At 34.0% G+C, this 110,275-nt stretch overlaps 12 protein-coding genes and 1 non-coding gene across 16 annotated transcripts; 8 read left to right on the top strand and 5 right to left on the bottom strand.

Moving 5' to 3' along the window:
• The first annotated feature begins 10,726 nt into the window (after positions 1-10,726).
• LOC133315929 (probable protein phosphatase 2C 49) lies at positions 10,727-13,435 on the top strand. Of its 2 annotated transcripts, none has more exons than XM_061517612.1 (4): positions 10,727-11,043; positions 11,877-12,065; positions 12,142-12,377; positions 12,597-13,435. In XM_061517612.1, the coding sequence occupies exons 1-4, from the start codon at positions 10,864-10,866 to the stop codon at positions 13,171-13,173; spliced, it is 1,182 nt and encodes a 393-aa protein (XP_061373596.1). In that variant the 5' UTR covers positions 10,727-10,863; the 3' UTR covers positions 13,174-13,435. The 2 variants fall into 2 exon arrangements, with proteins under 2 accessions (XP_061373596.1, XP_061373595.1); XM_061517611.1 differs by having other exon boundaries at positions 11,868-12,065.
• A 338-nt stretch (positions 13,436-13,773) lies between these two features.
• Positions 13,774-17,890, bottom strand: LOC133315964 (uncharacterized). Its single transcript, XM_061517652.1, has 7 exons — positions 17,590-17,890; positions 17,151-17,250; positions 16,567-16,657; positions 16,417-16,474; positions 14,911-14,959; positions 14,261-14,308; positions 13,774-13,990 (listed from the first exon to the last, which is right to left on the bottom strand). Exons 1-7 carry the CDS (start codon positions 17,817-17,819, stop codon positions 13,916-13,918), a joined length of 651 nt encoding a protein of 216 aa, XP_061373636.1. The 5' UTR covers positions 17,820-17,890; the 3' UTR covers positions 13,774-13,915.
• A 1,530-nt stretch (positions 17,891-19,420) lies between these two features.
• Positions 19,421-23,547, top strand: LOC133315946 (uncharacterized). 2 transcript variants are annotated; one of them, XM_061517634.1, is made up of 8 exons: positions 19,421-19,886; positions 21,475-21,508; positions 21,685-21,921; positions 22,254-22,343; positions 22,680-22,745; positions 22,841-22,915; positions 23,002-23,049; positions 23,140-23,547. In XM_061517634.1, the coding sequence occupies exons 1-8, from the start codon at positions 19,537-19,539 to the stop codon at positions 23,272-23,274; spliced, it is 1,035 nt and encodes a 344-aa protein (XP_061373618.1). In that variant the 5' UTR covers positions 19,421-19,536; the 3' UTR covers positions 23,275-23,547. The 2 variants fall into 2 exon arrangements, with proteins under 2 accessions (XP_061373618.1, XP_061373617.1); XM_061517633.1 differs by having other exon boundaries at positions 22,824-22,915.
• A 344-nt stretch (positions 23,548-23,891) lies between these two features.
• LOC133315971 (peroxidase 5-like) lies at positions 23,892-24,990 on the bottom strand. Its single transcript, XM_061517660.1, has 2 exons — positions 24,769-24,990; positions 23,892-24,665 (listed from the first exon to the last, which is right to left on the bottom strand). Exons 1-2 carry the CDS (start codon positions 24,988-24,990, stop codon positions 23,892-23,894), a joined length of 996 nt encoding a protein of 331 aa, XP_061373644.1.
• A 2,432-nt stretch (positions 24,991-27,422) lies between these two features.
• LOC133315935 (autophagy-related protein 8i-like) lies at positions 27,423-29,028 on the bottom strand. The gene is made up of 5 exons (XM_061517623.1): positions 28,920-29,028; positions 28,777-28,832; positions 28,499-28,551; positions 27,772-27,890; positions 27,423-27,670 (listed from the first exon to the last, which is right to left on the bottom strand). Exons 1-5 carry the CDS (start codon positions 28,957-28,959, stop codon positions 27,561-27,563), a joined length of 378 nt encoding a protein of 125 aa, XP_061373607.1. The 5' UTR covers positions 28,960-29,028; the 3' UTR covers positions 27,423-27,560.
• A 61-nt stretch (positions 29,029-29,089) lies between these two features.
• Positions 29,090-29,162, top strand: TRNAF-GAA (transfer RNA phenylalanine (anticodon GAA)). The gene has a single exon. It is a non-coding gene; the product is annotated as a tRNA-Phe (tRNA).
• Positions 29,163-34,383: 5,221 nt separating this feature from the next.
• LOC133315959 (uncharacterized) lies at positions 34,384-37,573 on the bottom strand. The gene is made up of 7 exons (XM_061517646.1): positions 37,565-37,573; positions 37,267-37,383; positions 36,725-36,853; positions 36,269-36,400; positions 35,499-35,549; positions 35,359-35,412; positions 34,384-34,907 (listed from the first exon to the last, which is right to left on the bottom strand). The coding sequence occupies exons 1-7, from the start codon at positions 37,571-37,573 to the stop codon at positions 34,770-34,772; spliced, it is 630 nt and encodes a 209-aa protein (XP_061373630.1). The 3' UTR covers positions 34,384-34,769.
• Positions 37,574-39,018: 1,445 nt separating this feature from the next.
• On the bottom strand, positions 39,019-48,134 carry LOC133315928 (squamosa promoter-binding-like protein 1). Of its 2 annotated transcripts, none has more exons than XM_061517610.1 (11): positions 47,923-48,134; positions 46,948-47,820; positions 45,878-46,059; positions 43,550-44,133; positions 42,472-42,546; positions 42,278-42,385; positions 42,059-42,176; positions 41,545-41,686; positions 41,225-41,369; positions 40,279-40,914; positions 39,019-39,727 (listed from the first exon to the last, which is right to left on the bottom strand). In XM_061517610.1, exons 2-11 carry the CDS (start codon positions 47,544-47,546, stop codon positions 39,284-39,286), a joined length of 3,033 nt encoding a protein of 1,010 aa, XP_061373594.1. In that variant the 5' UTR covers positions 47,547-47,820; positions 47,923-48,134; the 3' UTR covers positions 39,019-39,283. The 2 variants fall into 2 exon arrangements, with proteins under 2 accessions (XP_061373594.1, XP_061373593.1); XM_061517609.1 differs by having other exon boundaries at positions 47,937-48,134.
• Positions 48,135-61,820: 13,686 nt separating this feature from the next.
• Positions 61,821-65,919, top strand: LOC133315968 (pto-interacting protein 1-like). Its single transcript, XM_061517657.1, has 8 exons — positions 61,821-62,113; positions 62,853-62,949; positions 63,178-63,428; positions 63,519-63,645; positions 63,869-64,142; positions 64,437-64,569; positions 64,728-64,814; positions 65,337-65,919. The coding sequence occupies exons 1-8, from the start codon at positions 61,865-61,867 to the stop codon at positions 65,463-65,465; spliced, it is 1,347 nt and encodes a 448-aa protein (XP_061373641.1). The 5' UTR covers positions 61,821-61,864; the 3' UTR covers positions 65,466-65,919.
• A 1,905-nt stretch (positions 65,920-67,824) lies between these two features.
• Positions 67,825-70,082, top strand: LOC133315926 (pectinesterase-like). The gene is made up of 2 exons (XM_061517607.1): positions 67,825-68,836; positions 69,367-70,082. Exons 1-2 carry the CDS (start codon positions 67,825-67,827, stop codon positions 70,080-70,082), a joined length of 1,728 nt encoding a protein of 575 aa, XP_061373591.1.
• Positions 70,083-74,882: 4,800 nt separating this feature from the next.
• Positions 74,883-77,789, top strand: LOC133315958 (pectinesterase-like). Its single transcript, XM_061517645.1, has 2 exons — positions 74,883-75,894; positions 77,095-77,789. Exons 1-2 carry the CDS (start codon positions 74,883-74,885, stop codon positions 77,787-77,789), a joined length of 1,707 nt encoding a protein of 568 aa, XP_061373629.1.
• A 4,528-nt stretch (positions 77,790-82,317) lies between these two features.
• On the top strand, positions 82,318-84,840 carry LOC133315956 (pectinesterase-like). Its single transcript, XM_061517644.1, has 3 exons — positions 82,318-82,324; positions 82,527-83,516; positions 84,140-84,840. Exons 1-3 carry the CDS (start codon positions 82,318-82,320, stop codon positions 84,838-84,840), a joined length of 1,698 nt encoding a protein of 565 aa, XP_061373628.1.
• A 16,828-nt stretch (positions 84,841-101,668) lies between these two features.
• Positions 101,669-102,547, top strand: LOC133315955 (uncharacterized). The gene has a single exon (XM_061517643.1). The coding sequence runs from the start codon at positions 101,669-101,671 to the stop codon at positions 102,545-102,547; it is 879 nt and encodes a 292-aa protein (XP_061373627.1).
• Positions 102,548-110,275: the final 7,728 nt, after the last annotated feature.

The following is a 110,275-nucleotide window of genomic DNA, read 5'->3' as shown; positions in this document are numbered from 1 at the left end:
ATTTGGATTATTTTTGTTTTGTATTTTAATTTTTAATTTTCACAATAAAAAAATACAAAAAATATCTATTTTAATAACTAATTTACAAAATAATTCTAAGAAAAAAATCATAACACAATCTTATGGATTTCAAGCTATATTATTGCCAGTTATTATCTTACTTTACAGATCATTACATTATAATTTGCCTCGATAAATGTTCGGTTGGTTATGGAATTTCATTTTTTTTTTTTTAAATATGAGTTTTAGTGACTAGTGAGTAGTGACCAAGTACTATGTCCCATGTCTTTTCCAATTTAGGGGACAAGGCTGATTATCAAATCAATCATTAGGTGACACATGGCATTATCCCTACCCCGAGGATTTGGATAAGCATACTTGAACAGTGAATAGTGAATTTACTTATTTATCATCTCTTGAATGGAGGTGGCAAACTTATTTCTTACCCTGTATTGATCCTTAAATCTCCTGCGACTTTGCTAAATATATTGAAAACTTGGGCACTTGCCCTACCTGCTGACACGGATGTTTGCATTGGCATGTAATATATACTTGCTCACTTAAAATATTTGTTTTAATCAAACTGATTTAATTCAGTTTGAGAATTCTAGATTTCAATAGCAATGAATCTTTTAATATTATTTTTTCCATTCCCCGACCTTTAAATAAGGGAATAAGTATTGTTGATCGCTTAAGAATATTTTTAAGTACACTAAAGCTGTTAAATTACTTGACAGGTTTTCATTGTGAGGCAGAAGCCACGAACAATGTTGATTGTTGAATAATAGTACTGTCTGGACACTTAATTGTAGTTTGCTGTGTTGATGAGTGCTAGTTAGACGCTTTTATAGTTGTTGCTGCTGAGTTAAAGTAGTTTGTGGCTAGTTTAGGGATTTGTTACTGTTAATTGTTATTGTTATGTGTATTTCATAAACATAGATGTGTTAATCTCTTTTATTTGCTATTGGGCTCATTCAGTATTTGTTGCTTATGTTGCTGGCTAATTGAAAGGATAAGGCCCACTTTGCAACACAAGTAAAACGCTGTCGTTTTACCTTGTGATGGCAAGTGAGGCACTTAACCTCAGCTGAGCTCACAGTGACCATATGCGATTTTTCTGATTCGGCTACCATCCCAAAAAGGAACTCTCTCGAACATACTGTCCGCTAGGGTTTGTGAGCGCATTCATTCTGAGAATAATGAGTGATACACTGAGATTTGATCTATGGTGATTTGGAGAAACTTGTTCATCTCAACAAGACGGTTCTATTGATCGGTGTACTTTTTTGATCGACAGTCGAAAGGTGGAAGCTCAACCTTGTGAGGAAGATCTGGGAAGCTGATGTTGACCAGCTTGGAGATCGTGTGAAAGGAACTACGATTCCTTTGCTGGCTCAAAGATTGGGAAGTCCTCTTTAACCATTTGGTTCTGATTCATAATCTTGATGTGGTTTCCTTTTTCAAGATTGTATTTCTTGTTGATCTGCTTTCGTGTTTAGTTTCTTCACATGCTTTGAAATTGTATACTGTAAACATTGGTTCTGAACTTGATTTGAATATAGAGTAAATCTCATAGGGCGTTTAACCCTCCTTAGGCCCCAGGACGTAGGAAACTCACTAACACTGAGTTTCTGAACCTGTAAAATACTGGTGTCTCCTTTCTTTATGCTTTCTTTATTCTTTCTTGGTATGTTTCTTGCGTTACTGTTTGTGAAACGAATTTCCCAAATTACAATAGTATCAAGTTGTATATTTTATTTAGGGGTTTAATGTTTGTCATTTTAAATGACATAAGTTATATCATTTTAGGAGAGAGATAGACATAATAAATGAAAATCATGAGGGAAAAAAGTAAGTGTTTTTTTTTTAAATTTAAATTTTAAATAAAAAATAATATTTTATACATATCTCTTTCTTAAAATGACATAATTTTATATCTTTTAAAATGACAAATAAATTTTTTTTATTTCGTGGTTGAATTAGAGATGAGTTTGTGAGTTATCACTTCAATAGGTAATTTTAAGGTTTATACCCTATTAATCTCCCTTTGAATGGTTTTTCAGTTCCTTCAATGGCATCCTAGATTATGTAGTTTGCTGCTGCTGCTTTTTCCTAAGGTTTCCTTCCATTTTGGGAGCTTTATTAACACGTTTATCGTTTGTGGGCTTCTTCAAATATATGTACTAGTTTGTTGGGCCTTGTCATTGTCAAATGAACAATAAAAAATGGCCCAATTGTTTTTCTCTCATATTAGGCCATAAACGGTAAAATAACAGTGTTTGGACTTGTATTGGAATAAGGTTCTCTACTTCAGATTTTGCATTTTGAGAAAAGTTTAGTTTAGTATAATAAATGGTATATTTTAGAGAAAAATAATATCGAGTTTATAATCGTTCGATAGAAAATTAAGTGGATGAATTTTAATAATTTCATAGTTCATAATACATGTATATACATTTTATCACAATTTTAACCATTAATTTTTCAATCAATAATTGGAAATTCTCACTTTTCTCTGTACATACCCTCCTTGCAATTTGCATTAAAAGAGTGCGTAGTGCACTAACAAAAGAAACAAACCAGTGCCTTTTCCTTTAATTGGTTCGGTTGGTGATTTCACAAAAATTAAAGGGAAAAAAAGAAGTTTGGTTCCGTCCGAGTCCAAGTGTCCAACAATGTTAATCAAACAAAACAGTGCCTCTTTCTATGATTGGTTTCGTTTGTTAATTTCATTATTTCACCAAAATTGACTGAACCCAATAACTAATGTAAATCGGTAAGTGCAAGTGAAGAGTATAACAGAGATTAATATGATTCACTTAGTTTACTAGATGACTGAAATTTTAGAACGTCAAAATTTTGAATAAAATAAATCATAATTTTACACTTTTTTTGAAGTTATTTTAAACTTATTTGATATATTGAAATTGTGAAAATAAAAAAAGAAGAAGAGTACGTGTACTTATTTTCTTTATGATATAAGAAAGTTTAAGGGAATGGATATTACCGCATTTTAATGGATTAAAGAAAACACTAAAATCATAGGATTAATTTGATAAAATTAAAAATTAAATAAACAATGAATGTGTTTTTAAAGAATAAAATATGATTTTCCACACCAAAAAAATATGATTTTACTCAGTGTTTAATTATGATAATCAAAATGTATATTTGGATTTACATAATTTTTAAGGAATTTTTTTTTTAAAAATTTTGTAGGGTAAAATTTTAAATTTATGTTAATTATAAAATAAATTAATTTAAACGCATATTAACTCCACCTCTTCTCATTGAAATGATTTTATGGAATGTGGTTTATGATGGAGGAAGCTTTTCAGTTAAAAATCAGAATTACGATCCACTTTTATTAAAATGAGAGGAGTGAGGTATATTTTTATACAAGCAAAAAATCCAGTCTGTAAATTATTTGTGTGTGAAATCATTACAAATTAAAATTGATTTGATTTGAGTTAAAAATTAATTCATATTGTTAAAATATCCTAAAAAATAAGATTAACTTATTTTACAAATCAAATTTCATACTTAGAGCACGTTAAAGATGAATTGAACTGAATTCGCATTCATGATTTGCCTTGTTATTCTTCCTTTTTTTTGGTAAGAATTATTCTTCCTTGAAATATGTTAAATAAGTACGAAAATGTCAAATAAACAAAACAAATAAATCAAATATATCTAAATACAATTAATTTTGAATAAAAAATGGAATTGATCCTTTCATATTATATGACATTATATAAAATGATTTTTGCCGTACATAAATAAATAAAGCGTTTGTTTTTTCTAAAATTACTTTAGATAATTTTATCTAATGTTCATCAAAACGACGTCGTTTTGGGACGGAAATATGGTATTTTTGTAATTTTAATTTATTTCAGGGTTATAATAGTCTTTATCATTCTAATTTTTTTATTTTTTAATCCCAAAACGACGTCGTTTCAATGAATATTAGACAAAGTTATCTAAAGTAACATTGGATACTTTTTTCTCATAAATAAATGATCATTATATATTTTAATGTTTTCTCTCTCATGTCACTATTGATTTGTGTATGCATGGACGATTAAAATAATCATTCTTGATTTATCTGGTGAAATTATATTTAATTCAAACCATTTCTTGATTTTAACCATAGAAGTAAAGAAATATGATTTACAAAAGGTTTTATAAGAGTTATGTTGTAGGAAAAGTGATTGTGTGATGTTATAGAGATTCGTTTTGCGTGCCTTAATTTTTTATTTATTTTTTTGTTTTAAAAAGTGTGGGCCCCACAAAATATTGTGAGTGTAGGAAAGTTTGTTGTGTTATGTTAAAGGATAAAACGAAAACTCATTTACAAATCAAACTGATTTCTAAAAATAAAGATATGCATATGTCGTATAAGCATGGGGCACATCTTGTGTGGCAGTAACATTTTACATGGAACTTATCACATGTTTTATATTTTTTTTAGGAGAAATGGTTCGTTCACAAATTTTTTTTATAAATTATATTATGTACTTCCGGAAGAACATAATGTAATCCAGTGTTCTCCGAAAGAACATAGTGTAGTTTATAAATAAAAAATTTGTAAATATAACCCTTTTTTTTTATATCATTAGATCTTAGCAATACTTACGAAATTTATGTTCTTTTTACATGCCCGTTAATTGTGCTCTTAACATTTTTATAGCACTCATCACAAATTTTAAATTTAGAAAACAATTAAATTATCACTTGCCTTGCAACCTTTTTATGAAAATATTTAAAAAGGATAAGATAAACATGTTGACCAGTTACTGGCCACCACCTAATTAGATCGTCCTAAGATATTTGGGAAAGCAGGAATAGTGTACTTTTACCCACTTCACTTCTGTGTCATACATGCGTATTGTGTAGCTCCATCCAGGTAATATATCTTATATGAAAAAGGAACCAACAAGGAGGAGAGAGCATTGAATACATGGATTAGGGATTTTATGTTCGAAATCCTTTGAGATAAAACAAAGAAAGCAATTGTATTGTGTTTAAGTGGCAATAAATCTGATAAGTTTATATGATGTCGATCCTTCTATGGTTTATAAAAAACATAAACAGTATGAAGTTGATAACAAAATAAATTTTTTGAAAGCTGACTTTAAATAAGTGGTAGATTGACATAAGCCATGACATCTTTAAATCAACTTTTGATGGTTTTTGTGCATTTGATGCACATGCTATGTACTATTGATTTAGAAGCTCACACGTAGCAAGTTGGGGAAAGCATTGTTATTCATATTGGGCAGCACCTTATGCCTATAAATAGGATATATACTAATGGTTTTTATTATCGGAAAACTAATTAATAGTATTTGCTAAGTGTTATTTTTGAGTGAGGAGTATTTTTTTAATATAAGATAACCTGATATTATTATCTTCTTATATTCAGAGAGATATTATAATTTCTTTTATATAATAAAAATCTTTTTTGATTTTGTCTGTGATTTTTCTCAATTAGATTTTTTACATAAATCTTGTATATCATTTCAATTGATGTATTTGTACGTTTTGACTTATTAACTGATTGAATTAAGATAAAGTTAATTCATATTATTGGTGTCTAGAAAAGTGATTCAAATTTAATGGTTATTTAATTAATTATCGTTTCGAAGCACATAAAAACTCCCACTAGATTTATATTTATCTAGTCAATTCATATATATATTTTTGGTAAAATTCTCTCAACTCTATTTTAATTATATGATACTATGTTACCTAACGGCATTGTGTAGTACCATCCAAGTAATAATCTTAAATATTAATATTAATATTTCTCATATTATAAAAAATAAAATTATCTTCTATAAAACAAACCTCGATCCTTAATATATCTTATATGAAAAAGGAACCAACATCGAGGAGAGCGCATTCAATACTTTGGGCTTTTATATTGGAGATCCTTTGAGATTAAAAGAAAGTATTAACGACAAAGTGGTGAATCACCAAACTGCAAAACTATGATGGACCACCAAAAAATAAATAAATTGGTTTTGATAGATTTTTAGAACAAAATATCGATCATATAGCTCGACTATTACATTCCATTTTGTATACGTGTGTCGAGGGTTAATGTTCAATTCATATAAACTACAAAACAAAGTAAAATCACTACGAATGACACCGCAAGGAATAAAAAAAAAAAGTTTTAGTAAACTCAAGCCTTTTACACTGCTAGTTAATTGGTTTATATTTTTATAGACAGTAATGTCACGACTGTTTATTAAATGCAAATTGTAATTTTTATTTTTTGCTCATGTGTTGGTTAACTCTCGCGTTGATAAAACTTAGGTTGCAGTGAAAATAATCAATTCTATTTTTGTTTACAACCTCTTATAACTATATCTTAACTGTTAATTTTCGCCAATTAATGATTACTATTTTCACAAATCAAACTTATTAATTAATTATTAATTCACAATAAATGATAACCATTGATTGACGAAAATCAACAGTTACGATATGGTTATAAATGAAAATAGGATATAAATATAACGTTTCTCCTTCAACAAATATAAAGAGCTTCTGATCATTCTTGTGAATATGCGTTAATTGCTTCAAAATATTCACATTTTCAACTATCGATCATCCATTGACCACATTTTTGGCATGCTCTCCTTCTCTCTTGGGATATTGATCAAATGGTAAGAGAGATAGAGAGCTTATGACATGATCCGATGGTAAGTGTTATGAAATCCCGCTGGCTCAACTCGATCGGGTCGATTCAGAACTCGGTGAATTAGTTATTGGACTGGTTCAAGTCAAGTATTGAATCGGTCATGCATTAGATCTGGTCAAAATCAGTGACCCGATCAGGTCATGCATTTTTATAATAATACAAACAAAAAAACCAAAATTATTTTATCTTTTCAGAAAAAATGTAGAACTCATTTTAAAATTTTTTGTGATTTTATTTGCTAGTAGTATACTCTTCTACAATGACCTCACATTTTAGCTTCCAATATTGAAACAATTTGCGGAACAATAAATTAAGAGAATGTGACATATGTCATTTTAATGTAGATGAATTTGAAAAATATGAATTCATATCATCTGGCCTTTTGAATGTCATTGAGAAATATGTTTATGTGAATTCTGAGTTCCAATTTAAATTGATACAGTAATAACGTGCATTTTCAATTATTTGTACTTTATCAACTTGTAAAAATGTGATTGAATAATTTTTTTGCTTATTTAGTGAACCTTGTTTAACTTATTTTAAATATGGAGAATATAATTAAACTTATATGTTCATGTTTATATATATTTATATATATCCGGGTCAACCAGTCTCATCAGTGATCCAGTACCCCCGACCGGGTCGATGCTTGGGTCGGGTTTAATAACACTAGTTTGATCATTTGAATTTTAAAGGTTTTTTTTTTCATTTTAAACTATTTTTTAACAGAAAAATATTTCTGCATTTAATGCAGATAAGTTATCTGCATTTATTTCCAAAATGACATCGTTTTGTGATTGAAATATTAGAAAATTATAATTATAAAGACTATAATAACCCTGGAATAAATTAAAATTACAAAAATACCATGATTTCCGTCCGAAAACGACGTCGTATTGGGCTTACTGCAGATAACTTATATGCAGTAACTGCAGAAAAAGCTAACCATTTTTTTAATGTTATAAATACAAATAGGGTTTAGTGTTTGTCCTCTTAAAGGACATAGAGTTATGTTATTTTAAGTAAGAGAAAAACACAAGCAATGAAAATCATGGGAGAGAAAGTAGGTGATATTTTTTAAAATTTAAAATTTAAATAAAAAAAATACTAGGTTGTATCTTTCTCTCGCTTAAAATGATACAATTATATATCCTTTTAAAAGAATAAATATTTTCCCATACAAATATTATTTTTAAGGGTTTATTATTTCTCCATCAATATGAGATACCCAAAACTATATCGTTTTGAGAGTTGAAGTAATTAATTAAAGATAATTTAGAAATTTTATTTATTTCTTGTTATATGAATTTTATAAAAAATATCATTTATTAATTATTTTAACCCAAAATGACGTAGTTTTGAAATTGATTGAGTTAACTTTATCTCATGTTAACGGGAAAATGATAAACCCTATTTTTAGACACTAATCATACTTAGAAGGTGTATGGTGAGAAAATGTGATAATGGTTGATTTATTTGAACTAGCATTACAGAGCACTTTATTCGCTTGTAATAGCTAGTGATTGAACCATATGCTTGAAAATAATAGTGCGCGTTCTTTGACGGTTCTAGAAAAGGTAGTTATACGGTAAGAAGTAAGGACAAGGTCAAACAATTTATTGCTTAAACACTTGTGCCTTGGTGAACTTAAATTCAACTAACTTGGTAACAATCCTATTTCCTAAATGACTGGTGGTGTATACTACATATAAATTTTGGCTGTAAGAAAAAAAGAAGAAGATAATTTGAATATATATTTCTATTTTATATTTTTTCTTGTAAATATTTGGTTTATTTTAATTATTATTAATGTGCAGTATACGAGCACCAATACAAGATTTGGCTTTTGAGAAGTAATGAAACTATTTTTTTTTGGTGAAACCTAAATTCCTTTAAAATCAAATCATCCAGGCATTAATTGCATCCTGTATTAAAATTTAAAACAACTAACTTAATAAATTTAAAATAAAATCTTACCCGTTGAGAAAAGTATTTTTAAAATACCGTAAAATTTAGGGAAAGCTGTGGGCGTTAGGAGCAAAAACCTGTTTATGATAATCAACCAAATTACCAATTGAAAGCGTGAATGAGTCTCTAAGAACAACGATAAGTGGATTAGCTACTTGGACCACCAAACCTACTTTTCCAAACATTATTTATAATATTTTTGTCCTCCAAAAATTGTGTGTACCGTAGAGGGCGAGGTTGCTTCGTGAATCACAATTGATCCATTTGTTGTGATTACTTACCAGTTAACCATCTTTCTATAACGAAAGGGCAGCAGACAGGTGTCAAGTTCATGGCTTAAAGGGAACGAGTGTCCTTCTAATTTATATAATTATTGAGAACCTAATATTGATATGGCATGCTCTCATCATGTAAGATCAACTCAAGTTTAAGACTTTATTTTTCACCCTCCTTTTGGTATAGCAAGTTGAAGACTTTACGAGATATTCACATATGCCAAACGCCAAGTACTCAGCTATCCAACCACGTTTTCAGGACGAACGAAAATGACAACTCTCATTGTGGGATGAAAAGGTCGAAATAGCTGTTTCAATTCAACACGCTTTGTTTTCTCCACTATTCCTTTATTAACACAAATTTTTAATATATATATTTGAACCGCGATTGAATTTTGTTTTTTACAAAATAATGAAAGAAAGAGTTACATATAACATAGCCTATATATATATTATAAATCTAATTAATTATGATAAGTATGATTGAACCAATCATTTTGATATTACATCTTAAATACCATTTACTAACAGTCAAACTTGTTCATAGAAAATTAGAAAAGGAGAGAAGGAAGGTGGTGTTTAGTTTATCTATTGTTTTAATTTTTATTTGACATACTGTTATTAATAATTTATATCATCTTATTTATTTTTAAAAATTTATAAACAATGATAAAGCTAATGAAATGAATATATAATATGAGTTTGATATTTGTCATTTTAAATGACATAAATTATGTCATTTTAAGAGAGGAATAGACACAAAGAAAAAAAAATCATTGGAGAGAAAGTGGGTGTTTTTTTTTATATTAATTTAAATTTTAAATAAAAAAATTTATTTTGTGTCTATTTCTTTATTAAAATGACATAACTTTATGTCATTTAAAATGACAAATACTTTTTCCATATAATATTTTATAATCATACACCAAAACATATCGATTAAAATAATAATAAAAAATTAAACTAACTACTAGCATAATTCGAAAGAAAATGGTTTTTCAAATTAAAAAGTAACACTTTTTTTGTTGAGGAAAGATAAGAAAAAGTGAAGAAAAATAGCCAAATTAATGTTAAGAGTAGTAAATTAACCAGGTGAAGGCATGCTCTCAGCTCGTGAATAGGTCAGATCACAAGTTAATAATTATATTCATAACAGGTAATAAATTTGGTCATGTTAACACATTTAAACACAAATTTAATTTTTTAAAATCGACTTGATGCGTTAACATCCGTAGTTAATGTTAAAAATTAAAAGTGTGTTTAAAAAAGTTTAATTTAAACTTTCATAATTTAGTATTAACGTGACAATAAAATACTTTAAATTACGTTTCCAAATAAAAGAATTAAATATAGAATGTGCGCGTGACTAAAGCGATGTCATACATCACCAACGCGTCACCACGTATGAACACGAGAAGACAGTTAAAATACCGGGTCGGCGGTGAGCGAAATTCCCATGTTAACCCTGACCCAACTGTAACCAACCGTAAAGTCAAACCTGACAGCTTGTACATGTAAGGGCATTTTCCGTCTTTTCAAGGTAGCAACCCTCCAACACTTCAAAGGTCATGCGTCAACCTGAAAAACAGTCACGTGTCGGTGAAGCCAAGATACAACGCGTGCAGCGCAAACGCCTCCCCAGAATCCTATGGTGGGTAGAAGTGCACGTGTCCGTCATCTGGAAAAGTTTACCGGTAGCCGCCGGTAGCCTACCGGAGCCTCTTATATTGCGTTTCAACACAAACGTTTCAGAAGTTTTTTCGATCAGAAATCCCAACAGAAACTGCGAGAGAATTCCCAAGAAAGCCGTTAAAAATCAAATCTTTTTAGAATATAACACAGCATTCAGCTCTGTAAAACGTTGAATTTCGAGAAGAAGGAGAAGATTAGAAGAAGAAGCATAGAAACATGGTGGCTGAAGCAGAGGTTGTGTGTCAACAAAGCGTGGGTGTGTTGGATGTGAAGTATTTTCCAAACAAAGGGAGCAATATTCACGAGATCGGAGATGCAGATGCAATCTCGCCTCCGAGTTTTGAACGAGTTCGTGCTTCTGAATCAGTCTATGCTGAGTTACTCACTTCACAAGAAGTCAGTTTTTTCATACCCCCCCTTTTTATATTTTCTTGTGATTTTGTGGGTTTCTGTTGTTGGATGACATATATGGTAATAGAAATGATGGGTTTATTTCCATTCGCTTGTTTAATCATGTCGGATCGACGACCCAACAAAACAAAAGTAAAAAAAAAATGAAAACTTTTGGATCAGGAATCAGCTGAGATATTGAGCTTTGGTGAAGATACCTGAATTATGTGAATTTCGTTTAGATTACTTCCTTGTGCTACTTGTTTAATTTAGGAACATATATTTAGTTTAAGCTCTTATTTATGATGATCCCAATTGTTTATTAGCAACAAGTAAATCTCTCTCTGTCCATTTGAAATTGAATTTATTTGTTGAGAGAGACACTCAGACACGTGTAGGATGGATTTTATAGGAGTTCATGCCCAAAATGATAACATAGCTGCTCGCTAATGGGTTGAGGAACAAATCCTCCAGGAAAATGTTCGTAATTTTGCATTAGATTTTCAAAATTGTGAGAATCATATGATTATTAGCTTGTTGACTTCTTCGATGAGATCATGAGCAGTTAAAATATTTTTAATGATCCATGCTTACAAAATTAACTTCTCTGTAATGTGACCCAAGAACCTAAGGACACGCATCTACCTCCTTTTGACAGATATATATATATATATATATATATATATATATATATATATATATATATATATATATATATTCCATTTAACACTATTTGTGGTTTGGAGCGTGATTGTTTCTATGCTATGAACAAGTTACGCAAAATTCTAATTCTCAATTTACTGATTTGCATGTAATTATTCTCTGTGTAGGATGTTAAGCCTGCAGACAGAATCTCAGATGCTGCTCTTGAATCTGTGGTTCTGCAATTTGTCCCATGCATCCGTTCTGGTAGTTTTTCTGACATTGGGCCACGAAGATACATGGAAGATGAACATATAAGGATAGATGATTTGTCTTCTTATTTGGGATCACCATACAACTTTCCTAAGCCCAGTGCCTTTTATGGGGTAATTAACTTTTCACCTTGGTCCCTTGATTTTGTTTGGTCTTATTCTAAATCTAATTGAGCTTTTAATCTCTCAGGTGTTTGATGGTCATGGAGGACCTGAAGCTGCAGCTTATGTAAGAAAAAACGTGATAAAATTCTTCTTTGAGGATGTCAATTTCCCCCAGACATCTGAAGTTGATAATGTATTTTTACAAGAGTTAGAGAATTCCCTCAGAAAGGCATTTCTTTTGGCTGACTCAGCTTTGGCCGATGATTGCAGTGTCAATACTTCATCAGGAACTACGGCCCTTACTGCTTTGATATTTGGAAGGTATACATTCTTGGTTCTCCTTTATTTGCACAACTTTAATAATATCTTTAATAGCTTATGTTTATCTATTTTTATTTTTTACTTGATATATAACATATGCAGTTTTTCTTTTTAATCAAATCCAGTTTCTTATGCATGATTGGGGTGTTCTCTCTCATTGATTTAATATTTATGGTCCTTGTATGTTGGGTTTGCTGATTTCTAATATGCTTCTTTCAGGCTTCTAATGGTGGCCAATGCGGGTGACTGCCGAGCAGTTCTGTGTCGTAAAGGAGAGGCCATTGACATGTCTAAAGATCACAGGCCTATTTATCCATCAGAGCGTAGGAGAGTTGAAGAATTGGGGGCTTACATAGATGATGGTTATCTCAATGGGGTTTTATCCGTTACTCGAGCACTAGGGGACTGGGACATGAAGTTACCTAAGGGTGCTCCTTCACCTTTGATTGCGGAACCTGAGTTCCAGCAAGTGATTCTAACAGAGGATGATGAATTCCTCATCATAGGATGCGATGGAATCTGGGATGTAATGTCAAGTCAGCATGCTGTTAGCCTTGTACGCAGAGGCCTAAGACGGCACGATGACCCGGAGAAGTGTGCTAGGGACCTGGTTATGGAGGCATTACGCCTTAACACATTTGACAATCTCACAGTGATCATTGTATCCTTCTCTTCACTTGACCACATGGAGCCAGAGTCATCCCCACCTCGCCAACGGAAATTGAGATGCTGTAGCCTCTCTGCAGAGGCTCTTTGTAGCTTGAGGAGCTTGTTGGAAGGCAGTGCTAGCAACTGAATGTATATATACAGTTCATCAATTAAAAGTGTTGTTGTAGTACTGATCATTTAATGCTGTTTTTGGCTGCTTCAGTTTAGTTAAAACATTGGAAAAAGCAGTCATCATTTTTTACGTTCCGGTTGATGTACATAACCCGGGTTAGAGGATGGCGGTGTAGATATGTAATATTGTTTTATTATCATTTTGTACTATAGTCGATTTTTTTTTCCACGATGAACGCCATACTCATGTCACATTCTTGTGTGTCAATAAAATTTTGTTTGGAATATCTTAATTTCTGTTGCGTTATCTTACTGCAATTGTATGATAGGAGGGGATGAAGGCTATCTACATTTTTGCATGGACATGACGTGCAATTAGTCTGACTATAGGACTCATTTTTCTCGTTCTTGAAGTTGTTTGACAACTTTTACTTGGTGAAATCTAGATCTAAAAATGTGAGTGGTACAAAAATAATCCTAGGCCTTGAAGGGTTGCTGACCCTGATCGGGGTATCTAACATGTCTGATGCCTTTTATTTTGCATTATGACCGTCAGTGTTATGAGGAATTTAGACTTTAGAGTGGGACAACCATCCATGCAACCAAAACTGGCATGATAACCGTCCCCCATTTTTTGAGAGATTCAATCAATGTTTGACAAAATAAGATCGTCATAGAAAAAAAAAATCATGTATTCATAATTTTAGATGTGTAGTCCCGTTCTAAAAAATCAGGACAATTGTAATAAAATCAAAGATTTAGTAGCTTTTTGCGAAGGTAGCAAATCTTTCCAAACCACGTTGAAGTAAACTTTCAAGAAAGGGTTTCAGCGCCTGCAAATTATGTCATGGAGGGGGAAAAAACATCAGAAAGGGTTATAAAGTCGTATCAAAGGTGCGAATATTCGCATATAGAATCTTACTATAACTGGGTGAAAAGCCGAGAAAAAGTAACAAACTAGGAAAACGTCCTCCAGTTGTCTTACTTTTTTTTCCCATACCCTAATTCTCCTAGCAATAAATAAAAATTGGAAATTCTTTTACAGCTTTTGTCCACTTTAATTATTATAACTTTACCCAATTTTTTAAGGTCAGATTACTCACCGATGCCACTGGAACCAAAAGTTGAGGAACCTCATATGAGACTGTCATCTGTAACGGACCAAAATGCAGTAGTTAGTGCTTCTCTAACTTAGGTGGAAAAAATGGAGAAAAAAACTTCGTCTAGGATGACATTCAAGTTCTCGTAATAAAAGCGTGGAAAAAAATGCTGATGGGACAGATACGAAACTATTTTCAGGAAATTATTGCACAGTATGCACACATGTAGTGCACTGGACCGATAGATATTGGCAATTAGTTGGACCAATGGGGATATACAGCCAGTTTGACGAATACTGCATTATGAAACTTATAATTGATACTGGTGCACCCAAAGATTTTCATAAATTTGAAGTATGGGATATAAGTATAATGAGGCTCTGCAAATACCCATACAGGCAACATTGGTGGATAAAAGTTTCACATTGTTATAAACATAATATGGGAAAATATTTTCTCATGTAATAGGAGAATTGTTTTCTCCTATCAGCGACCCTTCGATTTGCGTGTAGCAATTTTGTTTTGTTTTGAATAGATGTGGACCCAAACAAAATGTGACTATAATTTGAGAAAATTTTCCTCTACTGCATGAGAAAATTGAAACCCATATAATATTAGGTAAAACATGCAAAAAATTGTATAAAAGGCCTTACTTCTACTACACATGATGAAGGACCTTTTGGATAGAATCGCACAGCACCTCTGCCACATGAGAAATCAAGCAATTAAAAAGTCTTAAAAGTTCTGAATAATCATCCACGCAACACTCTGTCTATAACAGTCATATCATTAATTTTGTTTTAATGACACAAATGGAAATTAGATAAAGGCTAGTGCTAAACATGGTTATGCAGCATGTGTTTTTTAACCACTATTTATTTGGCTTGAACAAGATACAACTAGGAATTCTTTAATCATGATTGAAGCATTGCATTTCACAGACATTGTAGAGTCAGCTAACAGACAGCCAGTCCAGGCACAGGCGACCATGACAATACTATCATAGATTTATCTAATGTCTTAATGCAGAAATATAACATGCATGACACAGATAAAGAAAAATAAAGGGCAAAGGCTCCTCAACTTATGAGGGTAGGGATGAGGGTTAATTGTACGTTGTCTTACCTTTATATTTTTGTAAAGAGGCTGTTTCCTAAACTCAAACCCATGATCTTTCGGTCACAAGGAGCAACCTTATTGCTGCTCCAAGGCTCGCGCTCATTACTAACCAAACTAGAGAAAGGAAAATGCTAACCTAATTAGAGAATTTTACTGCTATAAAGGTTGAGGGGCCTTTTATTCCCTTAAATTACATGAGACCATGCAATATTTATAACATAGAACCCACAAGTTTCAGGTCGGACTCTAGGACTTGAAAGTTGAAACCTTAGAGTATTCATTCTTTAGGCATAAAAGCTGGATATCGGCATTCCTTACCAGCAAAATATTATTATAGAACCTGCTAAGGAGTAAGGTGCTAATTTCCTAGGAAATATATCATAATAAACTAATTTTAAGTGATCTTTATAGCTGAATTTAATACACAAATACTAAATCTTCAGCTTTATAACTTAGGGGCACATGCGTGAGGTAGGATTTACCTTCCCTTCCTTTTTCGGTACTCATATATAAGAATAATAGCATAAATACTACATCATAAAGTAAATTCTGCAATATAAGCATTAGCAAGGGTTACTTAATAGTTAATACTATGTTTGGGAAACAAAACCAAACAAAGAAAAAGGTGAGGCATGACAATAATACTATGCATGTGCCATTCATTCATGTCTGAATCTGTTGTCAATTCCTCTCCTCTCTTTTTCTATCATCTTTTCATTTTCCAAACAAAGGTTAGTGGTACAAATAAGATTTTTTTTTATTCTTTTACTTTTCTATATCACTTCAGCACATCATCAAGTATTTCAAGTTCACGTCTTGTAGTTGGTCAAATATGATGGTTCACTATTGCGAAACTACAATAATGCTTGGACAGTTCAACATAATATAAAGGACAGCCAGTAAACAAATGTGCAACTGAACTTTTCTTTGCAATCTTACATTTCAAATGTCTCTCTACAATGAAGAACTACCGAAATTTCCACAAAAGAGGCAATCAATCACGTTATATTCATTTATCAGAAAATGTCCTTGTATGTTACCTGTTGGGAAGACCTTCCAGAGATCGCCAGTGGATTTTCTGATTTGGAGTGGGCTGCACGAGGGTCATATAACATGAATAAAAAATACCAACTGTAAAGAGCATATATTGAAAATAAGCTACAATATTAGGTTGGAGATCTTTTCCTGCATATTACGAGCAAGCCAAGAGAATTCAATATCACGACCAAATGCCTTATACTTCAAGGACCATCGTGACAGGTCAGGTTTGTCTGGCAATATCTGTGAAATGGATCCAAAATTTGCATTAAAAAAATACTTTATGATTTTATTTGAATGGAAATCACAGGGTTTCAATATTCCTACTGAAACATTTAGATCCAAAGCAAGATAATACCTTATGCTGATCCTAATGTTACCTCTCCTACTTGGCAACAAGGCAGAGAACAACAGATTTCAATCAAATACTATGTTTGATTTAGCAAAGAAAAAGAAGCAAAAGCTATATCTTCTCTGTTACATTTAGCAGACAATAATTTCTGATTCTGACAATGCCTTTCAATTTATTAGGTTCCAGAATATACTTAAATTTTTTATGCTGCTAAGGAAAATATGAGGACATGTTATAGGTCATGTACACCACTCAATATTGGCTAACTTGAGATATTTCCTCATCAATGTAGTTAATCTAAAGTAACAGCAAAACAAAACCCCGATTATGGTAACTAGGAAAATTGATACTTAGAATTGAAGGTGAGAAAGACATAAAATGCACCTTAACAGAGGAAATAAAGGGCATCCAATTCGGGATGGCTTCGCGATCAGAATAACAAGTATAAGCGACAGAGACCGGCACATCAATCTCCATCTTAACCCTGCAGTCATCGATGGTTAAGCTTTAAGAACCCAGACACAAGTGCTAACAACTAACACGAATTGAAAAAATGTACAACGTTAATAACATGACATTGTCCGCTAATTCAACAAAGAACAAAATGGCAAAACCACCCAACATAACACCTTGGCTTAAGAATCAAAGACATGTTCAATCAAGTCTTATAAGGGCTTGGGGGGGGTTAAACTAGAGAATTATGAAATTACTGTAAATGAATCATAGAGAATGTCAAATTCTCACTAAATTGGACTTTTTTAAGAAACTGATTTAATAGAAAGTAGTGAGTGAAAAGTGAAAAGTGAAAAAAGAAAGGAGTTACGTGCAATCCTGCCACTCCATGACGGGGGAATAGTAGCGCTTGAAGCCATGGAAGGTTGGGGTTCGCTTAGAAGAAGAAGTGTTGTATCTGCGACAGTGAGGGAGCTTGAAGAAGAAGTGATTGGAAGATAGCGGAAGATTGGCGGAAAATGTGGTTCTAGTTGAAGACGACAAGTGGGTCAAAGACGGTGTTGTTGAAACAAAACATATCACAGTTGCAGTTGCAGACATGTTCCAATCTCTCTGAATTGAGACTTCTCTGGCTCTGCTGCACCTCCCTCTCTCTCCTCTCTCTGAGTTGTGAGTTGTGACCGTGACAATGACAATCATGTAACAATAATAATAATAATAATCCCACGCTCATGTGCTAGTGTTGCCGTGGTGTACGATGGATCCACACCCACTGAATTTTCAAATTAAATCTTGGGCTTTATAACGTGCTAAATGCACACTATGGCCCAAACCAAGCTTGCTAAATATTATATTATACCCACTGAATTTACAAATTCAATCTTGGGCTTTGTAACGTTGCTAAATGCAGTTCATGGCCCGAACCAAACCTGCTAAATGTTATATTATATAATAAAGCCTTGACAACTGTATTAATAAAAAATGGATGATGTTGTACAGGTCTTGTAATTCAGTGGCACTAATTATGTTTAAATTCATCAGACTATTTTGCTTGCTTACATTTTTTCTTCCGACATTAATTTTTAAACCACCTCCGTAACAAAAAAGAAGAAGAAGAAAAGGAGTACAGTTAATGTTTTAGAAAAATGTTATGTCAATAAAAAAAGAGCAGTCTCAATTAATTCGAATAGTTACTCTAACTAATAATTTATATAATATATTTTCCTTATATAAGATCACTAATACAAGCTGTTAATAATTAATGATCATTATTCATATACGTTAGAAGAGTTGTTAATGCGTACATTTACTATGAGAGACATTAAGCAATATAAACTCACATCCCAGCGCTTTATTTCCTGGTTTTGGGGAGAATTACATTTTCTCCAATTTCTCTCATGTTAGTGACTCAAAACATAAGTGGGTCTCACCTTAAATTTTTTTTTTTCTTTCCACTATTTACTGGGACCCACTTATACAATGTGTCACTAACATGAAAAAAAATTTCTCCTTTAAAAAGAGAAAATGTTTTCCCTTCAAACAATGGAGAAAAAAGTGGCCCAAGACTACCAAAATTTAGTGGTACTGTTTGAAAATATGACACATAGATGAAAATATAAAATTAAATAAAGGAGTAAAGTAATTTTCTTTTGGAAAAAATGTGTGTTTTTAATTTTAAAGGATCTAAAGTTGTGTTATTTCAAGAGAAAAAAAGAGATAGATAAAGGAGGAGAGAGGATTGACAAAAAAAAATAATGGTGTGGATCTCATCTCTTTGTGAGAGTAAAATAATATAAGTTGTGTCATTTAAAAGGATAAACAATTTTTCCTTATTATTTTTTTTTTTTTGTGAAAATAGAAAAGAAGACCACTGAATTTTGGTGTTCCCGGTACACCACCGAAACATTTTACAAACAATGAAGCAACTCACTAACAATGCTGAAGCAAAGGTAAGACTTTCGTACCGTGGCGTCAAATTAGATGTGTCATCTAATAACTAGAATTGGAATTTACCAACAAAATATTGCTTCCCCATGGATGTCAGTCTCATCCTCTAGTAAGTTGTAACCAGTTTTCAAAGTTGAACCTGAAAGTTCCCAAACCAGACAGTCAAAGTCAAAAGTCAAAACTACCTTTCCCCTATGAAAATTATAAAACCCTTCACCCACTAGTAGTGTAACCTCTTAAACCAAAGCAAATTCCAGAGCTTCTTAGTCTACTGTGGTTCTCCCTTTTGCACTCTCTTAAGTTCACCAATTATATTATGCATAAAGAAGAGGCCACTGCCTAGCGGTTAAATTTGGATAAGCAACTGTCAATGGCATTGGAGGTAGAGTGGTACGATTTGGTGTGTTTTGGCATTGTTGGTGTGGCCTTAGTTGGTGCCTTATGGGTGCTGTGGATGAAAGAAAGAGCCTCCCAAAGCAATTTTGGCATATTGGATGAGAATCTTCTGGTGGCTGGACCAGACAATGGAATGGCAGTGAATGTGCTTATTCACAGAGCCATTGGTCATGTAAGCACCTCTCAACTTTGGACCAGCTGTTGGCGAGGAGTGCACCCTTTGTGGCTCTTGGCTACGCGTTTCCTTTCCTTTGTGATCATGGCAGTGTTATTAGCATTGGATGTTCTTGCTTACGATCCAAGCATCTTTCTTTACTACACGGAGTATGTTCTTTCCTTCCAATTTCTACATTCTAATTAACAAACTTTTGGAAATCCCTTCCTGTCATGTCCAATATGGATGATATACACAGATAATCTCAAACTAACTTTTTGTTATAGAACTAATAATTTCTTTTGAAAAGATTGTTCCAATTATGTTTAAACTTTTGAAATTCCCTTTGTGTCGTGTCCAATATAGATATCAATGTCACAGGATATAACATTTCTCATGTATTCATTTATAATTAAGTAATCGGAAGAGTTTATAATTATAATATTAAAGTTATATTTTTTTTTAATATTATAAATATATAATTCGCAGTCACAAATAGTATAGGGTTTGGTGTTTGTCATTTTAAATGATATAAATTATGTCATTTTAGGAGAGAGATAGACACAGAAAAATGAAAATAATAAGAGAGAGAAAATAGATGATTTTTTTAATTTAAAATTTAAATAAATTTTTTTTTCTATGTCTGTCTCTCTTAAAATGACATAACTTTATGTCATTTAAAATGACAAACATTTTTCCCAATATTATATCCTTCGACATTATAATTGTATTTTCCGACAAAAAAATAAAATAAAATAAAAATTTCAATGTCAATTGTTTTACTTGTAATTGTTTTAGGGAGAGGTTATCTTTACAACCTAAATCATTTACAAACTCTTACAATCATATTTTAATCGTTAATTTTCGCCGATCAACGGTTGTTATTTATTGTGAATTAATAATTAATTAATAAATTTGATTTATAAAAATCTTAACCGTTGATTGACGGAAATCAACGATTAAGATATAATTGCAAGAAGTTATAAACAAAAATAGGTTACGAATATAAACTACCCGTTTTAGGGGGAAAAAAAAATACACTTGCAACATAGGAGTCTACGAAACAGTTGTCTGGGGTCAACGGTTAATGTTATTGTTCTTTGTTTCAGAAGGCCCTCCCTTTGATCTCTAGCCCCTTGATATTTCTTCAAAGTTTGTCTAGTCTTCTACAGTTCAACCTCCACCAATCAACACCCTGTTCAAGTGTCTTAGTGAATCCCATGATCTATTTCGTTTTGTGATACTGGGGTATCTCAAAAAAGCCTCTGACTTTATTCACAAATGTCAGATGGTGAAGACAGTGAGGGCTATAGGTACTGGCTTCGATGGCAAGTGCCTGTCTGTGCTTTGATCCTCATTGTCTCGGTCATAATAGCTTTGATGCACATACTAAAGGCCAAAGCAGAGTCCTTGAGTTACAATCACCTGTGGATTCCTCGTTGGAGAAATCTCAATCCAGTGTGGCTTCTCTCATATAGAGCTTTCGCATTCCTTTGCTTGGCTCGCATCCATTTTGATATTATTGCCTTGGATGGAGTTTTTTCTTTCTATTTTTATACCCAGTAAGATGAATATATGATATATCTATTAACTATGTGATCTTGTTTCCTAGCGTGGAAAACTATGGAATATGGAACTTAATAGCATGCCAATTATCTTATGACTATGTAATTTGAACTTCAACTTATTCTTTGGCACTTGCATGATTCTTGTTCGTTGACCACTGAGACCATTTAATCGTATTGCATTTATTTGCAGGTGGACATTCACATTGGTTATGATATATTTTGCTGTAAGTCAAGCACGTCCATCTCATTTTTTTTTTGAATTAGGATCTAAGATACATTGAAAAATCATGTGTTCTAGGGAATTGGGAGTTATGACCAATGCAGTACAAGGTGTATAAAACAGTTCTTGTTTTTAGATAATTAGCACCTACTTTGCATTTATATTGTTTCTTATATGCAGTTGGGGACCATAGTATCTGCTTACGGATGTTGGCAGTTCTTAAACAAAACTCCGTTTGAAAATGGAGAAATGGCTGAGTTTCTGAGAAGGGATTTGGAAGAGAGTATGTCTCCAAACTCAATTGCATATAAAGGGAAAGAAACCAAAGGTTCCATCAAGTTGAAAAGCCGATATGTTGAAGAGGAGTTTAAACAAGGGGCAGGTTTCTGGGGTTACCTTATGCAAATTATCTATCAGGTTGGTCAAACCCACATTAGATTCAAACCCACTGATATTCATATTGAAATATACCAGATCAGTTTTACCCCATGTTTATGCATATTTTTTGGGCCTCAATATGTAAGCTACACTGCTTTCAATTAGTTGACTTATCTTTGGCTATGTATCACTGTTGATTGAAATTGTAAACACAGAACTAGTTATTACAAAGTAAGAATGTAAGATGATTCCTTTAGGTGTATGGTAAGCATTTTGGCATGTATTTCTTTTCCTTCTTCCTTTTTGTGTGTTTATTTTTTTTCTAATTTGTCATCAATATTCCAGTTGAACTAATATTCTGCATTTAACAGACGAGCGCAGGGGCTGTCGTCCTAACAGACATTGTGTTTTGGTGTGTTATTGTTCCCTTCTTATCTATTTCTCATTTCAAGCTAAACATGGTAAGTGTAACCCTTCTATAAACAGCCTTTTATTGTTGCCAGTGCACACTTTCCTTTTATATTCCCCTTGTTTCTCTGCAAACAAGTACTAGATTTGCCTCCTTAAGCTGATAGCTAAATCCTTTTGTAGTTTTTACTATTGATTGATTGACTCATGAGTCACATGCTGATTTATCTAGTCTTTGTATATTTCAGTTCCACCCATGTTGGTTCTTCTTATATCACTCAAACAAAGCCTTAGCAATTTGCCTATACTTATGAACAATCGATTATATGATAACTGATCTTTCGAAGTAATGATACCTTCATTGATTTTTGTTGGTCTGCACTTGGCAGTTGATGGGATGCATGCATACCTTGAACGCAGTTTTTCTTCTTTTGGATACAGCTTTGAATAATCTTGTAAGTAACACAGCACAGTAATTAAACTAAGCACACAGTTATGCAATTGTGGTTAGAATTTGCCGTATTCTTTTTCAGCCTTTTCCTTGGTTTAGACTCGCATATTTTGTGCTCTGGAGCTGTGGCTACATAATTTTCCAATGGGTCATTCACGCCTGTGGTTTTACATGGTGAGATATAAATGTATTTTTCATATTCTTTGCATTATCAGCTAAAAGCTTTCTTCATTTTAAGGATCTCTTCTTCCTCTTAACAGGTGGCCATATCCATTTCTCGAGCTAAATACCCCTTGGGCTCCTGTCTGGTAAAATACCACAACACTATAAATGTTATGTCTTCTTCAACTTGCTTTCTATACCAAAAGCTTATTTTCAACAATGCATCTGCTTTATAGGTATCTTTGCTTGGCGGTAATTCACATACCCTGCTATGGCATTTATTCATTAACAGTGAAAGCAAAAAATACGATTCTTCACAAACTGTTCCCTCGTGCACTCTTGAGGTCGTACTAGTTTGGTTGAAAACTTGAAATGGCAGAAAACTAGGAATGGCTTGTTCACATCTCTTGGAAAACAGAAATTTTGGTTCACACACGTTTTTCCCCTGAAAAAAGGTTATTGCAAATGCTTGAAGTTGGACTTAGTACTACAGGAAATTTTTTTGAATGAATTGTAATATCTTGTAAAATGAGAAAATAGTTTTGGAAGAGTTGCTATTGACAAATGGCTGTGCCAAGACACTCCCCAATTTGCCATGTGGTTACTTTCATCGATGTTTCATTTTTCATAATTTTAATATTTTGCACAAGCATTTCTTCCCTTTCTTTTTTGCCATGTCATTTTGAAGAGGTCAATTGAATAAGTAATCAATCAGAAACCAAATCTGTTAGCACTAACCTTTTAAAGGATCCAAAGTAATCAAACTACTTATTTTCTTACTTTTCTTTGCACTTGATTACACAATTACACTTGAACTGGCCAAGGGTATAAACGGCCATACCCAAAGCTAAAAGAATGATTCAAAACAAAAAGGTCAAAGAATGAACCAATCACATTTTTGTCCCCCAAAAAAATTGAAAAGGAAAAAACCAAAGCATATCTTTGCACAAATTAGCTTATGATTCTTAGTAGAAAACTGCAGCTGAAGTTAATTAACGACGCTACAAAGCCTCCTAATCTCACCTTCTGATCCTGTCACCACATCTATGGAACCCATGTGCACCATTGCATTAGCAAACTTCACTGCCCAACTTGAACCATGTTTAGCATTACTTAGCACCATTTGCCTTATTGAACTGCTTCCGAGCAAAGTCTGATCTGAGTTCAACAAACCACGGTGGTTCTTCAGTCCCTTATAGTACTTGTTATCCAAACGGTTAGGCGTGTAAGCATCGAGCACCACCGTTGGGTCTGTACTACCACCATTGCTCCGTGGTGGACACTTGGTTTTCAACAATGTAGCAAACGTAGGGTCCATAGAGGGATCTTGAGAAAAAGTGGCATTGAAAGAGTATAAACGGTCAGAGAAGGAGGAACAATGTGATACACCTATAGAATGTGCTCCTGAAAGTGTCACCATTTCTTCTGCTGACAACCCTTTTCGAGCAAAGTAATTTATAAGTTCCTCAGCATTGAATTTTGGTGATGGCAGATTTTGTCCCACTTCGTCGCTAATAGAGATGCGACCATCTCTACGTCCTGCTGGTACTGCATATTTTAAGCCCCCAAGTTTGCTAGCACTATCTCTAGCAGCAAAAGCAACAATATCTGCACATGACACAGTTTCAGGACACACAGCCTCTATTTGGGACTTAGCATCATCAATAACCTCGAAGCCACGTAAGCTTGGGTAGTTGGCAGGGTGGTCTCTCTCAGATTGGTAACCTGGTGTGGATTCTAATAATACAGAACCATCACAGCCCTGGATGAAATGGACACAAACAATTTCAGATTTGTGTACTAATGAAATGATTGTGTTGAATTTAATATAAGTATGGCAGAAATTACTATGGACATGAACTTACCCTCACAAAGCAATCATGAAAATGCATTCTGATTAAGCCACCAGCGATGCCAGGGTTAAGAGAAATGGCTTTGTTTACAGCTCTTCTCACTATTGCTTCTGCAGATGGACATGTAGTTTTGTAGAAATCAACCTTCAAAGATACTGACGCCAATGAGGAATTAACTGAGAGAATTAGAACCAAGCTAGAGAGCATTATACTCATGTCTAGAGTTTTACCCATTGTTATAATTGCTAAAGGCTCAAATCAACATTTGTGTTTGAGTTTTTTATTAGTATGATGCAGAAAAGTAGTGGCTAGTGAGAGGAGAAGGAAGAAAGTGAGTGATATGCAGGTATGTATGAGGTTGCTAAGGTGGAGGTGGAGAAAACTTGGGCTGGGTGAATATAATTTATAGGTTGGGGAATATGAAAAGATCAATGTGAAGGAGGTGAGAGTAGGTCTTACTTTGGAAACCAAAACGTGTGTAGCTGTGGCTTGCAATATTAGATAGTAGTTGAAGCAATGTTTGCCTTTGAATACTTCTTCTGGCTCCTTTATACTGGCTATGAAATGCACTTTGATGCACTTTGATTATGAAATGGCATTTACAACAAATGTAGGACCTGGTAATTGCAAGCCTCTATGCATTGTTGCTGATACGAATAAATCTATTTCTTATGGAAAGAAAAACACTATTTATTTTAGAAAAATTTAAGAAATTTCTTTTAGCTGAAAAACTAAGGAAGCTCTTTATTAGTAATTTAATTGACCTCAAAATAGGTACAGCTATGTACATCAATACCTTTTGAGCAGGTCTGGATAACAGCATTGCAACGAAAGAGCGTTGAAATTTGTTTGGATACTTGAATTAATCAACCAAGGAAATGGTTGATAATTCAGTTGGATGTGATTACCAGTAGTGGCTCAATTTTTCATTTTTAATCTTTGACTTAGACATCTGTTGAGTGTGATGGAATCGAAAATGCCTAACTAATGAAAGCTGATATTCCTATCAACAGAGAGGTGATAGAGATCTCTGATAAAAGATGGATCAAAACCTCCCATCAAGCAAAATGTGCAAAGCAAGAACAGGCAGATTCCGCCCATAAGTTTGGGCACCTTCCTTGACCAGATCGCTATTTCTTCGTCTTAGGGGGCGTTTGATACGTGGTATTTTTCAAAATTTTCGGAAAACTGAATTTTTTTAAATTTTAAATTTTAAATTTTTGGATATTATCATAAACTAAAGGTAAAAATCATATTTCTGAAAATTGAAATTCTCAAATAAAAAAAAAAAAATCTACTCTACTCGGATATTATCGTTTTAACGATTATTTTCAGAGGTAACTTAGTTATCTTCTAGGCTTAAAACTTAATACAAAATTATGGTTTTTTTATTAAAATTAATGACAAATTATTAAAATTCTATTTTTATCTTTTGGAGATGGGGAATTTTTCATTTTGACTTTTATAATCAAATTATTATAATATTTCTTTTCCAAGGTAAAATTGAAATTAAGAAAAAAAAAATACAAAAGTACACCCTTATTCACCTGCTTTAAAGATAATTATATTTTGAAGATATTTTTACATTGAAAAAGAGGAAGGTAAAGGTGCCAACCTTGAGATATTTAGGTCGCCAAGAAATCATTCAAAATAAACCCAACACATTGTGGCGAAAGTTTCCATGAGTGAGATGAAACAGAAATATGGCAATTGATACCATGTAAAAAATCACTTCAACCCAAAACTTTAAGGTGAGGATCTTTTTAATGATTTATATTATTCTCTAACACACCCCTCACACAAGAGCCCTTGAAGTGTGGATATTACACAGACCCAATTTTTGGTTTACCTTCTTTTTGTGCTTTTATTTATTTATTTAATTCTACAAGTGAGGGGCGGTGAAGATCGAACTCGTGACCTTATGGTCACTGAAGCTCTGATACCATATCAGAAACTAAAGGCTTTCATGACTGGAAATTCTATATATTACTGAATGACGAAAAAGTGTCATAATAATACATCACCTATGTATATATATATATATATATAGGTGCTAAAGAACTCAGCTCTCAAAGCTCAAAGAAAAACTAACTCTAACAATATAGATAACAAACTAACTCTAACAATATAGATAACAAACTAACAAACTAACTCTACCAATATAGATAACAAACTAACTAACTCTAATAACAGAAAACGGTTCTATTCTGTTATGATTAGTTTGATGCATGTATATTGATGAAGCTAAATGAGCTCAAGTTGCATATGGAATTAAATAAGCATAAGGTAAATCAAAAATTGGGCCTATGCAATAATCTACGCTGCAAGCCCAAAGGGCTCTTGCGTGAGGGGGTGTGTTAAAGAATAATATAAACTATTAAAAAGGCTTTCACCTAACACCTTAAGGTTTTGGGTTAAAGTGGTTCTTTACATAGTATCAGATCCTCAGTTTACCGAGTTCGATTCTCACCGCCTCCACTTTCTTTCTAGTGGAATTTCTTTCTTCCCACAGGTAAGTGGGCTTGTGCATGTCCACCCTTCAAGCCCAGTGGGCTCTCGTATGAGAGGACGTGTTGAGATATATAAAATCATTAATGTAGCCTCACCCAACAGCTTAAGCATTGATTCTTTACAGGCTTACAAACTGGTATAGTCATACATAAAATCACGCATTATTGTATTGGCCAGGTTAATCAGAATAGAATAATCAGTTAAAAATTAACACCATACAACAAATTTGTACAAGGGTTCTGATACAAGAAGTACTTCACAATGCCAGTGTTGTTTACAATAGTGTACAGAGTTTAATATTTTACATTATGTACTGAACCGAAGGTTTTCTCCGTGCTATAATACATGTAAAGAAATCCATCCTCATCCTTGAATGATTTATAAACAGAATCCATTAAACTAGCTGCAGATAATCACAAACACAACAAAATTAAGCACAACACCAACAAGAATATGGAACAAGAAGAAGAAGAAAGAAACTATTGGCTTATAGTGCAAGTTTACCAGTTTGAGGTAAGGTATTCTTCACAAATATAAAGAGAGCTTTTCCAGGGGGCAGACGAAGTCTGGAACTCAAAATATGAATGAAATGCCCAACAGACAAATCTCGGGGAACAAGGTATCTATCAGAAACATAACAGTAGTACGTATAAGAGAAATGATAAACTGAGTTATTTGATCTAAATAACGTTAATAGAGATTGCAACACTAGTCTATATTCAACTTCTACTCACTCTATGGACTGAATTTCAGTCATGTAAGCTAAAACACCATACCAAAGGGGAAAAAAGGAAAAGAAAAAAGCCAAAACATAATAATGTTTCAATGGGGGGACTAACCAGGAAACATCTGGGTAATTTCAGGTCCTAAGATTTTATCCGGAAAAAAAAAATGTAGTTTTTATTGATTAACACCCAAAGGGCATTTACGAATGATACTTTCACAACCTGCCTTAACAAATTCATGCAATTGTGCAAGTGATACAAGTCAGTGAAGCTACATGTCTGGGTTGATTAGCTCTATGAAATTAAGAATTCATAAAATATTACTCTCTCTTTCCCTATTTGCGCGTTAATTACTTACATATAGTTTAATGCATTTATGAACTGTAATCATTTATGTTCCTAATTCAATTTATGTGGCTATAGCTATATCCTTTCACATGATTCCAATCATACAGTCAATGATGAAAGGAAAATAGCTAAGTTTATTTGTTGCAAGCAGATCTTACTTTTTCTTGTCCAAATCAGGCAGATCGCATTTCGAATATCTTTCAACAATCACCTGAGGAAGAAGAAGTATCCAAGAATTGAATCATATAATGACCCGCTTATGGAAACGAAAAAAATATGGTTACCGTCATGCTTCTATGCAGTTTAAAGAGCCTCAAGGGAACTATAAGCTCCATGAACAGAAATTAAACAGGGAAATATGAAATTCAATATTGATTAATAAAAGAGATTTGTTTTTTGTTTTTTTTTAATTAATTAAAAAATAGTAGGGGCTTACAGGGACACGATCGGGGTATTTGGCCACAATATCCAGCGATTCTTCGAGTCTTTGCTCTGTGAAAGTAATAACAATAATGATAATAAACTGCAGATTAAATTAGCTAAAAAAACTTGGGACAAGAAATGAAGAATTGAACGCACCGAAGGTAAACTCATCCCTGAAGCTGGAACTTCCCCCCATTCTTAGGTTTTCGTGCTGAATCAACTTGAGAAGATGAAAGACGCTTCCTTCCAGGTACTTCTCTTCTAACTTAAGACATTAACAAATTTGTATTAATTGATAAATAAAATATTGAGCATATACATAACATGCGGGGATAGCTCAGTTGGGAGAGCGTCAGACTGAAGATCTGAAGGTCGCGTGTTCGATCCACGCTCACCGCAATTGTATAATTTTATTTATGTGGGCTTTTAACGAGAGAAAGCTGATGGAACAAATAATTATGAGGACTAAGCCCATTTTTCTGTTCACCTTCCATCCCATGATTCCACTCGTCAACTGTATACAGCTTATCCTCATAGCGGGTGTGGGACAGTCACTAAAATAAATAGAGATGTTAGGTGGCTCTCAGATACTTGTATTATACTCCTCTCTTTTTAATTTTCGTTTAAGGTGTTATATAAGCATTAAAAATTCATTAAATATTCTAATTTTTAAGAAACTATAAGTTACCATTAATACTCTATCATTTAGTGAAAATACTAAGAGATATTTGTAAAATTAAAATAATAATAAAAAATTTTTTTGGTAAACAAATAATAATACTTTTAATGACAAGCAATTTGAAACAAACTAATATTTTTAAAATAATTATTATTTTAAGATGAAAAGAATACTATAAATACACGCAATATTCCTTTAACATGTGAATTACGTTTTAGTAGGTATAGAAGAGGTCTCTGTTTTAAAAAGAAAAATCCATCTAGTATTCACCAATTAGAATAAGGTTTCATAAATATATAGTGCTTATCACATCACAATCTTAATTCTGACGCAAACCCCACCTATCTTTTGACTGCCTTTGCCCTCGTGTATTTAATGTTCCATATTCTTCAAAACGTTGTTCATTCAAAACAAGTTAAAATAAAAAATAAGTTAAAATAAAGGGTTCGCTTTTTCTGCAGTTATTGCATATAAGTTATCTACAATAAACTTAATACAACGTCGTTTTGGGCAGAAATTATGGTATTTTTATAATTTTAAATTATTTCAGGGTTATTATAGTCTTTATAATTATAATTTTTTAATATTTCAATCCCAAAACGACATCATTTTGAGAGTAAATACAGATAACTTATCTGCAGTAACTGCAGAAATATTTTTCTGTGAAATAAATGTCAAGTTGTGCTTTACTTTGTAGATATTTGTTATAATTTTGTCAATATCTATTTGTCTAAAGAGACTGTTAGGGTTGTTTTTGAGGTAAGGAAAATGAATGATTTTCATATTTAACAAATTTATCATGTGAACAATGAGGGGAATCTTGGCAAAAATAGAGTTCGGAAATCTGAGGTAATGCGATTCTGTTCAGAGTTGTGAAGCTCAATTCTTAAGGGGTACTTGGTAAAGGAAAAAAAAATTATATTTGGAAATTACGATTATCAAGAATATATGGGAAAGTAAATTTTAGAGAAATGTGATCAAAAAGTTGTTTGGTAGTGTTCAGTACGAACATTAAAAGGTTAAGTTGGTTTGATAGTGCTTATCCTTTATCTGACCTTAATCTTCCCCTTTATATATGTTATATTAACGGTTATTATTAGTGGATATGGGGCAGTTAGTAACTTGGCAATTATAATGATCATGGTCTATCATCGTATAGGTGGAAAGAAACATAGATTAGAGCCATACTCTGGGCTCCATTTCAACATTCCGAAAATGGCCCACGATTTGGGCTCCGAGCATACGAGTTCATAACCCACTAGGTTATCAACACATGGAATTCCCAGTTATGCCTAAATAGGCCCATCCGAGTTACAAACCCGAAACATTAAGCCCCCTAACTCAGAATATTATGTAAGAAATACGCCGAGTTGCCAATATGAGTGTCTTATCTTTATAGCTCGGATTCAGAGAGCAGTCCTATCATTAAATGCTACCTGCTATTATATGTTACATCTACCACATGTCCTCTTTTGTCTGATCTCAGTTTTATCAAGCGGCGCGATATGACATCTTTTCAATCATTTCTACATTTCAAAATTTGAAATGGCAATACTTACTACGCATGTTTCTTCTGTTAAACTTCCCCTTTCTCTTTCTTTGTATTCTTCTTCTCTTCTTTATCGTTTCCTCTTTTTGTTCTTTCTTTCCTTCTATCCATACATCTGCTTTCATTTTCGCCAAAGTATCCTGTCTGCATTTCAAGAATCGTTTCGCTTTATAATAGGTAAGTTCACTCGCTTTCCTTTACTCACTCTTCAGTCTCTATTGTGCATACTTGTTATTCTTCTGGTATTTTGCCTTGCTGCTATCTATATTTTTGATATAATGAAGCCTTACAGTACTTCAAAGGACATCTTGAATACAGAAGACGTTTTAGATCAATTAGATACCTTCACTTTGCGCGAAAACTACGCTTCTGGTACTAAAAGTTTTAGCTTTCACAGAGCCCATTTGTTTCCTTTGCCGGGTTCAAGAAGAATTAGAATATCTTTGCATCCTCGGCCAACTTTTGATACTACATTATCTTTTGATTCAGTTTTCGAGTTAGAGTCTAACCGTGCCTTTCCTTCTAGGCACATGCCGATGAATCGTCCATACCGCTCGCTTGCCACTTCTCCTTTTGCTCTTTTACCTAACTTGGCGGGCTTAGAATGGGTGGATGAAGAAGCTTTAGGACTTCGTTCATCTTATGAAAATGATCTGGTTGCCTTGCAGTCTGTATTACACCCATTACCTCTATCTCTTGACCCAATGATTACTTTTTTCCGAGTTGAAGTCCCTACGAGTACGAAAGAATCTGTTCTCCCTCCGAGCAAGGTGATAATGCTTTCTTCTTTGTGTATAAATGCTTATTCTCATAACTTAAAATCCTACTACCTTTTACTGATTTCCAAATTAAAGTTATGCATTATCTGGATGTTGCTGCTTCTCAACTTCATCCTAACGGGTAGTGTTTTTTTAAGTATTTTTGAACTAATTTGCCAGGCATATGAGTTCACCTATTCTACCCGGGTGTTATTATGTCTTTTTGCGGTGTTCCGTAACGCCATTGAGAACGGGAGCATCCGCCATAGTTGAGTTTCTTTAAAAGCTCGGCTTGGATTGAAATGGTGTACCACATTTGAAGATAACTGGAAAAACTTTAAGGAAGATTACTTCAAAATTTGCACTCCTGAAGCTCTCCCTTCTACTCCATCTGCTTCTTCGTCGTCTTCTCAAAATGCCACACTTTCGGCCTTCTTTTTAGATCAAGACGGACTTCCTCGGTTCCTTTTATCTTGGAACCGAGCTCATTATACTCCTTCAGCCCACGTGTTCTTACATAATCCAAAGAATTTATCACACGAGTTCGAAACTTATGATTGGTTTAGAAGTTTAGCCCGTCAATTGACGAAGGAAAACACCTCTACTGCTCCTCGACCAATTCTAGAAAATGGGCATTCATTGGAATGGGTTCGAAGAAAATTTAGTAAGTAAATATTAATATACTGTGTAAAGCCAGTATTCAACATGTAATTTCTAACTCTCTTCTGTTTTTCAGACAAAATAATGGATTCACGCTTTTTTGCTTGTATGAAGAAAAGTGCTATCGTGAAAGGGACTACGGTGGAAACTCCTTCTGTTTATGTTGAAAATAACTCTTCTTCCACCATTCCGTCTACATTTGCTACGGGTTCTGCCCCCATCAATACTGTCTTAATTTATGTGGATACCCAAGTTGATTCTGGCGACATCCGCCAAGGAAAACGTGTCCGGGTAAATGAACCAAAAAAGGACAAAAGCGCTGCAGTTGACAATCTCTCACGTCGTCGACTTCTCTTAGCCCTCTACGTATTAAACCGCAAGAAAGCAAAAGATTTATTTTTTCTAAAAGAAAACATTTTTTTGGTGGGTACATATTCTAAAAGAAAACTTGGCATTCCTTTTAGACAGTTCTAAAACACAGGTGAACATGATAAGTTAGGTCAATGTAGATTGAAACATATACATTATTTACATTACTCAAAGAGGATTTAGCTCTTCAAAGTGAGTAGTAGACTTCGAAAAATAAAATGCAAAGCTATTAGCCTATTACAATTAATTACAAAATCTACATAATAAGCTTTAATTATTTTATAATTTGTTGTTAGTGTAACATTTTATCCCAATATAAACCATTAAATTTTTATTTATTTTTTGGAAACAACATTAAATTTTTCAATTGACAGTTATTACTCCATGTTTTTTCTTCTAAAGTGCACCTCTTTCTTTGATCAAATATTGTATTCAAAATATCTTATATTAAAATATTTGTAAGAAAGTTTTTGTATTAATTTTTTTTATAGTTTAAACAAATTCAAACATGTACAAAATTTGACATTTACAATTTCAATTTAATTATCATTCAAATTAGCTCATCATAAGACAAAACTGAAAATTCATCAAGAACGTAAATTAACTAGTACGAAATTGTTACAACTTAACTAGTGATTTTGAATTTGAATTTTGAGTACACAATTTTATTAAAAAATTTAGTAAAAAGAGCTTTTATTGATATAAGTAAAAATTGAAAATAACCTAATACAAACTATCTAAACTTCTCACCACTAAAACAATCCTAGTGGCTTAGGGTGTGTTCTCTAGCACTGTTTCTGAAAAGAAACAATTCTTTTCTATTTCTGTGCCTTGGAACAATTTCTGAGAAAAAAAATGTGTTTGATAACATGTTCTATTTTTATTCTGAGAACGAGAATTGTGTTTGATAACACAACAAATAATATAATAAAAAATAATTTCTATTAAATATAAAAAAATTTGGATCATCACTTTCCACTACCAAAAAAGTGGTGTTTAGCCACGTTTAGTAACATGGCTAATTGGCTAAACAAATGTGGCTAAATAAAGATACCACACTTTTGATAAATGTGGCCAATCATGGCGTTGCAATATTTTAGCAACGTTTATTGTTTTGTATAACCACACTCTCTATGAATGTGGTAACATTTATTTAGCCACATTTATAGTAATTTAGCCACTCAATAAATCGTAGCTAATAATTGTAAAAGAAAGTGTAATATCCTTATTTAGGCACATTTTAACCGTGGCTAATATAATGTTATTTTTTAAAAAAAATTATAGCCAAACGTGGCTATTTTTTTAATATGTTAATGTTGTTTAACTGTGTAACCTGTAAAACCAAACTTCAAATTGAATTTGCATGCTGTCAATTTTTTCTCATAAATAAAAATAAGATCCATAAATTTTACTTTGTTATAATCTAAATAGATTAACCTTGTATAGATTTGCACCAAGATGTAAAACCTCTTCATATGAGGGAGGAAAGGTAAGGTGTTCACATAGGTGATGAATCCAGGAGCCTGGGTATAAGCCCAGTAAGAAAATAACAATTTACATTGTACACCATGATAAACTCAGAAATATATACATTTGTTTCCACTATACTGTTTCGAAGATTATCATTGCAAAATAATTAGTGTACAGAGAAGAATTATCACTTGGCTGGTCGGTTAAAAGAACATTTCCATGTTGACGATTCAAACTTAAATAATAACACGCTTCTTTGAAGCAACAACACAAAATAATTTTTTGTTCTACATCTTACGAACACGTTCAACCTCTAGTAAGACAACTGAACATATCAATTCATCAACTGCTACAAGAGTTTAGACCAGCTCCTCATTATGTCCACCAAAAGACTACAAAATAAAAACTAAACCATACGTTACCAGACTTCTGTACATTAACCATGTAATTGAAAGAAATCAGTGTTAGACATTTGACGTTTTGAAGCAAATTGTACTATAACCAGCTTCTTTATCTGTCACCTACATTTCAATACAGCATATAATCCTTAGCCTTAAGATTTTAAACAAAAATAAGTTGCAAATAAATATAACCTGTGAACTTTGAAGCATAAGAGCCGGCTGTTGCTTTCGAAACTGAGTTGGAATTTGGAAGTTTACCTAAATAAACAAAACTCTCAAAACTTTGGTCAATCGTAAACATAGATAACTAGGGCCTATGACATGAAGAAAAAAGATTAATACAAGATATCGACATCAGCCTTAGAACATATAACTATTGGGAAGACTAAATTCAACCATACAAGTACAACATCATGTGTAATTACTCTAAACATCAAGGAAATGAGTGTACTTTACTCAATCTTTTCTCTTTTGGCAAGTCCTGTGACTTCTATCAAATTAAGGGAAAAGATACAAACAATAGAGTTCTACCAACCTAGTCACATACTAACTATATTTTTAACTGACAGTAAGTTATCACGTAAGTTACAACAAGTAAATAATGCGATAAACTCCACGGGGAAAACATATTAATCAATTTCCAACAACAAGCTTCTATCACAATAAATACACAAACATCAAGTATTGAGTAAAGAGTGTCATATATTACTAGGAATGTGCATACTCCAGATGCAGAAAGAAAACTACCCTTTCTGCAAAAGACCTAGAAACAGAGAAATCAGAAATTAGCAATTAATATTAAAGCCAAGTAATCCTAGAAATTTGAGAATAAGTGTCAAGGGCAGATACAGGATTGGCTTCAACTGGCCTTCCAAGTTGATAGGCCAATGCTTCAATTCCCTGTAGCAGAGCAACTGCAGTCAGATAATGTGTTTGATCAAGTAAAAGGTCAATTATATCCATTAAACAGAGTATAATCAAAAATTCAGATATGTGCTATCTAAATATGGTGCCCTTCGATCTTAATAGATGTTAATTCAGATATAATGAAAAATTTAAAAATAAAAAAATAGGGGTTTTGTCCTATCTAAGTATGGTGCCCTTCAATCTTCGCGTCCACAAGTCTATCACTTGAAGAAACTACTCTACACTCCCTCAATTGTTTCTTATAATAATACTATTTCATTGCTTAATCAACTCGTAACCAGTGAACCTACTAATCATCTCACTCGTGCTTTCTTATTAACATACCACATGTGATTTTCAGTGGCAATTTCAAAGAGACCAAAAGGCAATACTTAAATAAAACACATAACATAATTATACTTTGTGGCTCTCAATCTTGCAGAACCTATGTGCCCCCTATTTGACTTGGAAAGTTGAAAATTGAGCTCGTGGCATATTGCAAATTACTATTATCTCTAGTATACAGAAGCCCGCATGAGGGAACAATAATAAGCTACTTCAGTTTGTTCCGTCAACAACAATGCTGATTGAAATGAGACTAATTGACTATATATATATATATAAAAGAATATCTTTGCCATCATCTATAACGTCATTAGTTAATTAAAATAATAATAAAATCATTTTTCTATTATAAATATAATAATATATACATATATACTAGAAGTTGGATGAATTTGTCGAGAGCTACTTCCTGGCATCACTGCACATATAAATGATTCAACATCACTTTGAATTTTGGCCAAGTCCTTCTTCCCACCATAGAATTCCTGGACAGAGAGTAGATAAATGAGTTATTCCTTCGAACTTAGGATAACTATAAGGCCATACATTATTAAGGCAGATACTCATTATGAAATAATAAGAACTGGTGATTCCGTGTAAAATAATGTGGTTCTTTGTTCCTTTATGGTAAATCTTCCTTTTCTTTTTTTGTAGTTTAGTAAGACAACTCAAAAAATGCAGTTATTTAATAAAGGAAAAAAGAAAAAACAAATAAGCATTAATATATATGAGATCAGGGAAAGAGAATAAAAAGTTGCATACCAACACACTAGAAGACTGTTCACTTGGTCTTAATAAAAAGTTGCTTTAATATATTGACAGACACTACTTCCTTTAAAGGTAAAGAAAGCCCCTTTCTTTGCATCATCAACATCACCGTTTTCATCACCCACATCATAACATATAATCCTTCCCTCTTTCGCCGATGACCGGAGCTCATCTGAATATCGGAGCTGCATAAAATGAACAGTTTCATATAAATAAGGCTAATTTAAAATCATTGCCCTTTAACTTTGAAATCTCAATGCATATTTTGTTTGTTTGTTTACAATGGTTACATAACCTAATACAAATTAAGATTAAGCATTGTATTTTAAAAGTTAAAATAGTAAAATAAAATCAAAATAAAAATAAAAAACAAGCAGGAGATAGTAAAATAACAAAGAGGCATCGAGTTCCATGTAGACAACCCAGGTTCAGGGTCCAGAACAATGAGTATTAAGTATTGCTTTTATATAAAGCTCACTCTTAAACTTTTCACCTCTGTGTAGTCTTTACATTAACAACAAGCTTTTTATTAACCAGAAAAACACAGAAATTTGGAATGGTAGAAGGTGACCTGCTATTCAATCACAAAAAGCAATACCTCTATGGCATTCATGGTGGAATTCACTAGGGTTGGCAGTGCTCTGGTTCCAATATATGCATCCCCTTCAACATACAAATGCTCAAATCGTACTTCTTTGGAATCTCTATAGCCCCCCTAATCAACAAAAAACTTGATAATCAAAAGGTTTTGGATTAGAAATTACTAAAATCAGAAACATGAGTAAAATCCGAAACTAACAGTAAAATAATCTTTAGATTTGGGGTATGTGTGCACCATAGCAGAGGCTTTTGATAAGACTCCCCAGTCGCTTTAACCTCAGCGCCAACCACATGACCGAAGCCATAGCTGAAATCTAATAAAAAAAAAAATAGATCTACACGAAAACAAAATCAGAGAAAAATGAAAATCGGGGATACCTAAGGGGTTTTGTGAAATCGAAACGAAACCAGAAAAAGAAAAAAAAATCAAAAAATAGAATAAGGATAATATCATAAGCAATAGATCTAAAGAGCGCGGAGAAGAAAAAACAACAAATAGAAGCTACAAAATTTTCAGATCTAGAAATTTTGTGAAATGAAGTGAGCATTAATGTTTTTACCATGACTAAATAAAAAGGATTTTAAAAATGCAAAATGATGAGAGAGAGAAACACCTCACTACAACGCTACACTTGTTTTTAAAATTTTTGTGAGACTCTTTTTTATTTTTTCCTTTTGTGGTGAGCGTAATAAATTAAATTTGATTTTTTTATTTTAAATTACCACATTTATTTTAAATGTCCCGAAACTACTGTACCTAATTAGCGAATTTTTTGTAGTGTTCCTTTCATATGGTGTGGTTGTGGTGGTGGTGGTGGCGGCGACGGTACAATAGTGGTGGTGGCAGTGACGTGGTGAAGATAGTGGTGGTGGTTGTGACGGCAGTGGCTGCGGCAATGGCGGTGATAATGGTGGCGGCGGCGGTAGTGGTGGGAATAGTGGTGGTGGAGGTGACAGCAGTGGCTGCGACAATGGTGGTGGGTATGGTGGTTGGTGGCGGCAACAGTGGTAACAGTGGCATGGTGGTGGTGGTTGTAAAGGCATCATGGTGGTGGCGGTGGTGGTGATGGCGGTGGTAGTGGCGGGGGTGGTGTAATGGTGGCGGTGGCGGTGGTGATGATAATGGCTGTGACGATGGTGGTGGTGGTTGGTGGCGGCGGCAGCGACGACGGCGGTAGTGACGGTAGTGGCTGTAGCAATGATAGTGTTGGTTGGTGACAGTGGTGGTGGTTGATGGCGGTAGTGGTGGTGACGATGATAGTGGTGGTGGCGGTGGTAGTTGTGGTGGTGGTGACGGTGGCATGGTGGTAAAAATGGGTAGAGGTGGTGGTAATGGTGGCGGTGGCATCGTGGTGGTGACGACGACACTAGTGGTACGATGGTGGCGACAGTCGTGTCGGGATGATGGTGCTAGTGGTGATGATGGTAGAGGTGGAGAGTGATTGAGAGAGATAAATGTTTCTTATTTTGTGCCCGAGAACAAAAAAACAGAAATATTTTGATTCTTTTTTCTGTTCTCCAGCATAAAAATTAAACTGGTTCATCCCGGGAACAAAAAATTAAACCAGTTTTACCAAACGAGTTTCCTATTCATTTCTGTTCCCGGAAACAGAAATTGAAAAAGAATTGATTCCAGAAAAGTTATCATGCACATCCTTAATATAAAGAACTTTGTTGCGTTTGCAAACTTGCCTAGTTCAACCAAATTAATCGATAAATTGCCATAATTTAAGAAAAATATTACATTTAAATATTACACTTAAATGGTACATTTTGAAGATTCCATTCAAGTATTACACTTAAATATGAAGGATCCTACCAAATAGTGTCTGAAGAAGAGTTACATCCGCATACATTGTACAATGAAGACCATTGAAGGATAACAAATATGTAAAAAATATTGCACAACTTAGCCAATACAAAGAACCAGTCCTACAGGAAATCTCAGTCATTCGGTCTATGAACGCATCCTTATATTACCTATCAAGTTTTATTTCGTTGCTAGTTAAGGAACCTTAGCTTGTTCCAAAATCCAAAGATTCCCATCTGAAGGGTCGGAACATATATTGGACAGTGGGTGATGTTTTGAACAGAAGGGCCACACAGACACAGACTGCTGCTATGGCCACCATTGAGAGCATTGCAGGCCTGTATACCAAAGACCTGCCTACTGCAGTTCTACAAGAAATTTTAGTATCACAAAGTTTACAGTGCCCTTGGCCACGTCTTTCTTCAGCCTTCGCAATCTCGAAGCAGGTGGACAACTCATTTTGCTTCTGCTTTGCATTGCACTCTGTAAGATTGCTGGGAATCTCAACCACCACATGAGCTGCTCCTTGTCTCTTGTTAATTTTTTTCTGCACCAAGTGAATGTAAGTATAATGACCCCGTAAACGTGCATAATCCTCAGGTGTGGAGCCTGTGCTGTCACGAGCATTCTTCCATGCCTCAATTCCCACCTGCATTAAAAGTCCCATGTTACTTTTTGGAGCAATAACCTGAACACACGATGCTCCAAATTTCCAACCAGAGAAAGAATAGGAAAATGATTTTGATGCATAGAATAGGAAAATGATTTTGATGCATCACTTTCTTTTCTTCCTACATCTACAAGAGGGGGTGGGGGCTTCATCATTCAGCTCATTCACACAATACCCAGTACTATATTAGACATGTGAGTAGTTTGGTATTCACAGTGAAGTTAGACTACATTAGAAACAGGAGTAGTTTGGTACGTCAACCAGCGATACACATTGTTAGTATCTGGATAACACAGATTGATTAGATTTACACCCAATAAAAATTTAAAAACAATTAAACTAACGGTAGGGTGACAAGAATTCAAATAATTGTAACAGTTAAACGTAAAATTCAGATATGATGACCCACAAAATGTGCAATAACTAAAAGTACCAATGAATGTCCAAATAAAACCTAGAAGAAATCTCTCCAACATATCAAAAGAAATATATTCTCACACTGATTTAATTTAAGATAGAAGAAATTTTACCATGGAAGGATCATTAGTTAAAGCGTCCAGTACATCCTCAGAACCATCTTTCCCAGCTGCAATATGGACTGGTGTCAAACCACCAGGACCAACAACATCAGGTCTAAACAAGAAGCTCTGATTCTCTCCATCAACTAGTGGCTTGTCTTCAGTTCCTAGTCTATCGGAAATATTCTCAGGAACATATCCCAAAAGCAGCTCCACTAACTGCTTGCTATTTCTCCTTACAGCTCTGTGAAGGAGACCCATCTCTGAAAGTGCAACATCCAGGGAAGGGTGATCTCCGGTATTCACAGTTCCAGCAAGCAGTAAGTTCAACAGTTTTTTTACTACTGCACACCAATCACGGTCCATAGAAAACTCCATAAGCCACTTAAACCGTTCTAATGGAAAGAGATCAGCACTTGCGTTCAAGTGAACCATCCTAGATTTCAATTGGCTTCTGTGAAGAAGCCAACCCATTTCATGAATGAAATCCATGGCTTGACTTTTGGCTTTAATTTTTCCAGTTCCTTCAATATCTGGATCAGTTTCACTTAATTCTAGTAGGGACTCGAGCACGCAGATTTCTGAGCAAACATCCTCCTCCACAACTATGAAAGGAAAGAAGCTGCTACTCAAACCCTGGTCCTCAATCTAGCAAATCAAAAATATATGTATATAAAGCTCAGCCACATAGCATTAGTACATGATTGCTTATCTTCAGTTAAAAATATGGCAAACTAGTAAATGGGTGCATTTATATGACAGTAAGAATCGGATGACACAACTTATGAGTTAGAACACTGCTAAAACTCAACAGTAACCAGTGTGCATGAAAGTGTACAATAAGAGTAAAAATGGGGTGGTAGAGGAATTTGCCTATCCCCTTCATTGAATAACAACTAGCCTGTATTCCCTTCCTACTTTTTTCTGTTGATAATATGTGAGAGTGAAGAGAAAGCACCTCAATAAATCCTCTTCCATTCATCTCAGGGACAGAACATGAAAACTGGATGCATTGATGTTCATCAAGCTCCTTGGAGTATTGATCTGTTGACTCGTGAGCATCTTCACAGACCAGATATTTCCCTTCCAAAGCACACATTAACCTGAGGGTAGGTTTTAGGGTCATATAACATTTTAACTTTTAAGCCAACAAAAAAAAAAAAAAAACACATATTTAAACAAAATCCTGGAACTTAAAGAGTAGGGCCAAGTCTCTTTTGAAGTTTGTGTTTAACTACGAACATGCAAAGGATAGACAATTCAAGCAATAGAGATTACCTAGTGGCAGGGCGTATCAGGTTGACCCCCTTAACAGAAAATTGAGCTCTCTTTGATGCTGGTACGGCAATTGGACTAACAGTCAAAATCTTACTATAATGGTTCCTTCTGAAAGGTAGGGATGTATCTATGACAACTTGACCTACAGCATAAAAATTGCAGTAAGATGCCTATCATATAAATAAATATTACTAATCCTGAATAATTTAGTAACTTGATACACAAACCATAGTAACAATAACAACAATGTAGACTGTAGACAACACTAGAAGCCCAATAAAATTATATCAATGCTCAATGCAGTTCACCAAAGTTATGTATGTAGCTAAGACACAAATTAGACGTAGATACAAATCTTTAATATAGACAACTTGTCACAACAAGGACTTCAGACTTTTAAACAGATAATGTACTTATTCGACAGAACTCAATTTATTAATGATACTGAAAGAAATTTCTGACTCCTGTTATCTTGACCCCTAATAACAACAACAACAGAGACATGGCAAGAGACCATTGAGAATGAAGGCCATCTGATGCTGCACCCTGATGTGAACCCATCCAGTTCTCCAAAAAGTATCATCTGAGACATCCAACAGCCTATTTAAACTGGAGGTCAGATCGTAGCAAAGCTGCAAAAAACCAACCAAGTCATATAAGGCAAGAGTGTCCCTGTTAACAGAAATAACCACCCAGGTACACATGCTAATAGTTTTAGAAGGAAAAAACTTACTTCCTCCCACACAGCCTCAGCCTGACGCAGATAAAGGGTCAAAACAATACAACCAGGTCGTATGTAGCTCTCAATATCGGTAGGACTGTGGGATAACCAGTCAATAATCTAGCAATAAAACCCCCAGTGTGATTAAATCTCAAAAGAAAAATGAAAGGCAGTTACTCTCAGCTGCTTTAGAAAGCTTAAAATACCTGTGCTCTAAGTAAAAGTGGAAAATCATTCGGATCTTTGCCGAAGAGTTTAAAAACAATTCGATCTGTGCGACTCTGAATGGTGGAAACAAAAAAATAACAGTTAAATGACAACAATCTCAAAATAGATAACAAATTTAATGTAAAAAAAAAAATCCATTTCTCAATAACCTAGGCAAGAAAAAGGGAAATAATTACCAATATTTATTGAATTATTCTTTTTTGTGTTTCAATTTTTCTTTTGGGGAAGGGCATGAGAGATAGTACCATAATGAGATTTACAAGAAGGCATAGAGTAAGCAGTTGTAATAAACAATATTTTTTCCAGCAACCTAAACAAGCAGTACGTTGGACACCTAAGGAAGGCCCAACATTGTCTTTCTCACCGCCATAACTACAGGGTGCTCCAACATCATATAACATACTAAAGTCAGGTGAATGCTTACATAGCAGAGAAAAGGCCAAATCCAGACATGCTATTTAAACCAGGATTTGTGCAGGTGTATGCATTACTATACAGTACAAAGAAGGACGGCATACTATGAAGTAGCATAAACACATACAGAGTTATCATGTAAGAACAAGAATGATCAAGATACTTCTCAGTTCTCACTAGGTCTCAAAACCTCCCTTCAAACAAATTCAAAAAAAAAAAAAATTGAAATAAAAAATAATAAAACTCTCAGAATTCAACCCCCCCTCTTCTAAAACACCAACATCCATTCTTCAAATATTCCTCAGAAATCAAGTAAATAAGCCAATCAAAGGCCCTGGGCCATATTACTTCTTGGTTACTTGCAGAGAACAATTAACGAAGCAGTTATAATCATACCACCAAGCTGGCACAGCATGTCATGACAGCACCAAAATGTTCAAGAACCAAGACCACACACTAACTTAAGCATAACAAACTTACGGGGTAATTTCTGCAAAACACCATTAATTTCTAATTTTCTATAGGAAGTCACATAATCTGAATCATGGGAACGAGTTGTTCGCTTGCATTTGAGTGCAAGGACAGTATAAAAGGGCATAAGAAGAATAGCTACTTCAAAATAATGTAGCAAGACAAACATACCTGAGCTTCTCCACTGGAACTAGAAGGGGACTGCGCAGATGCAGAATCTGAATTTCCACTCGTTTGAGGTGGACTTGACTGATGAGAATCTTGTTGTGTCCATGGGTAATCAAGAGAGCTAGTCCCAAGATTTGTAGAGACAGGCAATCTTTCTATATCTTCCATGCCATCATCTGAGTCAATATATATGTCATTCAAATCAAAATTATTCATCTTGATCTGTCCAGTAGTACTGTCTCTGGCTTCTGAGTAAATAGGAGGACTGTTTGAAATGCTGGGCTTTATAGAAGACATGGTTTGCTGATCAGCAGCCCTAGCATCATGTGTCTGCATCACTTGTTGCATTTTAGTCATAGATACAGTTTGATGTTGTCTTATAACAGTTGGAGAGCCTTGAGAACCATTGGAGAATAAAGTTGAAACCATCTCTGACGTCCTAGATGAACCCCCTTCTTTCAATAAATTCTCTGGTTCCCGCAAAAGGTTAGACAAGTTCTTCCCCCCTTGTTCACTATTCTGCCTAGCAAGGTTCCTTAGAAGATGAGTTAGTAGATCCTGATCTGTAGTCTGATCTGACCTGTCAGCTATAATTCATTAAAAAGTCATTATCCGTCCCCAAAAAGCCACAGTCGTAGCAGAAATACTAATCAAAGAAACAGATATGAAAAGATTCTTAATAAGCAAACACAATTAGATGTCATTAATTATCCCAAATGTCATCCTCCCCATATGCTGTAATAAATAAGTGCCTCATTGCTATGAAAATAATTAGTCTCATAAGCTCATAACATCAATATGATTGACATTTTTACATAAGCAAAATATTTTCAGATACCTAAAGTTGATTGTATGCCCATTACTGAAACATACTTATTCTCCAATGGAGGAGAACAAAAATTATTATAGAGTCTTGTATCTTTATCATTTTCAAACTGTCCACTAATATTGTAACCCCCATATCCTCCTTTAGAGGCCAATCATTGATCTCTCAGGCCAACTTAATAAAGAGATGAACATAACTCATGTTAGCTTTAGACAACTTCAAGAATAAGATGGATTTATAAATGGATATCATCAAAGTTCCTCATAAATCTTATGTTTAATTGGCATATGCACTGGCATCAGATTATTCTATGTATTCACAATATCAAACAGCCACAAATTATTTGACAAAACAACTTATTCTCAATTTACCACTACGATTTTCCATTGTGCTTTGAAGGCATGTGCAACTAGTTAGTCAGTTGTTAAAATAATAAAAAAGACCTAAAACCTAAATGCCTGGTGAAAGAAAGATACCAATTTAGAAAGGCACCAACTTAGATTTTTTTTTTTTTTTTTCTGTTCAGCAAAATTGAGAGAAATGAAAGGTAATCATGCTTGACCAGCAATTAGAACACTAAGAAATTGATTTCATATGCTAAAAGTACATGTTAGAAGTGAGTAGCATAAGTAATGCTTCATCACAACTTTCCAAGGTGCAGCAAGTTTACTTGAGTTTGAAATTCAATGATGAGGGTCCACTCTTAGGATTTTGTGGGAGTTTACTAACTAGATAGTATATCTTATTGCCACAACTTAAGAATATTTATTCCATGTTTTGTTTGTCAACTACGTACAGACGCTTATTAGTGGAAACTAACCTTGAGAAAAGAGCTCACTAGGTTAAAGTTGACAAACACACAAAAACCAAGGTCAGATTTTCCTTGCTCTCTTCTAACCTGTTAGATCCAGCTTCTTCCTTTTGAAAACTAAAAAATCCTATATCTCAACCATTCTAGCCATCTCGTAGTTCTTAAAGCTCAACAATCATTCCCTACAATAGCAGCAAGGATGAAAATAATTTAATACTACCTTCTTGTGCATATCCTGTTTTCCATCCGGCACATTATTTTCCATAGAAATTAAGTGAACAACCTAAACTAAAATAGAAACTTGAGGAAAAGGATAATTTCCTCCATGCATTTTTCTGCCAAAACAAGTGTTGGCCTAGTTAGAACTGATTCTATATGGAAGTCCATACCAATAACTGGACCTACAGGTTTATACCTTAAGTAAGAAACCTTTCTTCCATAGTTAACATGTCTAGCCTGACAAAATACAGCTTTCAAAACCATATTTGCAACTGATCAAACCACTTTCCTTCAGCTATTAACATAGCAGTTATGGATGGGAAGGAATAGTTTAAATTAATACCATGCCTTTCATCATTTCAAACAACAGAAACAGGCATCAATCAATGCCATATAAAATAATCAAGCAGTTCGTACATTAAACCAACTACTCTAGGCTCGAGTTGCGAAGATAATGATTTAAAGAAATACTCACAATGCATATTTGAAAGTATCTTCAATAAACTTATCAACAGATAACTACTAGTCTGATCATCATTTAGTGAAGTTCCATTAGGAACAACTTCATGATTTGTTTTCCTTCTTCGTTTATTATGGCCTGCCAAGCGTCTTCGACAGCTTCTCTTTCCTTCATCGAACTCTTGAAGCATGTGAAACCTGTTGATAGAGTAAAAGAATGTCATGAAATGGAGTGATTTAAAACTTAAATGCTTGCATCAAAATAAATAACAAATGATGGCACAAAGACTGTTAAATAAAATCAATGATATTCTGAGGCCTTCATCAGTGATCTGTTAAATCTTGGTATCTAGGCTATTGAAAAATTTATTATGCCCACCACTTATTCAGTGGTCTCTTTCCCATAAATGGAAAATTTTATTCCATTTCTATCACTCCCTTTTTGATTTTTTCCCTCTCAATCCCTCTCCTTTTTCTATTGTGGGAAGGGACTACCATGTTCCAAGCCCACCAAAAAACATCTCCTAGGTTATAACTAGTGCCACTATCACAGGCAATCGCGCTATAGATGCACGTAGCGTCCTCCCACCGCAATTTCCACTATGCAACACAATGATATGCAATGGCGGCCGCAATCATACTGCTATAGTGAAGGAAGGACAAATTCCATATTTGCCCCTATGTAACTCGGGGATATAATTGACTTTTGACTTTTTTTTCTAATAATGTGATCATTCGAAATTTCAAACCCTATTTCTCGACTCCTTCCTCTCTTGATTCACTTTCTGGCAAGCCCATCACAATTTCATTATTTTTTTTGGCAAGCTCACCCCAGTTTGCCTGTGTTTGCGGTTCCACAGTGCCTCTGTTTTGTTCACCTTGGTTTTCTGGCAAGTTTGCCTCACTGCACTGCAGCGGCTATACCGCTATCCGCTATATCGTTATAGTATTTTTGGGGTTACCTAACTATGTTTGGTATTGTACTCAATACCATTTATTTCCTTCATACACATACGCAAATATGTAAAACAAATTCCTAACTGATCAACGACAGCAAAAATTAAAAGCAATGAATGGAGAAATTACCTACTACATTGTTGACAGAACCTCTGCATTGCATTTCCCACGAGCGCCCTACTTGCCTTAGAATGCATCTCACAAACTTTATGACGTCTGTGGTAATCCTTAGCTTTGCTCAGATCCGCACCACAGTCCTCCACTTGACAAACAGCTCGATTCGAAGTACCTCCAGCTACTCTGCTCTTCTTCCCATTCATACCATCCCAGCTAGCAATCTCCCTATCCACCATAGGAGAACCATGCCCACCAAGCTTTAAGCTAAGGGTACCTGCTTCCTCATTCAAACCATCATCTTCCAACACAATAACTCTCCTTTTCTTCTCCCCTTCCTTGTTCCCGTTGGGATTCCTAAGATCTACTTCCTCAGAGCAGGAAGAAGAGCTGTTAGAGGAACCCCCAGCCACCGGGATCCCGGACCCAAGAGGGAAAAATTGTTGTCCCACTCCCACACCATCTGAAGCCACCGGATTCACCCGGCTAGCTATGAAAAGATCACCATCCCATCTCCAATCATTCAAATCCCATTCTGAAGACCTCTTCCCCATACCTGAGGAAGCACCCACACCATAAAAATGATAAGCCTCTGCACCAAATCTAGCTTCCATGATCACAATCACGAACCCCCAATCCTAATCCAAATACTCCTAAACACAATTAATTATATCTAAATTAAGTCACAGCACGGAATCACAGTTCATGAGCCTCAGTTCATCCCCAACAGTCCAGAAACAACACACCCACGCAACCATGGTTCCAATTAAGCGCAACCCACATAGCCAAGTAAAACCAACTAACTACCAACCCTTCCAATTTCCCAAGTCATCTACTCAAAAAGAAAACCCAGCTGAGCTCAAGTACCGAGAAAGAAGCTCTTCCTTCCTATATAAAATTAAAAATTAGTAAGAAAAAAAATGAGGAAGAAAAAAAAAAACACAAAAATTCAACAACAAACTGATGATAAAGTGGAGATAAACATCGTACAGAGCGAGGCTTACGTCAGAGGATTGTTGTTAGAAGCAAAGCAGATCGACGGCGAGTGAATGTCGGAAAGTGCGCCACGCAAATGGCCAACAGGTTCTGTGGACTGAAACGGAGTTGTTAGAACGATGATGATGACGGTGATGTGAATGTGAATTTGATTGGCTTTTCAATTTTTTTTATTTTTTTTTATTTTCTCGTGAGAGAAGGTATATGATATGAGTATTATTCTTGGGTACACTGCACACACAATAAAAACAAATATAACAATAAATAAATAATTCGTAGGTTAGTGGTGTGATTGGGAACAGTAAACCCCACAAAACTTGAAGTGGTGGGGCCAGTTACACGCTTGCATCGCCCTTTGCATTATGGGATGAGGACCCAAAATTTAACAAAAGATACCTTTGCTTTCCTAATCCTGGTTCGGCCCCACATTGCTCATCTTGCACTGACTTATCTTCTGTACCTCGGTTTCTCCCCGCGTTTCGTTAAGTAAACGTCACACTCTTGGACCTCTCTATAACAGTTTTTTCATTATCACCACATGCCAAACCCAAGCCTACCACGTGTGACCACACTCCTGTAACTACTTAACCCAATTCTTAAGTTTTAACTCCACCGTATGGGAAATGTGTGTCTTTTTAAGGAACACCAACTTATTTTTATTTTTATTTTTTTTTTGTAAAAAGGTACATATAAAGAGAGAGAATTTTTATTTTTATTTTTTTATCTTTACTTTTTTTCAGAAAAATCCATATCTTTATGTTTATTTCTCTATTAAAATAATTAACGTAAGTTTATGTCTTTTAAAATAATACATGTTATTCTTCTACAAGAAATAGAAAAAGTCCAATAAATTTAAAAAAAATAAAAAATTGTTTAGGAAGTTACTTTACATGACTGAGTTAGTTTGTATGACATTTCATATGAACGTTTTGTGAGGTTTAGCATCTCTCTCAAATAGAATAACGTGTTTATATATATTTGTTTCTGGGGGAAATTGTATAGCTCGATTAGTATTAAGTAATGAAATATTTGTCTTTGCGCTTATAAAGCTCAAATGCTATGCTAACAAGTGGAAATGTATTGGGTATCGTTTCCCCCATGTTGAGATTTCTTTTCATGAATGTCGGGGAATGGAAAAAAGTTTTTCTTTTTCATGTAAATAAATCTTTTAGCTTAGAAAAGGAAAAGTTTTGCAAAGCCTCGGTAATATCGACCATTCTGGGGAATGAGTTTTTTTTGGTAAAGGAATGAGTTTTCACTCGTGCAGACATAAAAAAATATTTTATCAAATTTTTTTTTTAAAATTTGATGGATTCCATTATTTTTTATTTCTGCTGGAGAGTTAATAGTTTCTCCCATCATGTGAAATAATTAACCCTTCTGTTAAATGGCTTTCTATAACTTGTTAGTTAAAGATACGAGAAGATTTTGTGTTATTTTAAATGATATATAGTTGTATAGTGAGAAAAAGAGATAAATTATGAAAGAGAGAATGGACAAAAAATAAAAATAAAGATATGGATCCCATTATGATAATAAAATAACATAAATTATGTCGTTTAAAAGAACAAACAATTTTCCCTAATTATTTATATACATCTCTTAATTATTTGTCATATTTAACCGCCCAAAGGATTGTTTTACGAAAGAAGGTTAAAGTTCTAACTTCACCACCAGACAACAACCGGAGATTATTAGACAATGTTAACAATGAACTCTTTTCCTTGTGAAGAAAATGTGACCGATTATTAACACATTGCTCGTCACGCGTTAAAGTTAGATTCTACTCTCTCTCTTTAACTCAACCCTAATTTTTTTTAGGTTAATTGATTTTTTCCGATATTTTTATAAGTTTTGATTTTTTGAGCCGATTATGAGATTAATTCGAAGTGCGGAACGAAAATATTTAACCCCCTCTCAAAGGTAATATATGTGGATTGAACTGAGATATTTTTCTTTTCACTTACTCAGCTCCTTTACTATCAACTGAACTACCACTATTTAGTATTACTATCTAAAGCTAACACCTAATTAAAAGTCCTAACTTCATCATTCAAAATAAAATAAAAATAATCCTAACTTCAGGGTATGTATTGTTACTTTTGTCCATAGAAGTGAGTTTGAAAACCGGTTCCATGAGATTAGTGGATGAATTAGCAAAAAAAAAAAAAAAAATTAAAAACTCCAAGTAATCACGACTTGGATATGATTAGTTCCAGATAATAATAAAAATCAAAATTTTTAAGTTTAGTCATGTTGAATTTTGTTAAATTAAGATTTTTTTCCACACCAAAAAAAATTAACTTTTTTTTATTAACATAAACTCTTGTTCTTAACGGGCGTTTGGATAAACTTTTTTTCCCCTTTAAAAAAGTACTTTATTTAACAAAAAAGTTCTTTTAAGTGATTTTTTTTATAAATTCTTTTAAGTGATTTTATGCGTTTGAATAGCAACTTTTTTAAAAAAAAAAAAGTTTATATGATGCTTTTTAAAAAAATAGGAGTAAATGTATTCCAAAAAAAAAAAAAAAGGAGTAAAAAATTAATTTTTTTCTAAAAATTTCAATTTTACTCAAATCCCACTCCACCCCACTATTATTACATATCTTTTTTAGTAATTATATATATATATAATATGATTAATAATTTTAACATTCAAATATTTCTTTTAAAAAAATAACTTTTAAATATTTCATCCAAACATAAAATAATTTTAACTTTTAAAAAAAGTCATTCTAAAAAAAACAAGCCACAAAAAATCTTTTTTAAAAAAATCTCATTCAAACGGACCCTTACACATTTAACTAAACAAAGTTATAGTTGTTTGAGAAGTAGAACTTGAGCTTCCATTGATAAAGGTGATGGTTACGGGAGGTGCTCTGATAGGCAATAGGGGGAGGTATATTTGCAGACACTCTGATACTTAAGTCAATATGTGTAAGAGATAAATATTTGAGATATAAATATTTTTGTTGATGATGATTTGAGGATGAAAACTCTTGCCAATATATGACTGCCCGAAAAGATGGCCTTGTTAAAATGGGTGAAATGTGCATAATTTCTTATTATGGAGGATATGCATGATAGTGGGTGAACATTCTTCCTCATATTTATAATATCTTGAATTATAATTATTTTGGTGGCTTAAGCCTTAAATATGATTAACTTGCATTAAATGACAAAACATCTACATTACTAATATTTTCTTCTTCTTTATACAACCACCATCCTACGTGCTTGTCTCACGAATTAGTGACTGATCTAAAAAATTTTATAATAAGGGACAAAAATAAAATTTTAAAACTATAAGTATTATTAAAATAAATAGAAGATAGTAACTATTTTAAATATTTTTTTAGAAAGGAGCTAACTATTAATACTAATAATCTACTCAAAGAAATCAGAGAGAGAGAGAGAAGAGATGAAGAGAAAGTAAACAGGGAGAGAGAATGAATAGTATTTCTTGAAATGAATAGGTGTTACACGATAGACTATATAGACACAGCAACTATTGCCACGTCATCTAGTTCAATTACAACTATAATCAGTTTTCTAAAACTGAGACGGTTGCTAATTACAATAATGACCTTTGTGTACCTTTATCTACTCTAATAGGCCCCCTCAAACTCAGGGTGGATGAAGATAGGAAGAAGAATCAACCACCATGAGTTTGTCCCTCAAACACCATGTTTTATTTCCACAACACCATTCTGATGATGAGTGTGGAGACATGCAACTCTGTGAACTATACCCAAATTTTTAAGATGTTGATGAAATGGTCTAAACTCACCACCCCAATCAGTTTGAAGAGCTTTAATGGTTGATATGAAGTTATTGGATACAAGGGCATGGAATTGATTAAAAACAGTCAATGCTTCTGATTTTTGTTTAAGAGGATAAACCCAAGTATATCTAGAGTGAGCATCTACAAAAGATATGTAATAGGTAAAACCCATTGTAGATTTGACAGGTGTTGGACCCCATAAATCACTAAAAACAAGATCAAAAGGTTTTTCATATATTTTGGTGGATGGACCAGAATGTAATCTATGGATTTTTCCCAAACAACAAGCAGAACAAAAGGTAATGTCTGATTTACTAGGAATTGGAATATTACACGATTTGAGAACAGAATTTAATGCCTCAGTATGAGGATGACCCAACCTACAATGCCAAAGAGAGTACAGAGAGTTTGATCCTACTGAATTTGTAGAGCTAATAGCTTTATTGGCTGTGTTTTGTGTGAGTACATCTGTGGATACTGGACTATTACAAACTGAATTATTACAACTAGTAGACAAGTTTTTTGAACTACTAGAGACAGAGTTGAGATGAGCAACAGGAGCACATAGTTAACTTGATGGAAGACTAGGGACAGAGGAAAGATTAACTCCTTGAAACCGGTACAGACCATCAGTTCCCAAAGCACCTTCCAGCAACACCTCATGAGATACCTGAGATTTTACACAGCAAGTGAAAGGGTGAAATTCAAAAAACACATTGTTATCCCTAGCAAATTGACTCACACTGATGAGATTTTTAGTTATAGAGGGAACAAGAAGCAAGTTGTTTAGGTGAAGGAAGGTGTGTGGATGGAGTGGAGAAGAGAAAGAGGAATGACCCATAGCATTCACTTGCAAACCTTGGCCGTTTCCTATGTACACCTGATCTGCACCTGATAGTTGTGTGCTTTGTATCAGGTTTTGAGAATTGGCAGTGACATGATGAGAGGCACCAGAATCTGGATACCATTCTATGGTCTGCACATTTGTGGGAGTAGGTAAGAGACCTTGTCCTTGAGACTGTAGAGTGACATTGCAATGTTGTGGAGTGACATATGAAGCTGCATGAGGAGGTTGATTTGTAGTCAATAGTGCTTGAGGCTGACCAGTGTTAGGTGGTCTATTATACTGGAAAGACCTTTGATACGAATGCTGAGGTGATGGAAGGAATTGAGGAGAATCATGTGAGGTGAATTCAGGCACAAAGTTTTCATCAAACCTATACCAGCAACTTTGAACTCCATGTCCGAATTTGTAGCATAGCTGACATTGAATATTATTGCGGCCTCTACCTCTGCCTCCTCTATTGCTTCTACCATAGAATCTTCCTCTACCTCTTTCATAACTGGAATTATAGGATCGTTGATTCTGAATAGTGTGCATAGGCTCAAGTGGAGGTCTCATAGCTGGTGATTCGGATCTTGAAGATTCCTTTGGATCAGTAGGTAGCTTTTGAACTACATTCACAGTCATGGAATCTGAAAGTAAAGTCTCATTTTGCCTTGCAAGCATCATCTCATATGACATCAACTCAACTCGTAGGTTAGTGAGAGAATAAGGATTCTCACGAGCTCTTACAGAAGTAACAAAAGAGTTAAACTCAGGAGGAACACCAGCTAAGATCAGTTCAGTTTGTTCCTCAACTAAGATAGGACTTTTGATAGCTTTCAACTCATCACAAAGAGATTTCACTCTTTTGAGATATTTAGCAACAGATCTGCCACCTTTCTTGATGGTGCGAAGTTCAGATCTGAGTTGATGAGCTTTGGATCTCATCATACCTTGAAAAAACTTGTGTATCTGCTCCCAGGCCTCATACGCATGACTAACACCGAGTATCTCATTCAGAATTTCTTCAGAAACAGTAGAGAGGATCCATGACAGGAGCATCTGATCTTGTCGTAACCAGTCACTGTACAATGGATTAACAGATCCATCAACACGAGCTTGCTCAGACTCGAACTGGAGCGGTATTTTCGGGTTAACAAGATAGTGATGAAGTTGATGAGAAGTTATTACAGGTTCTACAACCTGATTCCAGATGAGGAAGTTACTTTCGGTCAACTTGACGGAGATCTGATGAGTAAACAGTGACGGAGAAGACGATCGAGTCTCTGTCGCTCCACTTTCGGTGGTTGCTCCGGTAGCTGAAGACAACAGATATGGCGGTTGCGAAGCGGAAGACATCTCAGTGGATCGATCTGTATCAGGCCCTCAGAGAGAGGGCTCTGATACCATCAAAGAAATCAGAGAGAGAGAGAAGAGATGAAGAGAAAGTAAACAGGGAGAGAGAATGAATAGTATTTCTTGAAATGAATAGGTGTTACACGATAGACTATATAGACACAGCAACTATTGCCACGTCATCTAGTTCAGTTACAACTATAATCAGTTTTCTAAAACTGAGACGGTTGCTAATTACAATAATGACCTTTGTGTACAGCTATACAACTGTACACCTTTATCTACTCTAATATCTACGCATTCTAAAATATTATCCACATGTGCCTATACGCAATACCCATACCCCTCAAGGTATGAATTTTCTCCCTTTTTCATTACTCCACCTTAAGCAAATACTTACATCAGCACCAGATTCTCTATAGATTAACCACCCACCTCTTATTCTACCACAACACATGAAGGAGCATCCTTTCATTTAGGTAACCAACAGGTACACTCATCTGGGAAAGAATAGTAAATATTTGGTCCATTCATCTTGAACCGAATAATGATAATTTAACATGATACTTCCATATTATACACATAAATTTACCTATACAAAAACAAATTATGGAATTATAATTTTCATCGCTAAAGGTTTGAAATAATGGGATATAAGAAGCACATAAATCCATGAATGAGATTATGAGAGGTGAATATATTGAGCTCTTTTTCTAGTATGTACATACAACTATCAAGTTTTGATGAAATCAAATTATGGTAGTTCAGTTGGTGTTAGAGAACTGGGCAGGTAGAGGTGAGAGCATGTAGTCAATTCTTCTCAGTATTGTCTTTGGAAGGGGTTTAAAACCTTAATCCTGAGATCTGCCCGAATCGGATTAGTCACAAAACGATGAAGCAATTGAAATGTTTTCAAAAAAAAAAAAAAAAATCTGATAGAAATCTCGTGTATTCAGTCAAGCAAGCAGTAAAAGTGGAAAACAAAAAATAGTATCGTTCCTCAAGAATTGAGAGTACCAAACACTAGTTCACTAAACTAATATACTAATCGGACAAATATAATTATGGTTTGAAGAAAGTTATGATTGAATTAAATAGGAAATTGAAAATAAATGCACTTGAATTAAGAACAGAGCAAGCGAAGTAACAATTTGATTTTGTATTTTTTAAATTATTAAGAGAAATGTGTTAGGATGTTGATTTCAATTCTAATCCAGTCATTTAATAACAGATTTGAAGGTCAAATTTGCTAGGTTAATTCTAATCCAATCATCTAATTACAGATTTGTGACACAACGAGATTTCTCAAATCTTAAGAAAAAGAGATTAGATTAAAAATCAGACATCAGTTAATCAAACATTTATTAGATTAAAAATCAAACCTCTTAGATTTAAAACATTAATATATTATCCACATAATATCTTAATTTGCTCTAATTAATTTAATCTCATCATATGCATGATTATGAGGCGAGCCCACAAATCCAACCAAAGCTGCGTAAATATTCTCAGCGGTTCCCTTCAGCCATGTACTCAACGAGAAAGTCATAATGTCATGTATTACTCCAAATAATGCGCACAATATACAAGTGGAGAACAGCATGAGAGGCTGCCAGAAAACAGAACCCAAAACCTCTCCCTAGTTGAAGTCGCAAATATGAGACAACGTAACGCAGACGCAGAGAGAAGAATTTGAAATTTCTGTTCTATAATTTTTGTTTTGTTGCTTTAATTAAGATTACCAGACTAATTATATGAACAATCTCACATCATGGATGAGTCTGTTTTGATCCCCTCCGAAGGTGACATCCTTTATTTTATATTTACTTTTACGAGTACTTGAGCGGCATCATTATTGCTTAGAACATGTCCAACTTGATAAGTCGGAACCTTAATTCGTGATTCGTGGGATATTGGTCACGTTGCAATGTTGCATGACAACTGCAGAAGGATTTATTCGATTCCTTGATCACCATCCACGAGCAATGTTTGGTCCTCTTCATGAATGCAAAATCTTTCGGAACAACTTTGTGCATTTGTTAAGGCAATAATTGCTCGCGTATAGTGTGATGATTCGCAGAAGCATGATTTATGGACAATTAATATCTATCTATAATATGAAATTTTGAGATGGATTTGTAAATCTTTTCTCAAATTTGTCACAAAATATTTTAATTAAAAAAAAACTGTCACATTAGATTATTAGTATCAAATCTTGGTTTGCTTGGTCAACTTTGTTGTCATCTATATATGATATTACGAAGACAGAACTCGTTATTTACGACAAATTCTAAATAAGAATTTTATCTAGAAATTAAGAATATTAGTTCTGAGTCTATAATAGTTTTGGAATGCAAAACATTGGACAAAAAAATTGAGTGGTTATAGGGCAACGAGGAAGAGTACTTTTTTCTTATGTTAATTTATCAAAAGGAAATAGCTTACAAAGCTACCTTAGAAAAGAAAAGTTCAGTGGGATCATAACTATTTTTTTAGCAGGGATTGCGCTACTTTTATGCTGGGGCTGGGGGCTTACCTAGTCCCTTTAGATTGACTTGCTCCATGCTTGACTGTGTAAGAGCATCTGAATATTCAATGATCCAATCTTTCTGGTTTGAATTGTCAGGAGCAAAACTCATGAATTAAACTAATTTTTCAGTTATTATTGTTAAAATAAATTCTTTATTCAATCAAGAAACTCAATATTAGTCTCATCATATTTAAATTTTGGCCGCAAGAGAACAAATTGATTTATGTTATTAAATAAGCATAAATAACTAAATAAATAAAAAATACCAAAGGTGTGTTTTATATTAAGATACTAAAGGAGATTTTATATTCCCAGAACGAATTAAGTAAAACAAAAACAAAAATCTTAATTAGATGCAAGTTTTTATATAATCAAATCTCAGCTAAATAAAAGTTTTGTTATAATTAATTTTTAATAAAATCAAGATCAAATAATAGTTTTTCTGCGATATCTTATAAACATATATTTTTAATAACTTCTTAATATTATATATATTATATATATATATATATATATATATATATATATATATATATATATATATATATATACTTTTGTTTTTAAAGGTATCCTCCGACCGATAGCCGGAGATTAATCCACCGAGGCCTCAAGATTATCAAAGTGGATATAGGGTATGCATAACAACCATTCTGTTCTATAACACTATTTCTGAAAAGAAACAATTCTTTTCTATTTATGTGCCTTGGAACAGTTTCTAAAAAAAATATATGTTTGATAACATATTCTATTTTTATTTCGAGAATGAGAATTGCGTTTGATAACACAACAATAATAGATTAAAAAATTATTCCTAGTAAGCATAAATTTTTTCCGGATCATGACTTTCCTTTTCATATGGTATGGTGGTGGTGGTGGTGGTGGTGGCAATGGTGGTGGTGATGGCAATGGCTGCGATGATAGTGGTGGTAATGGTGACGATGGTGGTGGCGGCGGTAATGGCGGTGGCATGGGGGTAATGGCAATGGTTGCAGCTATGGTGGTGGCGTGGTGGTGGTAATATTAATGGTGGTGTCGGCGGTGGGGGTAGTGGTGGTGGCAATGACGTAGTGATGATAGTTGTGATGACATAGTGGTGATGGTGATGGTGATGGTAGTGGCTGCGACGATAGTGGCGGTGGCAGTAGCGTGGTGATGGTAGCGGCGACGGTAGTGATGTTGGCGATGACGTGGTGATGATAGTAGTATGGTGGTGATGGTAGTGGTTGCAGCAATGATGGTGGCATCATGGTGGTGGTAGCGTGGTGGCAGTGGCATTGGCGTGGTGATGATAGTGGTGGTTGGTGACAGTAGAGGTAATGGTGGTGGTAGTTATGATAGTGATGATGGCGGTGACGTGGAGGTGGTGGTGATGGTGGCATCATAGGGGTGGTGGTAGTGGTAGTGGTGATGATGACAGTGGTTCCGATGGCCGTGTCGTGATGGTGGTGGTGATGATGATGCTAATAATGGAGAGTGATTGAGAAAGACAAGTGTTTCTCATTTTGAGTTCGAGAACAAAAATAGCATAAATTTTTGTATTCTTTTTTCTGTTCCCCAGCACAAAAATTAAATCGGTTCATCCCAAAAACAAAAAAATAAACTGATTTTACCAAACGAGTTTTCTATCCATTTTTATTCCCAGGAACAGAAATTAACAAAAATAAAGATTTCTAGAAAGTTGTCATGCACAGTCATAGCCTCTCCTAACAAAATATTTTTCATACACATAGTTAACAATCGAATCCCTATTAAGATACTTAAGAGTTTATATTTTTTGGTAGGCTCTGGCTTTCCTCTTAATTATAAAAGATAATAACAAAGATAATATTTAATAATGTGGTTTTCATCTTGTTAAAACTTCATTATGTTTATGGTTCATCTAATTTTATGTTGTATAAGAGAAGATCTCTCATATTATAGACACATATGTGTTAAAGTTCGTCATTTACAAAAAAAATAAAAAATATTACAATTTTTGATGAATCTATTAAAAAAAAATTTATTTTTATGTTACGTAAGAATAATTTTTTCCTATGTTTATAGCAACGAGTTCCATGTTATAGTCATATAGGGAAAAAAAAAAAATCGTCGCATGATTATTGGCAGCGCTGATTACGGAGAAGCATTTGTCAAACTTTTGTTTTTGGGGAGATAAAGCAGTTGTCTCATAGTTAAGCTGATTTTTTTTTAATAAAACATATCTATTATTCAATCCACTCTGTTCCTTCCTTCAACAACAAGTCAATAAAGAAGAATGAAGAATACATTGTAAGTAATTTACCCGAACAATGCTTGATGACAATTTAAGATGGCTAATTCATTTATTAGAACAAGTTATCAAAACTTATATTTCCATTAATGCTTAGGAGTTTTATATAAAAATGGCATATTTCGCCGAGTCTCGTTGAAGACCAGACGTTTTTTACTAATCTGTTATTGTTGTTGGCTATGTTGCTTAGATATCCATACAGTACACGGAATACGACAAGATATAATACGTTGACATAAAAAATTTTAATTCTAAAAAATATTATATTTTGACATGTTAAGATACTTTTTGATATTAAATAATATTTTTAATGAGGTAGGATCCTTTGTCACTAGTGTCAAATTTAAAGTTTAACACTTCATCTGAGAGCCGTTAGATCAAAAAAGATCAATGCCTCTAACTTGTAAGCATGTGACACCATTGATCTTTTTTTATCTAACGGCTCTCAGATGAGGTGTCAAATTTTAAATTTGACACCGATGTCAAAGGATCCTGCCCCATTTTTAATATATATAATATAATTTATATGTAATACATATAACAACCAATAATAAGTCATATAATCAATCAAATATTCAAATTTCATAACATAAATATAAAACAAAAATAAATTTTTATGTCAAATTTCATAACAAAAAAAATTGATTTACAAATTATTTTTTCATGTTTAATTAATAAAATAAAATTTAGACTTAAAAATTGATAACGTGTCGGAAAAAATTGAACGAGTGTCTAAAATGCGTATCAGAATGTTGATCGCGTGTCGAACGCGTATTGGTGTTGTTTTTTAAAAGTGTGTACGGTGCTTTTTTTTTTTTTTTTGTGAAAGGTGTACGGTGCTTTGGTCCAAGAAAAAAAAAACTCAAATTTTATATTGTTAGATCCAATGTAGAGCACATAAAAACAGGAGTTAGCAGTTTTTATATGCCAAACTAATTGGTGGATGAAACTAATCCTAAAGTATAATTACATTGTTTGGTTGAGAGCTTTTCAACGGATATTTATCTTTTTCAAGTATGGCTTTTAGAAACATCATGTTTGTTTCAACGTTTTTCACCAAAAATCTATCTATCCAATTTGTCTAGATTTATGAGAAACATAGATATTCACACTATTTAGAAACCCAATTTGAAGGTGAGATTTTTCGGAAAACCGGTTATCTGGCTTTTAATGCACTGTTGATTTCATAAAGTTACCTAATTTTTCCAGTAAAGTTTTTTCCCCACCAAACAACTTTTTTTTTATATTTTTCTACCTATCTCACTTTATCTATTTTTCCAATTATTTCTCTATTTATCTCATTTTTCTACTATTCCAAAAAAATTTCCTGAACCAAACGCCTCAAAGTATCTCTGAAAAGATAGGGTACCGAACTTACTTTATAAAAGTTGAATTTTTCTAAAAATCCCACTTAATGTCACAGGATTATTTGAACCAATTACCATTTATAAACCTTTTAGCACTGAAGACTTTTTTGAATCTATCTTATACTTGATAGATTGAATTTTTATAAATAATTTAGTAATTAATACCCAAACGCAGTAACATAACTAATATGATTTGAGTGATATAGTAAACTTTCCCTGGTATCAGTCAATATATTTTTTAGAAGAACCGCACCTTAAAACATGTAACAAATAGGATAATTATTACATATAAAATAATACATCTAACTGTAAATATTTTATTATAAAAATGTTATAAAAGTAATTTAACAATACAAATCAAATGTGTTGCGTATGTTGTATTTTAGTTAGATAAATATTTGAGCAGGACAGAGGATGAAATAAAACAAAACGAAACACGACTATATAAAATTTTTATATAACAAAATTATATAAAATTTTAAAATAAGAGCGTATGTTCCCTTTAATATTTTTTTATAAACGCATTCTTATTATAAATATAATTTAAAAAAGGGTTATCATTTTTCCTGTCATATCAACCTCAAAACTATTTTATTTTAAGTGTTTGAGAAATTAACGAAGGGCTTTATGTATATAATGTTAAAGGATAAAAAACAAGTTTTCTGCTGATGCAATATATTATAGAAATTTTAATTATTTTTTTATTATATAAATTTTATCAAAACACTCTTTATTAATTTTGTAATAGAAGTGTAAATGGGATAACCGGCCTCACAGGAATTTACTGCTCGGCCTACATCAAATCAGACTCTCGGACCGGTTATCGACTCAGTCAAAGATATAGAATCAATGGATCAGTGATTCAACTGGGTTCAATAAAATTCCAAAATAATATACAATAATATTAAATTATGAACATCATTTCTATCAAATAAAAGTGATCTAGTGATAAACTTTTTGATCCTTGCAAAATATATATTTTACAAAATTTAACATAACACTGATTGACCCCATTTGAACCCGGTTTTTGGTCCGGGTCAACGGCTATAGAAAAGCTTATTTAGAAAACAGATTATATAGTCTATTTTTTATGCCAGATTATTAGCTGACCTATATTATATTATTTATTTTAAATAAAATAAATAAATTATTATTTAATGATTTTAAATAAAAGTAATATTATTTTAATTTTTGAATCCCTAATAAGTTTAAACAGTCTAATAAACTTGGGCCAAGATTTTTTTTTAAATATAGGTCAGATCAGAATTATAATCTAAACCTATACAAGGTTAACATAGATCAGGTTGACCTAAAGTATTTTATACAAGTCTAATCTCTTTAAGGAAAAACCTAGCTCAACCCAACTTATTTAAACTCTCACAATGATGTAATTTTGAAAATTACTAGAGATAACTTACATGAGAAACACTTTTTCCTTAAAAAAAAAAGGATTAATTTTTCTTATATGGCAAGAAAAAAATTATTTTTTACATATATATAAAAGTATATAAATATCATATAAAGCCATATAATGAAAACAGAGAACAAAAAAATATAAATCTCACACACTTTTATATATATAAAAAATAAAATTATTTCTTTCAATATCAAAAATATTAATCCCTTAAAAAAAAAAAATCCCAACGAAGAAGTCACAATGGCGTTTCTTCTTAGCCACCTGTGTGGCATCTGGCATGTATCTCACAAGTCAAGTCTGGCAAGCCAGGTCGGCGCAGAACACGTAAAAGGAGAGGAAAAAAGCCTGAATTAGTGGTATTTAAATAGTTGGATATTACATAATGATATGCTTAGTTGTAGAAATGCAAAAAAAAATTCCTTGTTACTAAATAATACACAAGTAACGCATTCCTATTCCAATTCAAAGCAGAGTCAACAACTAGTTCCACCCCTTTATCCTACGCACTCCTCTCTGCTTATCCTGCGCATCTTTCACCGGTTTCGGAACCGAGATCCTCAACTACGCTCTTTAACACCTCACTCCCCACCGCTCTTTGCTCTCAACTCTCCAATTTTGCTATTTCATTTATCTCAGGTACTCATCGATCTATCACACTCTTCAATGTCACTTACTTTTTCTTGTTTCTGCTAAAATATTCTCATGTTATTTTCATTTTCGTGATCATCTTTTTTTATTTTAATTTTCTTACGGATGAACATTTTTTATTTTCCGGCAAAATTGGATTTCGACCGGTAATAACTGGTTCTGCTTTAGACTGATCTGTGGCTACTGGCTTGGATTTTAGTAGCAGTTTGCTCTGATTGGCGGAAACTGATTCGATCTGATTCGTTTAGCTTCGTTCAATTAAGATTTGCTAACCGAAGCGTTGAGTTTTTCGTAGTGGAAACAAACACTGATTTCATGCTGTGAATTTTTCATGAATCACTTGCCATCATTTGCTGTTTCATTTTTACATTTGATGACATTTGAAATAGTTAGGCAGGGATATCTTGTATTTTTGTTAATATGAATCAAATTAGTTCAAGCATTATGCCTATTGAAGTTTTCATATCATGCAAATGAAATGAAGCTATACCGAGTTAATAGTTAATGATAGCATTCAATGTAATTGGACAGATAGTACACACAAATATACTATTTCCTTCCTTCCTTCTTTCTTTCTTTCTGAATTGTTGAAAAGTTTCAATTATAGCCAGGATGTATCATCTTTCTAGCAGAAACCACTTTAAAAAAAATAAAAAATTAGACTGTATATTCAAGCTTAAAAGCAACTTATTATTAGTATGATCTGATGGCTGCTGAATTATTTCAGCGGGAAAGAATCATGAGTTGTTTCAGTTGTTGCGAAGAGGGTGACTTCCCTAAGGCTGCTGAAAGCGGAGGACCATATGTCGTAAAAAATTCTGCAGGTAATTTGGCTCATATTAGTTTGAGGAATATATCAGGGATGATATATATAGTTCGCAACTCTAAAGCATTACATACATCTTTGAGTGATATTTCCATCTCAATTGGATTGAATCCGTATTATGTGATTGAGATGCTGAATTATGGTACTCCATTGTGCTAATTTGTTTGATGTTATATTACCTGAAATTGAATTTGATGAAATTATTGTGATAAATTCTTTTGTGCAGGGAATGATGGAAATTATCATGCTTCTGAAACTGCAAAGCAGGGGGCTCAGACTGTTAAAGTCCAGCCCATTGAAGTTCCTGATATACCAGCAGATGAACTAAAAGAAGTTACTGATAACTTTGGGCAAGATTCTCTGATTGGAGAGGGATCTTATGGAAGAGTATATTATGGCGTTCTTAAAAGTGGGCAGGCTGCGGCAGTCAAGAAGTTAGATGCCAGTAAACAGCCTGATGAGGAATTTTTAGCCCAGGTATGTATGTATGTATGACAACCTTGACTTAATTTTTCTTTTTCTTTTTTCAGGTCATTGAAAATTTTCAAATCCCATTTGAACTTTCAGGTTTCAATGGTATCAAGGCTGAAGCATGAAAATTTTGTTCAGTTGCTTGGATATTGTGTTGATGGAAACTCCCGTATTCTTGCTTATGAGTTTGCATCTAATGGGTCACTTCATGATATTTTACATGGTATATGGTTATGCCTTTAATTGGTTGAATTATAAAAATAGTAACATCTATATACAACACTAGTTGAGTTCTGTTTCTATATTATAGGAATTGAGAAGATTATGGATTTTAACATTAGTTTTTATTTTTGGTGCCTGCCTTGACAAGAATGGTCGCTACTTAGAGATTTATTAGCTCAGTCTGTAATTTTATTATGCATAAATGTTCTCACGATTACATGCAGGCAGAAAAGGTGTTAAAGGAGCAGAGCCTGGTCCTGTTTTGACATGGGCGCAGAGAGTAAAAATTGCTGTAGGGGCTGCAAGAGGGCTTGAATACTTGCATGAGAAGGCTGATCCCCACATTATCCACCGGGACATCAAGTCAAGCAATGTGCTAATATTTGATGATGATGTTGCTAAAATTGCAGATTTTGATTTATCAAACCAGGCTCCTGACATGGCTGCGCGTCTTCATTCCACTCGTGTTCTTGGAACCTTTGGTTATCATGCACCAGAGTAAGATACAAATTTCAATTTTCAAGTTACATATCAGGTTACATGCCTTATTTTATCCCCATTGGATATCATGGACCTCTTGATTTTGTGCGTTAATGCTGAAGAATTATTGGAAAAGCATAGAAACTTTCCGTTCTGCCTCAGTTTACTAGACAAGAGTTACCAATTCCTATATTTTTCCTTTCTTTATCTTTGTATCAATTTGGACAAATAAACTTTTTCTTTTTTCTTTTTTTAATTTGGTATTCTAGCCTCAACTGCTAAATAACGATCTGTCTAATCTTGTGGATGCAGATATGCAATGACTGGACAATTGAATGCTAAGAGTGATGTATACAGTTTTGGTGTTGTCCTTCTGGAACTTTTGACTGGAAGGAAACCTGTTGATCATACACTACCACGTGGACAACAGAGTCTGGTTACTTGGGTACTAATTTAAGCTATATGTTTACACCACTTCTCCCCTCTAACAAAAGAAAAAAAGAAACAGAATCCAAACATGTTCATTGTGATCTACAGTCCTTTTGTCTGAAAATTTAGAATGTAGATTTGGTAGCTGATCACAGCAATTGATATGTGTTTCAGGCTACACCAAAACTCAGTGAGGATAAAGTCAGGCAATGTGTTGATTCAAGACTAGGAGGAGAATACCCACCCAAAGCTGTTGCTAAGGTCTTTACTGTCATTATAGTATATTTCTATTTTTATTTTATTTTTCCATTTTCCTTGCTAAGGTGGTGTGGACTGTTTGTGGCAGTGTTTTATAGCTTATATTTATTTGAAATATATTCATATAAATTGGAAAACTATGCAAAAGCAGCTAATCAAAATAGCTGCAGAATTCTTTATTTTGTCTAGGTAGTAAATACTATGCAAGAGGCAAAAGTTTGATTCTAAACTTATGTATCATTTCCTTTATGGGGAAATTCGTTGAATATATTAATTAATTGAGCAACTGGAAGACAGTATCTTTTTCTTTATAGTTTATGTTCTAAGTTTTAGTGTAAGTTAAGCGCCATCGCGGTATTCATTATATTAGAGGAAAATATACAAATACTTCACCGTAGAAATAATATACACATTTTTGTGGGAAGCTTTATAGGAACCACAGGCACCCAGAACAAGTGCCCTTAGAGATTTACTTAATTAAGAACGATATTCATGTATAACAGCATGATGCTTGGTTACTTACAGATGGCTGCTGTTGCTGCACTGTGCGTGCAATATGAAGCTGATTTCAGACCCAACATGAGCATTGTAGTAAAAGCTCTTCAACCTTTGTTGACTGCCCGACCTGGACCTGCTGGTGAAACACCAAATTAATCTCTGTATCTCTTTCTCTCAATCTGTGAGTACGTGCGCAAGTGTGCATGCAAAATATATGAGATTGCTTCAGAAGCTGGTGGTGAATTGCTCGACCTTGGCTTTATATCTCATTGTTTACAATGTATTCATTTTGTTCATAATCCATGAGGTTCTCTGAGGTTTCCTTGCTTCTTCTATTCTTTTTGGTGTTATTTGTTTTCTCCATTTTTATTTTTTCTTTCTATCCCTTACTGCTGGGATGATTGCTATCTTTAAAGTATTGGAAAAAACTGCGAAACAGAAATGAGTATAGTCAGAGGAAAGAGCAAGTCATTCGACAATTTCGTTGTTGGAAACAGTTATAATGACAAAGGCCTGTTCTTACTAGATTAATTTTTTTATTTTTTATCAAAATGTTTATCAAGTTGAGAGTTGTATGATTTCTCCTAATTTCGATTCCAATGCTTTGGAAATGAAAAAGAAATTACTGTGTCACTGCTCAATGTTGAGGCTGTTGTTTTCATTTGTGATTTATTTTTCTAACCATACTGGTAGGTTTTTGTTGTGGGTTTTTTTTTCTCTCCCGCGGGGGCGGAGGGTGATGGGGATGGGGGAACGGAATACAGGTAGCGTGTTTGCTCGAAGACGAAAAAATAGATAACTGATACTACTTGGAAAGACTTGCGATGATGCAAAGTATTTTGATTGTGTCTTAAGATTATATTATATTTTATTAATAAAATATAATATAATCTTAAGCTATTAAAATTTAAGGATAGATACGTCTAAAAAAGAAAATTATTAAATTAGACATTGTTTATCACTTTATCTTTTAGACCGATATTTATTATTCTTATATCGGTGTAAATTGATCTCGTTATATATATATATATATATATATGTTTATAAAATAATAATTTCAGTACTTTATAATAAAATGTATCTAATTAAAAGTTCATTCATCCTTTCTCACTTTAGGGGAACTTTTTCCTTATATCCACTCCCCTGTTCAATGTATTGTAATTCTTGCATGGTTGTGCTTTGAGCTGAGCACATTGTTATTAACGCGCGTGGTATTTGTGGTATTAAGATATTAGAACCATAATCTATTCCAATGGCAAATAAAAATAGGGGAGGATTAGGACAATACAACTTTTAATGAGAATTTTCAAAGTAGAAACATTACGCATTTATTAAGCAACCTTAAAACAAAATGAAACTGATGCTTATACGCATTTATTAATGTTTCTACTTTCAAAAAATATGTTATGCATCAATTTCTTCGTTTGCCTATGTAAGAAAGATTTGCAAATTCTCACGTTAATGCAAATTGCACAAATGATAAATGTAAAGAATTAATTCAATTCAGAAGTTTAAGTTGATGGGTGATACTACATTAATAATTTTTATATTTCTCTAATACGCTCCCTCACACGAGAGCCCATTACACTTGAAGGGTGTATAATGCATTAGGTTAATGCCGAGAGCCTATTGAATTTGAAGAGTGAACGATGCATCAGATTCAGCCTACCTGTGTTTTGAAACTCCACAATATAAATTATTTATTAATTAAATAGGGGCGGTGATAATTGAACTCGTGAGTGACAATCCAACTTAAAAGCTGTGAAGCTACATTAATAATTTTTATATTTCTCTGACAATATATTTTAAATTTTCAAAGTGGTACTTAAAAAATGTAGGTAAGGGCTAAAGGAACAAAAATAATTTATAATGCACGTGCACGTTAGATAATAAAGTGCAAAGTTGATATGAATTAACAACTACCATCCACTTCAAAAGTTTTGCATAATTCAGTATTTTGTAAATCGTCGTATAATATAAGCCACGAGTGAACCTTACCATCTTAATTAATGGTAACAAGCCATTCAAGTCCACCACGAATAATGCTGTGGTTTTGCAAGAACAAAGGACGACATAAAAGAATATCCATGGATTGAAAAATGGCCCAGGCCTCAAACTAATTTTAGTCATCACGATGCAAGTCAAAATTGTGTACCACCACCAACTGAAGACAAAATTTTACCACTAATATGCCAATCACGCTTATTATAGGAAGATTGCTTCTATCGTAGCAACAAACTGTTATTCAAGAAAAAGCAGTGTCCCCTCCTAAAATTCTGAAATCAAAGACAATTCTGAACACTCATTCATGTTAAGTTTGGCATTCTCATCTATTCTAAGATATAAAAAAGAGAGTTAAACTACCTATATAAACCCCAACCCTTGCATTTACTCTGTGATACATACTAATCAATAATCAACCTCCCAAACGAGAAACCAAGGGGAGGAAATCCCTATCTCTTCTTTCCTAAAGTGGGACAAAAAAAAATTTTGAGAAAAAAAAAAATTAAACAAAATGGTGAATAAAGTGCTTGTCTCTGGTGTTTCCCTCATCCTGGTGGTGGGTGTTGCCATAGGTGTTGTTTCTGTTGTTAATAATAAAAAAGAAGATCCTGAGGTAGCAGCTCATCAAAAATCTGTGAAGTCAATGTGCCAAGGCACTGATGACCAGAAGCTTTGTTATGACACTCTTAGCTCTGCGAAAGCCTCCAATTCCTCAGACCCAAAAGTATACATAGCAACTGCAGTGGAAGCAAGTTTCAAAAGCGTGATCCAAGCCTTGAACATGAGTGACAGGCTCTCAGTGGAGCATGGAAACAATAACCCTAGCATCAAGATGGCCCTCGATGACTGCAAGGACTTAATGCAATTCGCCCTTGACAGCCTCGAAGCCTCAGCTAATTTGGTTCGTGACAACAACATGCAAGCAATTCATGACCAAACCCCTGACTTCAGGAACTGGTTGAGTGCTGTTATCTCGTACCAGCAGTCATGCATGGAAGGTTTTGATGATGAGAAAGACGGTGAGACAAAGGTTAAGGAACAGTTGCAAACGGATAGTTTGGACCAAATGGGAAAGCTCACTGGCATAACTCTTGACATTGTCACTGATTTAGCCAACATTCTTCAGAACTTTGACTTGAAGTTGGATTTGAATCCTGCATCTCGTCGTCTTCTGGAAGCTGATGAGGTCGACCATGAAGGATTACCCACATGGTTCTCACCTGCAGATAGAAAGCTCTTGGGTAAGGTGCATAATGGAGGAGGTCAAGTCACACCAAACGCTGTTGTTGCCAAGGATGGAAGTGGTAAATTTAAAACCGTAAAGCAAGCTATTGACTCATATCCTAAGGGCTTCAAAGGCAGATACATTATCTATGTTAAGGCTGGGGTCTATGACGAGTACATCACCATTCCTAAACAGTCAGCTAATATTCTTATGTATGGTGATGGCCCTACAAAAACCATTATCACTGGTCATAAAAACTTCGTAGATGGTGTGAAGACAATGCAAACTGCCACCTTCGGTAAGTTTTCCCTTAAATATAATATAAATATTTCAATTATTAATCACGTGGATCAACTGTTACGAGATTATTCCAATTTAACTAGTAGTCTCCCAAATTTCATACCTTACTGCCTTTGTGATCATACCTGCTCAACCGGATTAGTCGATTAATCGATGAACCAGTGATGATGAAATCTCAAAAAAAATATTATAGATATAAGACAATTATTCATGTGTAAGGATAGTTGATTCGTGACATGATATATTAAGTGCTAACTTTTTATTTGGGTACTTTTAATTTGGGCTTTGATTTCGTCCTGGCACAGCAAGAAATTTGTTTTCCTCCAACACAGAAAACGACAAGTTAAATAATAATAAAGAAATTGGAAGAGACACAATATTCAACAATTTTGTTTTGTCAGTAGTATTGCATGACAGGAATCTATTTCATGTGACATGAGTGTTATTTATCCCTTTTAATTTCTTCTACATCTCAAAATAAATATTTATGTAGCTTTGACGTGCACTGATAATTTTGCATGCATGCAGCGAATGTTGCACCTGGATTCATTGCCAAGTCTATGGCATTTGAGAACACAGCTGGTCCTAGTAAACACCAAGCAGTGGCATTTAGAAACCAGGGAGATATGTCTGCTTTTTTCGATTGTGCCATGCATGGTTTTCAGGACACCTTGTACGTTCAAGCGAATCGTCAATTCTACCGCAACTGTGAAATATCTGGTACCGTTGACTTCATCTTCGGTACATCACCGACATTGATTCAGAATTCTAGAATCATTGTGAGGAAGCCAAATCCTAATCAATTCAACACAGTGACCGCAGATGGCACATCACAAAAGAACATGGCCACAGGGATTGTAATCCAGAATTGCGAGATCGTGCCAGAGAGGGCTCTATTCCCTGAAAGGTTACAATTTAAAAATTACTTGGGGAGGCCATGGAAGCAGTATGCTAGAACAGTGGTTATGGAATCCAACATCGGTGACTTAATTGCGCCAGAAGGGTGGAGTGTTTGGAGTGGGAACCAATTTCTTGATACATTGTACTATGCTGAGCATGCTAATGTGGGAGCTGGTGCCAATCTTCAAAAAAGGGTGAAGTGGAAGGGTTACCATGCAAACATTAATAACAATGAAGCTGCGAGATTCACTGCTGGACAATTCCTAAGAGCTGGACCTGCTGGAAGAGCTGAGGATTGGTTGAAGGCTACTGGCATTCCTTACGACATTGGCTTCACAAAATAGATTGATTACACTAGAGGCGTATAATCTTCGCACTTGGGAAACAATTTTTTTATTTTTTTTAGTTCTCTACCGGTTTATTGGTTATCCAACTAATTCGATTTGAGCCGGTCAGAACTACAAGAGCGGCAAAGCTCTTGAGGAATCAGTTTTTTTTTTTTAATTGTATATTTTGTTGTACGCAAAATGCCTAGTTATATTGAACAAACTAGCTTCTTTTCAGCACATTTATGATTCTAACTTTGAAGTTTTCACTACGAAAGCTCAGGTGGAATCGTTATTGTACATGCGGTTTGTAAACATGAGAGCATTGTACAGATAATATTATTTGACATTTTTTACATGAATTCTTTTATGAAAAATAGCTTGATGAGTGTGTCATGGATCGATCTCATTATCCTGTGTCACAATAATGTGTCAATTTAATATAGTTTATGCTAAGGCTGTTTTAGTATTTTAGTTTAAATGTTAAGTTTTGTATCTTTAATTTAAGTTTCTAAAGAGTTAATGTGTTTATGGTGGTGTTAAATGTCTTTATGTATTTCTTGTAAAGTTACAAATTTTGTAACTTCAACTAATTGTCCAAGGAGAAATGAGCAATCTTCAGCCTTAGAAAAAATATCTCCTGTATCTGTTACTCTTCTCCCAACAAAATTGGTACTAGAGCTTGAACATCTGCACGGGACCTGCAAGATTTGAAGAAGATAATCCATGTTGATTGATACTTGTTTAAAATTTTGACAAATGTTTAAGTGTTAAAGATTAATAATTATAAATTTATTTATTTTTTCAAATATTCGCAGTTGCTATAACCTGTTTGTTGGATTGATATATTTCCATTCATATATAGTTATCAATATCCTATGATACACAATACAGTACGATTCATATGATTTACCATTTATGAGTACAATAATACCTATTGTGGGAAAAAAATTTAGTACTCCAGGCCCATGTGATTCTTCTATTCAGGGATGATATTTGGATAATTTTTTTTTCTTGATCTCATTCTCTCTCTTCTGGCTCACTGAGTGGGAATGTGCTTTGGGAGCACAAAAATAAAGCTACTGTCGTGGGGTATATTAGAAAGAGATTTGTATCATACGATATGAATATAAAATCAAATTTTTTAAATTTTAATATAAAAAAGAAATAAAGATTTAATTTATGATTTAAATTAAAAAATTATTATTAATAAAAAAAAGAAAATAAAGATTTAATTTGTGATTTAAACTCAAATATCAATATGAAAAATCTGTATTAATAAACTAAATAATTAAATAAATATTTTAAAATTAATTTTTATTACATTTCTGTATCGTAGGATTCGATATAATTTATGATAAACGATATAAAAATCCAATTAAACTATATACAATACATATTGTAATTTAACAATTTGTTTCCAACCATTCACTACTGATGATTAATCCGCCTCATTTTTCGCGAATTGAAGGCTAAGGAGGATGGTTGACCTGTTTCTTAAAAAAAAAAAAAGTACTCACATAGTCAACAACCTAACAAACATAAAAAGAAGAAGAAGAAACACTTGCCTACTCATTTGGTGCGTTCCACGCTATACATCCAATAAAAATCCTGTTTTATTTTTATTGAACCAATAACCCAACCACGGGGGAGATGGAAAGTGTGCTAAATTGTCTAGTTAACGTAAAAAGGAAAAAGAACTAAAGAAATTTGAAAATAGAAATTAATGAACCTAAAGAAGTTGGAAAAAGAGAGAGGCGCAGTTTAGCTAATTTTACATTAACTTGCACAGAAATTTTGAGTCATAAATTAAATAAATAGTTAAAATAAGGGGAGAGTTATTGCTACTAGTGCACTGATCGTATAAGTAATTTAATGATTGAATAAGAGATCGTTCCCCACGAGGATTATACTGAAGCACTAATTCACTATCGCATATTTAGTTGGACAATCGAAATTGTATTTGGAAACAGAATTTGAATTGCAAAATTAAAACATTGACTATTAAACTAATTACTCGCAAGAATTAAAGACAAGAAAATAAAGATTTGAATAATTGATAAAATAAAAACATAGCTAAGGTTTCGATTTCCTTCAATCTCTTTATTACGTTGAATTCCTTCTTTACGTTAATCGTCCTTAATATCAATCTAATCAATTCTTTCGCATGTAATTAGGGCTCAATCCCTTGTTACCCTAAACCTTCACAATCTTGCAAGAACCCTAGTTCCCCAATTATTCTCCAAGAATGCAAGCATTAAGTTCAAGAATCTTAAAGATTACGCAAACTCTATATCTATCCCTAGAATCATAAAGCGTACGATGAAATTATCAGATAAGGATCACACACCAATATTCCTATTGTCATGCATTTACCTACGATCATTATATAAGATTCAAGCCTATATAAAGCATTAAAAACAGATAACTTCATTCATGATAAAAAGGAAAATTAACATAACGAATTGTTCAAAGCATAATAAATCGATTAAATTCCATCTAACCCTAACTACTAAAAGATTTAGCCGGACATAGCTAAATCAAGAACAAAAGAAAATAGAAAAGCTCCCCCAAACTCCATAGATGATTGGTGAATCTTCAATATCTCCAGTGCAGACTTGATTCCGATCCGTCTCCGCCGCTCACGAACATGAACCGAGTGTTTCTCCGCCTTCCGTGTGCCTCCAAGTATCCAAGACTCTCTTAGAATATCAAAAGTTATGTAATTCTGGTCCCCAATGGTGTTTTTATTGGCCAAGAGTTCGTATCCTAGTTGAATACCTCGTATAGGCCTAAGTTAGGTTTCTGGGTCGCTTAAGCTTGGTCATTCGCGCTTAAGCCCCCTAGAACGGTGCCTGCAGGATTCGCGTTGCGCGCTGGAGGGCGGTTAAGCGCGCTCCTCGAGCTGGAATTTTCTTCTTGCAGCGCGCTCAAGCCCTGAGTTGGGGGCTTCAGCTTTTTGCGTTTTAAGGAAGCTTAAGAATCGAAATAGGGGCTTAAGCTCCCATAGGCAGAGGCTTTTTGCTTGTTTAGGAGGCTTAAGCTTCAAGACGGGGGCTTAAGCCTCCTCTATTAACAACTTGATAAGATCTTCAAATCTTCTTGTTTTGATCTTCATCTATCATCTCTTCTAGTTGTGATTCCAAAATATTCAAATTTTCCTCCTTTTCTCTAAAAATCCCTTCAAAATAACAAAGATAATTCATTTAATTAAATTTTAAATAATGTTCATGATTATCATATTAAAACCCTAGTTTTTAACTTGTTCAACTAGAAAACTTATATTATTTTAGTTTATAAAACAAGATAAACTAAAGGTTTATCAAGAGTAATTTCAATTTAATTTTAAATTGAGTTCAAACAAATTTAATTGAACCAAGAGTTGTGGCTCAATGAAAACCTAATCTCCACTCTCAAGTAACAACCTAAGTTACCATGTCTGTTTACATGCAGTAAGCTATCATACACCCAAACAAAGATAATGTAGTGTCCATCATGGGAGATAAAAAATTAAATGTATTTAGATGCTGCTATACCTACAAGTTTAAATTGATGTTTGACTAAAATAACTCTTAGAAATTAGAAAATTATTAAGATTTAATAATAATTCATTGTTTGGGGAATTAATAATTTTTTGTTTCAAAAAAAGAAGAATGTTCATGTGTGTTTGTGCTTGAGAATATATATATATATATATATAGAGGGATATAATTCTTATAACACTGGTATTAAACTTTGAAATTTGACACCAAATCTAACCGTTGATTTCCGACAATCAACGGTTATCATTTCTTGTGAATCAAACTTGTTAATTAACTATTGGTTTCCAATAAATGATAACCGTTCATTGACGGAAATCAACAGTTATAATTTGATGTCAAATTTCAAAGTGATGAGCCTACAATGATTCATATTATATTTCTCTAAACATTAAGGCCCATCAATGATTTTTATATTGTATCTTTCAAATACATTGCCTCATACATTAATTATTTGGGCTTGAAACCTGAATATTGCACATATTCATTTTTTGTTTTGTTTTAGCTTTTGCTGATTTAAATTTACTAGAAAGTGGACCTAATTAAACTCGTGGATATTGCATTGCAGAGACCTATTATTTTGTATATCAATTACGTAATGAAGAATAGGTATCCATTCTTATTTGTCATTTGAAGAGTAAGTATTGAAGAGCAGCTAATCCGCTACATATAAATACTTAAATGAGGCTATCATATGAAATTTCAAATTTGTATACTAATTAATTTAAATTTAAAAAACTATTTGTGTGAACGGTTGGTATTTTATTTACTATATAAAGCATATAAGTTAATTTTTCAATTTACATTAAAATAATCTTACACGAATTACAAAATTTACTCACAAACTCAACATCCATGATGTGAATTTTAGTCCAACGACAGATTTATTATTATCTATTATAACGTGTTAGTGATGTTTTCATTTATATAAGACATATTATTAGTAAATTTGTAACTTGGGAAAATTGAATGGTTGAAAGATGGGACCAACAAAGTGATGGATAACGAAGGCCTATACATGACCAACGAGTTCCCTGACGTAACAGAGCCAATGAGTCGACGTCGATTTATAGTAGAGCTCACAGAAGCCATGAATCGAAATTTAAGAGAAATGGTCAATGTCCCTAAAAATAAAAATCTCGAACCATCAATAGGAAACCAAAGTTCTAGAAATGGTTCAGAAACAATCTCACAATTGTTCATCACATTATTCTCCTTGAGGAGAAGATAACACAATTTTATTTAGGGGATAAACAAAAAACAAAAGAGTATAAGAAAAATGGAAAAAAAAAGACTTGCCTCTCTCGCTTCTCTATGTCTCGTAGTAGGTGTTGTTGCCCTAGGCGTTGTTGCTCTTGTCCGCACCAACCAAAACGGCGAAGATACAAGCAAAAACGACGGAAAGGAATTGAGCACTCACACTAAAACTGTGAAAGCCATGTGCCAAGACACCGACGACCAAAAGCTTTGCATTGACACACTCAGCCCTATCAACGCCTCAGACCCAACGGAATACGTCAAAACGGTGGTTCAAACCTCCATGGACAGCGTAATCAAAGCCTTCAATATGAGTGACAGGCTCACGTTGGAAAATGGAAAGAAAGACCCTAGCATCAAGATGGCCCTTGAGGATTGCAAGGACTTGTTACAATTCGCTATTGACGAATTAGAGGCCTCAAGTATTGTTGTTCGTGACAGCAACGTAAACAACGTTAATGAACATGCTGCAGACATTAAAAACTGGTTGGGCGCTGTCATTGCGTACCAACAATCGTGTCTTGATGGGTTTGACACAGACGCTGAGAGGAAGATCCAAACACAGTTGCAAACAGGTAGTTTGGACGAAGTGGGGAAGCTTACTGCAATAGCACTTGATATTGTGTCTGGAATCACCAAAATACTCTCTGCTGTGGACTTGAATTTGAATATAAAACCTGCATCTCGTCGCCTTCTTGAGGTGGATCAAGATGGGTATCCATATTGGATGAACGTTGGAGATCGTAAGCTGTTGTCTGAAATGAAAAAGGGAGGTTCGGTGGCACCCAATGCAGTTGTTGCCAAGGATGGTAGTGGACAATATAAGACTGTTCTTGATGCTATTAATGCTTACCCTAAGACTCAAAAAGGAAGATATGTTATCTATGTTAAGGCTGGTGTCTATGATGAGTATATTTCCGTTGATAAGAAGAAGCCGAATATACTAATTTACGGTGATGGCCCTACAAAGACCATTATCACTGGTAGTAAAAACTTCGTTGATGGTTGGAAGACTATGAGATCTGCTACCTTCTGTAAGTTCTTCTCAATTGTTTTTATCTTTTAATTTTTTATCCTTAGATTTAGGGTGTGAAAAAGAACATATCAACCCAAGCTAACCATAATCCAAATTGAACTGCATTATAAATATGGTTATCCTTGATTAATTTTAAATCAACCGTCAAAAATAAATAAATAATTGTTGTTGATTTTAAATTCGGAAAAACAAGTATCATGTTGTAGGAAATAATATCACTCTTCTACATACACACAAAAGCACATGGGTTCCATTTTTTTTATTTTCTCTCACCACTTTTTTCTCTCTCCTCTCTATGCTTGTGTGTGTAAAAAGGGGTACTATTTTCCTAAAACATGAGGAAAACGAATAAATCTTTTATACCGAGATTCAGTGCATCTCATCAATGGAAGCATTACACATCATAGGAGAGAAAAAAAATTTGACAGAAAAAAAATTTTAACTGACATGTAATATTTCTATTGGTGAAATGTACTGAATCTTTGGTGCAACAGTAGCACCAAAGATTTATTCGAGTAAAACAAACCCCCTTTTAAATTAACCTAACAATAACTAAACATCTAATAAGATTGGTAAGTATGAAATAGTGATAAATATAATCGCTCTGTATAAAGTATCATTGTAAATTTTCTTAAAGTGTTTAAAAATTGAACCATCATTATATATTATTTTTTCTAATAAAGATCGAGGAAATCGAAGGTACCGGATTCAAGTTGTGGTACACAGGTAGCTATAAACAAAAGAGTAGAAATGATGTTAGGATTATAAGTATAAAAAATGGAAATAACTGAGGAAAATCATTATCTCCTTTTACATGAGATAAGAACTTTTTCCTACACAAATTCGTTTTCTGTGCCAATTAATTTTTCTTTTCTTTTTTAATTTAAAATGTGGGACCCACATTTAACTTATCTCTACTTTTTTTCTCTCCTACTATCCTACAACATAAGAAAATATGCACCCAATAACTGACCATGTCCACTTCTAAAGATGTGAAAAAATCATAATTAATGAACCATGTTTAAAATCAAATCACACAGTAATTAATCATATTTCTTTTCTTAATTTATTTAAATAATAATAATTTTTTCTAAAGCAGTCCACTCCTCCTCAACAAAAGTTAATCATTTTTTTTTCCGACCTAGTCGAGTAACACTGTAGCTTAGGACGTATGACTAAATGTTTGATGAATTTGCAGCCACCGTAGCGGAAGACTTCATTGCCAAGTCAATGGCATTCGAGAACACAGCTGGAGCCAACAAACACCAAGCAGTGGCACTTCGTGTGCAAGGTGATCGCTCGGCATTCTTCGACTGCGCCATACGAGGTTATCAAGACACATTATACGCACACGCCCACCGTCAGTTCTACCGGAACTGCGAAATCTCAGGCACAGTGGATTTCATCTTCGGCTACGCCACCACACTAATCCAAAGCTCCAAGATCATAGTGAGGAAGCCTGATCCAAATCAACGAAACATAGTGGTAGCTGATGGCACAGACCAAAAGAACATGCCAACAGGGGTTGTTCTTCAGAATTGTCAGATAATGCCAGAGGCTAACCTCATGGCCGATAGGTTGACTGTGAGGTCTTACTTGGCGAGGCCATGGAAGGCATACTCAAGAGCAATCATCATGGAAAGTACAATTGGTGATCTCATTCAACCAGATGGTTTTCTTCCATGGCAAGGTAATCAATTCCTTGACACGTGTTTCTTTGCTGAGTATGGTAACACTGGAGCTGGTGCCAATGTTAAAACAAGGGTCAAGTGGGGACGTGGAGTTCTTAGTAAGAATGATGCTGCTCGATACACTGCTGACCAATGGCTTCAAGCAAATACATGGTTGCCTGCTACTGGCATACCTTTCGATCCTAGCTTCACTAAAGCTTGAAAACCATGCGTGTTTCATGCATCATTGTGTTTTGGTCTTTTAGGGACAACAGAGAAAAGGGACTAATTAACAGCTTAATTAGTATGCATTGAGAATTAGGTTAAACTCAAAACCTTTAAATGAAACCACAAAGCAGTACCAAAAAAAATAGAAATTCGTAGGATCCCTATAGATTCAAGGAATAAGGGTACCATATATATGTATATACAATAGCTAAGGAGAAATTTATCTAAGTGTATACAAGTTAGGTATATGATCAGTCCGTGAAGTATAAACAGATCTGTTCATAAAAATTCATAATGAGTCAATGTTTTTGACTTAATGAATTCAAATTGTATAGATTGTGTGTATAAAAGAATCTCTTTAGCTAATGTTATATTTTAAGCATGAAGTTTAGTCACATTTTTTTATTTTTTTTTAACCTACGTGTCCAATTAATATTGTACTATTATTAGTGATTGTACATGTATAATTTTCGTTTCATTAAAGTTTCTATACAGTATTAATTTTACTAGTGTGTAGAGGTGTAAACGAGTGAACCGAATTATCAGGAGTATATAGCTTGGCCTGACTTGACTTGACCTATTTTAAAAATAATACACGCGAGCTCATTAGAATACTTCTTTAAAAATTAGGCCACAAGTCTATTTTAGAAGACATAACCTCTAAATAATTAGGCTCGGCATGTATTTTTTAATAATAATAAAATATTTTTATTTTTTAATAAAAAGAATATTTTGGGTTATGTTTTATTTTGACTTTCTTTTAACTTAAACATACAAAAGAAATAAAACAATCATAACATATATTACAGAGTGCAATATGCCTTTTTAGAAGGCTTGACAGGCTAGGTCAAGTTTGTATTTTTTTTAAAATAAGTCAGTCCACATTTATAATTTAGCTTGTATCAGACTAATTAGCTAGAGTCTAAGACAGTCTTGAAATATTTTACATAGGTCTATATCTAGCCCATTTAGACTAAAGTCTAATTTGACTTGACTCATTTATACTCGTATAGTCTACTTGCAATGTAAAAATAATAAACGGAATCTGATTTGATTTGAGAATTGAATATAATGTTTGGAATGTTCAAAAATAGGAAATGGTATGATTTTTTTACGACTCAATGAATTTTATTTGTTCAATTTAGGAATTTAATAAAATATTGTGCGACTCGGTTTAATTTTAAATCAATATATACATTATTCTACCTTTTTTAATCTTTTAAGTTTTCTTCTCTTAAATTGTAAAAATTTAAAATAACAAAATAAAGTGAAATAAAATATTATTTAAAAAAAGGTTTTAAATTAATTTCTAAATTAATCAAATACCATTAATGTAATGAGTTCTCGAAATAAAATTTGATTTCTAAATTAATTAAATCAAATTAAATAAGATCATTTCAAATTTTTAATTACATGGAAGCATATTTACCAGTATCATACGATACACGATACGATTCATAAACCTAGCGATACATATCATGGGGTGTATAAGAAAGGAATTTGTATCGAATGATACGATACTATATCGTATGATACGAAATGATACGTGTATCACACCATACGAAAACGCAATCAAATTTTTTAATTTTTAATATTAAAAAAGAAATAAAAGATTTGAATTGTGATTTAAATAAAAAAAATCTAAAAAAATATTATTAATAAGAAAAAGAAAATAAAGATTTGATTTATGATTTAAACTCAAAAATCAATATGAAAAATCTATATTAATAAAGGAAATAATAAAGCCGGCATAAATGATAAAAGTAAAGGCATCATCAATCAAGAACAATATAATGTCAGCGGGCTTGATAAACGAAATGATATTACCAACAAGAATAATAAGGAAAAATGACCTCATATTGTTGAACAAGAAATGAGAGATGAAGAGGATGATGGATTAATTATGTCGCTGAGAGTGATAGTAATGATAACAATAATCTTAATAATTGATGAGTAGGAGAATAATTGATTTGCATTTTAATTACTCATGTATTATGCTTATTGGATCCTTTTTGAAATTTGGATTTATATGATATTAATCATATGATATATTTTTAAATTACTTTTTATTATATTTCTATATCTTACGATTCGATACGATTTACAATATACGATACAATTAAAAATCAGTCAAATGATACACGATATGTATTGCGATTCAACAACCTTGCATGGAAGTAAAAATATTAAACAAAATAAAAAAATAAAACTGAATTCGCAGCAAGCAATTAAAAATATTTTTTTAATCATTAAAAACTTATTGGTTATAGTTTTGTATAATAAGGGGGTCCTAATCAATCTAGCCTATCTAGATTAAATGATATATTTATAATTTGGAAAACACTGTTAAATCCTGAAAATTGAGGAAACAGATGATTCGTTCTATCAGCCCTGGATTAATATATAGGCTACAATGCAAATTAGAATCTGAATATTTAGGTATCAAATAATTCGTTTTCTTCCCCATAAAAGGGAAGTTAATTTATTAAAATAAATATTTATTATATTTTTCAACTTTGTATTCCCATACCAGTACGTAATTGATCCTGTCAATATATGTAGCTTAACAAAATTGTGATTGATAACCGATCATTTTATTATATTCTTGGTAAATTGCACAAAAGCCACAAAATCAATATCAAATCAATTTTTTTTATAATTAAATCAATGTGATTTTTAATAATAAATTTATATTAATAGCATAATTTATTAATTCAAAATACAACTCCTCAAAGTAAATCATATATAAAATTTATTGTGAAAAATATTTAGTTTTGTTTGCTAACTTTTAGTTACATTTCAATATATCATATTCATCATACCGCCGTTATCTTGTTTCTTTTATTTTAAATATTTTCAAAATTTATCAAATTAATTCTATATCATTAATTGAGAGTAGGACAAAATTGATGGAATATGAAAAGATATGAGATGAAAATAAAAAATAAAATATAGGCATAAATAAAAAATGAAACTTATAACAAAGTTAAAATAAGACATGAAAAATATATTTTTGTCTATTAAAAGTCTTTTGGAAAGTATCACTATAATTTAGGGGTGTTCGCGGTATGGATTGGATCAGTTTTGGAAGTAAAACTCATCCGATCCAATCTCTTCGGTTTGATCATGTAATCATCCATTCAGTTTAGATTCTTTTTTCAAATCCGATCTGATCCAATCCAATTTTTTTCGGTTTGGATTGGATCGGTTTTCGATTTTTTGAATATCCTAAAATTAGTTCATGATTATTGTGCAAATAACATCTTTTGTATATATTGGCTTTGTAAAAAAAAATAAAATTGAAATACAAAAATATCAGTAAACAATACTATAGTTGATGAGACGTGATTAAGTTTTTTCTTGGTTTTAGTTGATGAGTTAATGGGTCTTGAGTTTAGAAATTTTTGGGCTATGATTGGGGAAAGGACAAGTAGGTAAAGGATAATTAATATATTGGATCGATTTGGATTGGATCGATTTTCATCAACTCATCCGAAAACCGATCCAATCCAATTAAAATTTGCGTTTTTTTTTTTCTGTTTTCGATTTTTCGGTTTTCAGTTTATTCGGTTATCGGTTTTTCGATTCGATTTTCGCGGTTGGAATCAGTTTGGATCGGTTGATGAACACCCCTACTATAATTGTATATATTGAGGGAATCCTAATTAATATCGTGAAAAATTCCTGTCCAATATTTTAAAATTTGGAAAATATCCCTTTAATTGTATATATTGAGGGAAATATTGATAATTTATTAAAAATTGAGGTAACAAATTACTTGTTCTAGTCCCCATAAAAAAAAGGAAATATTTTAAAAATAAACATCTATTATAGCTAGGGATGTAAATGGACTAGGCTAGGCTTTAGCTTAAATAGGCCAAGCCTGTGTAAAAAATATTGGGTATGGTCTGGCCTATTAGCCTGTGTAGGCTCCAAATTACAAGTCTGGCCTAACCTATATTCAAAAAATAAAAGCCTTGATATAGGTCTGTTAGCCTGTTTAAGCCTATTAAACATTCAACAATTAAATGAATAACTAAAATAATATTATTTTATTATTCAAAATTATTAAATAATAATTTTATTTATTATATTTTAAATAAATAATATGATAGAGGCCGATCTATAGGCTTATAGGTCCGACATATACGAAAAAGCCTATGGCCTATTTTCTAAATAAGTTATTTTAAAAACCTAAGCCTATTCTATTTTACTACTTATAATAGACCAAGTTTGGCCTAATATAGGCTAGGCCGTAGCCCCTGTAAGCCAGCCTAGCCTATTTACACCCTTAATTATAGCTATTTTTCAAACTTAGTTTCCGGACACGTGATTGATTCTGAGAACAGCTCAACAAATGTGCGACAGATAACTGTAAGAAACATATCAATAGCCAATCATTTTATTCCATTTATAGAAAATTGCACAAAAGCCACAGAATCATACAGCTTATATGGACCAGGTCAAACAACTCAAACCCTAATTTTTAAGACACATGAGTAGTATATAAAGAACCCAACCCCATGCAAGGTTTACCATTGCCATCCCCTCAGACAATAGTAGTAATTAGGGAAGGGAAATCCTTTTGAGTTCCTTCCCATTTTCTCTCCGATTAGGCTTCATCTGTTTATGCTCTCATCGGAGGGGAAAATACATTAAAAGTATCCGCAAAAAGAAAAAAGAAAAAAAATGAACAAAGGCAAAAAAATTGGCTTTACCGTTGTTGCCCTAGTTCTGGTGGTTGGTGCCGTTATCGGCGGCGTCGTCGTCGGAGTCGGACGCAATCAGAAAACCAATGAAAACGGTGGCGGTGAAGGTGTTAGCACACACAGCAAGGCCGTGAAGGCATTGTGCCAAAACGCAGACGACCAGAATCTTTGCCATGAAGTCCTCAACCCTGTGGACACCTCAGACCCAAAGGACTACATCGAAACGGTGGTGAAAACCACAATGGACAGCGTCGTCAAAGCTTTCAACATGAGTGATAGGCTCTCGGTGGAGCATGGTAATAGCAAACCAGGCATCAAGATGGCCCTTGAAGATTGCAAGGACTTGTTGCAATCTGCAATTCACGAACTCGAAGCCTCAGGTCTTTTGGTTCGTGAGAGCACAATTCAGGATGTTAACGAACGTGCTTCGGATCTCAAGAATTGGTTGGGTGCTGTTGTTGCTTACCAACAATCTTGCCTTGATGGTTTCGACACAGACGGTGAGAAGAAGGTTCAGGAACAGTTGCAAACAGGTAGCTTGGACAACGTTGGTAAGATCACTGGTTTGGCACTTGATGTCGTGTCTGGAGTCTCCAATGTCCTCGGTGCATTTAACTTGAACTTGAATCTTAAACCTGCTTCTCGTCGCCTTCTTGAGGTGGATCAAGAGGGTTACCCAACTTGGTTCTCCGCTGCTGATCGTAAGCTTTTGGGTCAGTTCAGCAGCAAAGGATCCCAACATGGTGGACAAGGTGGAATTATACCTAATGCTGTTGTTGCCAAGGATGGAAGTGGCCAATATAAGACTGTTCTTGATGCTATTAACTCTTACCCTAAGAACCACCAAGGTAAATTCCTTATCTACGTTAAGGCTGGTGTCTACGATGAGTACATTACCGTTGACAAGAAGAAGCCGAATATTCTCTTGTACGGTGATGGCCCCACAAAGACCATCATCACCGGACGCAAGAACTTCAACGAGGGTACCAAGACAATGAGAACCGCCACCTTCAGTAAGTCAAAAGTTCTTCTCCTCTACTCTAATTTTTTTTTTTTTTATATACTATTATTCCCTTATTAATCCAAATTCGAGCCCGGATAATTTTAAGACTTGCAAAACTCTATCTATCTATCAAGTTTTAATACAGCTTTATATCGATCCAAGTAATTAAGCCAGAATAACTCCCTGTTAATTAATCCGCGCACTTGATGGTTGAAATTATAATTATATTATATCTGGAGAGATTATATTTATAATTTCTTTTATCTGCACATTTTATATCATTGTATATCTGATGATTTGATTTTGATCTGACAATAATAACAATAGTTATAAGAAATTGTACGAGAAAAGAGATTATAAATATAATTTTGGTTATATTATATATGGAAAAAGTGTTTATCGTTTTAAATGACAGAAAGTTATGTCATTTTAAGAGAGATACAGACACAGAAAATTTGAATTTTAAATTAAAAAAACTACCACTTTCTCTCTCCCATGAAATATTTGTGTCATTTTAAATGACAAACACCAAACCCATTATATATTATATATATAGAAATTAATGAAGGAGAAATTGATATTTCTAGGTGTAACTAACTTGAGTTTATAATAATGATTAAAATTAATGTGCAGCCACTCTTGCTGATGATTTCATTGCCAAGTCAATTGCATTCGAGAACACCGCTGGTCCTCAGGGTCACCAAGCTGTGGCACTTCGCGTTCAAGGTGATCGTTCAGCATTCTTTGATTGCGCAATGCGTGGTTACCAAGACACATTGTATGCTCACGCTCACCGTCAATACTACCGCAACTGTGAAATCTCCGGAACCGTCGATTTCATTTTTGGCTACGCCACGACCTTGATCCAGAACTCCAAGATCATTGTGAGGAGGCCTGGTCCAAATCAACAGAACATAGTGGTTGCTGATGGGACAGACCAAAAGAGCATGCCAACAGGAGTAGTCATGCAAAACAGTGAGATCATGCCAGAGGCTGCCCTCTTCAACGACAGGTTGACAGTGAAGTCTTACTTGGCAAGGCCATGGAAGGCATTTTCAAGGGCAGTTTTCATTGAGAATGTTATTGGTGACTTGATTCAGCCAGAAGGGTATATTCCATGGGCACCACCAAATGAACCAAACACTCAGAACGCTTACTTTGCTGAGTTTGCCAACACTGGACCAGGTGCCAATACTCAAAGTAGGGCTAAATGGGGAAAAGGTCTCATTAGCAAGACTGAGGCTGCAAAATTCACTGCTGAACAGTGGATCCAAGCTAGCTCTTGGTTGCCAGCCACTGGCATTCCTTTCGATGCTGGCTTCACCAAAGCTTAAAACCCGTGCCTGTCTATTTAGTAATATTATGATATATAATCTTTTTAGCGTGAATACTCAAAGGGGAAAAAAATAAAATATAAACTACTAGGAAATCCATTTGTCTGTTTGAACAAAAGTCTTTGAACTTGTTTGAGGAGGTGATTTATTATCATTAACTAGTTTATTTATTTCTTTCCGTATACTATTTGGTTCTTTGTCTTTGCCTATATTACACTGATACTGGGAACCATCAATGATCAGTTATAACTTACAATATTATATACACATTGCCCTGGTTGTATACGATCCCATGATCAATGTGAGATCATAAGATAGGTAGATAATTAACGCTACACAATATTAATGTGAGATCAATTTTTTTTTTGGGTAAACATGAATGTGAGATCAATAATAAAATGCAAAACTGACAATGTAATTAAACGCCTATAATCAAGCAAAAAAAAAAAACATTTACAGTAAAACAATTAGATAGATAAAGAAAATAAACCAAAACACTGATTAATATAACAACAAAAACTCAAAATGTTTGATTTTTCATCTTTTATCTTTATTTTTATACTGATTACTGACAAAACATGTCTTTCTCTTATTCTTGATTTTAAAGATGATAACATTGGCGACATATGATGCTTTTATGTTTTCGTATTAAAATGGTAAAAAAAAAAAAAAGTTGGAAGAGAAAATAAATACATCGAATAACCTAAAGAATGCCGAATGCAAGTATATATGCTCTATCATTACTTTCCGCAATGAAAAAGACTGAATATGATATTAATCAAACAAATAACGCGCATCAGTGGGTTTATTGATTTCCTTTTCTTGTCCTATTTAAAAAAATGTTAATGCTAAATCGAAACAGAAATCAGAAACTTGAAAAAATTATGAAAACAAAACAAAGATTTGTTTTAAAAATTAAAAATCAGACAGATGAACGGATCCAATAAATATTGGTACCATAGCACCAAAATGTCACAGACCATCTATATCTATATATATATATATATATATATATATATATATAAAGGAGAGTTCACTGCTGGAAAGTTTTGCCAAGTGTCACTCCCTCGTTGATTCTACAATTTGGTTATATACAAACTTTCTTTATTGGGTAAATTGGAAAAAAAAAACTCTTTTAAAAATTGAATTTTAATTTTATTTGATTCAAATATCATAACAATCAAGAATCAAGAGAGCTGACAGACAAAATAAATTAAATCCCAAAACCAAAACAATCATATCAGATAAACTATCATACCAATATTCTTTTAAAAATTGAAGTTTCGAAATTTTAAATGGTTTATCAATTAAATTTCGAAATTATGTATTTATTTTGCACAATCTGAAATTCAAAATTTCAAATTCAATAAAAAGAAAACTCTTTTCTCGGACATGCATTCACGATCTCTATTCATGGAGATCAATAGAAACAAAAACAAATTTCACAATTGTTGAAGACCTGATCGTAATTCAATTCACAATTTCGTTATGGTTATTTTAAAAAAAATATATACACAATAATGATATAACAAAGACATTATCTTTGTTATATAATGATTCAAATATCATAACAATCAAGAATCAAGAGAGCTGACAGATAAAATAAATTAGATAATCAGGTATTTTAATTGCTTTTTATGTTGGAATTGGTCGTCGGGTCTGAAATTCAAAATTTGAAATGGTTTAAAATTTTGAATTTAAATATGGATGGTGGGAAAAGAATTTCTTTTCAAAATCAAATTTTAAATTTGTAATTGAATAATTAAATGACCGTTTGTGGTGGCAGACATAAAAGAATAATTAATTAATAAATATGATTTTAAAATTCAAAATTTTAATTGAATAATCAAGTGTTTTAATTGCTTATGTTGGAATTGGTCGTCTGATCTGAAATTCGAAATTTGAAATGGTTTAAAATTTTGAATTTAAATATGGATGGTGGGAAAAGAAATTCTTTTAAAAATCGAATTTTAATCTTTAAATCGAATAATTAAATGACCATTTGTGGTGGCAGACAAGACATTAAATGTCTCACTGCCCATCACATTGGTATCCAAAAAGAAATCAGCTGATTTAATTGCTTTTTATGTTGGAATGCGTCATCTGATCTAAAATTCGAAATTTGAAATGGTTTAAAATTTTGAATTTGAATATGGATGGTGGGAAAAAATTTTCTTTTAAAAATCTAATTTTAATTTTTTAAATCGAATAATTAAATGACCATTTTTAAATCGAATAGTGCATATTCGTGTATAAATAAGTATTTGGAAGCGTCTCTATTTCGTTCTTTTCTTTGTCCTCAAAGGCTTTGAGGCAGTATTACCTGATATACGTTTGGTTATGTATGCCAAGTATGATTTTATTAAGGATCTTAATCCTTCTAAGGAGGAGTGGAGGATTAAGGCTAGAGTTGTTAGAACATAGAAAGTTCCTAATTTTCAGCAAAAAAATTTTGACGACAACGTAGAGATGATTCTGTTAGATGAAAAGGTATTTTTTTTTTGTTTTTTTTTTGATATTCCTAATTTCAAACAATATTTGTTTCTGACAAGGATGTGGAAAGTCAGACGTGTGATAGTGCAGACGTTGGTGATATTTCGCTATCAATGCTGACGCCGTTAATGAATCCTAATGATCCCCTTCAAGACAATTTTAATTCATTAGTTGTCCGTCCTCCTAAGAAGATTAAGCTAGAGAAAGAGTTGAGTACTTACCCATTATTTTTTTTCTTTGTGTAGCTTTTTTTTATAATCGTGAGTGTGATGTGTCTGTTAATACGTTGTTATTTTTTTGTTTCTGTTTAGATTTGATGTTGTTCTGAAAGACGCGTAGCTGGAACAATGTCACTTGGAAGCTGGAACAACGTCACTTGAAAGTTTTTTGTTTTGGAGATTGTTTGGGATTGAACAATATAATTGTAGTTTTTTATTGCTGTGTTTTGGTAATCACTTCCTCCGTGTTTAACTTCAAATAGGAGCGTTCCTGTAGACAAAGTAATGTTTATGCATATTCTGGAATACAAGTTTATCTGTTTGTCATTAGTTATTTTCCACAATATTTTCAATTGTGTTATTGGAATGATAAATATGTGGTTAATCCGGTAATTGGATAATCAGCTATTTAATAAGTTTCAAAATTCGAAATTTTAATTGTATAATCAGCTGATTTAATTGCTTTTTATGTTGGAATGCATCATCTGATCTAAAATTCAAAATTTGAAATGGTTTAAAATTTTGAATTTAAATATGGATGGTGGGAAAAAAATTTCTTTTAAAAATTGAATTTTTATTTTTTAAATCAAATAATTTAATGACCATTTGTGGTGGCAGACAAGGCATTGAATGTCCCACTGCCCATCACATTGGTATCCAAAAAGAAATCAACTGTTTTAATTGCTTTTTATGTTGAAATTGGTAATCTGATCTAAAATTCGAAATTTGAAATGGTTTAAAATTTTGAATTTAAATATGGATGGTTGTAAAAGAATTTCTTTTAAAAATCAAATTTTAATTTTTAAATCGAATAATTAAATGACCATTTGTGGTGGCAGACATAAAAGAATAATTAATTAATAAATATGATTTTGAAATTCGAAATTTTAATTAGATAATCAGGTGTTTTAATTGCTTTTTATGTTGGAATTGGTTGTCTGATCTGAAATTCGAAATTTGAAATGGTTTAAAATTTTAATTTAAATATGGACGGTGGGAAAAGAATATCTTTTAAAAATCGAATTTTAATCTTTAAATCGAATAATTTAATGACCATTTGTGGTGGCAGTCAAGGCATTTAATGTCTCACTGCCCATCACATTAGTATCCAAAAAGAAAACAACTGTTTTAATTGCTTTTTATGTTGGAATTGGTTATCTCATCTGAAATTCGAAATTTTAAATGGTTTATCAATTAAATTTTGAAATTATGTATTTATTTTTCACAATTTTTGAAGACCTGATTGTCATTCAATTCACAATTTCGTTATGGTTATTTTTTAAATAATATATACACAATAATGATATAACAAAGACATTATCTTTGTTATATATTTGATTCAAATATCATAACAATCAAGAATCAAGAGAGCTGACAGACAAAATAAATTAGATAATCAGGTGTTTTAATTGCTTTTTATGTTGGAATTGGTCGTCTGATCTGAAATTCGAAATTTGAAATGGTTTAAAATTTTGAATTTAAATATAGATAGTGGGAAAATAATTTCTTTTAAAAATCGAATTTTTAAATTTTAAATTGAATAATTAAATGATCGTTTGTGGTGGCAGATATAAAAGAATAATTAATTAATAAATATGATTTTGAAATTCGAAATTTTAATTAGATAATCAAGTGTTTTAATTGCTTTTTATGTTGGAATTGGTCTTCTGATCTGAAATTCAAAATTTGAAATGGTTTAAAAATTTTAATTTAAATATGTATGGTTGGAAAAGAAATTCTTTTAAAAATCGAATTTTAATCTTTAAATCGAATAATTAAATGACCATTTGTGGTGGCAGACAAGACATTGAATGTCCCACTGCCCATCACATTGGTATCCAAAAAGAAATCAGCTGATTTAATTGCTTTTTATGTTGGAATGCGTCATCTGATCTAAAATTCGAAATTTGAAATGGTTAAAAAATTTGAATTTAAATATGGATGTGGGGAAAAAATTTCTTTTAAAAATCAAATTTTAATTTTTAAATCGAATAATTTAATGACCATTTGTGGTGGCAGACAAGGCATTGAATGTCTCACTGCCCATCACATTGGTATTCAAAAAGAAATCAGCTGTTTTAATTGCTTTTTATGTTGGAATTGGTCATCTGATCTAAAATTCGAAATTTGAAATGGTTTAAAATTTTGAATTTAAATATGGATGGTGGGAAAAGAATTTCTTTTAAAAATCCAATTTTAATTTGTAAATCGATTAATTAAATGACCATTTGTGGTGGCAGACATAAAACAATAATTAATTAATAAATATGGTTTTGAAATTCGAAATTTTAATTGGATAATCAGGTGTAGTGCCATTAAAATTTTGAATTTAAATATCAAGCGCATATCAATGTTGAATATACTTGTCAAAGTAGTGCCATTAAATATCTCTTTAAATACATCCATAAAAGGCAAGACAGGGTGACAGCTGCTATAAATCATTCAGATGATGAAATCAAAATGTTTTAAGATTGCAGGTTGTTGAATTCATATCGGTTATGTTTTCTTTCGTTACTTGGAATAACCTTTTTCTAACTTAATTTAAATTTATTGCTTATATATGATAGGTATGTGTCCGCATGTGAAGCTGCTTGGAGAATATTCGGATTTGAGATTCATTACAGATTCCCCCTGTTCAGTGATTGCCATTTCACCTACCCAATGAAAAAAGCGTTGTTTTAGTGATCATGCTTCAATAACCGATGTCAAGACTAGGGCGGAGTCTAGACAATCAATGTTGGAGTCTTGGATGAATGCAAATAAAAAATATCCATAAGGTAGGAATCTTACTTATGCAGAGTATCTAACTCAATTTGTATATAAAGAAAGTACGCATGAATGGCATCCCAGAAAACAAGGATTTTCAATTGGAGAATAAATCATTTTTCTGCCAATAATGGAGAAGATTCCTATCTCCGAACTTTACTTGATTTTTAAAAGGGTTGTACAAGTTATGAAGATTTGAGAACGGTCAATGGGGTGCTTTTTCCTATATATAAGGATGCCTGCTATTCTTTGGGGCTTTTGGATGATGACAATGAGTACATTGATGCAATTAAGGAGGCAAGTTCTTGGGGGTCAGCAACTTATCTGAGAAATCTGTTTGCCTTATTGTTATTTGGTAACTCAATGAACATGCCTGAAAATGTTTTCCAAAAATGCTGGGAATTACTATCTGACGATGTTCTTTATCGGCATAGGCAAAGAATCGGACGTGAAGGTAATTGTCCGGAACAAATTTTGTGCATTCATTTATGTGTATTGTGCACTATAATTAATATTCTTGCCGTTCTGCTTATGTTTAATTCACTTGACCTTCGAAAAAATGTGAGCATTTTTTGTTCCTTCATAATAAAATTACATCTATACATTATACACCGTCCTATTCTTAATATTTGGTTAAAAAATTTCGTTATGTTTCACACCCTCTGCTTTGTTCATAATTTCACTTTATTTTTCTTTCCTCACCAACTTTGTCTTTGTTAATCCTTTTTTTTTTGTACTTTTCAATTTTTTTCAGATGCTTTGCTTACAGAGGATTCTATAAAAAACATAACCCTGGCAGAAATCGATAAGGTGTTGCAAAGCAACGGTAAATGTCTCTCTGATTACCCATCCATGCCGAGCATCATTGGTGAATCTTTATTGGATATGCAGAATAGATTGGTGATGGATGAATTGTTGTATGACAGTTTCTCTTTGAAAGAAGAGCATGACAGACTACTGAATTCACTCACTGATGAGCAGAGGGTTGTTTATGACAAAATAATTTCAGCTGTTTCGGCAGGTAAAGGAGGATTTTTTTTCCTGTACAACTTTGGTGGGACTGGAAAAACATTTATTTGGAATACCCTGTCAGCATTTGTTCGATCTCGAGCTGAAATAGTGCTTAATGTTGCTTCTAGTGGAATTGCTTCACTTCTTCTTCCTGGAGGACGTACGACACATTCTAGATTTCGTATTCTTATACAGATCACCGAAGATTCAACATGTAATATAAAACAAAATTCTACTTTGGCAGAGTTGTTGTCAAAAACAAAGTTAATCATTTGGGATGAAGAACCGATGGTACACAAATTTTGCTTTGAGGCTCTTGATAGAACACAAAGAGATGTTCTTAGCTGTGTTAATATGCCCTTTGGTGGAAAAGTTGTCGTTCTAGGAGGTGACTTTTGGCAAATATTACATGTCATTCCAAATGGCAGTAGACAAGATATAGTTCATGCAACCATCAATTATTCTTATCTATGGTCTCTGTAAGAACCCGCACCGTTAATTAAGGTATTTAATTAATTAATTATGCAAAATTAGGAAATGATTCCATAATTGACCCTAATAATTATTTATGAGGCTTAATAATCGTAATAAGTGATTAAGAATGCTGAAAGTCGCTTTTCGGAAGAAAAGTGCAGATACCGGTTCTGCTAGTCGGTATAAATGCGTGCCGAAAAAGTATCCCGGAAAATTAATGTAAGTGCATGATAATTACTAGAATAATATGTAGGACTTGTAAAACGAGTTTCAAGTCCAGATAATGAGAACTGGTGCTGGAAACCGGTATTGGCTTGGAAAAGCGCGTACCGGAAAAGTGCTCAGAAAATTATAAGAAAAATATGATAAATCTTAGAAAATTATGTAGTTTCATAATACAAAGTTTGGGATTAAAATGCTAAGCGTGGCAATTAAAGTTAACACTGTGTGTTTAAGTGGCTTGGGCTATAAATACAACTTTTGCACACTAACCTAGGCTGATACTCAGCCATTTGAACGTGAAAGTTGGTGCCTTGGAGCTGCTGACCAGCCTCCTTCATGCTTTGCCTTGTTTCCTTGGAAACTCAACCAAGTTGCCACCTTTTCCTCTAGTTTCCTCACCAAAACACCTTGGGTGAATGGGAAATACCTGAGTGTGAGTCTTGTGAGCAGAAAAGAGTCATCTTTCTGAGTTTATTGTGAGGTTCTGGTTCTGAGTTGGAGAGTTTGGAGGAGATTCATCTTGTTCTTAGTGGTTTTGAGCTCCAAGTAGCTTCCTTGGTGAGGAAAGGACTCATCTTGTTGGTCCATTTTCGTGTACCTGTAGAGACAGTACTTGGAAGGGTTGTTGGTGAGCTCTTTGGGTCATTCTTGCTGAGTTTAAGCTTGTGGTATGATCTTCAACCTTTAATCATGAGTTTAATGCTTAAAAATGAAAGCTTGATGCATGTTAAGGTTATAAGATGATAACTTGTTGTTGGGTGAGGCTTAACACATCTAGAAATGCATGATTAGGTGTTTAAAATCGGTAAAAAGGGAACCTTTAAGGGATATCTTCACGAAAATGCAGAAACTGCATTCTGTCGTGAGATATCCGGATATTTGTCGAACTGATATCCGGATATTGGATATCCGGATACGTGAATCTGTATATCCGGATATTGCATATCCGGATATGAACAGTGAGATATCCGGATATTCTGGGATTTCGCAGAACAGCAGCTGTGCTGTGTGAACAGTAGGCTATTGGGGGTTTGTGGACCCTAGTTTGATGAAGTTGAACTTCTGTATTTAATGGATTAAGCCAGAATCATGGGATTAAGGGCTTGTGGCTTTGTTAGAAGCTTTAAGACTTGAAAACGTAATGAGAAGGCGTTGTCTTAATATTGTATGCTTGTGGTGCATGTTGTTGATGTATTGTTGGTCCATAACAGATTGTGAATCTGCTGTGTTTGAACTTTGAGCTGTGGACTCTTGGCTTTTGGAGTTAGCTTGCAAGGTAAGCTTTCGTGTCTTCGGTTTAGCCATGTTGTGGTTCCACCATGTCCCATGGGGATATGGTTTATGCATGCTGTGTACGTGCTTTTGGATATTTGATATGTTGATTGAACTTTACATGTAATGGCTTTTAATATGCATGTGTTGTTTCATCTTGACGGGAAGCCTGAGTATGTAGCGCCATACAAGACGGTGTACCGGGGTGAATGCAAGTGGTACTTGCACGGTGTGTAGGTGATAGACGTATACCTGCACTGTCTCTGGCCAGTAGATTAGTATTGACACACATGACATGATTATCTGCTGCATTGCATTGTTTTAGAAATGATAAATGATAAACTGCTTTTGAACTTATATTGCACATGTAAGTGAGCTTGGGGTGGAAGATCCTTGAGGACTCACTGACTTACTGAGATTTCTAGATTAGAGATCTTACCCCACGTTTGGGGAATGCTTATTTCAGGATCAGGTAGTATGGGTACTGATGCCTCAGGCGGCAGGAGGCCGGAGCTTAGCTGATTATGTTGTTTCTGCTTATATGTTAGCATGACTGGATTTGGATGCTGTTTATGTTTTCCGCTATTTATGATATGTTGTTGTTGACACTGATGTTGGGCATGTTGCCTTATTTGAGTGAGCTGGGGATTGTCCATGACACTTTCTGTTAATACTTGTAGTTTGGAGTTGTATAAACTGTTAGATGGTCCGGTCTACATTGTTGTAGTTCCGTGACTAGAGCCACAATTATATTATCTATGTTATGAGGTATTTCAGTTAGCTATTTTATTGCAATTACATACAGGCGATGTTTTAATAAATTGATTATTAAGCAAGTTGGTAATGTTAATGGCATCATAATTGAAAAGAAAAAGTAATTCCGCATTTTTAATTAAGCGCAGCTTAATACGATATTATGATAACATTACCGGATATATACAGGGTGTTACATTTATGGTATCAGAGCCAGGTTTGAGGGAAAAGCCTGTATGTATTGCAATTGCTAGGTTGTTTGGTTGTGTCTGTCTTTGTGTTTACTCCGTCGAATTTTATTATGATGATGTATATGTGATCACATTGCGTGGGTCTGATCAACTCATAATTTGTGTAACTTGTGCAGAGTCATGGTAAGGTCCGGGAGAACACGAGAGACTTCTGAGGATCAATCTGATCCTATCCTGACTGCATTGGCTGAGATGCAGGCGGCTAGGTTAGCCGATCAGGAGGCCGCTAGAGTGGCCAACGCGGCAATGATGGAAGCTGTTCGCGAGGCGAACCGGATAGCTGCAGCTGAGGTTCGTGAAGCGAACCGGAGGACCACTGAGGAAGTCCTCGAGGCGAACAAGATGGCGAACATGGCGATGATGAGAGTCATGTTGGAGGAGATGAGAGCTGGTCCTGCTATTGACGAGGCACCACCACCATCGCCACCACCGCCACCGCCTCCACCTAGTGTTCAGGAGGAGAGCCATAGTCGCATCGGCAGTGCTACTCATGCCGCTGAGACGGGGGAGCCCCTTGTGGGGATTGCTGAGGATCGTGATGTGATCGATCGCCGGCTGAATGCTTTCTGGAAGCATAAGCCATCTGTGTTTGAGGGGTCTCTGGATCCTATTGCTGCTGCTAGATGGCTAGAGTCGCTGGACAAGATCTTTCGGGTTATGCAGTGTACAGACCCACTGAAGCTGATGTTCTCGACTTACATGTTGGAGGGCGATGCCCATGAGTGGTGGACGCACACCTCTTGTGCTTTTGAGAGGCAGGGTTGTGTCATGACGTGGCCATTCTTTGAGGAGTGCTTTCTGGGCCGATACTTTCCCTATGATGCGCAGGAGAGGAAGCAGGGAGAGTTTGATCGTTTGGTACAAGACTCGATGTCTGTTGATGAGTACCTGGCTAAGTTTAATGAGCTAGTGAAGTTTGCACACTTCCGGATGGTTCCTCCTACTCTGTTATTTCTGGCAGCTAAGTTTCGCAGGGGACTTAGTGAGGTGATTGCTGAGCATCTTGCTGGTGCTGCTTCGAGGGACTTTGGTACACTGGTTCAGCAGTGTAAGGACATCGAAGATGTTTGCGTGGCAAGCAAGGCCAAGAGGGCCAAGGTTGAGGAGAGCAAGGGAACAGGTGGTTCCACTCCTGCTCCTACTTCTTGGAAGGACAGAAGGTTTGCTGATAAGGGCAAGGGAAAGCAGTTAGCGACTAGGCAGGCGCCTGGTCAGTTCAAGAGAGTTATTTCACATTAGAGGAGTTCTGCTAGGCCTCCTACCACTCCGAGATGTTCAGGATGTGGGAAGGAGCATGTGGGACACTGTGCTACGGGGCAGTTGTTGTGCTTCAAGTGTGGCAAGGAGGGCCACTTCTCTAGAGATTGTCCGTCGTCGACGGCGAGAGCTGCAGTTGTTCAGGCAGTTCCTTTGCAGATGGTTCCGATGGCATCTTCTTCGGCACCTGCAGCGCCACCTTCTGTTGGGAGAGTGTATACACTGGATAGGCAGCAGTCGGACCACGCTCCGAACCTTGTCAAAGGTACTGTGTCTATTGGTGATTCTTTTGTGGATGCTATCTTTGATTCTGGGGCTACTCATTCGTTTGTTGCTACCCCGATTGCTTTGGGGCTTGAGTTGCCCAGTGTTGTGCTTTCTCCACCGTTGCGGGTGACTACCGCCACCGGAGAGATTTGTGATTCTACCACTGTACATCGCGATGTAGCGTTTCAGTGGGATGGCCGTGAGTTCTCGGTAGATCTGATAGGATTGCCGATGGCCAAACTTGAGATTATTCTGGGCATGGATTGGTTGTTTAGAAACTGTGCTTTGATTGATTGTTGTGCAAAGCGAGTGGTGATGTCTCCGTGTGATTCCACAGCTAGTTCCTCGCCATATATTTCACTGCTGCAGGCTAGGAGAGCGTTGCGAGCAGGGGCATTGGGTTATGTCATGTTGGGTTATTTGGTGAGTGGGACACATGAGGATATCACTGGCATTCCTGTGGTGGGGGAGTTCCTTGAGGTGTTTCCTGAGGAGATTCCTGAGTTTCCGCCACAGCGGGAGATAGAGTTCTCCATTGACTTGTTGCCCGGTGTGAGGCCGATTTCTTTAGCTCCTTATCGGATGTCGCCACCGGAGTTGGCTGAGCTGAAGAAGCATATTGAGGATCTTTCGGCGAAAGATTTCATTAGACCGAGTGTGTCTCCTTGGGGAGCACCGGTCATCTTCGTGAAGAAGAGGGACGAGACAATGCGATTGTGCACCGACTACAGGCAGTTGAACAAGGTGACAATCAAGAACAAGTATCCTCTTCCTCGGATTGATGATCTGTTGGATCAGCTCAGGGGTGCTTGTGTGTATTCCAAGATTGATCTCCGGTCCGGATACCATCAGATTCGGGTGAAGCCGGAGGATGTCCCGAAGACCGCATTTCCGTTCGAGATACGATCATTTTGAGTATTTAGTGATTCCGTTTGGACTCACAAATGCGCCGGCAGTGTTCATGGATTACATGAACAGGATTTTCCAGCCGTATCTGGATCAGTTTGTGATTGTCTTTATTGATGATATTTTGACTACTCCAAGACTGAGGAGGAGCATGCGGGGCATCTGAGGATAGTTCTGCAAGTGCTGATGGAGAAAAAGCTTTATGCTAAACCTTCCAAGTGTGAGTTTTGGCTCAAATCAGTCAAGTTTATGGGGCATGTGATTTCAACAGATGGAGTTGCAGTGGATCCCAACAAGATTGAGGCCGTGTTGGATTGGGAGAGGCCCAAGACAGCTACGGAGGTGAGGAGCTTCTTAGGTTTGGCCGGTTACTATCAGAGGTTCATCAAGGGTTTTTCCACGATGGTTCTCCCTTTGACTCGCCTTACCCGAAAGGAGACTCCATTTGTGTGGACTCACGAGTGTGAGGCGTGCTTCCAGGAGTTGAAGGAGAGATTGACTTCTTCACCTGTGTTGATCCTTCCTGATCCTGAGGAGCAGTTTGAGCTTTACTGTGATGCTTCTGGAAAGGGGCTGGGCTGTGTGCTGATGCAGTCTGGTAGAGCTGTTGCTTTTGCTTCGAGGTAGTTGAAGCCTCATGAGGAGAACTACCCGACTCATGATTTGGAGTTGGCTGCGATTGTGTTTGCTTTCAAGATTTGGAGGCATTATCTTTTTGGTTTGAGGTTTGTGGTGTTCAGTGACCACAAGAGTTTGAAGTACCTGTTCGACCAGAAGGAGTTGAACATGAGGCAGAGGAGATGGATGGAGTTCATAAAGGACTACGACTTTGAGCTTAGGTATCATCCTGGCAAGGCCAATGTGGTAGCCGATGCTTTGAGTCGGAAATCCAGTAGTTCATCCAGTTTGCTACTTGGTAACTGCGATGTGGTTGAGAAGTTCCGCCACTTGGCAGTGACCGCTCCGTGTGCGAGCGTACTTCTCGGGTTGGAAGCATCTGATGTTGTGAACGAGCTGCTAGAAAAGATTAAAGAGGCACAAGTTCAGAGAGAGTGTCTGGATTATGTGAAGAACCAAGACGGTGTGTCCTGGAATGATGATGGATTGCTTTTGTTCCAGCGGAGGATTGTGGTTCCTCGAGGTCCGTTGACAGAAGAGGTTATGGCAGAAGGCCATAAGGGTCAGTTTTTTATCCACCCTGGTGCTACTAAGATGTATCAAGACTTGAAGAAGAACTTCTGGTGGCCGGGCATGAAGAAAGATGTTTCTATCTTTGTGTCCAAGTGTTTGGTTTGCCAGAAAGTGAAGATTGAACACCAGAAGCCGTCTGGTAAACTTCAACCTCTTGAGATTCCGGAGTGGAAATGGGAGAGCATTTCCATGGACTTCGTTGTGGGTTTGCCGAAGACTTAGGTTGGCTGTGACTCGATATGGGTCATTGTGGACAGACTGACGAAGTCCGCCCATTTTCTTCCAGTGAAGGTGAGCTTCACTACAGAGCAGTTGGCCAGATTGTATGTTCGCGATATTGTGAGGCTTCCCGGGGTGCCCGTGAGTATCATCAGTGATAGGGACCCGAAATTCACATCTCGGTTCTGGGAGGCGCTGCAGGGAGCTTTTGGTACGCAGTTGAGATTGAGTACTGCCTATCACCCTCAGACTGATGGACAGACTAAGCGGACTATCCAGACCTTGGAGGACATGTTGCGGGCTTGCACGTTGGAGCAGGGCTCGGCATGGGATAGGTACCTTTCATTGGTAGAGTTTTCGTATAACAACAGTTTTCATGCTAGCCTGGGCATGGCACCTTACGAGGCGCTCTACGGTAGGAGGTGTCGTACACCTACCTGCTGGTCGGAGGTTGGGGATCGTGAGTTGTTTGGCTTGGACTTTGTCCAAGATACCACCCTGCAGATCCAATTGATCAGGGAAAAGCTGAAGCAGGCGCAGAATCGTCAGAAGACTACTACGATGTCAAGCATCGACCACTGGAGTTCAGTGAGGGTGAGCACGTGTTTGTGAGACTTTCACCTGTCACCGGTGTTGGACGGGCACTAGGAGTGAGGAAGCTGAGCCCGCGCTTTATTGGGCCATACCAGATTCTTGGTAGAGTAGGACCTGTTGCCTACCGGCTTGCCTTGCCTCCGAACCTGGCCAACATCCACGACGTGTTTCACGTGTCTCAGCTTCGGAGGTACATAGCAGACCCTTCGCACGTGGTGCAACCGGATGATGTGGAAATTCGGGAGAACTTAAAGACTCCCGTCGGACCACTAAAGATTCTCGATCGTGGCGAGAAGCAGCTGAGGAGCAAGATCATTCCGATGGTCAAGGTGCAGTGGACCAGAAGGACTCCTGAGGAGTGTACTTGGGAGCGTGAGGACGAGCTTCTCCGGCAGTACCCCGAGTTTCGACCAGGTATGTTTATGATTTTGAGGTCAAAATCCTAAAAAGGTGGGGTGAATGTAAGAACCTGCACCGTTAATTAAGGTATTTAATTAATTAATTATGCAAAATTAGGAAATGATTCCATAATTGACCCTAATAATTATTTATGAGGCTTAATAATCGTAATAAGTGATTAAGAATGCTGAAAGTCGCTTTTCGGAAGATAAGTGCAAATACCGATTCTGCTAGTCGGTATAAATGCGTGCCGAAAAAGTATCCCGGAAAATTAATGTAAGTGCATGATAATTACTAGAATAATATTTAGGACTTGTAAAACGAGTTTCAAGTCCAGATAATGAGAACTGGTGCTGGAAATCGGTATTGGCTTGGAAAAGCGCGTACCGGAAAAGTGCTCAGAAAATTATAAGAAAAATATGATAAATCTTAGAAAATTATGTAGTTTCATAATACAAAGTTTGGGATTAAAATGCTAAGCGTGGCAATTAAAGTTAACACTGTGTGTTTAAGTGGCTTGGGCTATAAATACAACTTTTGCACACTAACCTAGGCTGATACTCAGCCATTTGAACGTGAAAGTTGGTGCCTTGGAGCTGCTGACCAGCCTCCTTCATGCTTTGCCTTGTTTCCTTGGAAACTCAACCAAGTTGCCACCTTTTCCTCTAGTTTCCTCACCAAAACACCTTGGGTGAATGGGAAATACCTGAGTGTGAGTCTTGTGAGCAGAAAAGAGTCATCTTTCTGAGTTTATTGTGAGGTTCTGGTTCTGAGTTGGAGAGTTTGGAGGAGATTCATCTTGTTCTTAGTGGTTTTGAGCTCCAAGTAGCTTCCTTGGTGAGGAAATGACTCATCTTGTTGGTCCATTTTCGTGTACCTGTAGAGACAGTACTTGGAAGGGTTGTTGGTGAGCTCTTTGGGTCATTCTTGCTGAGTTTAAGCTTGTGGTATGATCTTCAACCTTTAATCATGAGTTTAATGCTTAAAAATGAAAGCTTGATGCATGTTAAGGTTATAAGATGATAACTTGTTGTTGGGTGAGGCTTAACACATCTAGAAATGCATGATTAGGTGTTTAAAATCGGTAAAAAGGGAACCTTTAAGGGATATCTTCACGAAAATGCAGAAACTGCATTCTGTCGTGAGATATCCGGATATTTGTCGAACTGATATCCGGATATTGGATATCCGGATACGTGAATCTGTATATCCGGATATTGCATATCCGGATATGAACAGTGAGATATCCGGATATTCTGGGATTTCGCAGAACAGCAGCTGTGCTGTGTGAACAGTAGGCTATTGGGGGTTTGTGGACCCTAGTTTGATGAAGTTGAACTTCTGTATTTAATGGATTAAGCCAGAATCATGGGATTAAGGGCTTGTGGCTTTGTTAGAAGCTTTAAGACTTGAAAACGTAATGAGAAGGCGTTGCTTAATATTGTATGCTTGTGGTGCATGTTGTTGATGTATTGTTGGTCCATAACAGATTGTGAATCTGCTGTGTTTGAACTTTGAGCTGTGGACTCTTGGCTTTTGGAGTTAGCTTGCAAGGTAAGCTTTCGTGTCCTCGGTTTAGCCATGTTGTGGTTCCACCATGTCCCATGGGGATATGGTTTATGCATGCTGTGTACGTGCTTTTGGATATTTGATATGTTGATTGAACTTTACATGTAATGGCTTTTAATATGCATGTGTTGTTTCATCTTGACGGGAAGCCTGAGTATGTAGCGCCATACAAGACGGTGTACCGGGGTGAATGCAAGTGGTACTTGCACGGTGTGTAGGTGATAGACGTATACCTGCACTGTCTCTGGCCAGTAGATTAGTATTGACACACATGACATGATTATCTGCTGCATTGCATTGTTTTAGAAATGATAAATGATAAACTGCTTTTGAACTTATATTGCACATGTAAGTGAGCTTGGGGTGGAAGATCCTTGAGGACTCACTGACTTACTGAGATTTCTAGGTTAGAGATCTTACCCCACGTTTGGGGAATGCTTATTTCAGGATCAGGTAGTATGGGTACTGATGCCTCAGGCGGCAGGAGGCCGGAGCTTAGCTGATTATGTTGTTTCTGCTTATATGTTAGCATGACTGGATTTGGATGCTGTTTATGTTTTCCGCTATTTATGATATGTTGTTGTTGACACTGATGTTGGGCATGTTGCCTTATTTGAGTGAGCTGGGGATTGTCCATGACACTTTCTGTTAGTACTTGTAGTTTGGAGTTGTATAAACTGTTAGATGGTTCGGTCTACATTGTTGTAGTTCCGTGACTAGAGCCACAATTATATTATCTATGTTATGAGGTATTTCAGTTAGCTGTTTTATTGCAATTACATACAGGCGATGTTTTAATAAATTGATTATTAAGAAAGTTGGTAATGTTAATGGCATTATAATTGAAAAGAAAAAGTAATTCCGCATTTTTAATTAAGCGCAGCTTAATACGATATTATGATAACATTACCGGATATATACGGGGTGTTACAGTCTCATTGTCATCTGTTATCTTTGACCAAGAACATGCGTCTCAATTCTGGAAGTAGCACTAATAATTTGTTGGAAATAAAAGAATTTTCTGAGTGGCTGCTTAAAATAGGAGATGGTGATCTTGGGGATGATGTTGATGGAGAATCTATTATAATAATTCCAGATGAATTGTTGATCAAAGGTTCAGAAGACCCACTTTCAGATATTGTTGATTTTGTTTACCTGAATCTGATGGATAATATATTAGATCCTACTTTCTTTAAAGAACGTGCTCTTCTGAATCCTAAATTGTCCGATGTTGCCATGTTAAACGAGCACCTAATAGCTGTGATTCCAGGTGAAGAAAGGACATTATTGAGTTCAGATAAGGTTTTGAAACAAGACGGTAATTCATCTCTTGAGGATGACGAAATCTCCCCTGATATCTTAAATATATTCTCATGTTCAGGAATTCCTGATCATAAATTAACTTTGAAGGTTAAAGTACCGGTGATGCTATTGAGAAATATTGATCAATCAAGAGGTTTATGCAACGGTACGAGATTACTTATTACAAAGTTGGGGAATTATGTTGTTGAGGCAATTGTTCTTACAGGAAACAATATAGGAGATACTGTGTTAATCCCTAAAATGACGATCAGCCCATCGGGTCATACATTTCCAGTAAACTTCCAAAGAAGACAATTCCCCTTGGTAGTTTCGTTTGCGATGACTATCAACAAAAGTCAAGGACAGTCGCTGTCTCATGTTGGCATTTATCTTCCTAGGTCTGTCTTCACTCATGGACAATTATATGTGGCACTATCTAGAGTAAAGAGCAGACATGGATTGAAGATGCTGATACTTATGAAAATGGTTGCGTTACAAATACCACCTTTAACATCGTCTACAAGGAAGTATTTCAAAGATTAGTGTAGTATACTTGGTTATTTCTACAAAGAGATAACATTGTTGTTTGGTATCAGGTAAGATCTCAATTTTTTATCAGAAAATATTTTTTAATCTTCTTTGTTGATTTCCTTTAGTTGTTATGCCTATTTTTCTGCTAATTTTTTATTGTTATACAGATTCAGTATTCGAGGCACAATCAGTATATTATTCCCTTGTCATTTTTCAGAGTCAAAGGTTTTTCATTGTAATTCTGAATTATTCATCTGCCTAAACTATATTATTCCCTTCAATAATTTTTTCTTTTTCAAATATTGTTTATATATTGTTTATGATTCATTTCGAACAGCAGCAAATACCAATAATGCATGGCGGACGATATTTTACAACTGTTGTGAGTATCGGTTGGGCATATTTCTTATTATATTGCTGTCAACATGACATTTATATTTTTTTAATGGAGATTTTGCTGTCAACCATGGAATTTACTGTGTTTAAATTATTATATTCTTTTTTTTGTTCCTACCTTAAAAGTTACACGTTTATGTCATACGAACAAACCGATTTTCTTATTAATTCGTTTACGGGACAAACAAACCGATTTTTTTTTCTCCGTGCATCGCACAGGTAATCAACTAGTTATTATATATATAAAGGAAAACCAAAGCAAACCCCTTTTGTGTTCACACTGTGTGTTCACACTAGAAACTCTCCAAAAAGCTGACGTGTCAAGCTCTGATTCGTGTTCAGCTGTGTGTTCACACTTGCTTTAACATTTAAAATAAAAATAAAAGAAAAATTCGTCATAATGACATTTTATGAAAAAACGAAAATCAAAATGGATCATTAATGACCCACTATCATTAATTGTTGTATTGGGAGATGAAAGGTTTTTAAAAATTGCATTGGAAGATGAAAAGTCTATTAATGATATTTGAAATTATACTACCTAAAATAAAATTTTTCAGTTCCTCCTCTCTCTCAATTACTCTTTTAAATACCAAATTCCAAAATGGCATCTTTATTTTTTCTAGCGCCTTTCTAAGCTTTGATTCTTTCCTTTCCTTTCCCTACATCCACTCTCATTCTATTTCTCATTTTTTTGAATATTAGTTACAGAGTCGGTTACCTCTTTCCAGCCAAAGAGGAAGCAAGTTGGGGTCTTTAGCAAAGAAGGGATCAGACTGAAAAATTACTTGAAACAGCTCCAGCAACACCCTTTGAGAACCAAGGTCCCTCTTCTTCATTATTTACTGCATCTATCTCATTTTTAATTTTCTTTTGCATGGCTTGCTTTCCTTGCTTCTTTTTTTCATCCATTTTCATTGACCAGTTGTTTTGTTAGTCCTAAAAGAGCTACCTTTAATGGTTCACGTTATAGATTGATTGTAGGTGGCTAGCGACTAGCATCTTGGAAGATTGTGTTGCTTTACTGTGAAGGGTTCAATTTATTTATGTTTGCATCATTTCAATTGTTTCGATCCACGACTACCAAAAAGAGATATTTATTCACGATGCTAATTCATTCTTCTTCCACGGCGGCAGTGAGGGTCTCTATGCTTCCAGAGTCACCTCTTTCAATGACACTCAACCTTTCGAAGAAAATTCCCTCAATGGTAAATCTTTCATCAGGTATTCTTTCTTATCTCTTTGTTCTTTTTGTTCCATCCACAAAATAGGAATGTTTGATCCATTTTTTTTCTCGAGAAACAGATTGACTTTCGTCCTTTTCTCTTGGAAGTGAGTCGAGGAAATTGAATATATGACTTTTCTCTTCATCAAAGAAAGAGATGCACATTGTAGAGGACAACACAACCGCACAATAAAAAGAAGACACGGAACAACGCAGAACTGAGTAACTCAACAAAGAGACGAGCATTGCACATCTGTGGGTTACCCTCTTTTGATTTTTCAATTTTGCAACTTCCCTTTTTTTGTTTCTTTTTCTTCTTTTATTTGAATATGCACACAATTGTGGCTTCATACTAGCGAAAATGATATATTATTATATATTCTTTCCTTTTATTTTTTATTTTTTATTTTTTATTTTTTTTCTCAACCGACATAATTACTAATATCCTTTTATATCCAAAAAAATAATGATTTTCCTTTATATATCCTTTTTTTTTCTCCAGCGAAATTAAATAATATCCAAAACTTATTTCGGTAAAAATTTCAAAAAATTAATATGCTTTAAATGTGAATAAACTATTGAAATTTCAAAAACATCTCATAATAAAGGAAAATAACTTTTTAAATTGTGCAAATAACCTAATACATATTAAATAAAACACATGCAACCCGAAAATACGATCCAAGTAATGCATCGTATGAGATATCGTTTGGAATTTCTATTGTAAACTTGATTGAGTTGAAAATTTCAAGGAATTCTTATTCTTATTCTAATTCTGATTGCGTGGAAAATTTCAAAGGTAACGGTAGACGCTTTCAAAACACAAAGTAATTATATTACGAGGAGTTTTTTTAACAATTAATGAAAATAGCAGTAATTAATATACCTATTAGGAATAAGTCATTTACTATGTGTAATTTTTGTAATTGCTTATGTTAATAATGAGTTGCCTACTCAATGAATAAAAATGGAAAATTGTTAAAGCTAATATGAATGGAATCCTCATAAAAATGGGAGTTGCCAATGCTCATAATGATAAGATGAAAAATGAAAAATAATTATATGAGATATAGAATTTTAAAACAAAAGAATGAAAAACAATCATACGAGATATAGAATTTTAAAACAGAATAATGAAAAATAATTTATTTAATTCAAAATTTAAAATATTTAAACTAAATAGTTAATGCGAAAAGAGTTCAGCATTAAATAGTGGCAGACAGGTGCATTAATATCCCATATCTTTTTTAAAATTCGAAATTTAAAGTTGGTATAAGTGAGAAAAGAATTTAACATCTTTTAGTGGAAGACAACTGTATTAAATTCCCATTATTTTCTACTTGGGAATTGTTAACCCTCATTTTAAAAAACATTGAATATTTTTTTCTATATTTATCGAAAAACCAAAAGACCCAAAGAAAAGAGTTCAACATTAATTAGTGGCAGACAAGTGCATTAATATCCCACTTTTTTTTTAAATTTTGAAATTTGATGTTGATATAGGTGGGAAAAAAATTTAACATCTTTTAAATTTCCTCTATTTTCTACATGAAAATTGTTAACCCTCATTTTAAAAAACATTTAATGTTTTTTCTATATTTATCGAAAAATCAAAAGACTGAAAGAAAAGAGTTCAGCATTAATTACGCTTTTATACGAGATATAGAATTTAAAATCACAGATTAATGAAAAACATTTTATTTTAATTCGAAATTTAAAATATTTAAACTAAATAGTTAGTGCAAAAAGAGTTTAGCATTAATTAGTGGGAAACAAGTGTATTAATATCCTACTTCTTATTTAAAATTCAAAATTTGAATTTGATATAGGTGTGAAAAGGGGTTTAACATCTTTTAACATGAGACAACTGTATTAAATTTTCATCTATTATATTATATACTTTATATACTTAAAAGGAGAACCAAAAAAACTGATGTGTCAAGCTCTCATGCAGTTTCAGCTTAGTGTTCAAAAATCGTAATTGAAAAATTAGTGGGAGACATCTAATTAATGACCCACTATCATTTTTACGTCGGAACTGTAAAGTTTTTAATTGTTGTATTGGAAGATGGAAGGTTATTTACTAATGTTACTTGAAAATGGAAAACTAATCATTTGATATTTTCTTATAACCTTCAAACCATTCAGACGTTTAATCTTCTACCTCCTGTGTGTTCTCACTTGCTTGCCAATTTTGAAAAAAAATAAATAACTAAAAATTAAGTTTTAAGTAAATTAAATTTCAAAATTAAAGTGTTAGTGGATGACATCAAATTAATGTCCCACTATCATTTGTATATTGGAATTGTAAGGTTTTTAATTATTCTGTTGGAAGGTGAAAGGTGCATTATCAATGTTACTTGAAAATGAAAACTCATCATTTCATGGAGAATATACACAACCTTCTATGCATGTTTCCCACTACTTTTAGTATGGAAATTTGTTAAATCTATTAACAATATTTGTTATTATGTTTATTGGGTGGGAAAATATCTAATATTTCAAAATTCAAACTTTTTAAATTTGAATTTTTAACTTGATAGGTGGAAAAAGAATTCCGCATTAATGTTTCTGTAGTGGAAAAAATATATATAATAAAATTAAATTTAATATGTTAAATTATAGATTAAACAAAATATTATTTAAAATTCATAAAAAAATATGGATAGTTGATAAAAAATAATTTAAATTTGAAATTTAAATGAAAAAAATTAGAAATGACATATTTATACTTAAATAAATTAAAATTTTAACTTTAAAAAGTAATACAAAAAGAGAAAAATATTTCCACACAAGTATTTTTTACAATAAACGTTTTAAATATATGTATAACGAATATTAAAAAATATAAAAACTTATAAATTAAAAGAGAAAAAAATTAAAATTTTCAAAAATATGTCTAATTTAAAAAATATAGTTGATAAAAAAATAATTTAAAATTTAAATTTAAATAAAAAAAATAAGAAATGACATATTTATACTTTAAAAAAAAATTTATTAAAATTTTAACTTAAAAAGGTAATACAAAAAGAGAAAAAAAAAATTCGTACAAGTATTTTTTTAAAAAATATTTAACATAAATATTTTAAATATACATCTATAACAAATTTAAAAAAACGTATAAAAATCATAAATTAAAAGAGAAAAAAATTATATAAAAAAGGTATAATTAATAGAAAAGAATTTAAATTTAAAATGAGGAAAAAAATTAGTAGATAAATATAAAAACCTAAACACAACTATAAGAGCTTTTTTTTGTGGGTAAATATAAAAATCTATTGCATGCTAATAGTTAGAGGTGACAAATTATGCTCGGCCTGGAGGGCCGGCCCACCAACACAATTTTATAATTAAATTAAGATTTCGCTATTCTTTTTTTATAATTAAATTCATAATTCAGATTTCAATTTTTGTAAATACAAATTTGTAAAATTCAAAATACTAATGACACAAATCCTTGCAAAAAATAATTATTTACTTAAAATGCTGATAGTTAAAGATTGCAAATTGTGCTTGGCCCAGAGGGCCTTTCCGCCCAGCTTGCCAACACGTTTTAATAATTAAATTAAAATTTCACTATTCTTCTTTTATAATTAAATTCCTAATTCAGATTTCAATTTTTGTAAATACAAATTTCTAAAATTTCAAATACTAACGACAGAAATCCTTACAAAAAAAGAATTATTTATTATTATTTTATAAATCTAATTATAATAAATGAAAGTTCATCTCTGAGATAAAATGTAAAATCCTAGATGCAATTATAAGAGCTTTTTTTTGTAAATAAATACAAAAACTTATTACATGCTAAAAGTTAGAGGTGGCAAATTGGGCTCGGCCCGGAGGGGCGGCCCACCTACGCTTTTTTATAATTAATTTAAAATGTCATCCTTCTTCTTTTATAATTAAATTAAAACTTAATTTCATCCAATATTTTTTTGTAATTAAATTAAAATTTTGCTCTTCTTCTTTTATATTAAACATAATAACTCAAAAATTTGCCAACTCTATATGTACAAAAAGTTGGAGTTAGTTAGCTAACAATATTGATTTAAATAAAATGCAGAGATATATTTTTATGATTTGCATTAACTTTTACGAGACAGACAAACAGATTTCTTTTTTTCTCGTGCATCGCACGAGTTATACTTAATTTTGAAGGAGTTTTTTTATGTAGGGTGCTGATTTGGAACATTATCCAAGAGAACTTAATGTTCTTAATGGAAAAATCCATGTTATTTAAGGTCAACGTAAAAAAAACAATTTGGAGTCATATAATGAGCCAAGATATCATATAATTATCATTGTGGGTTCTTTATATTGTTACAAGTTTTTAGCATTTGTATTAATTTGATACTGTTTAGACACATTTTTTTCAATGTATGCAAAAAATATGACTCATACATGACTATTTGGTTAATTTGCTTTCAAATCACTTTCAGACAACGTTTTTTGGGTTCTAAAAAAAAAATAACCCATGTTTTTGAGACTATTACTTCTGGGTGTTAACATATTAGCGCAATTTATTTAATGAGCATTTTCATTTTGTATCGTATGCATAAATATGATGGTAAAAGATGATGTCCCTAGTAATGCATAAACATAAGAAATCACATGTTTGGTATGTGTTGAACTCATCCCTCCAATGATTGCTATAGAATGACACTGAATTAATAGCGTTTTCTTATTATAGGTACAAGCTGATCTTTTATAAAATATTTGTTTGATCTGTTTGTTACCTTGATTTTATTGGTGGCTATTATAGTTAGTAATAAGTTGTATGCATTTTTCTTTTTTTAGCCATCCTCATTTTAACATAGCCTACTATAGCGTATTTATTTTTTACATAACTCATCGAGTAGATAACTATATTTGATTTGCATAATATTTATCACTCTATATAGCAGATTTTTGTTTATGGTTAATATTTGTAAAGTCTGTGTCAATGCTGTAGTTTTTTTCACCTTAAATATAAAACAAGATAGCAACACAAGTTTTTGTAAGTATAAGGTTTGCAGTGTGATTAACCAATCACGACGGACGACAAATATTTTGATATTTTTTCTCCGTGCATCGCACGGGTAATACACTAGTATAAAACTAAAGGAAAATATACAATTATTTGTAATAGAGTATTTTTTTCTCCTACACATACATCGACTTTTGTGTTGCTTTTTTTTTTTTATAAGTGGATGGGTCCCACATATGATTATCTCTATACCATAAGAGAGCTTCTCTCCTGTTGCATGAGATTAATAAAATCCTAAAACTAATATCTTTTATGAGATAGAGTGTAAAGATTTTGTAGTCAATGACCCACATGTTTATTGTGTGTATGCACCAAAAGCTCCGAGGCCAATACTTGCAAGCAATAACAAAAGAGACTTTGCATTTACACATGCTCCTTCCATTTTTTAATGGCAAGCATCACTACTTTGAAGATCAATATCGATTTTTTTGTTTTCTAACTGGTTCATTTTTTTGATTATGTCTGGTTCGAGTATTTGTCGGACTCTATTAAAGGGGGCAACTTTCTCAAATTATTTTTTTTATTCTTAGAATTCAAACTCGAGACTTCTAGTTAAAGGGCCCAGAGTCCTAGACTCTTTATCATCTATACCAAAAGTATTTGATGATCAATATCAATTCTTGCGCATAACTAAAGATGCTACTTCTTTGCTATCCCAAAAAATAATAATAAAATTACTACGCCTTTAGTGTATAATAGTTAAAAGGTTTATATTTCGCCTGCTCATAATATTTGTTAAGAAGTGACTTGTCTCAAACTATTAGATTCCTTACCTTACCCGGTATGATGCTCGAGAACTGCATTTAGTGGTTAGGATTCGAACTCTTGTTGACAAATCTTGGAATGTCGAGTTTATTAATGCTTTGAGAAGTAGTAATTTTTGTGCTGACTGGATTGCAAAGGTGGCTTTATCATGCTCCTTGGGTACATAGGTTATAGCTTCTCCAGACCAGTCTCTTCAGAAGTTGATCTCCTCCGATGTTGTTGGTCCTCCAGCCAGATCTGGCTTGCTGCCCCTTATTAGTCTATCTGCTTTATTTTTTGTCCTTCTATTTTCTTTTGTTTCTTGTGTTTTAGTGGCTTTTCCCCT

The sequence above is a fragment of the Gastrolobium bilobum genome, unplaced genomic scaffold (assembly GCF_033153095.1).
Source record: "Gastrolobium bilobum isolate Gb01-03AN ecotype WA unplaced genomic scaffold, APGP_CSIRO_Gbil_v1 utg4923, whole genome shotgun sequence".
Lineage (NCBI taxonomy): Eukaryota > Viridiplantae > Streptophyta > Magnoliopsida > Fabales > Fabaceae > Gastrolobium > Gastrolobium bilobum.
Note: the sequence above shows the minus strand (reverse complement) of the source record. Positions and strands in the feature narration are given on the sequence as shown.

Bases quoted from the DNA above. Each gene is read 5' to 3' on its own strand.
- LOC133315971 (XM_061517660.1), bottom strand. From the start codon at position 24,990: ATGGGTAAAACTCTAGACATGAGTATAATGCTCTCTAGCTTGGTTCTA. The intron at 24,666-24,768 runs GTAAGTTCATGT...CATTTCATCCAG, and splicing joins TTCATGATTGCTTTGTGAGG to GGCTGTGATGGTTCTGTATT.
- LOC133315959 (XM_061517646.1), bottom strand. The intron at 36,401-36,724 runs GTCTGTCAATAT...TAACTCATTTAT, and splicing joins TTACCTTTAAAGGAAGTAGT to CTACTCTCTGTCCAGGAATT. The intron at 35,413-35,498 runs GTATCTGCCCTT...CTCTGTTTCTAG, and splicing joins GGCCAGTTGAAGCCAATCCT to GTCTTTTGCAGAAAGGGTAG.
- LOC133315929 (XM_061517611.1), top strand. From the start codon at position 10,864: ATGGTGGCTGAAGCAGAGGTTGTGTGTCAACAAAGCGTGGGTGTGTTG. The intron at 11,044-11,867 runs GTCAGTTTTTTC...TTCTCTGTGTAG, and splicing joins AGTTACTCACTTCACAAGAA to GATGTTAAGCCTGCAGACAG. The intron at 12,066-12,141 runs GTAATTAACTTT...TTAATCTCTCAG, and splicing joins AGCCCAGTGCCTTTTATGGG to GTGTTTGATGGTCATGGAGG.
- LOC133315956 (XM_061517644.1), top strand. The intron at 83,517-84,139 runs GTAAGTCAAAAG...ATTAATGTGCAG, and splicing joins AATGAGAACCGCCACCTTCA to CCACTCTTGCTGATGATTTC.
- LOC133315955 (XM_061517643.1), top strand. From the start codon at position 101,669: ATGCGTCTCAATTCTGGAAGTAGCACTAATAATTTGTTGGAAATAAAA.
- LOC133315964 (XM_061517652.1), bottom strand. From the start codon at position 17,819: ATGTCTGCAACTGCAACTGTGATATGTTTTGTTTCAACAACACCGTCT. The intron at 14,960-16,416 runs GTAACATACAAG...CTCATGTGGCAG, and splicing joins CTGGAAGGTCTTCCCAACAG to AGGTGCTGTGCGATTCTATC. The intron at 14,309-14,910 runs GTAAGGCCTTTT...GGTCCGTTACAG, and splicing joins CTTCATCATGTGTAGTAGAA to ATGACAGTCTCATATGAGGT.
- LOC133315926 (XM_061517607.1), top strand. From the start codon at position 67,825: ATGGTGAATAAAGTGCTTGTCTCTGGTGTTTCCCTCATCCTGGTGGTG. The intron at 68,837-69,366 runs GTAAGTTTTCCC...GCATGCATGCAG, and splicing joins AATGCAAACTGCCACCTTCG to CGAATGTTGCACCTGGATTC.
- LOC133315935 (XM_061517623.1), bottom strand. From the start codon at position 28,959: ATGGGGGGAAGTTCCAGCTTCAGGGATGAGTTTACCTTCG. The intron at 28,552-28,776 runs GTAAGCCCCTAC...CTTCTTCCTCAG, and splicing joins AATACCCCGATCGTGTCCCT to GTGATTGTTGAAAGATATTC. The intron at 27,671-27,771 runs GTAAACTTGCAC...GATTATCTGCAG, and splicing joins GAATACCTTACCTCAAACTG to CTAGTTTAATGGATTCTGTT.
- LOC133315928 (XM_061517610.1), bottom strand. From the start codon at position 47,546: ATGGAAGCTAGATTTGGTGCAGAGGCTTATCATTTTTATGGTGTGGGT. The intron at 46,060-46,947 runs GTAATTTCTCCA...CTCTATCAACAG, and splicing joins TTCTGTCAACAATGTAGTAG to GTTTCACATGCTTCAAGAGT. The intron at 39,728-40,278 runs GTAAAATTTCTT...CTTTTAATGCAG, and splicing joins TAACTAATGATCCTTCCATG to GTGGGAATTGAGGCATGGAA.
- LOC133315946 (XM_061517634.1), top strand. From the start codon at position 19,537: ATGGCATTGGAGGTAGAGTGGTACGATTTGGTGTGTTTTGGCATTGTT. The intron at 21,922-22,253 runs GTTGGTCAAACC...TGCATTTAACAG, and splicing joins TTATGCAAATTATCTATCAG to ACGAGCGCAGGGGCTGTCGT. The intron at 22,916-23,001 runs GTGAGATATAAA...TCCTCTTAACAG, and splicing joins CACGCCTGTGGTTTTACATG to GTGGCCATATCCATTTCTCG.
- LOC133315968 (XM_061517657.1), top strand. From the start codon at position 61,865: ATGCTTAGTTGTAGAAATGCAAAAAAAAATTCCTTGTTACTAAATAAT. The intron at 63,646-63,868 runs GTATATGGTTAT...GATTACATGCAG, and splicing joins ACTTCATGATATTTTACATG to GCAGAAAAGGTGTTAAAGGA. The intron at 64,815-65,336 runs GTCTTTACTGTC...GGTTACTTACAG, and splicing joins CACCCAAAGCTGTTGCTAAG to ATGGCTGCTGTTGCTGCACT.
- LOC133315958 (XM_061517645.1), top strand. From the start codon at position 74,883: ATGGAAAAAAAAAGACTTGCCTCTCTCGCTTCTCTATGTCTCGTAGTA. The intron at 75,895-77,094 runs GTAAGTTCTTCT...ATGAATTTGCAG, and splicing joins TATGAGATCTGCTACCTTCT to CCACCGTAGCGGAAGACTTC.